Here is a 142,757-nt window from a genome sequence, read left to right as displayed (position 1 = left end):
GAGTCGCAAACAGTTGGACATGACTGACTCGCTCACTCACTCACTCATTCTTTGGAGAGCAGGTCAGTATTGGTATTTCCTTCATGTTCAGCCCCTTTCCTGGGCTTTCTCATGGTGGGGAGACAAGAGGCTCCTTGCAGGTTCTGACAATGCTAGTCATGGATAGAAGGTACCTTTCAAAGATGGAGAGTAGATACCTCCAGTGCCTCTATCTAGGGTGGGCTCTAATAGCCAGAGGGACCCCTCCAGGCCCTTGAGAATCCTCCCATTTGACCCACTCCCTGGTCAACCTGGGACTGTTTTTGTCATCTCTGGATTGAATTTTGTCCAAACTGTGCCCCTAACTAACTGTTGAGGGACTTTGGGCAACCCTCTGAGCCTTTGTTTCTCTATTTATAAGATGGAGAAAGTGTACTCATGGTAAAGGTATCTTCCAAGTCAAAATGCCACAGAATTTAGCACTGGCTGTTGATGGAATCTGAGTCATAAAGGCATTAAGCACAGAAAGAATGCTGAACACTGAACCCATGACTTCTCAGCCCAGAGTCACGCAGAAGGAGCTGCCCTGTCTCCTTCCTGCTCGATGGCCTCTTCGCCTGCCCAGGTTCAGCTTTTGGCTCACTTCCTGCCTCCTGTCTGGCCTTTTGTCCCTATGTCGTCCCTGTCTCTTCACCCTATGCCTGCCTCAGTCAGCAGCTACTCAGACCACACTGGTCCCCTTCTTACCACATGCCCAGACCATCTCGCTCCTCTTACTAGTTTTGCCCTTTCCCACCTTCCTGCCTGGATCACCTCTACCCTGGCCTATGCCCCTGCTCCTCCTACCACCCACCTTCCCCTCTCCCTCTCCCTTCCATTCGCTGCCCCTTCCAACTTGTTCCCCTCCTCTCTGACACACCTCCCTTGAACTGTGCCCCTTGCCCCTCCTCCACACCCTGCCTCTTCCCCAACCTGCGTGGACCTTGGGCCCACATAAGCCTCCCTTGCCTCTGCTAGGACATCTGCCCCAACCAGCCCTCACCAGGCCTGATGATCCCCACTCTCCATCATGGCCATCCTGTCCCTTCCAGTGGGGCACCTGGCCCCTCCCAGAAGTCCTGAGAATGTGGCCTGCTGCATCCTGGTGACCTGGGGGACATAGGGGACACTGGATGGTGGCGAGCAGACACACAGCCTGGTGGGGCAGCTCCTTCAGGTAAGAGTCTCTTTCCCAAGATGGGCAACTTTCATGTCGACTTTCATGCAGACAGCTGCTTTCACGTCTTGGTTATCTTGCTGCCTGAGTTTAGCGTGTCTCTATTCCCACTCCTTAAATCAAACATAAATGGAGATCGTATTATGTTTATTTTTTGTTTAATATTAATTTTTACTTATTATTTATTCGGTTGTGCCAGGTCTTAGTTGTGAATATATTTTTTCAGTTCAGTTCAGTTCATTTGCTCAGTTGTGTTTGACTTTTTGCGACCCCAAGAATGACAGCATGCCAGGCCTCCCTGTCCATCACCAACTCCTGGGGCTTACTCACACTCATGCCCATTGAGTCGGTGATGCCATCCAACCATCTCATCCTCTGTTGATCCCTTCCCCTCTTGCCTTCAATCTTTCCCAGCATCAGGGTCTTTTCAAATGACTCAGTTCTTCATATCAGGTGGCCAAAGTATTGGAGTTGCAGCTTCAGCATCAGTCCTTCCAATGAATATTCAGGACTGATTTCCTTTAGGACGGACTGGTTGGATCTCCTTGCAGTCCAAGGGACTCTCAAGAGTCTTCTCCAACACCACAGCTCCAAAGCATCAATTCTTTGGTGCTCAGCTTTCTTTAGACTCCAACTTTCACATCCATACATGACTACTGGAAAAACCAAGTGAAGTGAAGTCTCTCAGTCGTGTCCCACTCTTTGCAACCCCATGGACTGTAACCTATCAGGCTCCTCCGTCCATGGGATTTTCCAGGGAGGAGTGCTGGAGTGGATTGCCATTTCCTTCTCCAGGGGATCTTCCCGACCCACGAATCGAACCCAGGTCTCCCACATTGCAGACAGACGCTTTACCATCTGAGCCACCAAAGCTTTGACTAAACGGACGTTTGTTGGCAAAGTAATGTTTCTGCTTTTTAATATGCTGTCTAGGTTGGTCATAGCTTTTCTTTCAAGGAGCAAGTGTCTTTTAATTTCATGGCTGCAGTCACTATCTGCAGTGATTTTGGAGCCCTCCTGGCTCTATATATATCTATATATATAGATATATATTAAGTCTGTCATTGTTTCCATTGCTTCCCCATCTATTTGCCATGAAGTAATGGGACCAGATGCCATGATCTTAGTTTTCTGAATGTTGAGCTTTAAGCCAACTTTTTCACTCTCCTCTTTCACTTTCATCAAAAGGTGCTTTAGTTCTTCTTTGCTTTCTGCCATAAGGGTGGTATCATCTGCATATCTGAGGTAATTGATATTTGTCCCGGCAATCTTGATTCCAGCTTGTGCTTCTTCCAGGCCAGCATGTCGCATGATGTACTCTGAATAGAAGTTAAATAAGCAGAGTGACAATATACAGCCTTGATGTACTCCTTTCCCGATTTGGAACCAGTCTGTTGTTCCATGTTTGATTCTAACTGTTGCTTCCTGACCTGAATACAGATTTCTCTGGAGGCAGGAAAGGTCTGGTATTCCCATCTCTTTCAGAATTTTCCACAGTCTGTTGTGATCCACACAGTCAAAGGTTTTGGCATAGTCAGTAAAGCAGAAGTATATGTTTTTCTGGAACTCTCTTGCTTTTTCGATAATCCAACAGATGTTTGCAATTTGATCTCTGGTTCCTCTGCCTTTTCTAAATTCAGCTTGAACATTTGGAAGTTCACAGTTCATGTACTATTGAAGCCTGGCTTGGAGAATTTTGAGCATTACTTTGTTAGGGTGTGAGATGAGTGCAATTGTGCAGTAGTTTGAGCATTCTTTGGCACTACCTTTGGGGTTGGAATGAAAACTGACCTTTTCCAGTCCTGTGGCCACTGCTAAGTTTTGCAAATTTGCTGGCATCTTGAGTGCAGCACTTTCACAGCATCATCTTTTAGGATTTGAAATAGCTCAGCTGGAATTCCATCACCTCCACTAGCTTTGTACACAGTGATGCTTCCTAAGGCCCACTTGACTTTGCACTCCAAGATGTCTGGCTCTAGGTGAGTGATCACACCACTGTGATTATCTGGGTCATGAAGATCTCTTTTGTACAGTTCTTCTGTGTATTCTTGCCACCTCTTCTTAATATCTTCTGCTTCTGTTAGGTCCATACCATTTCTGTCCTTTATTGTGCCCATCTTTGCATGAAATGTTCCTTTGGTATCTAATTTTCTAATTAGTATCTAATTAGATGAAATCTCTAGTCTTTCTCATTCTATTGTTTTCCTCTATTTCTTTGCATTGATCACTGAGGAAGGCTTTCTTATCTCTCCTTGCTATTCTTTGGAACTCTGTATTCAGATGGGTATATCTTTCCTTTTCTCCTTTGCCTTTCGCTTCTCTTCTTTTCACAGCTATTTGTAAGGCCTCCTCAGACAATCATTTTGCCTTTTTGCATTTTTCTTTCTTGGGGATGGTCTTGATCACCACCTTGTGTACACTGTCATGAACCTCCGTCCATAGTTCATCAGGCATTCTGTCTATCAGATCTAATCCTTTGAATCTATTTGTCACTTCCACTTATAATCATAAGGGATTTGATTTAGGTCATACCTGAACAGTCTAGTGGTTTTCCCTACTTTCTTCAATTTAAGTCTGAATTTGGCAATAAGGAGTTCATGATCTGAGCCACAGTTAGCGCCCAGTCTTGTTTTTACTGAATACATTTTTTAATTTGTTTAAATAAATTTATAAATTTTATTATTATTTTTGGCCACACTGAGAAGCTTGTGGGATCTTAGTTCTCTGGCCAGTGGTTGAACCTCGGCCCTCAGCACTGAAAACACCAAGTCCCTTTAAAATATAACTAAGATCTGATACAGATAAATAAATAAAATGTTAAAAAAAATTCCAGTCACTCCAGATCCTCAGGCAATGCTGACTGACATTCTTCCCTGTAGATGAGTCTTGTGTGGCCTAGAATTTCATATAACAATACTTACTCTTTGTGTTTGGTGTCTTTCTTTTAGGGTCCTATTACCATCCTTCTGTGCTATTGCATATGCCGCTGATTCATTCTGTTTGGTGCTGAGTGGTATCCCGTTACATTGATTTGCCACCAATTGCTTCTCCATGGCACATGTTGCGAGATATTATTGTTGTCAATTTGTTGCCTCTCATTCAAATCTACCCTTCATTACCTGCTCTCCGATAGCTGGATAGCCCCCTTTACGGATTTCTCCTTCACAGTGAGAACAGCATTAAGCTGTGTCAGTAGATGGCAATGGAGGGACACCGCAGGAAGAAGCTTTTCCTGCGTCTCACGTGCTCCGTTTCTCTTGCAATTGCCCTGCTCCCAGAGGCAGATGCCTGGCAGCATCCATTAACATTCTGCTCCAGCTGTGTGTCCAGAACATGCCTGTGAACTCACAGCTTGTGCCTACCTCACTAGAGCCTCCCACAGTGGACTCTGTGGTCCTCAGGGATCATCCCAGTGATGAGCAGGCTTCTGATTTCCTGTGCAGCCACCTGCCAGCCTCCACCCAGCAGCTCCCTGGAAGGCTGTTTCCTCCAGATATGGGCACAAGTGTCCTAAGCCTACACCACTCCGCCTGCAAGTAGGCTCCTGACCTGGACTCTCCAGGGTCTCCCTGGCAGCCTCTGCCATCAGTACCCTAGAGGGATGTTTCCTACCAGCCTGGAGGCTATGGATCAGGCCTGGCCTGGGTTCCTAGCACACCTCATATCACGACACATGTTTTCCAACAAATTTTGAGTGCCAGCTTCAAGGAGAGGTTGTCTTTTCAATTTGTTCCTTCCTTGGACACTCCCTCAGCTTCAGAATATTCTGTATATTTCTCCTATCACCTTCTCTAACACTTGAAGAGTTAATACTTTTTAACATTAACATTCCCTTGTTCAAGTAACTACGTGGTCTCTATTTTTTGATCGACTCCTGACAGCTACATTAGGCGCTTGTGTTGTTTCCAACGTGGGGCTATTATGAATAAAGTTGCCATGAGTGTTTTTGTCTTTGGGTAGACATAGCCTTTTATTTTTCCTGATAAACAGCTAGAATTGGAATTGCTGGGTCTTGAGGTAAGTGTATAAGAAAGTTTAAAGGAATTGCCAAACTGTTTTCCAAAGTGATTATACCATTTTATGTTTCCATCAAATTGGCAATTTGTATAACTTCTTTTGTGACCCATCTGTTTGTCTTTTGCCCATTTTTTTTTACTTTGTCTTATTAAGTCATCATCTTATTGTGAGTCATAATGGTATATTTCAAAGAGGAGAAATTTTAATATTGATGAAATCTGATTTATCTTTTGATTTCTACTTTAGGGTTACTGCTTTTTATGTTCTAAGAAATTGTTGTCTACCATAAAGTTGTGAGGATACTTTTTCCTGTATTTTCTTGTAGAAGTTTTATGATTTTAGCTTTTATATTTAGGTCTATGAACCATTTTGAGTTAATTTTTGTGTCTATCATGAAGGGTTCATATTTTGCACTCCAATACCCAGTTATTGCATCACCGCTTGTATAGATTATTGGATGACTTGGCACCTTTGTCAAAAACTATTTCCATAGTGTTCTGTCCCATCTGATAGTGTTCTGTCCCATTGCCCTATCTTTATGCCAACACCATTGTTACTCTATAATCAGTCTTGCAATCAGATAATAAAATCTTCCAACTCAGCTCTTCCTTTTCGAAAGTCCTTTAGCTATTCAAGGTCTTTTGCATTTCCAAATAAATTTTAGTATCAGCATGCCAATTTCTTCAGAGAAAACCTGTTGGGATTTTTACTGAAAGTGCACTGATTCTAGAGGTAAATTTGGGAGGAATTGACATCTTCACAGTATAGTGTCTTCCAGTCCATAAACACAGTATGATTAACTATCCATGTCTTCAGGTTTTAATTTTTGTCACACTACGTCTCTGTCTGTCCTTCTGCAATCACATCTCCTTTTGACCACAGCTGGGAAGTTTTCCACTTTTAAGACCCAGATCATTAGACTGGGCCCATCCACATAATGCAGGCTAATCTCCCTGTCTCAAAGTCCTTAATTTAGTCATATCTACAAAGTCCCTTCTGTCATGTAAATTAACATAGTCACAGGTTTTGGGCATTAGGATGTGGGCATCTTCAGGGGGTTCACTTTCTGCCAGCCGCACTTTACCACAAATAATGTTATGATGAATATTCCTTGTACATGTGCCTTTAATGGAGATATATACAAATGTATAGGTCATAGGATCTGCATATAATTAGACCAGGTAATGTCAACTTGCTCTTCAAAATGGCTACACCGATTATACCTCCATGTCCTTGATGTCCTTTGGCATTATCATTTCTAATTTTTACCAATTATTATTAGTATAAAGTGAAATCTCATTATTTCTTTAATTTGCATATCTCTTATTATAATGATTCTGAGGCTATTTTCATATGCTTATCAACTTTTGGAGTTTGCCTGTTTATTTCCTTTGCCATTTTCCCATGGAAGTTGTTACCGTTTTATTGTTGATTTGCAGGACTTCCTTGTATATTCTATAGCTGACATTAGCTAGGGGCTCTATGGCAGCTGACTACATGAAGAGATGTCTTTCTCTTTCATTATACTGCTGATATTTTCTTAACCTCAGAGTCTCTTTCCAGTTAAAAAGTAGCAGCCCCATGCTTGTGACTCATCTGATTGCACGGGGATGGCTGGTGAATACAGACAAAGTGCAAAGACCTGAATTACCCACAAAATACAAGTATACCCCTGACCCACCACCCCTAAACGAGTACTGATACAGACTTCAGGGATATTAACTCAGGGATAGGGACAGGCTTGTGAATCAGACATGGCCAGTTACTCAGAAAGGTTTGGTTAAGGCCTTTGGCAATGGCAAAATAAGAGGCCCCTTGGACTTCTGGTCCCAGCTAGGGAAGGGGACAGAACCACCATTGAGACAGGAATCCTGCTCTCAACCTATGGGCCAGGAGGCTAACTCAAGTCCTACAAACTATAACTGGACATCCCAGGAGTGATTGTGAATGCCATGTGAACCCAGAGGCAACTAGTCAACACCATCTGAGTTCAACTGTTTACTACTGAAGGACTGTTGCCAACTGTTGGTCAGGATAGTAGCTCATTTTTTTGCTATCATAGGATCAGCCCCCAGGGAAACATTATAAAATGGCCCTGGGATTGGCAGGTTAGCTCCTGGTGGTTTGGGTCTGTCACCCGATGAGGAGTAGAATTAGAAAGGGACTTAGAGATTTCACCTATCTTCTTCCCAGCCCCACCCAAGATGACTAAGGTAATTAATCTGGAACCCTACTAGGGAAAGATGCTCCCCCCTCCCCATTCTACTAACTCTGTGCCATTGTTATACCACCTCTCCGGACTGGGCACCAGCTATGGGGACAGAGGTGGACCGCTGTTGCTGCTAAGTTGCTTCAGTCATGTCCGACTCTGTGCAACCCCATAGACGGCAGCCCACCAGGCTCCTCTGTCCCTGGGATTCTCCAAGCAAGAACATTGATTCGTGGGTTGCCATTTCCTTCTCCAATGCATGCATGCATACTAAGTCACTTCAGTTGTGTCCGACTCTGTGCGACCCCAGGGACAGCAGCCCACCAGGCTCCTCTGTCCACGGGATTCTCCAGGCATGAATACTGGAGTGAGTTGCCATTTCCTTCTCCAAGAGGTGGACAGATGATATGGTATTTCAGGCCAGGAGAAACACCTCAGGCAGGAATGGTATTATCTCAGAATGCAGTTTCTGTCTTTATTTTGTATAATGGTCATGATCTCCCCTGTACTGTGCCTGTTAAACATCTCACATTTCCTCCCTAGCCTGAGTGGAGGGAATCTGTTCACGGACTGCGTGATAATGGTGGCTTCACTGTGAAATGAGTTAGACTGCTACGTCTGCAGCGATTTTCCATGGAAGAGTGACCCAGCTAATGTGACCATGTAGGGACGACTGACAACTCTCACCTTCCTCCTGTCCTGCATGCCAAGTGCCTGGCTCTAAAATTGCCCACCTCTTGGCAATCCCTGTTTTTAGTGTACCAGGTATCTTACTCTTGATACCCTCTAGTTGCTGATGTCTGTATGGCCTTTGTGGTATTTGGTTGCAGAGCACCGCTACATACCTGATCCCAGGGATATCATGGAAGAGAGTTGGACCAAGATTGTCAGGGTCCAGCAAGGTATATAGGTGTAGTATATGGTCAGACCACCCAAGATGGCTGTTCTCTTGCTCTCTGTACACCCAACCCTGCTCCACCAGGGCCTGCCTCACTCACGTGACTATCCAATCCTCTTAATTATAGGGCTTAATCAGGAACTGCTTGCCTCCTGCCCCAGCCATGGTCTCCCTGGTAACTGATCATGTCATGCCCCCATAAATGGTAGCCTCCCTCTCCTCTCAGGTAGCGAAGATTGCTGCCATGTCCTGCTAGTCACGTACAGTGGGGTGCCGCGCCAGGATCTTTTGCTTTGGATGTGTGATATCCCCTGTCCAATAAACTGCTGATGATTCTGGCACTGTCTCCAGACTCCTCTTCCCTCTGCAGGCTAGGCAGCTACAAGGCTTGCAAGTCTGTGGAGTGCAACCCAACAGCAGGGATTTCTTTCTTTTTTTGTCCAGATAGTGAAAGTGTCTCTAATACATATTTTAAACAATCCACTTTTCCTCATTGTTTTAAGGTACCCCTCTCATTATATATTAATTTCCTAGTTATATTACATACCAATCCATGAATTTTCTCTTCTTTAAACAGAAGTTGATCTAACCATTAATAGACTTATATTATTGCACATAAGTTGTAGAGGAAGTTTACTTAACATACCAACTGAAATTTTTAGCTTGTGTTGAGTTTACAGATCAACTTGGAAAGTTAATATCTTTATATTAAACTGCCTTATCCAAGAACAGGGAATGTCTGTTCATTTATTCAGATCATCAACTCTTAAGAATTTGAAAATTCTCTCTATAGAGGTCTTATGTATTCTTAATTATTATTTAATAATTTGAATGGCTATTGTGGATAATGTCTCATGTTTACTGGGTATAGCTGTTACAGAAAAAAAAAAAATGCAACTGATTTTGGTAGAGTGATCTTGTATCCAGCAACCTTGTTGCTGAATACTCTCATGAGGTGTAATAATTGTTCTTCTTAATAAGGTAGTAATCAAATTATCTATAAATGATAGCTTTATCTCTTTTTCAATCCTTCCTCTATTTTTTTGTTTTTATGGCTTTGTACAGGATTCCCATACAACTGTGGTGTTGGAGAAGACTCTTGAGAGTCCCTTGGACTGAGAGGAGATCCAACCAGTCCATCCTGGGGGGAGTCGGTCCTGGGTGTTCATTGGAAGGACTGATGTTAAAGCTGAAGCTCCAGTATTTTGGCCACCTGATTCGAAGAGCTAACTCATTTGAAAAGACCTGATGTTGGGAAAGATTGAAGGCAGGAGCAGAAGGGGACGACAGAGGATGAGATGGTTAGATGGTCTCATGCACATAGGTGTCATAGATTTTCAAATTCCGCTGGTGACCAGTTTTTTAATCTCCCCTCTTGATTTGGGGCTTCCCTAATAGGCTGTGTGTTGCAGCTGTTTCAATTGTAAGCCATTAGAGCCCTGTTTGTAGGGGATAAGTTGTGGGGCAGAGGAAGCCTTCTATAATATGATTGCACCTCATTCTTTTAATGGGTCCATTTCCCTGTGTCATGACTTTCACAAGTGTTTTTTGAGCTTTTCATCCCCTCTTAGGTGAGACAGGAAATCTAGGGGGCCCCTGAGTGGGGAAAATGCCCTCCCCCAGGGTTGGGTCAGTTCAGTTCAGTTCAGTCGCTCAGTCGTGTCTGACTCTTCACAACCCTATGGACTGCAGCACACCAGGCCTCCCCATCCATCACCAACTCCCAGAGCTTGCTCAAATTCATATCCATGGAGTCGGTGATGCCATCCAACCATCTCATCCTCTGTCGTTCCCTTCTTTCTCCTGCCTTCAATCTATCTCAGCATCAAGGTCTTTTCCAATGAGTCAGTTCAGTGTTTTCCCTGGACAGTAGGCCTTTGTCATGGAGGAGACTCTGGATGTTTTTCAGAATTTTTACCCTCTCCCTGAAAAAGACCACTAGATTTTTCTCAGATCTCTACTGTAGGTGCCTAGAAAAAAAGCCCATAAAAGTATGCACCCTTCCCAGCCTCTAATTGTTGATCATACCCAAAGAAGTTCACACTCAGCCTCCAGAAATTTGTTAGTATTAACATTTAAGTGCTCCCATCAGGTTTTGGCTCCAGCGGGTTCTCCTGGTAATCTCAGACTAGCTCTAATTCTCTGTGTGTGCTCTCCAGATTTCAAGGTAGCAGTTTGCCTTCCAACATCAGTTCTCTGCCAGGTCCAAGAAACATCATTGATTCTTCTTCTGTTGATCTTAGAGAGAAGACATTAAATGTTTTCATTAACATAACATTTACTACAGGCTTTTTGGTGTATGTGTTGTTCAGTCGCCCAGTCATGTCTGACTCTTTGCGGCCCCAAGGACGGCAACACACCAGGCCTTCCTTTCCCTCACTGTCTCCCAGAGTTTGCCCCAGTTCATGTCCATTGCATCAGTGATGCCATCCAGCCATGTCATGCTCTGATGCCCTCTTCTCCTTCTGCCCTCAATCTTTCCCAGCATCAGGGACTTTTCCAATGAGTCGACTGTTCGCATCAGGTCACCAAAATACTGGAGCTTCAGTTTCAGCATCAGTCCTTCCAACGAGTATTCAGGGTTAATTTCCTTTAAGATTGACTGGTTTGATCTCCTTGCTTGAGAGTTTGAGAGCCTCCAATGGACCGTCGGAGTCTTCTCCAATACCACAGTTCGAAGGCATCAATTCTTTGGCACTCTGCCTTCTTTAGGGTCCAGCTCTTACAACTGTACATGACCACTGGGAAGACCATAGCCCTGACTATATGGACCTTTGTCGCCAGAGTACTGTCTCTGCTTTTCAACACATCGTCTAGGTATGTCATCACTTTCTTGCCAAGAAGCAAACATCTTTTGCTTTTATGGCTGCAGTCCCGATCTGTAGTGATTTTAGAGCCCAAGAAGAGGAAATCTGTCACTACTTCCACTTTTTCCCCTTCTATTTGCCATGAAGTAATGGGGCCATATGCCATGATCTTAGTTTTTTAAATATTTAGTTTAAGCTAGCCTTTTCACTCTCCTCCTTCACTCTCATTAAGAGGTTCTTTAGTTCCTCTTTGGTTTCTGCCATTAGAGTGGTCTCTTATCAAATCAAGAAAGTTGACAATAGTTTTATTACAAATAGAATTAAACCTTACAAAATGCTTTTTCTGCATCAGGATAATTATTTTCCTCTGTTAGTCTATTGATGTGGTGAATTACAGAGAACTTTTCTATTGAATCACCCTTATATTCTGGGAGAAACACCAGTTGATTGCACGTGTGTGTGTTCAGTTGTGTCCAACTCTTTGCAGCCCCGTGGACTGTAGCTCACCAGGCTCCTCTGCCCATGGACTTTTCCAGGCAAGAATACCAGAATGGGATGCTCTTTTCTACTGCAGGGGGTACTCCCAACCCAGGGATTGAACCCACGTCTCCTGCATTGGCAGGCAGATTCTTTACCACTAGCACCACCTGGGAAGTGCAGGTGATCATGATTATACCATTTTTAATACACTACTAAGCTTCATAGTTTCTATGTAGGATTTTTGAATCTACTTGATTCCATTTGTATTTTCTTAGTATTTACTCTAGATTTTAGAATGGATGCTTAAGATTGAAGTTATTCAGTATCTTTCACCTCCAAGAACATTCCAAGGGCCAATGTATGTGCTATCGTTCTCTAGTATTTTAGTTCATGACTATATTTAATTTTAAAAAGTAAGGATTGTTAGTTTTATAATCTGTATGTTAATAGTTACTAATCTTATTTCTTTGCTCACATTTCTTTCTTACGTTTCAGCCATTCCATCATTTCTTTACAATGGCAAACACAGTAAATGCTATGTGCCAGGCACTGTTCTGAGCACTTTAAACATATTACCTCACTTGAATTCCCCCAATAACCCTATGAAGTGTGTACCGTTTTCCTTCTGTTTGAAGAACATCTTTTCAGAATGTCTCTATGGATCTCAGTTTTGTTGTCTGTTCCTCTTTTCTTAATTTTACTCTCTTTAAAAAAAATTTTTTTTTTTTTTACTGGTTAGAAGCATGGAAGTTCTTAAAACCCATGAGAGTATATGAGATGTCTCAGAGAGCAGAAGTGGGAAAGAAAGAAAAGACAGAATGCTGGTGGGGGGTGGGGGCGGCGGGCAGGGTACCAGAGCTTAGATACAGGTCTCATGAGCCTTCCAACAAGAGATGGTGTCCAGTGGAACTGCAAGGTTAAGGGCCAGAGCCAAAGCAGTGGAGTTTACTCTGAAAGGCTCTTGGCAGGCAGGTGCCAGCCTTTCTCCTGGCAAGCATGTGCTGTGACATTGCTATACTTTATCCATCTTCCATACCCCCAGATCCAGTCCTAAGAGGACAGTGGCACTGCCCAGAAGTGACTATATCCTTCCTTGAGGCAAGGAGAGAAAGGGGTATTCCAGGGGTCACAGCACTGGAGGTCAACAGCTACGCTTACTGCTTGTATCAGGTGTGGCTGAGCAAGGAGACTGCCCAGCCATGCCTGAGCAGAGCTTCTGGACCCAAGTGCTCAGAAAGCAGCAGTGGGTCAAGGGCAGCGGCCTCGGCTCCATTTAACCTTTTCCTCTATTTGGTTCTGGGCGCCCCTTGTGGAATATGTGGGAATAGAAGGCTTTGAGAGCCTGTAAGCAGGGATCCTGGGAACAGAACCAGAAAGCTGCCTGAAGCAGTCAGACTCCACGGCCCAGTGACACATTGTGACAAGATTTCCCAGATGCCCAGGTCAGATCTTTTTTTTTTTCCAGGTCAGATCTTTGAGGGCTTTTTCTGAGATGTACTTCTCTCTGCTTCTCAGCCGAGGCATCTTCCTCTTCCTTGTTTCAGTCCTCTGGAACTGTTTGCTCTCTCCTAGAATTAAGAACCATCTTCAGAAAGCAACACGTGAAACCATTTTCAAACTGACTTTAATAATTTTTTTTTTTGGTGCTGCCCAAATACTGTACATGCAGAAGCCATGTGAAGGATTTTCTCCTCAAGGGAATTGGCAAGAATGTTGTAAGAAACAGCCGGTAGTCCTTCCCAGCCATCCACCTGCCACCTGGGAGCCACAACGAGTTTGGGAAGATGCTGCATATAGAAAATGTAAAAGGCTAACTGCTTCTTATCTAAACAGTGTGCTTGTCAGTCCCTATCCGCTCTCTCTCTGCAGGATGCATTTGGAAACTCTAAAAAAGGGGTTCTTGCCTGCTGTGAATTTACATTCTCAAGGAGTGAATGAAACAATCAGGCCAGCTTTTCCTAAGGAAGCAGCAGCCACTCTGCCTGTTGAGATGGTGTCTGCAAAAGGCATTCTGGAAAAAGAGTGATATATATATATATTTTTTATTCAAGAAGCAAAATACTTTGAAGGGAAATAAGTTCCCTCTCTCCTCCCATCAGAGAGCCTCTTCTTTTAAGATTCTCCCACAGATCCCGTTCTAGAAGCAGAGATGAGGACCGACCCAGCATCGTCTGCTGGTGGGGATACTGACCTACGCAGGATGCAGCTGAGGCTGTAACCTCACATCAGCACCTTGGAAATTGTCCATTGCAGACAACCCTTAATTATCTCATCACATAAGAGGAAGAGAACAATAAACCACGAGGAGGTGGAAGGAGCAGAGTCCGCTAGGATTCCCAGAGTTCTTGTCAGAAGCAGCATCTGGGCGTGGATGGGTGAGGACCTGTCCCCAGGGCTGGAAGGAACCAGCCTGTGAGACCAGGTGCCAGGTATATCAGGCTCACAATCCTCATCAGCTCCAGATCAGACTTTAAAAACCTGGAGGGAACCATGAAATAACTAGCAAATGCTCTGGTTTTGCAGATGAGGAAGCTGAGACCCAGAAAAAGGAGGAGACTTGCATAAGGTCACAGTTTCTCTGTATGTAACAGCCTTGGATTCTCTGTAGCCAGCTGTCCAGGCCATTGACCTTTGGGGCAGATGCTCTATTGCCTTTGGGATTCCCAGGGCCCATTTCTGTTTGCCAAGCTCTCTGGAACCCAGGCCCAAGGACCTTCCTGGCATCAATGTGAACTGCCTGGGAGGCTGAAGGCTCCTACCCTTGCTGGCCAAGTTTCCAACCAGAATGTAGGGAGGTTCTCCTGGAGCAGTAACACGCATGCTTTGTGGCGAGCATCCTCCCCAAGCCAGTCTGTGCCCTGGAAGAATGCAAGTTTCCCTCACAAGCACAGCCTTACTGGGCCCACAGAGGCCTGAGCTCAGGGTTGGGGGGAGAGGAAGTTGCTTTGCTACATGGAAAGATTAAGCCCTTTGTCAGAGAACAAGGTCCCGCCATGGGGCATGCCGACACCTGAGCCGCACGTGTGCGGCTCAGCTGGCAGAGCTGCTGCCCGAGGAGACCAAGTTGCTCTCTTTGGCATCACTGACATCACTCTGAGATGCTCAGGCACTCTTTCAAAATAACCCTTGCCCAGCAAGCCCAGGCCGATCCAGTCCCCATCAGGCCTCACTGGATCAGGCGAGGCACGCTTGCCCCTCAGTCTCGACTGTTTTTGTTTTGCCCCAATCTCTTCTGACCTGAGTGAAAAGCAGACTCAAGGGAGAAGGTAGGGGACGAGTCTACGTTCCTATCTCCTCCCTGATCATGCAGGTGGACAGTAGTCCAGTACAGGAAGCAGCATTTTAAGGAACCTCTTTCTGGGTCAGGATATTGGAGAAGAAAACTCTGGGGAGAGGAAGAAAGGGAGAGAGAAAGGAGCCGGCGGGCAGCAGGCCTCTCCCCCTCCCTCTCCTGGCAGCCACTGCAGATACCCTGCCGGATGGCCGGCCTCCTGGTCCTGAAGGACACGCCCCCCCCTCCCCCGACGAGCAAAGGCAGCAATTTGTCCACAGGGTTACACAGTGCAGGAAGCAACCAAAGAAGCAGAAGAGCAGCCTTTCTGAAGCCCTGCTGCTTTCTGGGCTGAAGAAGATGGGGACTCAGAGGTTATCAGGAGCTCTGGAGTCCCGGCTGGGGGGTGGGGGTGGGGGGCGGGAAGCCCAGCTTCTCCTGGGCTGCAGGGTGTGGAACAAGGACCCTGGTTGTGTGCCAGGGCTCCTGGTAACACAGTCTGAGATTGTGCTACATTTCATTTCCAAAGAAGTGCCCTTGCAGGGCTCTAGAGTCTTTAAAGGGGGCAGGAGGCTTCTGCTTTCCTCAAGGCTGGCAGTAAAGAACTCAGGCATGCTGGCCCTGGTGGGGGTCAGGCCCCAGGAAGAACCAGTGATCCCATGAGTGGTGAGCGAGAGGGGCAACCCTCTTTCTCGGCCCCCTGAAATGCTGGAAGTGCCTGGGCTCGCTGCATACTGGGAGCCTCCTTTCCTAAGAGTGCTGGGTTGGGCGAGAGACTGGGTGGGGAGTAGTTCCGGAGATGGTTTGACAAAAGAGATGCGATCCTTCAGGGAAGAACCAAGACTTGGCCCCATTCGCTGGAGTCTGATTCATACCAAAGGCCCATCACAGCTATCCCTTTAGGAAAGGAGTCTGTGAAGGAAGTGGGACAGATTGAACACAGCAGAAACATGAAGACAGATGCTCTGAATCATCTGTCATGGTTCCTGCCCACAGCCCGGCAGCGCTGCAGGGCTGGCTGTCTGTGCCACGTCTTCCACGAAACCTGCCTGAGCAGAGGGAGATGGAGTGACAAAAAGCCCAGCCTGGCATCAGCCCCAGGGTCCCCTGGGGTAAGGAGCGGGCATGTGGAGCTGTGACACTGCCTCTAACAGTGCCTGGGAGGAATCATGTTCCTTCCCTTCCCACCATGCCCTCCTCAAGGGATGGACGCTCCCCCTTCCAGGGAAGGCCAGCAGTCACAGTGCTCCCTCCTCCACTGGGACAGGCTTCCTCCAGAGCAGCCTCTCAGACAGGCCCCAGCATCCAGGAGGCCCAGACAGACCTGTAAGTCCAGCCACTCACCACCACACACATATGGAGCCTCACTAGACTTCATTCTCATGGGAGAAAATCCAGGTGGAGTAACTGGATTAACTTGATTTGGTACAAAGGGTTAACAATAATCCCCCAAGGTCGACTTGGGTGGGGAATGACTGCCCATTAGTGAGGCGGAACCAATGGAGTGGCCCACCTCTAGGACAGGTCAGGCCACCCCTCTGGCTAGTATGTGCCCCCTGCTAGCCAACCTTCCCCGGAGGCAAGGGGCCAGCAGCCACTCCCCAGCAGCAGCCTCAGCTGGTAGCTCCCCATCTTTTGTCTTCCTGGGTTCCTCGGGGAGGAAGGGGGACACCCTCTCTGAGAGCCTCATTCCCTGGGGGTGACCACACAGTCTGGGTGTCACTGCTCCATGCCACATCAGGAAAGATCCACACTGGACCTTGTGAGATGCCGGCTGGGAATCTATGGGTCACTAATAATCCCCCAACTCCAAAGCTGTTGAGTATCTGCACACCATTCTGAGGGTGACGGCTCTGCATCACCCATAGGACGTACAAATACTCTTCTGCAAGCGCGTTTCCTCCCTCTCCCCACCCTAGGATCCAAGACCAGAGAGCCCTTTGCCACAGACACATGAGAAATGCATTACCCAGTCCCAATGTCAGAAGAGAATTTCTGAGAAAGAGAAAACTCAACCCAGCTGTCTCCTCTCTCTCTCTCTCCACAAACACAACAGTTCCCGTCCGGCTCTGGCAGGAGTCAGCCCAGGCTCTCGTTTTGTTAGTTCTTATTGCCCTCACCCACATTTTGTCCGTGGGCAGTTTTCTTGGGAGGGAGGTGGTCAGGCCCTGGCTTCAGCCCCATGCGGATCCTGCCAGAAAAGGAAACCCCTTGGTGGAGAAGGGTCTGTCTCAGAGCCTCTGCCTCCATGTCCCCGCCTCAGCATCCATCCCCATGTCCACCTGGCTTTGTGATGAATGGAGTCCAAGCACCTCCCCATGGCTCCCCCCACGTATGTGGGTGAAAGTCATGCCGTGCTCGGGGGTGAGGTATGCGGAAGGGGCAGGGGGGCCCCAGACCTTGACCCCGCCATGTCCATCTCCTGGGCAACCTCTCGCCTTTCACACTAGACCCGAGGAGGCAGAGGGACAGATTTGGGCTCCCGAGCCAGACTTCAGGATTCCCAGCCGGCATCTCACAAGGTCCAGTCCAGGCCCTGGTGCCCACCCCCAGGGGCCCAGCTGTCCAATCAGGTCAGGGTTTGAGTGGCTTTGGAAAGCTCCAACCAGACAAAGGTGGAAAGACAGCAGAGACAGGTGTGGCGTCAAGAGCAGGCCCGGCTACTCTCCGGAGGGCAGCGGCAGAGGCGCAGGAGGCAGGGAGGCCGAGGGGGTGAGTATTGCTTGTACAGAGCTGGTGACTGTCATGGTCTATAGAGTGTAGAACCAGGCTGTGCGGGAGCCCAGAGGTTGGAGCTTCAGAAAGTCTGAGCTCTCAAACACAGACCCTGGTCTGGAAATGAGCAAAAAAAAAAAAAAAAAATAGAGCCCCTAATAGTCAGCTTCATGCAGCTAATCCCTGAAGGTTGGACAGGATTCTTAGAGCAAGTCAGTCCCAGCCCTCCTCCTTCCTGCCAGCAGCCCCGCCCTCCATGGCCCCTCAACAAGCCAGGCCCCTTCAGGATGAGCCCCGAGGGGCACAGGACCACCCTCAGAGCCTGGGAAGGACATGGGTGTTGTCAGGGGCTGCCCACTCTGGCGGACAACACCCCCTCTGAGGCCAACCTCTTGCAGGTTAAGACCATCCAGTCCGCACCTCCTGGGGTCCACTGGGATAGCTCCTTTGGCATGTCGGAAGCAAGGAGGCTTAAAGGGAGACGGGAGGTGAACAATGCAAAAGGAGGCACCCGCACTTCCTGCCAAGGTAGCTGGCCTGCAGCCCTGGGAACCAACACCCCCTCGGATCTCACTTTTAGGAAGGGGGAGGTGCCAGCTGGAGGGAGAAAGCGATCTCCAAGCCCTCAGCTCCCCAGCATCTTCTGCTCCCCGGGGCCCTGGCCAGGGCCCTAGGTGAGCTGCTACATGCTGTGGGTGCATTCGGTGGAAGAGAGGCTGGAGAGCTCGGTGGAAAGGAGGGTGTCAGGCTTCCCAGAGGGGCCTCAGTGTGGCCGGCTGCAGTGGACGCTACATTCCTCAAAAAAGAGCAGCAGTGCTGGGAGAGGCAGCAGTGGAACCAAGGACAAGACGGAAAACTCAGCAGAGACCACCAAGAACAGGCACGGGTGGGAACACGCAGGCTCTGCCCTGAGCCCGGGGCCAGGCGGGAGGAGCCAATGGCCGTGTCCCCCACTTCCACCCCTGGATTCAGCGGGGGGAGTCCTGGCCACACAATTCTCCTTTGGGTTTCTTTACAACGAGACACGGAGAGACATGGGTTTCAGCCCATATAGTCACCAAGACAGACTACACCCAGACAAATGAATAGATCTAACATGGTCACACACAGACACACACACACACAAACACACGCACACGCGCTAGAGTCTCCAAAGACAGCTGGGACAGGCCCAGGAGCCAACAGGCATGCAGCAGGGCAAGGGAGCCAGAAAGACGTGGAGACTATGTACAGGGGGAGGTGGGAGGCGGCCATGCCCCTTCTCACATCGCACCCGGCCTCTCCCTGAGGTCCTTAGGAGCACGAGGGGCTGGTGGCGCTCTCCAGGGAGGACTGGGACAGGCGCCTGGTGAGGGAGCCGAGCGTAGAGTCTGCCACGGAGGACGTGGGGAAGAGTTTGTACCAGCCGGTGACTGCGGCGCTCAGGTCCAGCTCGTCCAGCATGATCTGGGCCATGCCCATGAAGCACTTGTGATCCATGCGGCCGTAGTCTCCCCAGACGATCACCTGCCAGTGAGGGGAAGAGAGAGCAGCTGAGCCAGCTCTCCAACTCCAGGGCTGGGCGGTGGCCGAGGAACCGTGTAGAGACTGCCAGGGCACACGGGACTGCGAGACGCAGAACTCAGACTGACTTCAGGCAACAACTTATTAAGCACTTGTGGTGTGCCACGCTTATTAAGCGTTTATGGTATGCATTATGGTGTACAGACTTTACATATATTCTCCCCATTGTTACAACCATCTAGGTAGAGGTGCTATACGGATCATTTCCACAAAAAGGAAATGTAGCTCAGAGCGAACAACTAACCCAAAGATACACAGCAGTTGGTGGCACAGCTGGGATTAGAAGCTGGCCCTGACTTCCAGAGCCTCCTAGCATCCAGGATGACAGGCTTCCAGAGCTGCAAGCAGGCTGAGAGTCCAGGACCCGGGCCACAGCTATCGCTCTGCTGCTGGATCATGATGATAAACATTACCACCTGGTGGAAGAAGGTGGTCAAACTCTGCTTCTAGGGGACTTCCCTGGTGGTCCGGTGGTTAAGAATCTGCTTTCTACTGAAGGAAGTGCAGGTTAGATCCCTGATTGGGGAGTTAAGATACCACATGTCTCTTGGCCAAAAAAAACCAAAACATAAGACAGAAGCAATATTGTAACAAATTCAATAAAGACTTTAAAAATGGTCCACATCAAAACAAAAAAATCTTAAAAAAATAAAACCTGCTTCTACCTACCAGCTGTGCAACCTGGGGGCAATCAAGTTATCCCCCCAAACCTTGGTTTCCTTATCAATCAACAGGTGGCAATAACACCTCATTAGGTTGTAACAAAAAATGGGTAAAGGGTATTAAAGTGCTGGCACAGGATAAACCGTAAGTAAATTTTAAATGACAGTCTGTAGTCTTTGAGAGTTGCCCCGCTCCCTGGCCTCGTGATGCTCACCTGCAGCACCTTGCCCTGCGGTCCCTCGTCAAAGAGCAGAGCCTGCTGGTACAGGGGGTCACAGGTCTTCTTGGCCACCTTTGTCTTCTTCTTGGCCAAGCAGGCCCCGTTCTCAAGTAGGTAAACTTTGATATAGGTGGCTGAGGGACGGAAGAGAGCATGATGGGGAGGGGTCCCGGGGAAACTGCTGTGGCCTGCCCCTTCCCCTAACTTCCACATGATCCTGGAGGGGAGCAGGGTAAGCAGGAGGAGCTGACCAGTGGACAGCAGGTGGACAAGATGGACTCGAATACCAACTCCTCCGTCCTCACCTCCCATTCCTGCCCCCCACTGGCCTTCCAGGCAATCCATGACTCCACTGTTGAAAATACTGATTAGGTCAGTGGGGAGCCAGGACTTGCTAGACCCAGAGTTCAGCTGTGAATCCCTCCCTGGCAGGACCCCATTTCCAAGATCCCTCATCTCAGCTGCTCTGCCTCACCTGGGAGGGATTTGGAGCCAGGTTTGGGGGTCAGACCCCGAGCCTCAATCACTTCCACCTCCAGCTGGCCACTCCGGTCCATGATGGCAATGTGCACATCCCCTGCAAGGGAGAAGGAGGACCGTCAAGGCAGAGTCAGACCAAGGGGCAGGCTGGCCCACAGCATGCAGTCTGCAGAGGACGCTCCAGCACGGAAAGGGCACAAGAAGGACAAAAACTGCATGCGCTGGAGCTGCTCTCCAGAGGCCAATTTAAAGCAGTTGAGAAATGTTTTGATAGGGCCCTTGGGGTGGGGTGGGGGCGTGACCCTCCACGGCCCTGCTTAGGGAATCACAAAGGTAAGCTGGGATGGGAGAAGGGAGGGGGCTCTGTTTCACTGAGAGGAATAGCAAGTTTGGGGACAGATTTCTGTATCAGGAAGACAGGGGAGGCTGTGTGCTCAATAGATGTCTTCACCATCTACACAGTGGCCATCAGCTACTCCCCTAAATAAACGTCAAGCAGATACTTAAAGAATATCAGTTTGGAGAGCTGACAAGATACAAGACTGCCCAGGCCATGAGGCACGCTCCGGAAACAAGGGCCTGTTCCCACCCTTGACAAAGGATGGGAGGAAAGCAGGAGATGTCCCAGGAGTACAGAGTTGTTGTTGTTTAGTCGCTCAGTCATGTCCAACTCTTTGCAACCCCATGGACTATAGCACACCAGGCTTCCCTGAGCTTCCCCATCTCCTGGAGCTTGCTCAAACTCATGTTCATTGAGTCAGTGATACCATCCAACCATCTCATTCTCTGTCATCCCCTTTTCCTGCCTTCAATCTTTCCCAGCATTAGGGTCTTTTCTAATGAGTTGGCTCTTGGCATCAGGTGGCCAAAGTACTAGAGCTTCAGCTTCAGCATCAGTCCTTCCAATGAATATTGAGGATTGATTTCCTTTAGGATTGACTGATTTGATCTCCTTGCAGTCCAAGGGACTCTCAAGAGTCTTTTCCAACACCACAGCTCAAAAGCATCAGTTCTTCAGTGTTCAGCCTTCTTTATGGTCCAACTCTCACATCCATACATGACTACCGGAAAAACCATGGCTTTGACTAGATGGACTTTTGTTTGCAAAGTAATGTCTCTGCTTTTTAATACACAGTCTAGATTTGTCATAGCTTTTCTTCCAAGGAGCAAGAGTCTTTTAATTTTATGGCTGTGGTTACCATCTGCAGTGATTTTGGAGCCCAAGAAAATAAAGTCTGTCACTGTTTCCATTGTTTCCCCGGGTCATTAAGATCTTTTTTGTATAGTTCTGTATATTCTTGCCACCTCTTCTTAATATCTTCTGCTTCTGTTAGGTCCATACCATTTCTGTCCTTTATTGTGCCCATCTTTGCTAGTCACTTGGGACGTCCTTCAGAGGAGTACAGAGGGAATTCTCCGGCAGTCCAGTGGTTAAGACTCTGCTTCCACTGCAGAGGCATGGGTTTGACTCCTGGTCAGGGAATTAAAATCCTGCATGCTGCGTGGCCAAAAAAGGGGGTTCAGAATCATAAGCCTGATGCAGAAAAATTCAAATGGGCCACACTTTGGGCTCAGCCACCCATTTCAGAGTCTCTGAGCCATTACACCACTGCGCATTTGCACACTTTGGAAGATGGGGACTTAGGACTTTGAGGATACATCCTGCAATTCATCCCTCTCCCTCTAGCTATTCCTGACCTCCCCGTGCGGAATGGGGAGGGGGAGGTCTCAGGAATTAATTAATCTTAACTCTCACTGTTCGGAGAAGGCAATGGCACCCCACTGCAGTACTCTTGCCTGGAAAATCCCATGGACGGAGGAGCCTGGTAGGCTGCGGTCCATGGGGTCGGTCGCTAAGAGTCGGACACGACTGAGCGACTTCACTTTCACTTTTCACTTTCATGCATTGGAGAAGGAAATGGCAACCCACTCCAGTGTTCTTGCCTGGAGAATCCCAGGGACGGGGAAGCCTGGTGGGCTGCCATCTATGGGGTCGCACAGAGTCGGACACGACTCAAGCGACTTAGCAGCAGCAGCAACTCTCAACGTAACATCCCCAACAAGGAGAGCCAATGCAAACCTGTCCTTCCCAACTTAGGACACCAGGGGGCGCCATACACGAGTGTTCCAGGCTGAGATGGCGCATAAGCCTTGTGCAAGTGGCTGGTTTTTCTCACCGCCACCCAGCCCTTGGCTGGGCCTAGAGCTGGAAAAATCAGACTCTCCAGGCCCTTAAAAGCCTGAAAGCAAGGATTGGGAATTAGCCAAATCCCACCCAAGTGCCAGATGGGAACTGCCACTTACCCTCTGAGAGTCCCTATGGACCCCTCTTCCAGTAGACAAAGGCTCCTGTGTGAGCCGTTTCCAGGAAGACAGGGCAGTGCAGTGGGAGGAGTCCTGGCCTGGAATGGAATGTCAGCTCCACTGCATGGTCACAGCAGGGCACTGTCTGCACTCAACTTTCTCATTTGCTGTGAGGTCGAAGGTTAGAAACTGTCTATGCGAGGGCTGAGTGCAGACGTCTGGGTCAGACACTGCTCAGGTCAGACTGATGGGGAGGGAGGGGTGGAGGCGAGCGGGCATCTCTAGGGAAGCTAGCCTGGGAGCTGCTGCTTGAAGCCAACACAGCCAGAATCTGAGGGAGAGAGAGGGGGAAGGAGCCAGAACTACAGCTAAGAGGACCAAGAATAGACCATAGGGAGTACTTGCTAGCTACTGCGAGGAGGGATGAGAAAATTACCAAAAGGCTTCTAGGTGCCAGGCACTGTTAGAAGTAGCAAGTCAAATAAGACACAGTTCCTAAGGTGTAAATGAACTATTTCATGCAAGGCATCAAACAGGGACTCAAAAAATAGTCTTCAGATTGCAGAACTAAGGCAGGCATTATTATTCCCATCTTACAGATGAGCAAACTGAGGCTCACAGAAGGGATGTGACTTGCCCAAGGTCCCACAAAGAATCAGTGACAGAGCAGACTCCGTGGACGTCAATGCCATGATAATCTTTGTTCACCATCTTATGCCTGGCACTAGCACTGCTGGGCGCATGGTAGGTGGTGAGATAGTGGGTGAGAGTGGTGATGTGAGGGCGGGAATGTGCCAGAAAAGCTGCTGCAGTGTGGCCAGCAGAGAAAGGCTGGAACCCCTCTCCTCTCTGCTGTGGGAGGGACTGAGGCTCGCTATGCTGACGCCTCCTCACTGGCATAAGAGCTGGAGTGAGGGCTCCTTTCTGCGGCTTGTACTGCATCATGTGGGGCCCCTGCTGAGCTCACCTGGTCTGCTGCTTGGCTGCCACTGCCCTACTCACCCTGCCTTTAAGAAGACTCACCCAGGACTTCCCTGATGGTTCAATGGTTAAGAATCTGCCTGCCAATGCAGGGGACATGGGTTCAATCCCTCCTGCAGGAAGACTCCACTTGCCTCAGGGCAACTAAGCCGACGCGCCACAACAATGGAAGCCTGAGAGCCTTAGAGCCCGTGCTCCGTAACAAGGAAGCCACTGCAAGGAGAAGTCTGAGCACCCCATCTAGAGAGCTGCCCTCACTGGCTGCAACCAGAGAAAGCTCATGTGTAGCATTGAAGACCCAGCGCAGCCAAGATTACAATAAATAATAAATAAAAGAAGAAGACTCACCCATCGGCGGTGTTGCCAGTGTCTGTCGCCCCACAATCTGGGCTGGTCCCAGCCCATCCAGGAAATCGCTGAACTGGCTTTCGGCCCCAAGCCGGGTGGTGGGGAAGATGAACCTGAAGAAGGGGGCAGAGGGGTATGTGAGGGCATCTGGGTGGCGGGACGCAGTAGCGCTGCCCCTGGGGCACTGGGTACTCCCTCTGTGCCCCAATCTCCCCTGGACATACTGAAAGTATGCCACTGTGACTGGGGAAAACAGAACTGTTCATTTCTGCACGTTACAGAAAAAGGCTTTGATGTCACTTGAGCAAAGAGGCTAACCATCATGATATTAAATCTTCAAGTGCTAGATTTCTAAGGTGACCCTGAAAAGGCAGGACTTGCGAGATACTTTGTGTCCTCACCAGGGGTGTTAATGGCAAGAACCAGAGACAAAGGTCAGATATTTCAATGCCTGGAGCAAGTTCCAAAAACAGATTGAGTTGACTATGACTTTGAAATCCAAGTCAGGAATGTCAGGTGGCGCCCTAAACAGTAACTGAGACCGAAATAACACAATTACAGGGTTGAGATTAATGACAAGTGTTGGGGGGGGGGTGGTCCATGGCAGTGGGTGGAAATAGTTGTGAGAAAAACTGACAGTGATTGAAAGTTGGCCAGATGCCAACAGTGTACTACAAGCTCCAGATGGGTATCATTTCATCTGCACAACCACTGTGGGTGGCAGGAGCTATAATCCAGTTTTACAGATGAGAAAACGGACGTTCCAAGAGGTAAGAGACTTGTCTTGCCTACAAAACAGAGCTGACACTCAATGCATCCAGGGCGATGGTGAGGATTAGGGCAGAGGGAGCAGGAGAAGTTCCAGACAGACAGGAAACGATCGGCGGCAGTTATTGCCGCTGCTGGTGTGACCGTCATAGGAAATGTGCTACTTTTGCATGTCCTCAAGCCTAGATGTTCTGGGTGTGGCCAGCAGAGAAAGGACAGGTGTGGGAGGGCTGGCCCAGAACTGCCCAGGGGCTATAATGGATCACAGGATATTCCCAGATCTCCTAGGACAGCCCATGCTCCTGCCTCGAGAGAGAAAAGGCTGGCCCAGGAGCAACCCCACGTTGGACCCTTTGGCCTGAGTCCCCTTTGGCCAGAGACAGGCAGGAAGGGGAGACAGGCTGAATACACTTATCAGAAGGGCCTGTGTCTCTCCCTTGCCAGGCTCAGCCTCCGCTCTCTAGGAAGGGGCTTTTAGGCCCATCCATTTTTATTGGCCAGAGTTAGCAGTAGTCTAACATCATGTTTTTCGGATAGTGGGATCTGAAAAATTTAAATGAATAGCTGACAGTCTTGATTCACGCACTTGCCTCAAAAACTCCACAGATCTGTAAAACACAGGCTGGTTATAAAAGTCATCATCTCAATAGAACCAAAAGTTACTTCACAGGTTTGCTAAGTTATTTCAACTTCTTAGGTCTCAGACATATCAATGGCCCAGAGGGAGTTTACTGAACATGCCTTGTGAATACATATATATGATGAAATATTTCTCATCACAATAAGAACACTAGCGCACCTTTTAACTCAGTATTCCCAAGGCTAGACACCCATCCCACACAATATCAAAAGCAGGCATGATGGACCTCCCTGGTGGCGCAGTGGCTAGGAACCCGCCTGCCAATGCAGGGGATGCAGGTTTGATCCCTGGTCCCGGAAGATTCCATATGCTGCAGAGCAACTAAGCCCATGCACCACAAGTACTGAGCCCTGCACGCTCTGGGGTCCGAGAGTCACGACTAACGAGCCTCTGTGCTGCAATTACTGAACCCCATGTGCCTACAGCCTGTGTTCAGAGAAGCAACTGCAGTGAGAAGCCCTTGCACCGCAACCACAGAAAGCCCGCAGGCAGCAACAAAGCCCCAGTGCAGCCAAAAATAAATAATAAAGTGAATAAGTAAATATAGTGTGCACATGTAAAAAAAAGGAGGCATGATCCCGATGTTCATAAGCAGAACTATTCACAATAGCCAAGATGTGGAAACAATCAAAATGTCCATCAACAAATGAATGGATAAAGAAGGTGGGTGTACTATATATCCACAAATATCTATCTATCTATATATATAAAATGTATCCCCATACAATGGGACACTACTCAGCCATAAAAAAAGAGTGAAACAATGCCATTTGTAGCAACCTGGATGGACCTGGAGTCTGTCACACTAAGTGAATTAGGTGAGACAGAGAAAGACAGATACCATATATCGTGAGATCTAAAAAATAGCACAAATGAACTTATTTACAAAACAGAAACAGACATAGAAAACAAACATAATGGCTACCAGAGGGGAGGGATGGAGGGATAAATTATGCATATGGGATTAACAGATATACCCTACCATATTAAACTATAAACAGGGCACTACACTCAATATCTTGTAATAAACTATCATGGAAAAGAATCATAAAAATAATATAGACATATACATATACATCATCAAATCACTTTTCTATATACCTGAAACATAATATTGTAAATCAACTATACTTCAGTTTTTTTAAAAAAGAGAAAGGATAACAACAAAAGGAAATATAACTCTTGAGGTCACAGAATTTCAGGAGCTTAGTATCGACAGTGCTGAGATTGTGAACAAAGATTTTAGGGTCGAATGTCCTTAATTCAAAACCTGACTCCACTACCATGTTATAGCTGTGACCTTGGGAAGGTGCCATACCCTCTTCCCGTGCCTCAGTTTCTCCACTTGTAAAATGGAGATACTGGTAGCACCAACATCCCTGAGGGTTGCTGTATTGACTGAGACACTGTTTTTGACTGGTAGATCGAAGAATAAGAGGCCCTGATCTGAAGAGCCAGCAATGCCCTGCATATGGTAAGATAAATCCAAGCAGCTACTCGCATTCACAGAAGCAGGCATAGTAGTGAGACATGATCATAGAATCTCAAATAATGGGGCCATAGAATTCTGAAATTATTGAGCCTTAATGAAGCTGATTCAGAACATCTTAATCATATATCCATCATTTCATAGATTTGAAGAGATCAAGGGAATATCTAACCCAGAGACTTTCAAATTTTTGACTGCAACCCATATGCATATGTAAGAAACATATTTAACATATATATTTATGTTATATATATATGTATATGAGATTATATATATCTCACAGTAAGTCCACCTGTGAGAATGCCATTCATCTGAGCTGTACCAGCTGTTTTGCATTTAAAAGATTTTAGAAGCCCATATCCTTTCTAGCTCTCTCCCCTGGAGTGGAAGGGCACGTAAGCCCTGGGAGGTGGGAGGCATGAAACATACCAGAGGGATGGGCTGCTCTTGGGCCACTGGAGTATTCTGATGGGGAAAAGCGGCCAGGAGCAATAGGGAGACTGGGGCCCAGGCAGCCGGTGTCCAGGGGACGGGGACAGAGGGAGGCAGGAGTACAGAGGAACTCAGATATCTGGCCTGCAAACCCAACCATATTTTCCAACCCTGCGCTGGTGACCAGAAGACCCAGGTGGAGGGTGGGGACACGGTGGGGGTGGGCTGAACGCACGTGCCATCGGAGCTATTGCTGTTGGTGCTCCCGTCTGTGGACTCCCGGCTGCCCTGGCGAGGGACCCGACTCCGCATCTCCACGGCAACGCCCGTCTCCGTGCTCCGCCGGATGTTGCTGCGCAGTTTCTTGGTGGCCCCTTCTGTGACCCCCCGAAGCACAGAGAGGGAAGAAGGTCAGATCGCTGATGAGGTTTCGCTGAGATCACTGCTGAAGTCAACCTCTTGGGAGGGTACAGAATAGGCAGGGCTCTGACTGGAGGCAGTGGCAATCTGAGATGACCTCTACAGCCAGCCCGCAGCCTGACCCCTGATCCTGCTCAGCGCAGTGACGCAAAGTAGATGAGAAGGATGGCTGAAGGCACAATGGAGATGTTGGGGCTATGGGTGGGGAGTCAGCAGAATTCAGCCCTTGTCCCTCAGCCTCATCCTCACCAGGATCCCCTGACCCACACCTTCCCACTCAATCTCAGCCCTTGACCCAAAGGGTTAAGTTTCTTCTTCTGGGAAGTTTGCTTTCTCCAGAATCCTCAGATTTGTTTTTCATTTTCCAAGTACTGTCATGAGCCCTATCACTCCCGGAGATCACAAACCACCTCTGTGAAACCTTCACAGGTCCTATATAAAAAAAAAATCCACACAAACTCTGGCCACTCACAAACTAACACCCATTGTCAATGTGGCTCTGAATGTGAAGGGGGTTGTGTGTGGAGAGGCCACTAGAGAAAGAAGTCAGAGAGAGACTGCTAGGTTGACCTGAACTGATTTTGGCTTTGAGGAAGAGGTCTACAGAAGAACCTCAGAAGCTGTGTGTTGAGAGCTTACCCTCAGTGTCTCCGTACCTCCCGTGGGGGGCGGGGGTGGGCTTGACATCTCTAACCCCCCTCTTTTGTCCTGCAAGGAACATGGGACACTTTGCTTCTCTGAGCAGTGTACCATCCTGCCTGGTTTCCATGGCAACCTCCTCAGCATTGCAGTGTGGTCCCTCTAGACACTCTCTCCTCCTGGGGGCAGGGCTGGGGCAGTGTGGGGGCAGAAGACAGTGTATGGGTTTGCAGGGACTTCCCCTCCTGGAGCTTGTATGCCTGAGGAGCTTGATGGGGAAGGAAGTGGTGCTTACAGTGATGGGGAGAGGCCAGGGTGAGGCAGGGAAGGTGGAGCTGGTCACCCTGGCGATTCGTGGGTTGGGAGAGGGTGTTCAAGACCTCAGCCTGGGAGAAACAGGGACTTTACCCTCCTGCTTGGCCCTACTTATTTTTCAGGAAGTCCCACTGGGAGAGGAAAGGCTGAGAGGGGCAGCAGCACTGGCAAGTGGGGTGGGGGACTGGCAGTGGGGTGCTGGTAAGCAGGCATGTCTTCTCTGAAACCTTGCTAGCTTCTGGGATATTGGAATAGCCTCTATCCAGGAATCAGTAAGACCATCAGTGTCTGTGTCTCTTACACACACACACATTCACACAGAGTCATATTAGCTCATGCATTTCTTTTACTCAGGCACACACACTGCCAACAATCACATATATTGATACAGTGATCTCACATCCAAGGTCATGTGTTATGTTCATACATCAGTCACATAGTCACAAATGGTCCTACCAAGTCTTTGTCATATGTACACATGACATGGTTTGCCACACGCATGTGACCTTCACACCACAGCACTAGCAGTTGGACCCATCTGCTCGATCATATATATGGATGCAAATCCACAAATGGTGTGTGTCCCATTACACACGGGACTGGGAAATAATTATAGGTGGGGAGACTTGCCCTGTCCCTTGCTCCTAACTGCCACAGCCCCTCTAATCCAGTTAGAAGACAGAAGGGTCTGTGGGGGCCGCACTTTATCCTCCTTCACCTCAAATCCCCCCAACATATACCCTGAGCTGATGTCAGAACCTTACTACTCATGACCCCAAACCCCCCACTTCCAGAGCTTAGGAAAGCTTTGACCCATTTGAAGGTTTATTTTCTTTGAGCTGCCCGACCTACTGTGAGCCCCTGCTTAGGGGAGTCACAGAATCCTGAAATGCCCCTGTCATTTCACAGATGAGGACCCTAAAGTCCAGACCCTACGTCTCTGGGTGGGAAGGAAGGTCTTGCAACCTCAGTGAAAATTCCTCTGCTGGTCTCACACCAGTCCAGTATCTGAACCCTGTTGATCTAGGAAGTAATTTTACGTAGCCTCTCTCCCTAGAGAATTGGACCAAGTTGCTCGCAACAATTTTGTGGTCCTTGGGGACCAACAGACTCCAGGAGCTATCCCATCTATCCCACCACAGACAAGGAAGAGGAAGTCAGCCTCCAGCAGCACTCCCCAGGGGATCTCCTGGAACGATCCTGAGCCCTTGCCCCACCCTGGTCCAGACTCCAGAGCCCAGAGCGAGGCAGCAGCTGTCCTTGGTACTGAAAAGAGAAGCTCCATTTGATCAAAGGCAAGAACAGCCAAAGATGGCCCTGTGTGGACCCAGCTGAAGGCCAGGCCAGAACCCACCTGTGTCCTGGGAACCCAAAACTCTGACCCCACTTTCCTCTCTGCTCCCACAACCTAAAGAATGTTAGATCTAGAAGGAAGCTGGGAGACAGACTTTTAACCACCATTTTACAGAAGAAACAGAGGCCCAGAGGGAAAGTGAATTTCTCAAGGTCCCTCAAGTGAGAGCCAGGACTAGTCCTCTAAAGTTTCAGGGTGAGTTTTTGGAGGCCTTTCTAGGACAACATGAGGAAAATATAATGGAAGGAACAGGCAAAAAGCAAGGGAACTAGAGGGGAGGCTGGTGCAATCATCCAGGCTTTGAAATGAAGAGGAGGGAATGGGCAAGGCTCAAGTCAATGAGAGGTATGGAAGATCCTGTGATGGGCAGACCCAGAACCCAGAAGACTGGGTCCCAGAGAGGGGTCTGTCCCCACTTTACACAGCCCTGCCCTTCAGGGAACTGGGCCATCCCAGAAGGGGCAGCAGGGTCATGCTGCTAGGATCTTACCCCGGAACAGAGCTTCCAGGGCCAGTGCCCACAGTGATCAGCCCCATACCTCCCTCTGAGGCCAGACTGTCCATCCAGGAGGATGGGCTCTAAACTGGGACACTGGCAACCCCAAGGCCTGGGAGAAAAAAAACAGGGACAAGGAATTGTAGATGGGAGGGGACTGTGCTACAAGCAAGGGGTGGCTAAAGAAGTCACTTCTTTTTTGGCCCTACTGTGTGACCATCAGTAATAATAACCAACAATTTACCAAGTATCTACTATGTATCAGGCAAGAGGTGGGGGTACCTCTACACATCCTATCTCATTCAGTCCCCTGGACAACTCAGCAAGGCATGTATTATTGTCCTCAAGCTATAAATGAGGAAGCGGGCTCACAGAAGTGAAGCAGCTTGCCTAAGCTGCCCAGGTAGTAAATGACAGGGTTCTCTCTGAAGGTCAATTTAAAGTTCTTATCTTTTCCAGGCTCAGATGCCTCATCAATGAAATGAGTACACCGGACCAGAGGGTCTCCAGGGCCCCTTTCTGCTCTGACATTTGGCAACTGGATGATTCACAGAGACCTTCAGTTAAAAGGGCAGTGGGTAATTCCCCTGCCCCCCTCCCCAGGCCTCCATCCATGCCCTTGCACGCTGCAGAGACAAGTGATCCAGAAACCCCACTGTTGATTGTTCCTCTACAAGGCTGGAGGTCATCCTGGTGTCTGCTATCCCTGCCTGCTGACTGTGGAGTCTGGGTAGGTGGACAGTCCCAGGCACATCACTGACATGTCTTTCAGTGACTCAGGCACTTGCCCTGGCCTTGGAACGCTGTCTCTCCAAAGCATCTGGGCATGAAGTGACCTTTGGGTCTAAAGCTGAATCAGCCAATTCAGCCAGGGATCAGCAGGGCTTGGTTTCCTAAAGCCAGCCTCCTGGGGCCCAATATCTCCTCCACTGTCCTAATCTAGTCTCCCAACCTTAATCTCACCCCCTTGGTCCTGTTCTAGCCCAACTCCTAGATTCTTAGATCCCCATCTCCCCGACTCCCTTTTATCAGGCACATTCACAGGGGCCATGCCCACCCAGGGATGCTGATAATAATCTCAAGCCCCCTCCATGTCTGGCATTTCTTTGAGCCAGAAACCACATCGCAGCTTGATTGCTGGAAAAGACCATCCCACATGCTCCTGTGGAGGGCTTTGTAAAAATCTATTTTAAGGCCTGGAAAAATCCCCCCCCCACCCCCAGCCCCAACTGGGAGTCTCGAGGAGCATTCATTCTCCCCAGATCCTCTGGTGCCCCCACCTCCTCACCACCCCCATCCAGCTGCCTATTTGATGGTTTCTTAGGGAAGTTGTTACTCTGAGCAAAATAAGCAGGAAGAGATTTTAAAACAAAACCAGCTGGTGTCTGGGTTGTTGCCACCAAGGGAGGAGGTCCTGGTGGGGAGGGAGGGCTGGCTCCTCTGTGACGTGAGCTCCAGGGCTGACAGTGTGTGACGAGGTGGGTCACCCACCAGTCTGGGGCATAAGTGGGATTCTATAACCAGCTGTTTGGGAAAGTATAATGTATTTATCAGGAGGTAGCTATTAAGGTAGTGTGTGAATGTAGCTCCGTGAGGTATGTGTGCACACACGTGTGATGCGTTTCTGTGACCACGGGCCACTGAGGGTGCATGTATGTTACTGTGCTTCCACGATCGGGGTCTCTGCATCTGTATACAGAGGCCTGTATATGATTTGCATAACTGGTTTTACTGTGACCGTGCTTAGTGTCAACGAATGTCTTGTGTTCTCCTGGCAGTGGGGGTAGCTTTTATGAGCAACCGAGCGTGCTAGTCATGTGACTATGCAGGGCACGTGTCTTTGTATGTGTGTGTCTCTCTTGTGGATTGCAACATACGTGTGCGGCTACTCGTACTTAAGAAACTCAGACATTCCAGGTGAGACTGCACCTCCTGGATGTGTCCGTGAAGTGGCAGTGTCAGAGTACGGTGTTAGGAACACGATGGCTATATAATGCCTAATTGCTGATTAGCGGGTGAGTCTGGGTAGAGAGGCGGCAGAGTATAAAGGTTGGGAGCGTGAGCTCAGAAGCCTGATGCTGGGGTTTGAATGCAGGCTCCACCACCTCCTAGCTGTGCAGATGAGGGCATCTTGCTTCCCTTCTCTGTGCTTCAGTACCTGTCTCGCAGAGTTACGTGAGGAGTCATGAGTCAGGATGCAGACTGGACCCAGAACACCACCTGGTGTACGGTAGTGCGACCTTAGGTGTTTGTGGGGGTGGGAGTGTACAGCCATGAGGACAGTCCCCGGGCGCCCTGTGACTGCAAAGCGAGGTGCCCCTCCCCCAGCGTGGGGTGCCCACGGCCTCACCAGCCTGGGGGAGCTGGAGCGTGCCCTTGCTCCACTGGGTCAGGCCCACGATGGCCACCATCTTGGCCCCGAGGCTGCTGCGTCGCTTCTTGGCAGTGCTGGTCCCGGTGCCGTCCCCAGCCTGCTGGGACCCACAGATCTCCCCACTGATGCTGGAGCTCCGCACCACATTCCTGGAGGCCGCAGCCGAGGCCGGACCTGACTCCCCGTTAAACATGGTCCACGGGGCGGCACGACCTCAGGCAACCCTGTCGGGGAGGGAGAGGGAGAAAGGGTCATGCATCAGACCCCGGGCCACTCGACCTCGGCCCCAGCCCTTCCTAGCTGTGTGACCTTGGGCAAGGCACTCAGCCTCTCTGAGGTCACGAGGGTTAAATGAACAAGTCCGTGTAAAGGGTGTGCACAGAATCTGGCTCCATCAGTGGGATTGTTCCTATCAGCGTGTGGCTGCCCTGACAAGCGACCTGGTTTGGCAGGGAAGGTGGAGGCTGTGCAGTCACGTGACCCACTCTTGAATTCCAAGGGCCTCTACATACTAGCTGTGTGACCTCGTGACCACACATCTCGGGGTTTCAGTGAACACCTCAGCAAAATGAGAAACGGAAGCACTTACCTCATAGGATTGTTGGAAGGATTAAATTAGCGCAGATGAAAGTGCCTGGAACCGTGTCAGGCAAAGCATAAATATTCAGCAGGTGTGACTGTTGTTTTCACAGCCAGTAATGAGAGCAGAGAGAACAAATGTGGCTCTAGCCGGGCAGACTGCCGAAGGGGTCCTCCTGCTTGAAGGGAGTGGGACAGAAAAGCGTAAAGAAGCAGGAAAAATCACCCTTAACTGCATGACTGGGAGGCAGCCGCGATAGGCGTTTTAACCTATTTCCTCCCAGTCTCTTTTCTACACATTTAAAAAAATAACAACTCATCCAAGTCCAACTTTCTCATCTCTCTCCCTTTCCCTTTCTCTCCTGTCTTTTAAACAGCACTGCAATAAGGATCTTTGTACACTGATTTTTATCTGCTTATTTCCTTAGGATCAACTCCGGGAAACGAAGTGACTGGGCTATTGAGTGTGAATGCCGCTGGTAGCATCTCCCTTCCTGCTTCCTGGCAGCGTACTAGTTTTATCCACCCCATCCTTTGTTTCAGAGGCAGATCTTGATCTGTTTAAAACAATCAGTGAGCGGCATTCACCTTGGTTACCCTTACTGGCCCAAGGGTGGGCATATGACTAAGTTGGTTGAATCTGACTTAAGGGGAAGATTTGGATTCCAGGCTTACACGAGGGGTAGGTGCTTCTTCTGTGTGTCTCTCTTTTCCCTTCCTCAAGGCCTCTCCCTGAGAGACAGCCCAGCCTAGGATGAAGCCAGTGATGCTGAGGGTGGCATGGCACAGAGACACCACCCTGGAACCTGGCTTCTCTGGCTTTCCAGTTATGTGAGACAGTGTGCTTTCCATTGCTTAAGCCAGCTTGAATCGGGTTCTCTGTTACATCAAGAAGCATCCTACCTAACACTGACAGCATAAACATATTTCTGATTCTCGGAATACATTGCCAAATTCCTTTCCAAAGTTGACAAATTTACTCTCTAATGCTGCATTCAACACATATTCAAAGGGAATGTAGCCAACAATTCATAGTAACTGGGTTTCCCTGATGGCTCAGTGGTAAAGAATCCACCTGCCAAGCAGGGGAGGCAGGTTCGATCCCTGTGTTGGGAAAAAACCCCTGGAGAGGGAAATGGCAACCCACTCCAGTATTCTTATCTAGAGAATTCCATGGGCAGATGAGCCTGGTGGGCTACAGTCCATGGGGTCACGAAACAGTCAGACACAACTTAGCAACTAAACAACAACCACCATGACATCTTGATGTTTTTCTTTGGGCTTCCCTGGTGGCTCAGATGGTAAAGCATCTGCCTGCTATGCAAGAGACCTGGGTTAGATCCCTGGGTTGGGAAGATATCCTGGAGAAGGAAATGGCAACCCACTCCAGTACTCTTGCCTTGAAAATACCATGGACAGAGGAGCCTGGTAGGCTACGGTCCATGGGGTCGCAAAGGGTCGGACACGACTGAGCAACTTCACTCATAGTAACTATATATTGGAGTGGGTTGCCATTCCCTTCTCCAGGGGATCTTCCCACCCCAGGGATTGAACCTGGGTCTCCTGCATTTCACACAGATTCTTTGCAGTCTTAACTACCAGGGAAGCCCAAATGGAGTATTACTTTTCAAAATTGTCAATTATTATATTGTATACCTATAACATATAATACTGTACATCGACTATACTTAAATTTTAAAAACTATCCCCCCCCCTCAAAATAGTCAGCTATCCCTAAACTGACCTATAGTTTCAGTGCGATCCCAATCAATATTCTAACAGGGCTTCTTGTAGAAATTGGCAAGATAATGTCCTAAAATAACCAAAGTAATTTAAAATTTTTATCTATTCATTTTTTCACATGGAACCATAAAGGGCTACAGCACTATCTTAGATCCTGGGACAGAACATAGTGATTTGATGGTTCTATACATTACAAAATGGTCATCACAAGTGACCCCAAGTTTGATCTATTACTCATATTCATGCTAAGGGTCATCATTTTATTTAATAATATACTTTAGAAAAATATCTTTTCTCGGAGAATAAAATTAAGAAAAAAGTAAGCCCCTAAAACTCCTGGGCCTACGCTGAGGTCCAACGATGCAGTGATGAGCCAGGCCAAATGCATCCTGCCCTGCCAGAGCCTCCAGCTCGGGGGAGAAGACAGACAGTGAGCAACTAGCTATGCAGCTCTGTGTTTAGCGGCAGTTCTGATGAGAGCTAGGAGAGAGCACGGGGCAAAGGAACTACGCTGGAAGCAGGACTGCAGGCACCCAGGGTTCTGTTTAGCGCGGATGTGGGATCTCCTGCTGTCGACCTCGAAGTCCGAGGCCTGGGCAGAGTTCAGAAGGGACAGCTGCAGGTGGGCTCTGCACCTGGCCCTTCCCAGTTCGGTTCTGGCCCCCAGCACTTTCCCCCGGGCGGCATCCCGCTTCCAGGGTCCCGTCATCCCAAGGGAATCTGATTTTTCAAAAGGACACAGAAAGGGAAGGCATCACTCCAGGCGGATAGCAAGATAGGCCCAGACAGCTGAGCGTGGCTGCCTGCGCTCCTGGTCAGCACGGCTCCTGCCGGCCTGGCGAATGAGGGCTGACAGCAGGGATGAGTCAAAGCCACGTCTTGCCTTCTTTGTGGCTGTCTGGCCTGTACTCGCTGGCCCTGTGAAGTCTGCAGAGTCTCGGATTGTATTTCTTCATCCATCCCCCATCAACCTTGCAGCTAATGGAAAGTCCCCCTGGACTTGGGTCTATGATGACCTCTTTAGTTTCCAATCCTAGTGCCCAGTCTGTATGTTTGTTTGGTATCTGTGTGGTCTTCTGGTGGACGGTGGGAAAGGGCTTATCTGATACTTTGAATTGGCTACAGCATAAACCTAATTTACTCCTTAGGGTATTTCTGTTACATGCACAGTTATCTCCATGTCACAGATAAGAAAAATGAGTCTCAGAGAACTGAAGGCCTCGCCCATCCAACTCAGCTAAGCAGCAGCCAGGCCTGGACTCCTGTTCTGGGTCTCTTGTTCTTACAAAGAGACAGATACGCTCAGCAGCCCCTGCCCTTTCCTCGCCAGAGCTCACCCAAAGAGGAGAGCCCAGCCCTCCTACACAGGTTTGTCCTGGATCTCCAGGCTGAGAAAACCGCAGGCAAAGTATCTGTGATCCGAAAACCTGCTCTGGCCCAGGTTCCCAGGTTGGCAATGAGCATCTGAGGGGCAGCAGAGCCACTCAGAACATGGCTGGAGAAGCAAGTGCTTCCTGGGTGCCACAGGGGAAGAGAAGGAAAGAGGGTAAGGGACAAAATTCTTGACCCTGCCAACCCAGGGGCTCGTGTTTCCTCATGAATAATGAATGGAACTGACAAGCAGATGGTTTGACATCCAGGACTCTGCACCATCCACAGCTGCATTCTCATCTTTAACTGCCCGGGAGAGCTGTTGAATGTTTAGGAGGGCCCAGGGTCTCAGGGCCTGACCTCTGGTCCCAAGTGCAGAGCAGGGCAGCTGGGGAGAGTTCAGAATCAGGAGGCTAGATGATAATGTATATACAGATTCTTTGTGTGACTTTCTCTGGGCCTGGGTTCCTCATCTGTGTGTAAACCGAAAGGGTCAGATAAAGTCTGACTTTTGAGTCCTTTCCACACGCAAGGCAGCAGCAGGCTCAGAATCAGAGCTCCGGTTGCTTCTTGGGCAGCCAGTCTAGCTCAAGATGGACAAGATGGAGAACCAGTCACAGCCAACCACCTGGCCTCTATGAGGGAGGCAGTGCTGCTCACAGCAGCCCCCAAGTCATCAGAGCACAGGGGTAGGAACAGGGCAGCAGGTGGAGATGGGAGCAGAGTGGAGAGGGGCCGACACACAGCATTTCACATATTGGTGGTCCTAAGAGACGGCTAAAGGAATGTCTGCAAAAGTCACTGCAACAATGCCCTGCCTCCAAGCAGGACTGTCCCTTTTCCAACCCAGGTCATGGCTCCTGATGGAAGGAAACCGTCCCATGATCTTGCCAGGTCATGGAAGAATCACTCTTAAGTTCCCCCTGCTGAAGCCTCTGTGGTGACAGCTTGGACATCCCCTTCAGGGGTCCCTTCCCACTGTCCCCTGTACCTGCCAAGCTCCATGCCAGCAGATACCTTCCAAGCTCCCCAAGGAAGGAGTGTTTTCTTTCCAGCCTTCAATGTTTGACCTCTGCCCTGGGGTCTCAGTACCCTAAAGGCTCCCCACACCCTCCCCTGAATCCTGACAAAAGCAGAACTCAAGTTTCTGCCTGGCCACCCTGGGCCCCTTGCTCCTTTGGACCCCGTGTCTAACCAAGTAATAAACCTTCTCTGAGCATCAGTGAAAGTGAAAGAAGAAAGTGTTAGTCTCTCAGTCATGTCCGACTCTTTGCAACCCCATGGACTGTAGCCCACCAGGCTCCCCTGTCCATGGTATTCTCTAGGCAAGAATACTGGAGTGGGTAGACATTTCCTTTTCCAGGGAATCTTCCTGACCCAGGGATCAAACCCGCATCTCCCACATTGCAGGCAGATTCTTTACCATTTGAGCCACCAGGGAAGCCCGTGAGTGTCAGTAAGGCTACCCAAAAGCCCAAGATGAAACTACCTACTCACTCTTTCAACAGAAAATACCAAGGAATCTGTCACAGAGTGGTGGACTGTTAGTCTGGAAGGAATGGCAAGTGACTAAGGCTCTTACCACCCTCCCTAGACATCACTAATCCATCTCTCCTTCTCACTAGGGCCATAGTTAACTTCAGAATTCTTCTTAACACAGTGCTGCATCACCAATTGATGAGAACCAGCTCATGAGGTCAAACTGATTTGCCTCCCTATTCCAACCCAAGCCTTTCATTTTGCAGAAGAGGAAATAAAGGCTCAGAAGGGGAAGGAGACACACACCCAGGATCACAGAGAAAGCTGTCAACAAAACCAGAGCTCTAACCCAAGACTCCTAACTCCCAGGTCCTGTACCACCTGTCAGGTGTTTCCTCCTCCCCTCTCACCTTAGAGAAAACCCTGACTCACCGAACTGATGACTCTTGAGTGTGGTGTTTCCATCACAGGGGGCGTGCCCCTCCCAACAGCACACCCCTAGGGCATTAACGCAAGTCTTCTGTTAACTTCTGAGACACCAGTTTTCAAGAAAGGAGGTGAAGACAGTCAAAAGTAGCTTCCAGGAGGAGGTGATGTGATGAGAGTCTGGAAGAAAAAAGGAGAGCTTTGAGGAAGGGCTGGAGAGGACACCTGTCCTCCAGGGCTTCCAGTAGCCTGTGGGGTAAAAAAGATAGGCTTTGGAGATAGTTGTGTGCACTTGAGCCAATCATTCAAACTCTTTGATGCTATTTCCTCCTTTAAAACTGTCCAAACTCCTGGGTCCCCGAACCTGCCTTTTAGGGACCTCAGTGCTAAACTGCTGGTGCTAATGCCAAGGGACTCCTCCAGGTCCAAGTGCTAACGAGTTCTAGATCCTATTCTCCCTGTCTTTCCCCTGACTGATGGGGTCTGTGTCCCTCCCCAGATGCTCTGTGACACAACCAGCATTCAGGAGTGTGTACTGGGGAGAGGGTGTTGGAGGGCAGGGGCCCGACTCCCAGCTCCAGCCCGCAGTGTATGACCCTGAGCGGGTCATTCAGCTTCTCTGAACCTCCATCTCCTCTTCTATAAAATGAAGTTTACTGGCCACCTGGACCCAGCCCAGCTCTCTGGGCTGGACTGGAGACCAGATGAGTTAATGAGCAAGAAAGTACAGTGATTTTCTTTTTTAAAGCAAAGCTCTTATATACATATACTTATCTATTTTTTGGCTATGCTGGGTCTCAGTTGCTGCACAGGCTTTTCTCTAGTTGGAGCAAGCAGGGGCTACTCTCTCATGGCGGTGGCTTCTCTTGCAGAGCACAGGCTCTAGGGTGCTCGGGCTTCAGCAGTTGTGGTTCCCAGGCTCTTGAGCACAGGCTCAATAGTTGTGGTGCAGGGGCTCAGTGGGTCGGCAGCATGTGAGATCTTCCCAGACCAGGGATGGAACCCATGTCTCCCGTGTTGGCAGGTGGGTACCACTGAGCTACCAGGGAAGTCTCAACACAGCGATTAAATGCGCAGGCTTTGCCTGGTGGTCCAGTGGTTAAGACTCTGTGCTTCCACTGTCAGGGGAAGTGGATTCAATCCCTGGTCAGAGAGCTAAGATTCCCACATGCTGCAATGCTGTGCAGCCAAAAAAAAAAAAAAAAAGAGCACAGGCTTTGGAGGCAGACTTAGTTCAAAACCTAGATCTGTCACTTACAAGCTGTATGACGCAGGGCAATTTCCCTGAGCCTACAGTTCCTCATCTCTGAAGTGCAGATAATAATGCCTGCTTTAGGATTCTTAGATGAAATATAAGTATTGCTAAAATAAGGACTGGTACATGCTACATGCTCAGTTGGGCCCTCATATGATTACTTTGCATAACGTGCCTTTGTAAACAGTAAAGGACTCCATAGGTGTTGGTGCTTATTAGTCTGGATTGCACACCAGGTACAACCACTTCATGGGAAGGCTCCGAGACCAACAGGATCACCTCCCATTGCAACCCGGGGTGCTTCCACCCAGAGTCCAGCATAAATGTGAGACCTGGGTCCCTGCACTTCTCAGCTGATGTGGGAGCTAGCATGTGATGCTGTGATCTTCCCTGCCAGCATCTCAGCTCCTGGCCCCTCAATGGATGCTGGATGCTGGGTTTAAGGCCCCTGCCTCAACCTTGATCCAGCACTAGGGCTTGCCCACCACACCACACAGGCCAATCTGTGCCCATGTCAGAAGCCAGACTTAACCTCAGAATCCCTCTTAACACAGTACAGCCTTACCAACTAATGAGAACCAGTTCATGATGTAAAACAGATTTTTTTTTAAACTTGTATCTGCAGAAGTGGGGGGTCCCTCATTTCTAGCCTTCACTTTCCCCCATCAAGGTGAGAAAGGTGGGTGACAGAGCTGGTGCATGGTTGGGGAGGGTGAGCTGGGCCCAGGAGGACACCAGCCTGAGTCGGGAGCACTCTGCCAGCTCCTCTCCTGATTACATGACTTTTATCTGCTCCAAACCAGGTTTGCACACACACTAAGCATAACAGGGAGAGACACAGGGCACAGAATTTCAAATGTGTGACTACACATCATACAGACCCATATAAATCATATTCATTTAAAGACACAATCACCTGTGTACACAGACATGCACACACACACACACACACCCCTAAGATACTCATCCACACCAAAGCAGCCACACTGACAGCCACCGGCACACACACACACACACACACACCCTTCCCCTGGCTCCTGCCCAGCTCAGAGAGGCAGGATGAACCTCATCCCTTCAGTGGGCAGGGAAGTAGGAAGTGTCCTACCTGGATCTATGGGTTCCCTTGGCCAGGCATGCACACTAGCTCTGAGCAGGCGCTTGTGTGAGCCTGCACACACACACATACATACACATTCATACACACTCTGGACCCCAATCTCACCCTCCTGGCCCCCATCCCCACAGGCCGGACAAAGGATCTCATCATGAGGTTTGTGGCAAGGAGATGAGAAGGCTGGCAGGGAGCAGCTGCTGTCACCATGGCTACAGAGCTGACCCACTTCTCCTCCACCCAGCTTGGCCCACCTAGCCCAGACAAGGAGGACAAGCAGCTTTGGGCCGGGGGCCCTCTCCCATCACACGCAGTAAAGGTGTGGCCTTTGAGGGTGTGGTAAAGGAGGACCTGAGTCTGCGTCCTGATACAAAGGCCACAGCAAGACATCATCTGGGGAGAGCAGGGCGCTAAGCACCCGGCCCCTGCAAGACTCAGGTATCCTCCAGCCTCAGGGCTTCTGGCCTCAGGGGCCCATATGGTTCACACACTTGCCCTGGACCCATTCTCAGACATAGTCCTCACAGCAGGGCAAGGGGTTGGGTGTCTGGACTCAACGTGTGTCCTCCAGACTCCAAAGACTCCAAGGTGAAACAGACCGAGAGCTGAGTGAGCCTGGTCTGTTCAGGACAAGGTTCCTGAAGGAAAGGCTGGGCTTCCCTGCTTGGGCTAAGCTGCTGGAGGCACAGCCAGGCCTCCCTTCCTCAGACGGGGCTGCCTTGTATCTTCTCTCAGCCAGGGGGCTCCTGAGGACATGGCCACACATCTGCCCTCAGAACTGGGTTCACAGAGGAACAACTCGGCTCCAGACAGCTTAGTCTTGTGAGGAGACAGCTCACAAGGTAGGATGAATCACTCCTGCATGACAGCCTCCCGCGGCTCCATTTCCTTCAGGAGAAAGTGAAAACCCCTCACAAGGCTGACAGGAGAAGTGACCCAGGTCCTCTTGGACTCTTGCCCTTCCTCAGTATTCCAGCCACACTGGCATTCTTTTTATTCCTCAAAAGTACCACTTTGCCTCCTGTCAGCCTAGAATGCTCTTCTCCAGCCTGTCCCCACCCTTGTGTTCCGGCTACCTGGGATCAGTCTGTCACACCACCTCTGCTGGCTCAGCCCCACTCAGTGCTCAGCCCCTGACTGGATGTCACATCCTGGGAGAGTCTTTCCAGACAAGGTTAGACTCCCTGGCATGCTACCCCAGACCCTATACTGTCTTTGCCTGTTATGGATTGAATTCTGTTTCCCCCCACCCTCTAAAAAAAAGCTAAGTTTAAAGCCCTAACCCCTGGTACCTCAGACCTTGTTGGAAATAGAGTTGCTGCAGATGGCAGATGTGGTTAGCCAAACTGAGGTCATCCTGAAGGAGGGTGGGTCCCTAATTCAGAAGGACTTATAAGACTACGGCTACGGGAAGACACAGATAGACCACAGAAAGAATCCCTGTAATGATGAAGGCAGAGACTAGGGAGACAGAGCAACAAGCCAAGGAATACCAAGCATTGCCAGCTGTCACCAGAAGCCAGGAGGGAGCCATGGGACAGCCTCCCTTGGAAGGAACCAACCCTGCTGACACCTTGGTTTTAGATTTCCAGCCTCCAGAACTGTGACACAATAAATTTCTGTTGTTTTAGGCCACCTGCTCTGTGGTACTTTGTTACAGCTGGTCCTAGGAAATGAATACACTGCTTGTCTTATCTTGATCAGTGCCTGCCTCCCACACCATGCCTGCCACCCCCACCCCCCGCCCCAGCTGTGTGTTGCTTAGAAAGAGAAACCATGCCATCTTTTGCATCCAGAATCCCCCAGTGCCTGGCACACAGTAGGACTCTGTAAATATTTGTTGAATGAATGCATGGTGACCTAAAATTAGCATTAACATAAAAAATAGTATTTATAGCTGGATAGTAGAATTGTGAGTCATTTTTATTTTCTTCATATGACATATTGTGTTTTCTAGAGTTACTACTTTAGAAACCGTATTAATGCTCTCATAAAGAAAAAGTGAAAATACATATTTTTCGTTTTAAAACATACATTAAAATAACAGACATTTCCACCAGTGTGTGTGTTGTGAACAGGGAAAAGTTCTGCTCTCTTGATAACTGTCTTTTTATTGATTAATTGATTTCTTCTCATGTCACAGGAGTGCCTTCTGGAGTCAGATTTACAGCTTGAGCTCTGGGGCCTTGCAGGGCATAGATTTCAGGGGAAAACATCCAGGCAGAGTGCACATGCTTCCTGGCCATCTCCATCACCCAATCCTTCTCACAGCTCGTGGCCAGATGTGGCTGCTATTGCCTGACAGGGGCTGCGAGACTTGGTCCTTAAGCATCCCACTAGAAAACACCCTGGAGCTGAAGGCCACTCCCAAACAGAAGCAAGATGCTGCCCTCAGTGGACACACTGGTCCAGAGCTTCGCAAGCTTTAATGTGCACAGAAATAACCTGGGAATCAGGTTGAAACACAGATTCTCATTCCAGGGGTCACAGGAAGGTGGAGCTTGAGTTTTTGCATTTCAAACAAGCTCTCAGGTGATACCACAAAGTTAGTTGGAGGACCAGCCAAAGCACCAAGAGGTAAAGATAAAAATACCCTGGCTGCTCTGCAGAAAGAGTGAACTCTTTAGGATGGGAAGACCAGAGCAGGCATCATGGATCAATTCACTGCAGAACACCTCAAGAGATAGGTGCAATTTGGAGAAGAAAGAGGTGGAAACTAACTGGGAAGGACTAGAGGAGGAATGGTATGTTCAGAGGCTGGTGAACAGAGCAGTGCAGTTGAAGCAGGAGGTGGGCGCAGCTGCGGAAGAGAGGGCTGGGAACGTAGGCTGGGACAGCCCAGAAAGGGCTCTGAATGCAGGGCTGAGAAGTTTGGCTTTAATCCTGCAGGGAGTGAAATCTGACATGGCTTAGATGTAACATTTTACAGAGATCAATCGGACACAGGACAGAATCAGAAGAAAGCCTGATGGCTGGAAGAGCAGTCAGGAGGCACATAAGAAGGGCTGCACTGCTTCAGACAGTGCTGGTGGAAAGAGAAAAGGGGTGCAGGAGTCGTGGAAGGGCTCAGGGGACTGCCTGGAGTTGGTGATGGGACAAAGTTGGGGGAAGGGAAAAAAACAGAATCCAACATGATTTACAGGAAGGGTGGGGGCTGACAGGTGCCACCAGCAGAGCATGTGGTCCTGGAGGGGAAAGCTGGCTTAAAGGAAACATGAATGCCCATTTTGGATATGATGAGTCTGAGATAATTTTGCAATTCCCCCATGGAGGTGTTGGGCAGGTAAGCAGATACCCTGGAGTTCAGGAGATCAGAGTGGGTGGGAAGGATTTGGGTGTGTACCCCAGAGGGAAAAGTGGGGTGTGGAAAGGAAGGAGAATGCTCAGAGGAGGGTGAGGAAAGAGTGAGAGGTAATGCCCACAGTTAGGGGGAGGAGGAAAACAAAATCCACCAAAGGAGGGAAAGTCAGCAAGTCAGGGTAGGAGAACTCAGAGAAAATGTCACGAGTACAAGGATGACCAATCTGAAGACCTGACCACACCCTGACATGGAGACCAAGGAGAGGCCTGCATAGCTCAGGATGCAGGAGGGCAAAGGAAGCCCAGAGCAAGAGCACAGCTTGAATGGAAAGCAGAATTTGGACTAGTGGAGAAGGGAGCTGGATTCCCTGGGGAAGGTCTGGGTTGCAGCAGGTTGCCAAGGGGCCTGGGGCTCCCAAGCCCTTATTCTGGCTCAGCCCATGCAAAAGAAAGACAGTATTCCCAACCCACAGCACCTGCACACCCACCAACTACCGAATGCCCAGGGCCAGAGCAGACAACTGGGGGAAGAGGTCTTTGGAGCAAAGTCTATTGCTGGGCAGCACAATTTATCATCCAATCAGGACTCTCTCTAAGAGTGAGCAGAGACGCTACTAACAATCACACCACAGCAACTTAAGACTGTCCCAGGCAAACCTTAGCCCTGGGGGATACTGGATCCCCCCAAATATTCATTTGGTCCCTGCCCTCCCTTCCTAGAAGGGGTGGTGGAACTGACAGGTGATAGGGACAGACTAGCTCAGCCTCAGAAGCAGAAGCCCCACTAAGGATGTGGTTGAATAGAGAAATCTCTCCCTCTCCCATCCCCGCTTTAGCCTGAGAGCTGACGCCCCCGCCAGGGACGCGGCAGCACCACGGACAGCACCGCCACTCCCCCCACCCCCACCCACCACCCCCACCCACCACCCCCACCGCGCGCTCCCTGCTCGCCTGGCCCTATTTGGTCAGGGCCACGGCTAGGTCGGATCAATATTTCATGGAGTAAGGGGCTCCGGTTACCAGACCCGCTCTGAGCCGGAAGGCGCCGCCTGCGCCCGCCTCCTGCCCTAGGGACCCTCTCAGGGAAACCAGCAATCCTCGCGGCCCCAGCCCAGACAGACACCGCCCTCAAAGCCCTCCGCCTCCCTGCCCCGCAACCCCGGCCCCGCACCCTGTCTGAGGCACAAAGCCCCAAGTGCATGCCACATGCTTGCACGCAGCCACTCAGACACACCACACAGCCAGACACATACTCTACAAAGATTAGGACATACACAAAACAGACACACACCACACCCAGCACGCAAGCAACCTAGACACACAGCACACACACACACACACACCAGATGCCTCACAGACACACAGTACACACAGACACATTCACCACAGACCCACAAGCACATCACACAGAAGACACCCTGCCATTCACACGCACTCACACAACGCACAGAGCCTCCCCACACAGACCCTCAGACTACCACTCAGAGGTCCATTCACCATGCACACATATATTACAAACTCTCTCTCTCAAACACACTCACACAATATATGCCTTCACAGAGACCCTTCGACATTTGCTGTGGATGCACAAGCACAGCCCCATACTACCCAGGCCCCCCACCCTCCTGGAGCCCAGGCCTGCCTTCCCACTGAGAGCACAGGAATGGGGAGGGGCAGGCAGGCCTTCCCTCCTGCCCACCTGGCCCTGGTCTTGAGCCCTAAGGATACATCCTCTGTGTCCTCTGAGGGGCCCTTCAAGGTCACTGTCCAATCCCCAGGGACAGGAGTTCAGCGGCACAAAGAGGTGGGAAAGGGGACAGCAAGCAGAACAGGGCCTTTGAGACCCCAAAGCCTCCTGGCTTTGCTGTGGCTGGGCCCTAAGCTTTGGGGACAGCCTCACCCTCATCCGTGGACTCAGCGCTGTCTGGGACTCCAGCCCTCTGGGAGGACTTGAGGCCTGTCTTGTGCATGGAGATCGGGCGGACTGTGGAGTCTGCAGCTCCTGCTCCCCCCAGCAGTTTCTCAAGTCCTGCTCAGAGGTGAGGGACACCCATCCAGACACCCCAACTCCAAGAGTCCCCCTCTCAAGCAAGGTGGAGGACAGTGGCCCACGTTCTTCTATCTACATGACAATCATGGCAGGATTCTCTGAAAGCACTCCATGCCAGGGCACGGTGTGAGAAGGGAGTAGGCTGGCACAGTACAAGACACTCCCAAATTCTCCAGGCAGATGGAAGGGAGCTTAAAGATTATCCAGGTCCACATACTTGATGTCTCTGGACAACTTCCCAGTCTTGCACTGTCTACATAACACTGTGTGTCCCTCAGTGATTTATGCCAAATCTCCATACCCCCGTATGGCTCATTATTTATTTTCTTGAAATTGACACTATTAACTTAAATGCATTTATTTTAAATAGAAATTTTGCATGACTACTCTATATGGAAAGCCAATATCAATTTTAATAAATAGAAAATCACAGTAAAATAAGTACAGTGAAAACAAAGATATATTATTAAAATTTAGCTACACAGAGCTGCCAGTCAAGATCTCTGCAGGGTTTTTTTGTTTGTTTTTTTTACTATGCCACATAGTTTGTGGGATCTTGGTTCCCCAGCCAGGGATCGAATCCAGATCCCTTCAGGGAAAGGGCCGAGTCCTAACCTTTGGACTGCCAGGAAATCCCCAATATCTCTGTTTAAAGGGGAGGGCAGCAGGTGTTGGAAAGTCGTTAAAGACACATCACCAAGGCACTTTCTCTATGGGACAACCGTGGACTTCATAGGGTTGAAAGGGGAACCAATTTTCTCAGTATGCGAGCCAAGGGCGGGCAGTAACACGTCCGTGAGCCACTGAAAGTCATCTCAGTTCTCTCTGATGGTAGCAGGCCCATGTTGGGAAGGAAGCTCTAGGCCTGCCTGCCGCCTGCAGGAGCTTGGATGGCACAGAGGCCAGCTGGCGCCCTGTTGCCACATTCCATTCTGGTAATAACAATCCTTAAAAATTGCTAGGTTCTCTCCTATTTACGAATTGTTCTTACACCTACTATCTAATACAAGCCTCACGGCAGGGATGACCATGCCCATTTCTGAATGAGAAAATGAGGTTCTGAAAGGTTAAAAGACTCCCAGAGCCACACAGCTATATGGAGTAGGTCCACACGGAGGAGCCCCTCAGCTCCTAGGCAGATGCTTTTTCTACCCTGCCTGCATCCTTCCACCCCTCTGGGCTGGCCCCACGCTGGGCAGTAGGGAGCAGGCACGGCAACCTGGTGTCTGCCTGTGAGGCCCAAACGATCCTGAAAGGCAAAGGGGCAAGTGAGTAAGGAGCTAAGGTTAAGAACTGTTCCTTGGGAGTCACACACTGCTGTCTGTCCCTAGCCTATAAATGTCACTTCTCTGAACCTCAGTTTCCTTGTCTTTAAAATGGGGATAACAGAGACTTTCCTGGTGGTCCATGGCTAAGACTCTGTGCTCCCAGTTTCAGGGGGTCTGGGTTTGATTCTGGTCAGGGAACTAGATTCCACAGGCCGCAACCAAAGATCCCAAATGATGCAATAAAGACAGAAGATCCTGCATGCCACAACAAAGACCCAAATCAGCTACATAGATAAATACTTAAAAAAAAATAAAATGTGAATAATAATAGTACCTATCTTATAGGGTGTGAGGATTAAATGAAATAATACATGTGGGGCTTCCTTGGTGGCTCAGTGGTAAAGAATCTCAAGGCAGGAGACACTAGGGAGTTTGATTCCACATGCCGAAGAGCGACTATGTCCATGTGCCACTATACGTCTGTGCTCTAGAGCCCAGGAACCTCAGCTACTGAGCCACACGCCCCAGCTACTGAAGCCCCTGCACCCTACAGCCCATGACCCACAATAAGACAAGCCACGGCAATGAGAAGCCCAAGCACTGCAACCAGAGAGTAGTTCCAATTCGTTGCAACTAGAGAAAAGCCCGAACAGCAACCAAGACCCAGCACAGCCAAAATAATTTTTTTACAAATTTAAATAATAATAATGCATGTGTATAGAGTCTGGTACAGAGTAAGTGCTCAAAAACTGCTTATTACTAGGAAAGTATAAGACTAGAAATAATACAGGTAAAGAGTGCCTGATGGGGAGAAATAAAGGCATGCATGGTGCTTCACTGAGGGGAGGAAATGAGTTGAGTTCTAGGAGATGAATACGATTCTGGCAGAGAGAACTGTCCTGACTGCTCACGCCCTTCTCAAGCCTCTCTCTCTACTCTAAAGAGAGGTGAGAAAATCAGGGTCTCACCTCTCTAACTGTCTGTTCAGGCCTCTGAATGACATTTGACAGGTTCTTCAGTTCCTGCCCTGGGTACTGCCGCTGCCCCAGGAAAAGACTCCCCTTACAGTCAAAATGCTAGGTCCGTTTTCTCCAGGTACTACCAGATAGAAGGCTGAGGCCAGGCCCACATGGCACTGTAAGGGTTATAGCAGATGTCTCTTGAAGTACTTGCCCAGATAACTGACAAACAAGAGCTGTGTCTGCATGTCTGACTTTGTGATCCTTCCCAGCAGGCTGCAGTTGATTGGACCAAGGTGGGCACCTGACCTCCCCAGAGCCAATCAGATCCTCTCCTGGGAGTCTGGACTTGGATCTGCCAAGCCCTGGGTTCTATCTCTGAATGTAGCTGGAACTGAGGGATGAAATACAGGAACTATAGGTGGCCCCCATGTCTGGAAAAGCAGAGCAAACCCAGTAGGTGGACAGAGAAGGCTGAAGGCAGTCAACAAGGTACAGAAATCAGTTGCTTCAATTTCTCTTGGCCAACAGGTCTCACCTTCTAGAAGCTAATGATTTTCCTACTCCTCAGTTCCCAGGAACCCCTTGCGTCCTCATAAGAAACCCTTCTTTATTACTGAGGCTGGTTTGAGTGGGTTTCTGTATATAAGCAAAGACCTAATTAAGGACAGGGGAGAAGCTGGAATCCAGAGGCACAAAGATGAACAATCACTATGCCTGCACCGGAAGAGCTCAGTTTCACAGGAGACAAGGAAGAAAAGATGTGGACTCTGTGCAGATATGACTGAGGTGGGGGTGGGGGTGGGGGACTTGGCTCAGGAAGGGCCGGGAGGGTTCCTGGGAGGCTTCACAGCAAAAGAGGCAGCTAAGCTTGATTTTGAAGAATGAAGGATGTTCTCCAGGGAGACAAAGCAGAGGTGGGGAGGCGTTCTGGGCAGAGGGAACTACAAGGGCAGAGGCACAGAGGCACAGAACAGCCGGATGTGTTAGAGGACCAGGAGTTCAAAGTGTGGGGAGGGGGGAAGAGGGGAGACGAGGCTGGAGGGGGTACAGATCATAAAGGGCTTTGAATCCCATGCTAAAAAGCCAAGGCACTTCCTGCCCTCAATGGGGAGCTATTGAAGTATTTTAAGTAGCAGTGGGTGACAGGGTCAGTTCTGTGTTTTGGGAAGATCGCTCTCGGGTTGGACAGAGAAAGGCCTGGAGAAATCAAGCCTGGAGGCAGAGAGGCCAGTTAGGATGCTGCAGCAATGATTCATCTAATCCTTTCATTCATAGAACAGCTCACTGTTTACCTACTATGCGCAAGGACCAGGCAAAACTAGATTCCTGATCCCACAGAGTCCATAGTCTAGCGAGAAAGAGGGACGAAGAAAAGCAGGTCAGGTGTGATGTTGTGAAGAAGTACAGGGTCCTATGGAGGGGGCTGATGTTTAGTTTCTGGTTTAGGCTTCTCAGCAGAAATTATGTTCAAGCTGGTATCTGACGGAGATAGATAAGGAGGGGGAGGGTATTCCAGAATGTGGGGACAACAGCCGAGGGAGAGGGCGAACGGTACAGACGATGCAAAAAGGTAGGCGAGGACCAGATCCCACAGGGCCTTGCAGACTACGTCAGTCCGGCTTTTATTCCAAGAAATCTTGGAAGGGTCTTAAGCAGGGAAATGACACAATCAAACATTTATCTTTCGAAGATCACTCTGACTATAGTGTGAAACATGAAATGAAGCCGGGCAAGAACAGAAACATCAGGAGACCGGTTTAGGAGGCCGTCACTGTGGTCCAGGTTGAGAGCTGAGGCGAGGCTGGCCTGGAGCCGGGCAGTGGACAGAGAGAAAGATGACGGAATGGGGAGGGAGTCAGGAGAACCAACAGCACTTGCTAAGGACTGGCTGTGGAATGTGGGGGTGAAGGAGAGGGAGGTGTCCAGGAGGACTTCCAGCTCTCCAGCTTGAGCAAGTGGGTGGCTGGTGGTGGCAGAGACGAGCTGGGGACACGAGGCAGAGCAGGTGCCAGCAGGCGGAGTTGGGGCCTGAGTTTCCACCTGAGACTGATGGTGAGACATCTAAATGTGGTCCATGAAGTAGTCATACAGGTCTTGAGCCCAGAAGAGATTAAAGTCAAGTCAAGGAGATTACGCGGGAGTCGGGGGAGAGTGGGCGGTACAGGACAGTTATGAGGAATCGTGGTCACAGCAGGGCCCGGGAGCAGAGGGACCAGAAGCTCTGAGCTTGGAAAATCAGAACTGTGAAATCCAAAGGCCACCTCTCAACCCTGGGAGGCATCTGGCTTCAGTTCCATCTCTCCTAGCCAAGTATCACTTCTAGGCACAGGCACTTCCCGGCTGAGACAGCCCTCCCTTCCCCACACACCTCCTTCCTTCTCGGCAAACTCCAAGTTACCCTGCAGACCCGGCTCATCTTGGGGAAGACCTCCCTGGTCCAGGCATGTGCTCTCCCATCTGACAACCCGGGGTTGGAACCCCAGATCTGTCACTTGATGGCTGTGTGACTTTGGCCAAGAAACTGACTCTAACTCTCACCATCTATACAAGGGCAATAATCTTCCTACCTATTCCATAGGGATGTTTGAAGATGAAGATGTCAAGTGCTTAGCAGAGAACCTAGCACACAGTAAGCACTAAATAAATGTTACTATTATTAACATCCCACCCACCTTGGGACAGTTAGTCATGCCCTCCACCTCACACCTCCTCCATTTGGGGACTCTTTGCAGTCTGCATTGCTCCCTGCCTCTTCCTATTCCAACCTAGTTTGTGGGGCCATATAATACGCAGGGCCCAGTGCTAAATGAAAAAGCAAGCCCCCTTGTTCAAAATTATTAAGAATTGCAAGATGGTGACAGCCAAACATTAAATGAAGTGCAGGGTTCTTCCAAGCACGGGTTGCTCTGTGCAACCACAGACTGGTGAATCCAGCCCTGCCCCCACCCTCTGCCAGCCCAGGGCCTGGCCTGGATTCGGGGTCAGCCTCAACGCAAGAGAGTTAAAATGCCAACTGACATAGCAATAGGGTTTTGTGATTTCCATCTGGAATTTCATTTTATCCTTCCTATGAATACATAACATCAACATAGCCGAGGATACTGCAGATCAGAGACAGGTGTGCCTTGCCAGAGGTTTCCCACCCCCACGAACTGCAGAGCTGGGATGTGAATATATGCCTGCCTGGTGCCAAAGCCCTGCCTCTTATGCTCTGGTTCCCCAGGGAGGTTGGGAGAACATGGGCCCAAGAGATAAACTTCGTCAACAAGGCCCAGAGAGAGGGAGCTGAAGGGACTGGGACTGGCCTCCTTCCCCCCGGAATGAGTCACATAAACAACCTGCCCCCTGGGCACCCAGGCTGCTGCGCAGGGAAGGGGTATGAGAGGGCAGAAGGTCACCCCCGAGAAGGCGCTGCCTGAGGGCCACAGACCCCAGCCCGCATGCTCTGGAAATCAGCCCTTGCCCTTTCTGCTTCAGAATCTTTGGAGGCTGCCATTGGCTTCAGGATAATTCCCAAGTCTTTAGTGTCCTGCTAGACAGACCAGGAGGTCTGGCCTGACTGTGCTGACTCCTGCCCCCTTGCTCCCCCTCCTTCCCTCTGCTGCCCTCCCCACCATGCCAGGCCTGTTTCTGCAACATCAAAGCCTTAGCACACCCAGTTCCCTCCTCCTCTGCCTCCTCGACTCCTTGTCATGCTAGCCTCCCTGCATCTCTTTTTTTCCAACACATGTCACATGTGTTATTACCTGCTCTGGGCCGTCTCCCGGCTAGAATGCCCACCCCATGGAGGCAGGAGCTGCCTGACACACAGAGCTGAGAGCATCAGGTGTCCTGCGACAGATGCAGAAGAGCCCTGTGCTCTTTCTCCCCTTCCCCCCACGCCTCCCCAACCCTCTTTTTCTTGTCCAGGCTTCCTGAACTCAAGGTGTGAGGAGCCCAAATTTACAAAGGCAAGAGAATCATCACATAGCCTGCACCTTCCGTCCCTCAGTCCTGGGCTACGGGCTGTTCATCCAGTTGTACTGAATCCACCAAGCATCTTCTAGATGGGGTGGGGCAGTATAGGTGTAAATGATTCCTATTTTCCAGAGACGTCTGAATCCTGAAGTGTAACAGAAGCTGAAGTGGAGGATGTGGGTCCTGAACCCAGGTCTCTCTGGTGCCCAAGAACCTGGAGTCCTCTCTGCCTCTGTGACTCACTGTTCCCAGGCAGCTCACCTCCAACCAGAGAGCAACTGTTTCTAACTCGTGGCCTCAGTTCACACACAGCCCGGGCAGCATAGCTCCTTTGTCAGGTCAGCAAAACACCAGGGCAGGAGACAGCTCCACTGTCAGTGAGAAGCCGGTGCAGAAGGCATCCCTCCCCTGAGTTAACAAGATGCCAGTGGGGGAGAATCACGCCCCAGGTCAGCCAAACAGTAGAAGGGGAGACACCCCTAACTGTCAGCAAGGAAGCATTCTTGCACCCCAAGTCAGCAAAAAGGCCAGTGTGGGAGACACTTCCCTACCTCCCCCTACATGTCTTGGGTGTATGCAAAGTCCTCCAAGGTGGTGCTCCTGGGGTGGGGGAGTCAGTGGGGCTGGGTTTCGGCTGCTGCCCAGGGCAGACAAGGCTGTAGCCTGGGAGTGGGATAGACCTGGGTGAGAGTTCTCACATGGCACTAATGAAATCAACCACCAGCCCGGCCCCTCCTCCCCAGGGACCCTCCAGCCTCCAGCTGATGCAATGCCCAGGCCAGATAATTGTTTTCTTCCCTCCTTAAAGGGCCAGCTGCTGTTGCAGCTGCAGGCATCACCCAGACCCCTGACAGACCCCACAGAGCTTAGCACCTGGTTAGGGACAGGGCACGCCCAGAAAGGAGCAGCTCAGCCCTGGGCTCCGCACAGTAAAATCCAATTATGTACAGAGAACCAGAAGTGTCTGTGGGCAAGGAGGGAGGGAAAGAGGAGAGTTCAGGCAGAGACAGTGCCTGGTCCACTGAGACCTCACGCCCCAAGGGATGGGATCTTGGTCCCTGCTGAGTCCTCAGCCCTGGGCTCCTATCTGCCTGTCCCGTCAGGTCCTTGGCCCTGGGCTTGCTCAGGAGTTCAGCAGTTACCTACTGAGCTCCCCTGAGTGCCAGCCTCTGTGCTAAGCAGCTCAAATCCACCATTTCATTTTCTCCTCCCAGCAGATCTAGAAGGTGGGTATGTTTTATTGAAGGAGGCTCAGAGAGGAGAAGTGATTTCCTCAGTAGCGCATAGCCAGAAAGTGGCAGAGCCTGGGTTGGAAGCCAAGTTTGCCTGACTCTGGGCTTCATTCCCTGCAGAGGGTCGAGTAGGTATGGAACCCCAGGGCTGGAGGTCTCTAAGCCAGGCAGCGGGACAGAGGGCAGGGAAGGGGTCTGTGAGCCCTAAACAGGCTCCAAAGGGCGCAGAGCTTGGGCTACGCACAGGTTTCACAGACCCCTTCCCCCTGCCTCACCTCCACAAGAGAATGCCCCATTAGGCTGCCCACATGTCCCCAGGGATAGTTGGCAGCTGCCTGATGACAGACTAATTGGTGGCTGGCAGCAACGGTGGGGCTGGTTAGTTAACCCCTTGGTGACCAGGCCTGGTCCAGAAAGGCCCTTGCCCCACCACTTCAGGCCCCAAATTCAAGGACCCCAGACTTAAGTTACCATGAGCAGAAGACTGGACCAAAGGGGTGGCAGCCTTCCTCTCTCCATCCAGACCACACCCCTGGGACTGGAATTGGACAGTGATCTTCATCCAGGCTCCCCAGCCGCACAGGGCCACATCCAGAGAGCCCCCAGGTAGAAGGGCAGCCAGCACCCCTGTTCTCTGGCCTTGGTAAGGCATTGCTCTCCCCAACCAGGACCATGGGGGCTATGGGCCTTCCCTGGGTTTCCAGGCCCAGGGTACTGGGAAGAAACCTCCTTCTCAGGATGGGTTGTCCAGAGAAGGTGATATGGGCATGAGTCCAGGCATCCTGGGGCCAGGAGGTGAAAACACCCTCCTCTTGAATGAGAGGATGCCCAGTTTGTGCACCAAGGGTCTTGCCAAGCCTCCTTGAACCCTGGATTCCCCACCATGGATTAACCAACTGCCTTTCCTGGCTTCCCAGGAGTCCCCTCTCCCCACCCTAGGGCTGGAGTGGGCATTACCCCTTTTCTTTATATGGGGTGGGGGTGGGGGGTCCTCTGGGCACCACCATGATGTCTCATTGGAGGAAAGAGTGGCCAGCTTCTCAACCAGGCACAGGCAGCAAAAAGAAAGGCAGGCTGCCTGCCAGCTCCCTTTCCAGGATAGATTTTAAGCACTTTCCAAAAATGCCATGGGAGGCAATGCTGTTGAGGAGCAGGGGCCCAGGTGCTCCGAGCATCAGCAAAGAACTCAAGACTCTGGGGCCCTCTACTCCATTTTCCGGGCTTCTCCAACACCTAATGTTCCCTTCTCAAACCTTAGCCCCTACCCGAGTCATCACACCCACTGTCATCCTCCCTGAAACCTCCGCCCTAGACCCTGAACACTTAAGTCCCTACGTGGCGCCTCACCATCAGAGACCCTTCCCCCGCCCCGTGGTCCCCTGGACCTCCGTCATCCCCTCCCCACATCCATTCCTAGGCAAGCAAGGCCTATCGACTTACCCGGAGGTGGGGCCGGGGTCCAGACAGGGAGGGGTCTCGGCTGGCCCAGGCGACTCCGCAAGGCGGGGCAGGTGCTGCCCCGGGACCCCGCCCCGCGGACCCGGCGGTAGGCGCGGCCCGGTCCCAGGCGCGCGGCGGACTCCGAGGGGTAGGGGCGCGGGGCGGGGAGGGGCGGCGAGAGAGGCTCACGGGGGCATCGCCCGCCACCGGGCCGGACACCTCCGCTCCGCCCGCCTGCGCTGCCGGCTCCGCAGCCGCCACGGTTCTCAGCCGCCGCCGGGTGCAAAGCCCAAGCCCCGGCTGGCGGGAGGCAAAGAGGGAGGCGGGGCCTGATGGGGGCGGGGCCTCGGGCGGGCGGGTGGGCCATTGGAAGGGGCGGGGCCGGCGGGGCAGGGCCTATGTTGGTGGGCGGGGCCTAAGGGAATCGGGAGAGTCTCGGTTTGCCTGGTTGGGGGCGACTACGCTAATAAGGCCTCGAAGGGGCGGGGTCAGAGGACACTCCAAGCCTCTACTTTCTCCGGAACGCTCCTGCTAATGCTTGTCTCCCCGCGCCCCCACCTCTACGTCTTTCTGTTCTTTCTCATCTTCCTTCTCTCTGGGGATCTCACAGGACCTTACTGGCACCACGATACCCCTGTCACACCGTGGACCAGATCCACGAATGTCAGATGATGAGAGAAGGGGGAAATGATCTACAAACTTCAAATCCAGTTTACAGATGCAAAACCTGAAGCCCAGAGAGGAGAGAAGGCTTGCCCAAGTGCCTGCTATGAAGAAAAAGACTTTACGATGTCCCTTTCAGACAGAGGGTAAGAGAGTAGTGTCCTGCCCTGAGACCCTCCGCTCCCCTCTTCTTCTAGAGCAGTGGTTTACAACTTAGGGTAATTCTGCTCCCCCAGTTCCAGACTGTCTGGAGACATCTTTGGTTTTCACATCTGAGATTGCTACTGGCATCTAGTGAGAAGAAATGAAGATTGCTGCAAGACATCTACCAAGGCACGGGACACCTTAAATGTCACTAATGCCAAAGCTGAAAAATCCTGCCCTACGACTTTGCCCTCTGCCTAACTGGAACTTCCAAGTGGGCTCCCTGAGCACTAGGACTCAAGGACACTGTATATAGTCTCTCCTAGAGTCGTGCCTGTCCCATCTTCCTGTGCCTAACATTGCTCAGCTGGTCAATTCCACTTTTGGGCTCCAGTGTTCTAAATTCACTGACTTACAGAGGCGCCAGTATTATTACTATTTGCCTTCCTAACTGTTCCCTGAAGGCAGGCAAAGCAAGTAGTCTCCCTGCTGAGGGCATGGATTACAATGTGACTGGGGAATGGAAAGGGGAGGGGGAGGGGGGGGAAGGAAAATGAGTGGGATTATTTAATAAAAACAACCCTCCTGAGGATGGTGGAGGTGAAGGACAGGGAGAGCAGAATCTGTGAAGATGTAGAAGAGATGGGAGGAATCCAGACTGCTCTGTGCTCCTCCCATGTGCCCCATCACAAAGCCGTGTAAACCAGTGGCTCCCTTGGGAATTGAGGTCCCTTTGCACATCTGATGAAAACTTGGACACTCCCTCTGGAGAAATGTGCAGATGTACACTTCTTACATAATTTCAGGGACCCCAAAGCTCCATAATGGCTTCCAGAAGGATTGGGCAGGGGGTAGAGGGAGGGATAGAGGTTCATCCTTAAGTGCACATAGGAGAATAAACATGCAGGGACAAAAAAATAAAGCTGGAAAAAAGGAATGAAAAGGGATTTGCCTTACCTGGTTTCCCCTCCCCCCACCCACCCTCCGAATAGCGCAGCTTGTGGGATCTTACTTCCTGGACTGGAGATTGAAGCCATGCTTAGCAGTGAAAGTGCCCAGTCCTAACCCCTGGACCTCCAGGGAATTTCTGCACGTTACCTGATACTAAAACATATTCAGAGGGCTCCCCTGGTGGCTCAGTGGTAAAGAATCCACCTTCCTATGCAGGAGACACGGGTTCAATCCCTGGTCCGGGAAGACCCCACATGCTGTGGATCAACTAGGCCCATGCACAACAACTATTAAGCCTGTGCTCTGGAGCCTGGGAGCCACAACTGCTGAGCCCATGTGCCGCAGCTTCTAAAGCTCACTCACCCTGGAGCCCGTGCTCTGAAAGCAGAGAAGCCACCACAATGAGAGGCTTTTGCACCGCAACTAGAGAGTAGCTGCTGCTCACCACAACTAGAGAAAAGCACGAGCAGCCACAAAGACCCAGCAGAACCAAAAATAAATAAAACAAAAACCATATTCTAAAGCCAGTGTATTCAAAGCAGTGTGGTATTGAAGCAGACCTAGAGGAATCAGTGAAACAAAATGGAGAGCAGAAATGGACAACCACACAGGGGAAATCCGTGTAGGATGAAGGTAGCACTTCAGGAAAATGAGGGGAAATTCAGTACAGGCCTTTTAACAAATAGATGGACTATCAAGCAAGTTATTTGGGAAAATAAGAGAGAGCTGTGTTCTTACCCTACACGGGTATAAATTCCAGGTGAAGCCCATATTTAAATAATAATGCCATAATGTACCAGAAGAAAAATAAGTGAATGTTTTCACAACCTGGGGGGATGGAATGGAAAAGACTTTTCTAAGCATGATGAAACCTGTACGCCAAAGGGAAAACATCGATAAATTTGACTATAAAAATTATAAAACTATAAAATCTTCTATAGAGAAGTGTGATCATATTCAAGTTTGAAAGACTTGAAATACAAACTGGAAGGGCTGCATTCCAGTTGCCCTCTTCTCTTGCCCCTCTGGCCTGCCAGCCCCTCCCCCGAGCCGCGAAGGGCATGAGCAGAAGGGACGGATGTGGCAGTGACACTCAAGGCAGAGTATATCGAGAAGGCTCCTCCCACGGCACCCTGGCCAGGGTCCACCTGTTCAGGGGCCGGGAAGCCCCGGAAATCCCAGCCTGACCATCTGGGTCCACAGCAGGTGCCTTAGCACAGCGGAGCCAGTCTGTGCCGAGGCTGCTCACCACTTCCCTCGTGTGGCCATAGCAGGAACTGCAACCTTGGATTCCGCTTATGCCGTTTCCCAGAGTTAAGGCAGGAAGACTTTTTCTTAATGTAAATAAGAGTTAAATTTTTGAGGAAGCTAATAATGTTCCAGACCTTGTGCTAAACACTTAACATAGACTATTTCCTTTGACCCTTAAAACAACTCTTCTAGGGGGGTCCACTGTATTATCATCTCCATTTGACAGATGAGGAAATAGAATTTGGACGAAGTGACTTGTCCAATCTCTTAAGTGGTGCCATCAGGATTCAAGGTCTGACTCCTGGCCCTACTTTTAATGCAAGAAAGCCAAATCCTTGGAGAAACCAATAAAACAACGTGTTTTTTTTTTTAAACCTTGATCCCAGCCTTATCCCAGGTGCTGGCAATTTAGAATTGAGAAAACCAGCCATTAGGAGAGACAGGCAGAGAAACATTTCTGACTCAATGAATCCTGGAAACAGCAGAGAACATGTTAATCCCAGGAAGGGGTGGAGGGGGTGGGGAGGGATCCCAGAGATGTCCTTGAAGCTGAATCTTGTCGAGTTTCAAGGAAGGGTGAAGAAGTGGAACAGAACCTACAGGCCTCCTGTGAGAAGGAACACTGGGGCTTTGGGGAGGAGCTGTTGGGATAGCTGGAGATGAGGTCGGACAAATATACTTGACCAAGCTAGAGTTTGGGCACAGAGGAGTCAGGGCACAAAGATTTTGAGAGCTTTTCCACGTTTTCTGTTGATTTGGTCTAGGGACCATCTGCTCTGCCAATCCAGCCCGCCTTGTTCCTCCCAGATGTTCCCCATCTGGGGTCAAGGTGCAGGTTGCCTAATCTGAAACCGAGGGAGTCAATCTTGACTCACCCTTGTCCTCACCTCCATCCAATTAATTTCAGGGCCTGTCCTGCCTACCTCCTAATGCTCCCCAGGTTCCCTGTCTGCTCTCCACCCTCATGGCCACTCCCTTCCTCCAAAGGGCCATCCTCACTCCTGAACCCAGCTGCTGAACCCAGTGACTGGGTCTCACCACCTGCAGACTTTCACGTAAGTGAAATCCTTCTGCAGCAAATCTAACCACATTCCCCCTCCTATGGAACACCCCTTTCACTATTACATATGGAAATGGGTAAGTAACAAGGTCCTACTATATAGCTTAAGGAACTATATTCAATATCCTCTAATACATAATGGAAAAGAATATGAAAAAGAATATATATATGTACAACTGAATCACTCGGCTGTATATCAGAAATTAACACAACATCATAAGTCAACAAAACTTCAATAAAATTTGAAAAAAAGAAAACCCTTTTTATCAATTCATTCAACAAATATGGAGCAAGAATTTGTTACATGTCGAATACTGAGGCCACAACAATGGGAAGGATGTAGAATTTCAAGCCGACCGGGGTGGCAGACATCAGTCCAATGATTACAAGCTGGGATATGAGTCAGAGGAAGGCCTGACCTAGAAAGGGAGGTCCTAGAATGTTCCCCATGGTATCCATCCAAAGTTTGAATAGCAGTCAACCAGATCAAAGAGTCAAGGGTTGATGCAAAAACCTTGAAGGTGCTTCTCTGAGCCTCAGTTTTCTCATCTGTGTAAGACGATTAACTGAGTCACTGTGTGTAAAGTCCTCAGAACAGGTCCTAGGATATAATAAATTTTCCATATGTGTTAACTATAATAACAATAAGGGTTATTATTATTATTATTTAAGTGGAGAGCCATTGGAAGTATATCAGCAAAGAATTACATGAAACTAGCACTTTTTAAAGATCTTTCTGGCTGTAGGAAGCATGGGTTGGAACAAGGGAATAACAGATTTGGAGGGTTTAATTAGGAGACTTTAACAGGGATCCATTGAGAGCTATGGGGCATTTAAACTAAAGCAGCAGAAGGGACTTGGAGAGAGTCTATGATTTAGGTGGTAGAAACTACTAACCTTGATCTTTGATTGGTGATGGGATGCTATAAGGGGTGGCAAGGGATCTCCCCAGATTGTGACCCTAGCAGCAGGGGATGGTGGTCATGTTCTTTACTAGGAAGGGGAGGCTAGAGGGGGACCAGGTTGGGGAGATGCTGAGTCCAGTTCTGGACGTGTTCAGATTCAGGTACGTTGGAGTATCCTGAATGAGGAGCTGCAGAAGCATCTGGTTAGGTCTGGAGTTCAGATGAGAAATTGTGGCGATTGAAATTGTTGAAATTGTTGACAAATACATGAATATTGTACCACAATCAACCCATCTGGAAAAGGTGGGAGGAAGGAGATAAATAAATGATTTTTAAGGTTTCTCCTGGTTCCAACACATGTTGGATTCCTAATGCTGAGGTTGGCAGTACTCCAGAGACAAAGAGAAAATGGCCTGAACTTGGCAGAGGCCCCTGGGAGGCTGTTTGTTATTCTTTCATCTGACTGTCTGTTACTGAGCAGCTACTATGAGCCACATGCTCTGCTGGAGATGGAAGGGTCAGAAGACCCAACCCCTGTCCTCAGGGAATGCACAGCCTAGTGTGGAAACAGAAAGGCCAAGAGCAATTCCGAAATAGGAACCCAAGTGCCCTAAGGCAAGCCTGGGGGACCCAGGGATGCTTCCTGGAGGAAGTGATATCCAAGACCAGAGTGGAAGGTGAGCATAAGAAAGGTGTGTGGGGAATCTGGGCAGAGAGGGTTGTTCGCGTGGTTATTTTAACGGTTCTCATTCCTCTTGGGTTTTCCACTTTGGACTCTACCGATGTGCCCTGAGAGTCCATTTCAGATGCTGAAAACCAGACACTACCACTTGCGTCTCTTAGGTTGTGTTGAATTCACCTTCTTTTTCTGGATCCTTCTCTTCAAAACTCTTCCTGCCCAAACTCCACCCTCCCTGTCAGGTCTTGGATGAGGGTGGGGCAAGAGAAGTGCTCAGGGTGCAAATTTAGGGAGGCACTCGCTCTTAGGGGCATGCAACCTGCTTCCAGCCCTGCACCCTGATCACACAGGTGCTGTTCACACTGTGGATCCTTCTGTTTACAGTGACTCTCCCCCCACCCCCTGAATATTCATTGGAAAGACTGGTGCTGAAGTTGAAGCTCCAATACTTTGGCCACCTGATGCCAAGAGCTGACTCATTGGAAAAGACTCTGATGCTGAGAAAGACTGAAGGCAGGAGGAGAAGGGGACAACAGAGGACGAGATGGTTAGATAGCATCATTGACTCTATGGATGTGAATTTGAGCAAGATCCAGGAGACAGTGAAGGACAGGGAAGCCTGGCATGCAGTCCATGGGGTTGCAAAGAGTCAGACGTGACTTGGTGACTGAACAACAACCTCCCCGCCCCATCCTACTCCAAGGCTCAGTTCAGATATCAACTCCTCCTGGACGTCTCCTGCTCTCCACAGTCCTCCCCCTGCCTCCTCCCTAGTCCAAGGTGGTCCTCTGTGCTCAAACAGCATGGTGAAGACCGCACAACACAGTGGTTGCCAGAGCAGGCTTCGGCATCAGAGTCCTGCTGTGCTGTTTATTATCTGCGAACTACTCTCTGAGCCTGTTTTCATGCGTGTCAAATGTGGTACCAACTTCACAGGAGAGCTGTAAAGATTAAATGAGAAAAATGTTTGTAAAGTGATCACGAGTGATTGGTACAGGGAACTCAGTAAGTGTTCGTTATTATGATTTTGTTTATATTTCCTTCTAAAGCACTCCTATACTTAGAGATGTTTTCTAATTATTTTCCTGTCTTTGTCTTCATTGTCTTTGTCTTCATTATATCATAAGTTCCTTGGGGCAGGGAAGAGGAGTAGGAGGGAGAGATGAAGGAGGAAGAAGAACTTCCTGGATGACATTTAGCAGGAATGAAGGCTTATCTGTGACATAACTCAAGGAAAGAAATGACAAATCCTCTGGGAAAAGTTCTGGGCAGGAAATCTGGAGCCTTGGGCTTGAGTCACATGGTTCCAGGGATGGCACGGTGCCTGCCAGACTCATGTCCACTTTGAAGAAAGGCTGCCCAGACCACAGACCCGGGTGGGGCTCTGCTTTAGACCATATGGTCCCTCTGGCCTCTAGAGGTAGCAGATGGGGGCCAGCCCTGAGCCAAGGGTTACCATCTCATGTATTAGATGGTGACCTTTAAATAATAGCCCAGCACAGCCATCTGAGACAGGCCAGTTAGAGGCTCTCTTGAACCAAGAAACAGAAAGAAATTGTCAGGTGACAGAGGGAGGTGAGGTAGGGAGGTCAGGCTCCAGCGAAGCCCTGAGCGGAGATGAAGAGCAGGGACCAACAGTAAGCAGCAGCCTGGCTGGAGGGAGGGAGGAGCAGGGCTGTGCAGAGACCGGGAGGCTGTGAGCAGTAAGTCCTAGAGCTGCCTCTGGTGTTTGGATGCCAGTCCTTGGGAGAAGCTCCTTTACATGTGAGCCAGAGGGGTCAGTTTACTGTTCCTGGCCACTTGATGAGTCTGACTCTACTTATCTTGGCAAGTCTCTGCTCCTCACTGGGCCTCCGTTGGCCTAGACCATCCTTAAGGTCCTCCCCAGATGGATGTTCCCTTTGAACATAACATGGAATGGTTTTTAGGTTGTGGGCCACTGAGTTCAGCATTAGTTAAGCATGCCCATGATACCCTAGGTCCCTAGAGAGCTTCAGTTCAGTTCAGTCGCTCAGTCGTGTCTGACTCTTTGCGACCCCATGAACTGCAGCACGCCAGGCCTCCCTGTCCATCACCAACTCCCGGAGTCCACCCAAACCCATGTCCATTGTGTTGGTGATGCCATCCAACCATCTCATCCTCTGTCGTCCCCTTCTCCTCCTGCCCTCAATCTTTCCCAGCATCTTAGTGGCTGGTTAAGGAGCCTGGAGGAGGAACCCAGCACACACCTGGCTTTGAATCTGAAACTCTCCCTTCCGTTGCATCCTTTGTTGGATCACAGAAGAAGTGAAGAATCAGGCTGGGTGTTTCTCCAGTGTCTTTTGGCTGCTGAATGCCCTACCTGTCCCGGAACACTTTCCTGGAGCTGTGTCAGCATTCAGAGGATTTCAGTGCCAGGTCTGCACCAAAGAAAGTACCACTCCAGGAAGAATTTGAACAAAGAAATTTTCCTTTTTTGGTGTTAAGATTTCCTGCCTTCCAGCTGTTTGGCTTTCAGCCTGTGCCCTGCCTTCATCCCTCTCCTCTAACGACTATGTTGATAATAACACTTTCTTGCCTTTTTATGGGACTTTGTACTTTTCAGGGCCTTTTCATGCTTGTTATCTTATTTGATACAGAAACCCAGGGAGGATGGGCAAGAAGGAGGGATAGAAGGTAACACCTATCATTTCTCCCATGCCATCTATCCCCTTAAAACAATGTATTTTAAAAGAATTTAGAAAAATTATCCCTTCGTTCTTTTTAATTTTGTTTCTGCCACGCCACCCAGCTTGTGGGACCAGGGAGCAAACCCACGCCCCCTGCAGTGGAAGCTCGGAGTCCTAACCAGTGGACTGCCCTTTCTGCTCTTTAACAAACAGATGGAAACGTTGAGATTGAACTTGATTTGACCAAGATCACAGAGCAAATTAGTGGCTCACTGGGTTTAGGAGGTTTCCAATCATGGATCATACTTGAGTAGGACTTGCCCAACACCATCTTGCAAGATGCTACTGGCCATGGCAAGGTACCTCTGAGAAAAGTGGTGTTTTGGGCACGGCTGCTCCTTTGAGGCTTCCAGGAGTCATCCACAATCTTACTTCTCCAGGCCCTGGAGAGACTTGACTACCCCCCGGTGGCCTGGATAGCAACAGGAACCCACAGAAGTAAAGGTAAGACATAAGGATTCAGTAACAGTTCCTCTGGTATCAGTCAGGATAAATGCCATTGGAAGAGTCTGTTTTCTTGTTTTGATTGCAGAGCACTTGCGGAAGGGTAAGACAGGAAACGTTGAGAACTGCGGGTTTATCCCTCCATCATCTCCTCTGGAAAAGAGGATGCAGAGGGGATAGTTCCTACCCCTCCTCCCTTCCAAAACCCTCGTTGGTGGCCAGGGCAGACCCTTCCCCGACCTGTCCGTATTGGGCCCCCTACCAACCGTGCTCGTTTTCGATTCCCACCTCATCATTCCAGAGCCCATCCCTTCCAGCCACAGCATGGAGTCCAGTTATCTTAGGAGGCAGGCAGTAAGTTCTCCATCACACGGTTCTGATAGGGAAAGATGAGGAAGCAGAAGGAGCGTGAGACTTTCTCTGTGCTCTCTCAAGGGTCCCCTGTGCTCCTGCCCCAGTGCCCCAGCAGGGAGCTTAATGTGCTTGCCTGTGGCATCACCCAGCTCAACACTGGCAAACAGCACACCTGGGCAGTTAATCATGGCAGTCAGCTTAGTGGCAGGGCAATACCATGCCAGTCTGGGTGAGGACAAGAAAACAGAAAAGGTGCTTGGAATTCAAACAGAGGTAGTTTATTTCGGAGAACTGGTTGGCTTGAGGGAGCAAAAGGGTAAGGTGGAGAAGACTAGAGATTAGTGGCTGCAGGAAGCCTCTTCCACCCCCAGATCTGGAGGAGCAGCTGGAAGGCTGCTACCAGAGCCAGAAGTGCCACTGATGCTACCGGGTTGTTGCTTTTGAAGTGATGCTGCCGGCAGAACTGCCAGGGGTCACTGGAGCCTAGAGCCACCTCTCCAGTACCACTGATACTTTTGGAAATACTGAAGGCCTCTCAACCCAAAATCAACAGCTGCTGCCAGAGTCTCCAGTGGATACAAAGAGAAAATGTTCACATCTCCTCCAGCCATCCCATCTCCAGCCATACAGTTGCCCACCTGTACTTCCCACTGACTGAATCTGACTGGAAGTCAGCTAGCAAGAGGAGACTGGGAAATGTAGTTTTCAGGGCCCTCCAGGGCCTGGCACTCTTCAGTACAAAGAAGAACATGAAAGAGTCTAGACCGGAGCTCAGAGCAAACAGGCAAATGACTGGCACAAATGCGATTGAAACTTACAACTAATTTCGGCACCTAAAGGGATACATGTACGGGACGTCGGTTGACTATCTCATTTCTCCATTTCCACCTTTCCAACAGCCCCTGATTTCCTTTTCAGGATCCAAGTATTTCCAGGAAGCTGACTCTATCAGGGAAAAGGAGGGCTGAGCTGGTCAATCCTACTGGCCAGAATGACTGGTTCAGGGTGGTTGTATGAACTCAGCCTGTCCAATCACAGTGAATCTCAGGATTTTCTTCTCAGGAGGAAAGAGTATCCCTCAAGGCTAGGAGACTAATGTTTAGGTACATGTGGAACCCACATGCTTAGGGAGCTCTGGCATACTTGGTCAAGCTCATGCACCTCAGGGTGCCAATTGCTGGTCACAAAAAAGACCAGTTTACAAGCATCATGGAAAACTCTGGAAGGCAAATGAAGTTCTAGGAATCAGCTATTCTTCTCCTGGTCTCATCCTGGAACAGTGGCTTTACAATATGTTTTACTGTACCCTCAATAAGAAATAAATTTTATAGTACACATGTATTACTAACTGGATATATAAATGAAACAGAAGTTTCACAATAGTTTCCACAGCATTTACCCTTGCTATGTGTAATTAATTCAAATTTTCAATTCTATGCTATTCTTTTTTTTTTTTTTAATAAAGCTGGTTGCAAACTTCTAAGTGGGTTTATGATCTACTAATAAACTAGGACCTGCAATTTGAAAAACATTGTCCTAGACTATGCCATCATCAATTGCTGCAAAATTTGACTGTTAATTTTAAGCATCCTGCTACTGCTAAGTCACTTCAGTCGTGTCCGACTCCGTGCGACCCCATAGACAGTAGCCCACCAGGCTCCGCCGTCCCTGGGATTCTCCAGGCAAGAACACTGGAGTGGGTTGCCATTTCCTTCTCCAATGCATGAAAGTGAAAGGTGAAAGTGAAGTCGCTCAGTCATGTCCGACTCTTCGCGACCCCATGGACTGCAGCCTACCAGGCTCCTCCATCCATGGGATTTTCCAGGCAAGAGTACTGGAGTGGGGTGCCATAACCTTTACTAACTTTCCTGCCTCTGTACCCTTATTCTCTTTCTTTGCTCTGAAGAAAAGTACACAGTGCCCTAGCTCAGAGGCCAACCTCTCACCCATCTGTGCTGAGGACCCCAAAATCTTACCGCTGCAGATCTTTTCTCTCTCTTTCATTGTCAATTTCTGCCTGTCTACTAAAAAATGCATAGTTTACAAAATTGCTCTGGAGTTTGCCTTCTTAAAACTAAAACAAAGTGAAAGTGAAGTCGCTCAGTTGTGTCTGACTTGTTGCGACCCCATGGACTGCAGCTTACCAGGCTCCTCCGTCCATGGGATTTTTCCAGGCAAGAGTACTAGAGTGCGTTGCCACTTCCTTCTCCAGGAGATCTTCCCGACCCAGGGACTGAACCCGGATCTCCCTCATTGTAGGCAGACCCTTTACTGTCTAAGCCACCAGGGAAGATAAAACAAACCAACAAATAAAAACTCCCCTTGACCCCATTTCAACTTCTACTTCCTTGAGTAAAAGCAGAGTAGATGTGGTTGAATAGGACATGAAACAAAAGGGTGGCCTAGAGGTGAACTCAGTAGAAGGGGTAAGGACCGCACCAGGATGGCAAGCGGCGGGTGTTCCAGGGAGAAAGGCATCATAAATTCTGTAAGCGTACAGAAATCAGAAGTGAATTCCGACCCCAGTACTGCCTTCCTTAATTTCTTCTTTGGACACTTCTGCTTCCTGCTTCCCAAATCTTTGCTGTTGGAGCTTGGACTCTGGAATCAGGGAAGCTCAGGTTCAACCCCAGCTGTGCTGTTTTGAACTGGGTAACCAGGAATAAGGCACATCTCCTCTTTAAGTTTCCTCATCTGTGAAATTAGTCTAAGATCTATCTTATTGAGTGGGATAAAGATTAAATGAAATCAATATAGGTTAGCTCCTATTAACTTCCCTGGTGGCTCAGATGGTAAAGTGTCTGCCTACAATGCAGGATACCTGGGTTCGATCCCTGGGTCGGGAAGATCGCCTGGAGAAGGAAATGACAACCCACTCCAGTACTCTTGCCTGAAAAATCCCATGGACAGAGGAGCCTGGTAGGCTACAGTCCACGGGGTCGCAAAGAGTCGGACACAACTGAGAGACTTCACTCACGTATCTCCTCTTATCATCAAGGCTTTCCCTGATCATTATGCAAAACCTCACTCCCCCACTAATAATCATTACCCTTGTGACCACTTGTTGAGCAATCCCTCTGTGCCAGGTGATACACTAGGGACCATACAAACAGGGTTTCCCTGCCATGAAGGATTCCCTGGCACCTTCTCATTGTAGAGATTTCTCTTTTTGATCATTTAATTAACATTTTTAGAGTGAATACCATGCACCAAGGAGTGGACTGGCTTACTTGCATTCATTCATTCTAGCAAATGTTAATTAAACACCTATTATTGTGTCTGGAACTTACTAGGTGTTGGCAATACTAAGATGAACTTGGCTCTGAACCCTGAAGGGTTCACAGTCTAGTTGCACAGTAAGTGCTATGTCATGAGGATATTTTATGAGATGTTCTTTCCTTCTAGTTTCTTGGTCTATGCAACCCTCTTTGGCTCCAGACCCTTGGCTGACTGTTTCTGATTGTGTTTTTCTGGCTTGATCTTGGAGCCCTACCTTCAGGACACACCTTTGGGTTCTCAGCTCCCCTCGTGGCCATCAGGATTAAGATTAAATTTTTTTGTTCCCTGTCTTTCCCTTCCTGGGATCCCTTTCCAGAGGAAAGATACTTAACAGATGTCCAGAAGACAGGAAAATTGCTGGTCTGGCTCTAACCCCATCACACTTTGAATACTTCTGTCTTAATTCACTCCATCTTCTAATTGCTAAACCCAGCTGACTTTTTGTCCCTTTGCTATTTTTTGCCCCTTTCTCTCTTTTTGGTACCATATATTATTCACTATCCTTTGCATCTTTCACTTCTACAGCTCAGAGGGGTTAAGGAATCTGTTCAAATTTTAAGAAGTAGAGTTGAGACTTGAACCTAGATCTGACTGACTCCAAAGCACATGCAATAGCCAATACTCCATGCTTTCTTCCCAAACAGACCAGCAGTGTGATCTGACCTGTCCAATATGTAGTCATTAACTACATAGTTTTTCAAATTTAAATTAAAATAAAATGAAGCAAAAAATTCAGTTGCTCGGTTGTATTCATTGTCTTCAAGGGCTGAACTGCCACATGCAGCTGATGGTTACACAGATATAAAACACCTCCATCCCTGCAGAAAGTTCCCCTGGATAGTGTTGGTTTAGATAAACAGCAGGACAGCATTGGATTAGATGGTGTTCTGTCCTCGGCCCCTTCTCTTTACCCCTTCCCCTCTTATTTATTCTCAAGGAGTGGGCAGCCCTTGTTTGGTCTGCCCAACTCTCTACTCCCGCTTTTCCTCCCTACTTGCTATCACACCATATTTGCAGCCTTACAGTGGCTACAACCATATTTACACGTGACCCTGTGCCCCACAATGATGTTGATTGGTTCAGGGGTAAACATCTGGCTAAAACTAGTCCAAGCAACAGCTCTTTCTCCCAGGAAGTTGAAACTGAGCCTAAAATCTAATCACCTGACTGATCTCTTAAATGGAGGTGCCCTGGGATCCAGGGGTGACATTTTCTTTGATTTGGATTGGTAAAACCGGTCTTCAAGGAGATAAATAACAAAACAATTATACATATTGGGGAGGGTTGGATCTTGGAGCTCAAAGGACATCAGGCTTCTATGTCCTTCTCTTTCTCTGAGATCTGCCTTCCTCTGTGACGCCTTTGTGCTCAGGCAGGCTCTTCCTGTAAAGCAGAAGCGGTAGCCACCCACAGATCTTTATGACTCAAGACCTACAGGAGAAAAGTCTTGCCTTTCTATATTCTACATCTTTAGGAAGGCTTTGCTTAGCTTGGTTTGAGTCAAGTGCTCAGCTGTTCAGAAACTGCGATCTGTCTTAACAAGGGCTCCTAGAAAACAAAACCCGAAGAAGGGATTAAGTGCTAAAGCTTTATAAGGGATGCACAATGCTAGGGCAGTGAGGATGAGGGGGTAGGGAAGCAGGAAAAGATGGTAAGCAATGCAAGGAAATGTTTCTTGCTACTTCTTCACAATGAACTGTAAAGAGACACATCTAGTCTCTGGACAGGTCTACCCACTTGGACGTGCAGAAAGCCTTCAGACTGTTTGTATACAGAAACTATACCTTCAAACAGTCCATCAGAGGAAGGGAGGGAGAGTAAATTGTTCCTCCATTCATCATAGTTGGCCCTGAAATGAAAGTCGCTTAGCAGTGTCCGACTCTTTACAACCGCATGAACTATACAGTCCATGGAATTCTCCAGGCCAGAATACTGGAGTGGGTAGTTGTTCCCTTCTGCAGGGGATCTTCCCAACCCAGGGATCAAACCCAGCTCGCTCGTATTGCAGGTGGATTCTTTACCAGCTGAGCCACCAGGGAAGCCTATATATAGTTGGCCCCATGGGCAGTTAAATCTCTGGTACAGGTTATATCTCCTGTACATCACCGACCCCTTCAGCAGCTGCTTAGGAAGCCAGATCTCTTGCTCTGTGAGGTGGTGGGTCCTCAGGGTCTGGAAAGTGCGAGAGAAGCCAGACTATCCATGCTTGCAACTAGTTGGCTTCAGCCAGTGGAACTGTGAGCCTCACTCAGAGCTGGTCAGCCATGTCTGTGGTTGAGGTGGACCAAGCATCTAATGGTCTGGGAGGCAAATGATGCAGAGAGACTCTGAGGAGGCCCTGGGCCAAGGTGTGGGGCTCATGATGATTGGTCAGGATGGGTCACACACTTACCCCTACAGCTGATGGGATACAGAGGAGATGCTGTGAGCTCCTCCTCCCTCCCCTCCTGTCAGTTCAGATCCTCAGAACACAGACCTCGAGACAGGGTTAAATGCAAGAAATTCAATACGGAAAACACCTGTGAGAGACAATGGTGGGGGGCGGCTAGACCTGAGAGAGACTGGGAGAGGACCACCCAACAGTGAGCCAGGTCTGACCCTAAGTGAAGAAAAGAGAAGGCAGGAGTTCTAGGTGGAAGCACCTTAGACTGCAGTGCAGCTTCAGGGAAAGTTTGTGAGGTCACTGAGCAGTCCTTGAGCCAAAGTCATCCATCAGAAGAGCGTCACTTATCCTAGGCAGATGCCTGTCCAAAAATCCCTGCTGTGCTCAGTCAGTGGCCAGCTTGTGGGAAGTGAGGCCTGGGGGTGAAGGGCAATGGATCTCAGAGTGTAGCATGGATTTCAGAGCTCAGCAGCTGGGCTGCAAGTACAGTGTCATTACCATTGGAAAGGGCAAGGCTACTGAGCAGGCAAGACAAGTGTCCATCCCAGAGCTCACAATGATCCACTTGCCACGCTCTGAAGTCCAGAAATCTTCATCTGGAGACTGCCCTACTCCCAGGGGTGAAGCCGGGGGTCATACCACACACCTTCACTCCTCTTGCTCCTCACCTCTGCAACAGCAGACCAACAATCAAGCGCTTCAGTCCTCCGTCGGCAGCGTGACCTCTGCATTTCTATCTTCCTCCCTCCATTCTCACTGCTACTGATGTGCTCAGGCTCCTGTTAGATCTCGTCCTATGTGGAAGTCTCCAACTGGTCATTCTGCAACCCCACTCCATCTTGTTATCTCTGCCAGATAGCCATTTTGTGTGTTTGTTTTGGTAGCACTGAGTTTTCATTGCTGAGCGCAGGCTTTCTCTAGTTGCGGTGAGCCAGGGTGACTCTTGGTTGCAGCGCATGGGCTTCTCATTGCGACGGCTTCTCTCTTTGCAGAGCACAGGCTCTAGGTGCCAGGAATTCGGAAGTTGCAGCACATGAGTTTAGTTGCTCCACAGCATGTGGAATCCCTGCAGCAGGGATCAAACCCGCATCCCCAGCATTGGCAGGCAGATTTCTATCCACAGGCATAACTAAGGAACCCCCATGTAGTGGTTAAACAGTTTTGACCATGTCATTCCCATTTGCAAAAACTTCAATCACTGGGAATGTAAAATGGTACAGCTGCTGTGGAAAACAGTATCGTGGTCTCTCAAAAAATTAAACATAGAATTATCATCTGATCCAGCAACTTCACTTCTGGGTATGTACCCCAAAGAGTTGAAAGCTGGAACTCAAACAGATATTTGTACACCAATGTTCACAGCAGCATTATTCGCCATACTCAAAAGACAGAAACAGCCCAAATTCCATTGCCGGATGAATTTGTAAGCAAAATATGCTATATACACACAATGGAGTACTATATTCAGCCATAACTAGAGATGAAAGTTTGCCTGAAAGGCTGTTCGACAAGAGGGCCCAGTCCTCCTGAGGTCTCTCAGGGGTTCAGGTCCACATCTTTAAGCGGTGTGGGCAGGAACAGCATTCAGGGGCAGAATGGCAGGGCCTGAGACCAGGGGCGCTCTTGGCCTGATGGCTGCTGGTTCTGAAGGTGTCCTTGCCCTGATGCCTTCACGTTGGGCTGCTGAGGGGAGCAAAGGAAACTGAGAGGTGAGTCATAGCGCAAGGCCCTAGTGGAAAGGCCCTTGTCCCCTGTGTGCCTTTGCACCTTCCTCAAGCATGTGTGTTTTCTCTACCCTCTTCTTCCTCCCTCCAAAAAAGAAAGGAATGAAAGTTTGGGATGTGCTATATGACATGGACGAAACTTGAACACATTATGCTAAGTGAAACATGCCAGACACAAAAGGGTAAATTTTGTATCGGGTTGGCCAAAAAGTTCGTTTCGTTTTCTCTGTAACATCTTGTGGAAAAGCCTGAACGAATTTGTTGGCCAGCCCAATATAATTCCACTTATATGATATACTTGGAATAATCAAATTCAAAAGGAGAAAAGAGAACAGGGGTTCCTAGGAGCCGAGGGTGGGGAGGATGGGGAGTTACTGTTTAATGGGCACAGAGTTTCAGCATGGGATGACGAAAAAATTCTGGAGACAAACAGTGGTGACGGTTGCACAATGATGTGAATGTACTTATTGCCAATAAACTGTACTCTTGAAAGTGATTAAAATGGTAAAAGTAATAAAAACAATAAGACTTCCACCACTAAGTCTCCTTAGCAGAAAATAAAACCCAAGAGCCTTAATCTGACCAAAATGTATTTTTCCAGATGCTTTTTCCCTTTTCATCATCTTCTATATTTCCTCCATCAACCCCCTGCTTCCTATACGTGATCTAGTGGCCACCTATACATGGCATGCTCTTTCCATAATTCTACACATTTTTAAAATGTCACATCCTCACAAATCTTTCCTGAATTCTTCCCATTGTTTCATACTAAGTGGAAGTAATATCTTCCTTTTTGAACTCCCACAACATGTGAATTATATCTTTCTTTAGCACTTACTGGTCTTCTTTGATATCAAAGATGCCATACAATGAGATAGAGGCGTGTAGCTTAAGGTATTCTAGAGAGGTCCCTCTATAGTTTTAACACTTTAGGGAATCTACCATCATCTCAGAACTGGGCCTGTCTTACCATCTCAGAAGCCAGGTTTTAATAGCAAGCACAGAATGGAACCATCTCCCAGGAGGGCTCTTATATTCTCTCAGTTCACAAAAATGGATAGTTACATACACCAGGATCTAGTAGATTAATTTACAATGAAAAATGCAATTATCAAGAGAACTGGGATCCTCTAGGTGGCAGATCACTAAATTCTGTCCCAGAGGCAGGACACTTGCTGGGTGAGCACAGAATCACACCAGGAAGGCATATTGATCTTAAGAAGCATTTCTTAGCTGAGGCACCCAGAGATAATTCACCCACTGTAGGGATGACATGGACAAGAAAATCTTCATGCCCAGGTCAGTCTAACTGAGACAGGGCTTAGAGGGACAACATTAATGCTCGTTTCTGCCTTGTTTTCAGTTGTCATGTCTGATTAAGCCCTTTAGTTCACAGAATATCTCTCCAAATAGGATACAGACTATTGTTTGACAGAATAGTCTCCAAATACGGTACAGAATGGTTGGCTGACAAGATTGATTAGGTTTCTATTAAATTACGATCATATCTGCCTTGAGATTCCTCTCATATGAACTGGATCAGCGTTTATTTTTGATCTTGTTTGTAGATAAGCTCTTGGCTTACCCGAGTGTGTGCATGTGATACGTGCGTGTGCTCAGTCATGTCCCACTGTTTGTGCCCCGTGTACTGTAGCCCGCCAGGTTCCTCTACCATTTCCCAGGCAAGAATACTGGAGCGGTTGCCATTTACTCCTCCAGGGGATCTTTCAGACTCCAGGATCGAGCCTAAGTCTCTTGAATCTCCTGCAATGGCAGGTGGATTCTTACCGCTGAGTCACCTGGGTTTCAGAGCTGTCTGCCAGTTTAGGCTAGCTACATTATGCTGCAATAACGAACAACTAAAACAATCTCAGTAGCTTATTAACAAAGATTTATTTCTTTACTCACATTACATGTCGTGTGTGTCAACTGTGGCTCTGCACATCTTCATTCTGGGACCAAACCTGGAAAAGTAGCCCTATTTGGAACGTGATCCTCTCATGACTGAGAAAAAAATATGGTGGAATCATGAGATGGCTAATACATTTCTGCTCAGAAGTGGATCAAGCTATTTCTACTCACATTTCATTGACCAAAACAAAGTCAAGCTTGAGGACATTAGGGTGAGAAGTACAACCTTCTAGAGACAGGCCAGATAGGGAGGGTTTTGTTTATTTGTTTACTGGCTGTGCTGGGTCTTCGTGGCTGCACAAGGGCTTTCTTTAGTTGTGGCAAGCAGGGGCTACTCTCTAGTTGCGGTTTACCAGCTTCTCATTGTGGTGGCTTCTCTTCTTGTGAAGCGTGGGCTCTAGAGCACGGGCTCATGAGTTGCGGCTTAGTTGCTTTGGGGCATGTGGGATCTTCCCGGATCAGGGATGGAATCCATGTCCCCTGCATTAACAGGCAGATTCTCAACTGCTGGAGCACCAGTGAAGTCCCTGAGGGAGAATTTTAGCAAAGGAGGGGCAGAGAATATTGATAATCACAGTCTACAGCAAGGACTAATACTCAGGCTATATGTATTAGTGTGACTGTTACCAGTTATAAATATTAACTGTTAAAATACTGAAATACTTTCGTGCTAGTTGGTAAACAGCTGCAGTTCCAAGTCTCCTGACAACTCCTCCACTGGGACCTACTACCCACAAACTAGCAACTGAAAGCTTAACATCAAGCATAGACGGTATCTCCAGAACCCTTCCTGGACTTCACACCTGGTAGATCAGCGCTTGAACACTTGCTGTTGTTTAATGTTTACTATCGTCCTTGGATAATTTCTTCTACTATGTAAATTTTTATTAGTTTAATTCTGAGGGCAACCTGATTTCCATGCTCCCAGAGGGAAATTGACTACAGCCCCTATATACCGTCAGTGTTTGCTTAGTCACTAAGTTGTGTGCAACTCTTTGTGACCCCATGGACTGTGGTCCACCAGGCTCCTCTGTCCATGGGATTTCCCAGGCAACAATACTAGAGTGGGTGGCCATGCCCTCTCCCAGGGGATCTTCCCCACCCAGGGATCAAACCCATGACTCCTGCACAGGCAGGCAGATTCTTTACTGCTGAGCCACTAGGGAAGCCCATCTACTGTCAATACTTAAATATAATAATGATAACTAGTAATACTAATTTGTGTTGTCCCCTGCAAATTTTTACTTCTCTTTCATAAGCACAGTATATGTAAAAATTGCTCAATAAATATTTGTAAAAAGACTTACCTAGCTTTTCCCCATTAGCCAAGCTTATTTATCTCAACATACTATTTCTTGAGTCTGTTTTTAATTTTTATGCCATTTCTCATGTCTGAAAATATCATTATCACTACTTTGAAATACTTTTGCAAAGCACTCTCCCTTAAACTGTTTCATTCAATATCCCTGACACTCCGAGGTAGGAATTAAGATCACTTTACAGATGAAGAAATCAACAAGACTTAGTGAACTCAAGTATCTTGTAACTAGTTAGGTTTTATTTATTCATCAAATATTTATTGAGTGCATTAAATGAGATTTATTAAGGCTGGATTTGAAAACAATTTCCCTGAATTCAAGTCAAGGGTTTAATTCCACTATTCTCAACAACGTTATCACTAGGGTCATAAACTCAAAGGAAGGAAATAGTAATAGTGTATTGATTTTATTGTTGAGGAGCCCCGCAAAACAAGTCTCAGAAAAGTCATTTGTAAACTTCAAGGTAACCACCAGCAAAAGCAGTCTTATTTGTGCTTGCAACCTAGTGCACACTGTTTCATTGTGGATGATTCTACTCAATATATATTTGATGTATTTATATACAGACTTGGGGACTATTCAAACTGAGTTTCGCCGCTATCTGCGGAGCCTTCATTAAGTTACTTAACATTTTGGCGCTTCATCACCAGTAAAATAGAAATACTGCTAATGCCTTCGGACTAAGTAATTGTGGAGATTAAAGCGGTAAAGTATGAATACGAATGGTGGTTGCAGTTCAGTTTCCAATTGTTTTTAAAGAAGTTTTAATTCTGCCTTCAAGTGACAAAAACAATGTGCATATAGACGTAAAGTTACAAGGTGACCATTCTAGGAAAAGTGCTGTTCTTTATTTTGAAGTATATCTTTACAGTTTTAAATCCCCTTTTACGGTACTGGCAGCTGTCTTCTTTAACGGCGCACTTAATCTGGCATTCCCCATGCCGCCCTCCATCCTCCAGCTCTGTTACCTCCTAAATTTAAAAAAAAAAAAAAAAACCCCACGAAAACCTATCTATTCCCCTAAAACTCAAAAGCGTGCGTACCATAGCAGAGGTCCACAAAAGCTGAATACACTGTCTAGGACCCCGCTAGATACCTCTGGACTCTAAAGGGGGCGGGGTCAGATGGCTCAAGTCTCACCAAGTCGTCGCCCTTCTCAATTCTCGCGAGACTTCAAGCAACTAAGCTTCTGCGCATTAAAGACACTAGGAGCCAAGGCGCCAAAGGAGGGGGAGGGGAAGCGGGGGGAGACGGTGCAAACGGCGTGGCCGCCATCTTGTTTGTACCCCGGCTTAGGGCGCGCTCCGTTCTCCGTGACGCACGCTTCCCCCTCCCCTCCGTCGTGCCCAGGCCTCTGCATTGCCCGACTCCGCCGGAGCGTGGGGGCGGCTCCTGCTCTTCCCTGGCCTTCTGAGCCGAGGCGTGTGAGTGTGCGGGAGCTACCGCGGGTGGGAGGGGGAGAGGTGAGCGGCGGTCGCGAGGGGAGGGGCGGCGCTTCCCGCCCTCGGCGGAGACCTCACTTCCCTCGCGTGGCTGCTGCTGTAGTTCGGTCCGGCCTGCCCACCGCCATGTTGTGTTCTCCCTGGCCCGCCGCTGTCGCTGCCGTCGCGCTCGTGGGGTCCGTGCGCCTTGTCGGCCCGGCTCGCGGGCTTTTTCCCATTGGCGGAAGGCGACGGCGGGGGGGGGCTCGCTCGTGATTGGTTGGTGGCGGGGAGGCCGAGGACCTGGCACGTTATTGGTCGCGCTGGCTTCGGCCTAGGGGTTGTCAGGGAATCAGAGGCTGTGGGGATGCGCGCGTCTTCGTCTCGGTCTGTCGAGCGATGACCACTTACAGCGCAGGCGTGGGGTGGAGGTTGGGGGCGAGCCTAGAGGCCTTAAGCCGGGAGAGAGGGTGATGGTCTGGCAAGTACTTCAGGAGTATCCTATGCGTGGCTGGGAGTGGGAGGCACTCCAAATTCCAGAGGTGCCCTCCGGAATGGCCTGGGATAGGGGCGTGTAAGCCACAAGGGTGCCAGGCTTGGAAACGCTGAAACCTGAGTTACAGGTTGAGACGATCTTTGAGATCCAGGGGTGCTAGACTTGGAGTATAACACAGGGAATGACCCTGATATCCACAAATGCCAAATCTGAGAGCATAGTATAGAAAGAGAGGGCATCAGGGCCCTAGAGACATATCCGATGAACAATAGGATCAGATCAGGAATTTTGCTAGAGAGTGCCAGTGCTGAAACACAGGTTTTGGTGAAACCCTGGAGTCCGTAGTTACCAGATTAGGGCTGTGGTTATGGTGTGAGGAGGAAGTAAACAAATCCAGGCCGTTCAGTTCAGTCGCTCAGTCGTGTCCGACTCTTTGCGACCCCATGAACCGCAGCACGCCAGGCCTCCCTGTCCATCACCAACTCCTGGAGTTCACTCAGACTCATGTCCATCGAGTCAGTGATGCCATCCAGCCATCTCATCCTCTGTCGTCCCCTTCTCCTCTTGCCCCCAATCCCTCCCAGCACCAGAGTCTTTTCCAATGAGTCAACTCTTCGCATGAGGTGGCCAAAGTACTAGAGTTTCAGCTTTAGCATCATTCCTTCCAAAGAAATCCCCGGGCTGATCTCCTTCAGAATGGACTGGTTGGATCTCCTTGCAGTCCAATGGACTCTCAAGAGTCTTTTCCAACACCACAGTTCAAAAACATTAATTCTTCGGCGCTCAGCCTTCTTCACAGTCCAACTCTCACATCCATACATGACCACTGGAAAAACCATAGCCTTGACGGACCTTTGTTGGCAAAGTAATGTCTCTGCTTTTGAATATGCTATCTAGGTTGGTCATAACTTTCCTTCCAAGGAGTAAGCGTCTTTGAATTTCATGGCCGCAGTCACCATCTGCAGTGATTTTGGAGCCCCAAAAATAAAGTCTGACACTGTTTCCACATCTATTTCCCATGAAGTGATAGGACCAGATGCCATGATCTTAGTTTTCTGAATGTTGAGTTTTAAGCCAACTTTTTCACTCTCCTCTTTCACCTTCATCAAGAGGCTTTTTAGTTCCAGGCTGAGAGGGAGGCAATCTATTGGATAGGTGTGCTTGTTCTTAATAACAGAATGCCCAGTCTAGGGGGCACAGCATTTAATAGTGACAGATCTGTAGGAGTGAAAAAGTAGAAGCATTTAGGGAAACATTTTCAGATTTGGGAATCATATTAAGAGAGTAGTTATAGATGATGGGGTCTCAGGACCATGCTGCTAGTTTTAAGTGTTCTATAGGAAGTTTTGTGGCTTAGACAGTAAAGAATCTGCCTGCAGTACGGAGACCCAGGTTCAGTCCCTGGGTTGGGAAGATCCCCTGTAGAAGGGAATGGCAACCCACTCCAGTATTCTTGCCTGGAGAATTCCATGGATAGAGGAGCTTGGTGGGCTACAGTCCATGGGATCACAAAGAGTCCAGCGCAACTGAATAACTAACACACACGTGTAGTTTTACTCCTCTAGCAAAGTTACAGATCAGGGCTCAGTTTCCAGGTTTCCAAAGCTACTCTTTCTAGCAAATATCAGATACTTGGCAATTGTTTGTTTGGAAGGATGTTGTTAGGTTCCTCTTTAGTGGAGGAGCACTTGACAGATCCTAGATCTTGACACATTTATTTCTTTTTATATATGTCTGAAAAGCACACCCACCCTCATACACAGTAAAGGAAAATTTTTTTCATAAGCAGCTCAGAGCGAAAATAAGCTAGTGCATAGCATCTTGCATCTTGTCTTATGTAACAGGGTTTGTCAACTCTGTGGTTCATATTTTAAAAAGATTTTTTTAAAATTGAGAGTTGTTAAGAGTCAGCTTGTTGGGGGTACGTTCCTTTCTCTTTGAATTGTAGTAACTTGGATTGTATTACATTTGCTCCTCCTGAGGTTTGGAGATCATGGAAACACATTTGTTAAACCTCTGTTTTTCTAATTTGTTTTTCCTTGTCTATTTTAGGTGGTTCTTTCAACTTTAGATAGATATTACATTTATGTTTTCAAGAAACTCCTGTGATTTTCACATTTCTCAGTTTTATGCGAATGCAACTAAAATTTCAAGACAGAAGGGGAAAGTAGTAGAGGAAGGGGATTGACATTTTGGAGTACATTTAACACATTTTCTGTTAGGTAGACATCCTCATGTTGCAGATGAGAAAATTGAAGATCAGAGAGGTTAAGTAGCTTCTCCAGTGTTGCTCAGTGGTTGAGCTAGGATTAAAATTCAAGTAGCCTGATGTCAAAGCTTGTAGTTTTATCTGCTGTGTCTTGCTATCAGCATAAACCTGACTTGTCAAAACTCTCAGGTAGTTTTACATTTCACAGTGGATCATTTTTCCTTGACTTCTGGATGTTAGGGATGTATTGAGTGGGAGAATTTGAATAAGAAATTGTATTTATTTGACTAATTACAATAAGAATTTGTTGTACTGTTCAGACCACAGAATGATAACCGTATAGAATATTGTTTCTTCAACTAGGTGTTTAAATTGTATCCATTGGTTTCTCTTGTGAAGGGAGAGATTAACATAGTAAACTGCTGGAGTTTTTCTGAACCCAGGTAGGTGAAAATATGTGCAGAAAATATGTGCAGAAAGTTTAAGAATCTGCATTCTTTAAAACCAGGCTTCAAAATATTGTTGCCATAGACTTTCTATATATGGAAATGATTAATGCTGAGCAGTGAGGAACTACCAAGTACATAGTGTAAAGAGCTCACTGGGGAACTTTTTCCAACATCACCATTCTTTAGCACATTTGTCTCCAAACACTGCTGCTGCTGCTGCTGCGTCGCTTCAGTCGTGTCCGACTCTGTGTGACCCCATAGACGGCAGCCCACCAGGCCCTGCTGTCCCTGGGATTCTCCAGGCAAGAACACTGGAGTAGGTTGCCATTTCCTTCTCCAGTGCATGAAAGTGAAAAGTGAAAGTGAAGTCACTCAGTCGTGTCCAACTCTTAGTGACCCCATGGACTGCAGCCTACCAGGCTCCTCTGTCCATGGGATTTTCCAGGCAAGAGTACTGGAGTGGGGTGCCATCACCTTCTCCGCTCCAAACACTGGGACCTATCAAAAAACCTAGTGCCTTCTTCAGACTGGGGTGATTGTAGGATATGCTTATCCTCAATGACATGTAAATTGAAACTGGATACAACAGAATATTTGCAATTCCAATTTTTAAGGAAACATTTAAATTCAGGTTTCAAGTGAATTGGAAGTCTTATATAATTAGGTGAGGGTCCCCTCCCTCATGCTTGTAATGACACTGCAGTGTGGAAGATGAATGTCAAAAGTATGAGGGCAAATAGGACGCCATGCGTTTTGTACACTGGTCATCGCAGCTTCATTTGGCTTAGTCATTAGGTTAATCAAATATGAAGCCTGTTAAGACATCCATAAGCTAGTTTCTTTTTTAGCAAATCTGAACGAGGTTACAAAGACAGGCATATACGTATATCATTTTTATTCAGCAAGCATTTCTTAGTGGTGGCTCTTCAGCACCAGTATACCTTTCTGCATTAGCCTCCATACATTCTACATTGTGTGTGTGTGTGTGTGTGTGTGTGTGTGTGTGTGCGTGCGCGCGCATGCATGCGTGCACATGCTGTGTCACTTTAGTCGTGTTTGACTCTTTGAGACCCTATGGACTGTAGCCCTCCAGGCTCCTGTCTATGGGATTCTCCAGGCAAGAATACTGGAGTGGGTTGCCATGCCCTCCAGGGGATCTTCCTGACCCAGGGATCGAACCTGCCTCTCAAGTCTCCTGTATTGGGAGGCTGGTTCTTTACTACTAGCACCACCTGGGAAGCCCTACATTCTCCATTAACCCCTGGCCAATCGCTGGGCCTTGTTATCATTTGGAATTAACCACCCTAGAAATCTTGAACTCCCAGGAGGTCTGAGTTTATACTAAAACCTTGTGAACGTCAGCTTTGTTTCTAAGCAGAAATCATACTAATACTTGGTGTGTGTGTGTGTTAGTCGCTCAGTCGTATCCGACTCTTTGTGACCGCATGGACTGTAGCCCGCCTGGCCCCTGTGTCCTTGGAATTCTCTAGGCAAGAGTACTGGAGTGGGTTGCCATTTACTTCTCCAGGAATACTTTGTAGACTATTTCTGTGTCATTTTATTTAATCCTTATGACAAATAATCATTACCTTATTTGTTTACACATTTCCCATTTGGTCAAAACTGATTCATCGTACTAGAAAAGCATCAAGATTTCTTACCCCATTTACAGAGAAGTGGAGTCAAAGTGAAATGTGGGGCTGAGGTAGGAGGTGGGCTCCAGGAAATGCAAAGAGGAGGCTGAAAGTGAAAGTTAGTCACAGAGTCGTGTCCCACTCTTTGTGATCCCCTGGACTGTAGCCCACCAGGGTCCTCTGTCCTTGGAATTCTCCAGGCAAGAGTACTGGAGTGGGTTGCCATTTCCTTCTCCAGGGTAAGAGGAGGCTGGATGATTGTAAATGTCCAACCTGGAGCCCGTCTGTCTCTTGCTTCAGGGCCATGGTGTGTGCTGTGTGCTTAGTTGCTCAGTCATGTCCAACTCTTTGCAACCCCATGGACTTTAGCCCACCAGATTTCGTTGTCCATGGGATTCTCCAGGCAAGAATATGGAAGTGGGTTGCTATTCTCTTTTCCAGGGGATCTTCCCAACCCAGGGATCAAACTTGGGTCACCTGCATGGCAGGCAGATTCTTTACCATCTGAGCCACCAGATAAGCCATGGTCAGTGTCTTTTTGAGGCAGTTTTGAAATTTCCTAGTTCAGAGGTACTGAGCCACTAAAGCCATATGAATAAAATTCAAGAATGTCATGGCTACTGCCTTTTATTGAGTGCTTACATTGAACCAACAAGGGTATAAACAATATGTTTTATCCTCACATAGTATGAAATAGGTACTATTACTACCCTAATTTTTATATAAGGAAACTGAAGAGTTGAATAATTTGCTCAAGATCACACAGCAAGTAAGTGGCAGAGACCAGATTAAGTCTGTAACTTTTTTAAAATTGAAACTGTTTTTTCAAAATTGTTTATTTTTGTTGTTTTGAGAGGGTTTCTCTCTAGTGGCAGTGTGCGGGCTCTAGGTACCAGGCTCAGTAGTTGTGGCTTGTGGACTCCAGAGCACAGGCTCGGTGGTGTCAGTAGTCGTGGTGCAGGAGCGTAGGTGACCCGTGGCGTGTGGAGTCTTCTAGACCAGGGATCAAACCCATGTCCCCTGCATTGGCAGGCAGACTCTTTACCACTGGACCACCAGGGAAGTCCTAGTCTGTAACTGTTTAATTCTTACACAATTTGTGGCACCCTTACTCTTAGAAAGTGTTCTCTTGACTCCTTAGAATATTAGGGGAAAAAGAAAAACTCTTGCATTTTAGCTCAGGAAGTGGCCTTTGGTTCTTTCAGGCACACCCCTTTGTACTAAAGTCCTGAAAACTGTAATGACCTTGATAAGGTCACTTCTATGCCAGGGTAGAGCCAAGTCTCCCAGTCCCTGGATCCCCAGGCCAGTGCTTATTCTGCTAGACAGCATTCCCTCTCCTGTGGAAGACCTGATTTGATGGCAGAGATGACTCTTAAGGAACCTATCGTATTTTGACAAGTGTGCCTCAGTCACAGGAGGGAGAGTAGCAGAGATCATTATTAAGGTCACAGATGACCTTCTTGAGGTTCATTCCAGCCTCAGGCATACAACCTAAGAACATTCCTTAGCCAGCAAGTTGTTCTTTTCCATTCTATTTCTTTTGCCCAAAGCAAACTGTTTGTGAGTTATCTGATGTCTTACAGTCTCTCTTTTCATTTTGTTTATTTGGTTTTGCATGCGCGCACTGTGACTAGTTAGGAAGGCTACAAGGTCATTTTAGTGTTTTCCCACAGAGACTCAAAACACCTAACATAACATTAATAGATTAATTGTAGGAGGAAGTGGATTTAAAATGCTTTGGCCAAAGAGTGCCTTTGGGAGGGGCCACTGTAGCTGCTGACCTTGGAGTCAGACCTAGGAAAGAATTCTTCTCTGTAAGGTATTTACCCTCTGTGGAACTAGGGGTCAGATTCTTAACCTGTCTGAGCCTTAGTTTCTTCCTATGTAAAGTAGTGGTTAATAGTAATACCTCTCTTACAGAGTACTTAATGAAAAATGAATACAGTAGCATATGGTAGGTGCCTGTCACTGAATGGGCCTTAATAAGTAAGAAGAACACAACACTTTCTTTTGAGAATAGCGTAAAATCTGCCTGACAGCCAATTAGAGCTTCCTTGATGAGGAGGCTTTGTAATTATCTGCTCTGTTATGTACAGTAGGATTTCTACATGGGGGGGTTGGGTGGGGCAACCATTTGACAGGAAAGAAATATTCTAATTTAGTTGTGCCGTTGTGATTTAGGAGCTGATTTCTAGTGGACCGCTGTGAGGTCAGTATTACTTACGAATGCACAAAGTTGTAGGATCATTTATTTCAGTGTTAAAGTGAAATCACTCAGTCATGTCTGACTTTTTGCGACCCTGTGGGCTGTAGCCTACCAGGCTAACTCCGTCCACGGGATTCTCCAGGCAAGAGTACTAGAGTGGGTTGCCATTTCCTTTTTCAGGGGATCTTCCCGACCCAGGGATCCATCCGAGGTCTCCCGCCTTGCAGGCAGACGCTTTACTCTCTGAGCCACCAGGGAATCCTGTTTCAGTGTTAGGTTGTCTCCTAATCCCCTCTGTTAATCTCCAGGTGCTGAGTGATCATGGTTCTCATGAGAAGAAAATGTCTTCACATTTGCCAAAGAGTAATGGTTGTTAAAATCAGAACAACCAGTTTTATCATTATGTCCAGAAAGAGACTTGTATTATATTCATTTAAAATTTTTTCTGATTGTAGAAATAGTTGAAGAAGGACTGTCAGCTTGATTTGTAGTCACCTGGATAACATTTTCTTTAAAGTAAGCAGAAAGACAACATTGTAGAATGGTCCAGGAAAAAAATCTCCCTGCCTGCAGAAATTTTTGCCAGGTTGCAAAATTTGCTGCACCCTTTCCACAGTTTAGTCACTCAGTCGTGTCTGACACTGTGACCCTATGGTCTGCAGCACACCAGGCTTCACTGTCCATCACCAACTCCCAGAACTTGCTCAAACTCATGTCCATCAAGTCGGTGATACCATCCAACCATCTTATTCTTTGTTGTCCCCTTCTCCTGCCTTCAGTCTTTCCCAGCATCAGGGTCTTTTCCAGTGAGTCAGTTCTTCTCATCTGGTGGCCAAAGTAGTGGAGTTTCAGCTTCAGGATCAGTACTTCCAATGAATATTCAGGACTGATTTCCTTTAGGATGGACTGGTGGATCTCCTTGCAGTCCATGGGACTCTCAAGAGTCTTCTCCAACACCACAGTTCAAAAGCATCAGTTCTTCGGGCCTCAGCTTTCTTTACTTCCATGTTTACTTCTGCATTTACCCTTTGCACACTTCTCTGTGTTTTAGCTGTGAAGCACCTGATAGCAGTGAGGCTGCCTCTGTGCTCTTTTTCAGTGTGGGAGTTGTATTTTCCATTTTGGTTTAAGTTCTTACTTGTCTGCAGGTTTCATTTAAATCCATTGTACTTTCTTTTATACAGTGATCGCTTTCTCATGGATAAACTTAAGGTGCAATTTAGAGAGAGGGACTAGTCTAATCTTTCCATTTGAATGTTTCCAGTAGAAAAGGTTTAAATTAAGGTTCAAATCTCCGTGTTCAAGGCACATAAGATATCCTATTAAAATGAACACCCTCCATTTAAAATCGACAGTATATTGTTATAAATCAAATTCAAGAATTATTCTTAAACACATTCATGAATATAAGCTAAAATAGTGATCTTTTGAACAGTGCTTCAATAAGTGCTTCAGTGACTCACAGGAAATTATACTGGAGTGTAGAGTATTTTATATCTTATCATTGGCTTACATTTGTTAGAGTTACTGAGGGTTTTCAGAGTCCCTAATTACTGTTAACCCTGTCCTCAGGAGCTGCAAATTTTCCATTCCTGTGTCTGTATGAAGTGGGATTCTTTGCCCAGTATTAAGAAAACATATCCCCTCACCAGTGGCATGATCTGTCCATTTAAGAGAAAAAAGAAAGTACACGCTATCTGCACAGTTGAACATTTTTGTGTTTCTTAACTCTCTCAAAAATTATTATTGTACCCTGAAGGTAAGTAGCTTAGAATTTGCTCATTATCAAATGACAAAGTTGGGGCCTATTTAAGAAGCAAAGCATACTTGGTTGGCAATTATTTGAGAGGCAGAGGATTGCTATTTATGGTGATATTTAGTGTCATTGTCATGAAAAAGGGAAATGCCATAATGTGTGTAAAACTCCCAACCGTTTTGGAAGGTGGTCAGAATAGACTTGCCTGTAGTCTTCTTTTCATTCCACTAAAATGTGTAAGTTGGCCTGGAGCAGCATTTCCCAAGCTGTTCATTGAACATTAGTTCTTACACAATGCGAGTAAGTATCCTGGGGTGGGGGGGGGGGGGTGAGGAAGGATCCTTGACAAAATAATGGCCAAAGGCATTTCTTTTCTATATAATTAGTATTGAGAACGTTTGTGCTCATGTACAACCCTTCAAGAGAAAGAATACAGTATGCAGCGTTTCTCGAACTTACTGGGCCATGGAACCCTGTTTGTGAGAATGCTTGATCAGCATTTCATGTTATGACTTGGTGTGGAGTAGAGCCCAGTTGAGCAGTTCTGGTATAAAGAGTTTATGAATAAAAAATGAGTCCTTTGTATAGGCTAGCTGGGCCAGTAGTGGGAAAGGACTTCTCTGGGAACATATATGTTTCCAAACTAACATAGACTCTTAGGGATTATGTGATTTCAAAGATCATGTAGTCCCATTGCCAGTAGCAGTATTAACAGAAGCAGTCTCCATCTTTCGGAGCACTTGCTGTTCATCAGGCACTGCGTTGTTATTCTACATGCATCATTAACCACTGGTCTCTCTAGAATAGTTGACCATCCATTGGTTTTCATTTATGCTTTGGAGAATATAATTTATTTTTAAAAAACAAATAATTGAGAATTTATAATCCACTTATGCAGCCATTTACTGAGCGCCAGCACCATGTTCTTTATTCTGATGATATTACCATTGCTCAGAATGTTTCTGGGACTTCTTTGGAGATTATCTTCAGAACATCTATCAGATTTTTTGAAAAATGTGTTGACATACTTTTTTATTTTACTTGAAGGTGATTTTGATTTGGAAAATAGCTAATAGTGTTTCAGGACCAAGTCAGGTGAAAAATAAGGGTCAGAAGTTACAGTCTGGCAGCCCTCAATTTTCTTTGATCTGCTTATAATTTTTTTTAAAAAACTAACTTGAAAATGTGAAGATTTATCATTTAAAACAATCTGGTTTCCTTTTTCTTTTTTTCTAAACCAAACAAAATAATACTCCTTATGAAGCCATTCCAAGGGTTCTGGAAGAGATAATGAGGGTAGTGACACAGGGAATGGGCATAATGGATGTTCTCTGTGATGCTATTTACAATGTTTTAAAATTGAAGATTTTCCTGGTGGCCCAGTGGTTAAGAATAAAATTGAAGACATTGAGATTATTCATTAATATGGGACTCTTTAAAAATTGCATCCATTCAGTGGAATGTCATTCAATTATTATAAGGGATGTAGGTCTTTATTTGATAGGGGAAATTATTCACATTATTTAAGTGAAAAGATTACAAAACAGTTGGTATAGTATTTTTGTATGGTATTATCTAATTTGGGGGAACTAACTTAACCTCATTTCATTTATATAAGAAAAGCTTTTAAAAGTATATAACCCAAAATACTAATGCTGCTTGATTCTGGCTACTTGGATTAAAGGTATTCTTTCAAAACAAAACAAAACAAACTCAAACCCACAAACCTGTAACAGCATCAGTGCAAAACTGCTATATATATCCATTTCATCAGCCTAGTGTATAATAAGGCACACAACAAATTTAATAGTCAAATGAAAATGGCTTTGTTTGCCAATCTCAACATATGAAAAGTTCATTTTTCTCTAGATGTTCTCATCTCTTGATATTTCCTGGGAACCCCGGGTTTACTTACTAGTCCACAAGAGTCAATTAAGGACACCATCAATAAAATGTTCAGGCTGCTAAAGAGCCCAGTTTCTTTGCTGCTATTTTTGCTTCTGCTGGAATATGGTGTAACCTCCAAGATCAAGTGATCTGGGGTACTGAGCAAGACCCTGTCCTTAGCAGGATTGTCATGGTGGTTGAGACCAGCTTCAGCCCGTGACTCTGGTTCTTTAGTCATTCTTCAGGATGCTATGTCAGGAGTTGTGCTAGCTTCAACTTTTTGTGTGTCCAGGATCTGGCTTTTGCTTCTTATATTGAATCTGAAGCTGTCACTGCGATGGACCAGCATTCCTCCATGGCCCTCATCAGTTGGAGCTGAGTAGTAACTGCTCCCCTCCCTCCTTTTTTGGCTGTGTTGCATGGCTTGTGGGATCTTAGTTCCCCAACCAGAGATCGAACCCAGGGCCCCTGGTAGTGAAAGTGCCAAGTCCTAACCACTGAACCACTGGGCAGTCCCCCAGGAGCTGCCCCTTTGGATGAGGTGTGCACTCTCCAGTTCCCCTCAATCCCCATTACTCCTTATTATTTCATTGACACTGTGGCCAGGTTCAGTTCAGTTCAGTTGCTCAGTTGTGTCTCACTCCTTGCGACCCCATGAACCGCAGCACGCCAGGCCTCCCTGTCCATCACCAACTCTCGGAGTCTACCCAAACTCATGTCCATTGAGTCAGTGATGCCATCCAACCATCTCATCCTCAGTCGTCCCCTTCTCCTCCTGCCTTCAATCTTTCCCAACATCATGGTCTTTTCAAATGAGTCAGCTCTTTGCATCAGGTGGCCAAAATTTTGGACTTTCAGCTTCAACATCAGTCTTTCCAGTGAACTGCTACTGCTGCTACTGCTAAGTCGCTTCAGTCGTGTCCAACTCTGTGCGACCCCATAGACGGCAGTCCACCAGGCTCCCCTGTCCCTGGGATCCTCAAGGCAAGAACACTGGAATGGTTTGCCATTTCCTTCTTCAGTGAACACCCAGGACTAATTTCCTTTAGGATGGACTGGTTGGATCTCCTTGCAGCCCAAGGAACTCTCAAGAGTTTTCTCCAGCACCACAGTTCAAAAGCATCACTTCTTCAGCACTCAGCTTGCTTTATAGTCCAACTCTCACATCCATACATGACTATTGGAAAAACCATAGCCTTGACTAGACTGAGCTTTGTGGACAAAGTAATGTCTCTGCTTTTTAATGTGCTGTCTAGGTTGGTCATAGCTTTCCTTCCAAGGAGTAAGCGTCTTTTAATTTCATGGCTGTAATCACCATCTGCAGTGATTTTGGAGCCCCCCCAAATAAAGTCAGCCACTGTTTCTGTTGTTTTCCCATCTAATTGCCATGAAGTGATGGGACCGGATGCCATGATCTTAGTTTTCTAAATGTTGAGCTTTAAGCCAACTTTTTCCCTCTCCTCTTTCACTTTCATCAAGAGGCACTTAAGTTCTTCTTCACTTTCTGTCATAAGGGTGGTGTCATCTGTATATCTGAGGTTATTGATATTTCTCCCGGCAGCCTTGATTACAGCTTGTGCTTCCTCTAGCCCAGCATTTTTCATAATGTACTCTGCATATAAGTTAAATAAGCAGGGTGACAATATACAGCCTTGACGTACTCCTTTTCCTATTTGGAACCAGTCTTAGGCCAGGTTAGGGTTTGATTTATATCTCTGTTCTGAGCACTGAGGATATATGTAGATATAAATGAGACACAGTTGCTTTCTTCAAGAAGTCCTTGCCTGGTAATAGAGACGTGTTAAAAAGTAATTCAGTATGTGATAGGTTCTATAGTCAAGTGTATATTTAAATGTTAACTAAGCACCTACCACATGCCAGGTATTAATGTTGAGTGCTGTAACTTATCTCATTTAAGCAAGCATTTCTGTGAGTTGGTGTTACTTTTTTATTTCCATTTTACACATGAGGAAGTGAGCTCCGAGATGGTTAAGTAACTTGGTCAAGGTTATAAAGCTAGTAAGTAGGTAATTGTGATTTAAAATCAGTTTTCTGACTATGAGCATCAATTCCCACTCTCCCTTCTTTGGAATCATTAAAGCTTGACCAATGTAACAAATGCACTGGTTCTTATCTTAGGGTGTTTTTTAGGGCAAGATGATACATATGTCTGGTGAGAGACTCGTGAGACCAGGACTGGGGAAGAATATGAGTTAGAATCGCAGAGGCTCTTGGTCCACAGCAATGTTAAGCTAGAGAAAGCTAACCTGAGTGGGACTTCCAGATGGAAATTCTAGGGTAATTTCTCTTCCCACTTGTTGTTGTTAAGTAGTTTCTGACTCTTTTGCGACCCTATGGACTGTAGCCTGCCAAGCTCCTGTGTCCATGGGATTTCCCAGGCAAGAATACTGGAGTGTGTTGCCATTTCCTTCTCCAGGGGATCTTCCCGACCCAAGGATGGAACCCATGTCTCCTGCATTGCCAAGTGGATTCTTTACCATTGAGCCACCTGGTAAACCCCCACTGGTGGCTTGAATTCTACTAAGGTGACTGTTGATGAGAAACAGGGATTGAAGTGTTTTTCTTGCAAACTGCCAAGAACTAATAAAAACTATGCCAAAGACCATCACAAAGTATCAAGGGGCATGTTTGGTTTAATCTGGTGCATCAATAGTGGAGTCAGAGGTAGACTTTTGGAACAATAACTAGACCTCAGCTGGGATTGTTGGTGAAAGGCACGGATTTCCACCATAAAGCTGGGGAAGATTTTTAGTAGCAGCTGGTAGTCCTCCTACACTGCTCTTTAAGGCTCAGGAGTTGCTTTCTGCAGGGTTGCAGAGTATGCTGGAGATAAAAAAAAGAGACATTACTTCATAGTAGCTTTGGGGCCTTAAGGAGCTAGGCCTTTCTGAACTTTAACCCCTATGTAAAACAAGGAATTTGAATTGGGTGACCTTTAGTATCCCCCCCCCCCCTTTTTTAATGCTTTTTCAGACACAGTACAGTATACTTTACGTATGCTAGCTCATTTAATTCTTAGAGTGACTCTGATACAGATGGTGATATCCATGTATCACTGATAAGGAGACTGAGGCTCAGGGTTAGCCTCGTGTCATACAGTTAATAAGTAGAGGAATCTCAATTTGGAATTAGCTCCTTCTGATTCCCAGTGTTTAGTTGTTTTGATGTGAATAAGCATATTCCTCTGCTTCCCACCCCTCAAAGCAGCTTTTTTGCTTCCTTGCAGCTGACCTGACCCCCAGTCTTACGAGGTTAGGCAAGGCTCTAGCGTGAATAAGGCACACAACTGGCCTATTGGCCTTCTGCCTTCCCTTCCAAAGTTGGTAGCTATTCAGGATCTAAACCTTTCAGAAAATAACTGCAATATCTGTAACTCTATGTAGCTTCAGGAATCGTCCCACAATGCACTCTGTTAGCATATCTGAGCTCTTATTTAGATGCTGTAGTGAAATTGCCATGCAGTCCTTTAATATTTTAATGTATAATCTTTTTAATGATATAGTTGTTTCTAATCCTTATAAATTATACATGTGATTTGCTACTGGTTAAATGTTTCTAGTAGTTTAGCAATAAATTTTGTATCATATTATGGAGTGCTGTTTGTCAGATACTCAACTGGATCTCTAACCAACAGATGAAATTAAACATCATAGTTTTTTAATGAAGTTGGGTGTGATGACTAATGCTATCTATGCATACAGTCAGCCTCTGTCTGTGTATACTGAACTCACAAATACAGAGGGTCAACAGTATTGCACCACCTAATATAAGGGGCTTGATCATCCTCGGATTTTAGTAAATGTGGGGGATCCTGGAACCAGTCTCCCATGGATACCAATGAAGGACTGTAAATGTGACACCTGAGAATTTCCTTGGACTTGGGCCTGGGGTGCTCTATGTCTTGGTAAGCATTGTAGTGCCATGGCAAGGTTACCACCCTGGGTGGGACCTGAGTGTAAATCCTAGATGAATGGCTAGGGGCCAGTTGCTTAACATCTCTGCACCTCAGTCTTTCTCTAAGAGAAGTTAGTATGGCAGTCATTGGACAGTCCACCTTGCTTCTTTTTCAGGAAACTGCTGGATCTCTGCATATGTCTATGATGACCTCTTATGTAAAATTGAGGAATTTCTAGAAAGGATCTCATTTGTCTGCAAAACAGTTGTGTTGTTTAGTCCTGGGATATTTTGTTTTGATGAGAGGAAGCAGATCTAAGGAGATCATTAAAGGCCTCAGGTAATAATGAGATGTTTCTATTTGAATACTTTTTAAAAAAATTTTTAACTGATTTTCACTGTATTAGGAGGCTTCTCTTAAAACATAAACAGTTGGGCACGTAATCCATAAGTCTTTGACCACCACTGGTAAACTTTAGTACCCTAAATGTCTTCAGTAACCACGATACTTAAAATTCATCAGCCCTGCTGCTTATTCTTAAAAATGTGGTAGAAAAGTTAATCCTCTTGATATTAAAATTCTGTTATATTGAAAGCTAATCAGCAATATTTTGTAACCACCCTAAATAAATTAGTTAACCCATCAAACTATATTGTTTTAAATAGTATATTCACTAATGTTCACTCTTTGCCAGTTTTCCCCCCCTTTATCATTATATTTTCCTCTTGGGTTCCTGGTGGACTTTCTGAAAATACCACTGTACCTGTCACTAACTTCATACACTATCACAGAATTTTTCTACTTAGATTCGTTTATATTTCAAAATAATGAAATGTGTGTTTTTGAAATTACCAGGGACATAATGACAGATGCCTTTTTGGAAATCTTGCAGACTGTTGTATGACCATTGGTATCACTCTTTGTTACTTTAAAGAAGCTGTATTTTCTTTGGAGCCATTGGATTTAGCCCACCCAGTTTTTTTTTCTTCTTCTGTTAATGCTCAACAGAAAGCTGAAGATAGTTAAGCCACAACTTTCCAACCTTGTACACATTGCTTTTCTGGTTTACTGCCATAGGATCCTGTAGCAGTATCTTACAGACATCTTTGATGGCCAATCAGAAGCAGTTAAATTACCTTAAATTTTTTTAAAATGGAACTCTGACAGCCAATAAGAAATCCTTTGGGTGGGAACTGTAACAGCCCTTTCGGGTGATTTTAAGAACACTTCTAAAATTTCAGAATCTTCTGTTTTGGAAGCACATGTGGCCCTAGTGCATCTGCTGTGTGCATTTGCCAGGCATTTTGAAGCCTTAAGTTCCTTGTAGTTTGAAGTCTGGATCTGACCCCTGTTCTGCTTCTCAAGGTAACTTTAAAACAGGAAGTGTGCAAAGGAGGTAACTGATGACGTGAGCAGCCAATCATGGCTTTGTGTTCTTAGCTGATAAAGCAGCTCAACCAATGGGACTACTCTGGAGGCAAGGTTTGGTGTCAAATAGCATGCTAGATTGAATGCCTTTGACTGTTAAAGTGGAAGGAGGCTGCAGGGCTTCATTGGAGCCTCGGAGTTTTTCACTGAGGCAGGGGTCAGCTGAAAGACAAAGAAAAATGGCGAATAGTTTGCTGGGGGGTGGGGGGACAGCTGTTCGGGCTTTCACTGGAGTGGACATTCCAGACTCAGGTTTCTGCATCTCCTGCTGCCTTTTGTTTCCTCCGTCCTTTTGTGGGGGGGAGGGATAGGAGTGACTTAAATTCTCCCTGTCCGAGGAGATATAAATAACTACATGTAAAATTAATGCAGTTCCCGGTAAGTTTAATTCTTTGTTTTGTGTTAAAATGGTAGAAACTGTTAAGCTTCAGAGAGTGTAGACAAGTTGCACTGTTTCAGAAAATGGCCACTTTACATTCCATGCATACCTTTTGGTGCACCTAGAATACCTTGCTCTGTTTAGATTTTGCATGCCCTTCAGCTAGGATTTCTTTTCCTAGTTCAGTATTGACTAGAGCAGGTACATGAAGGAAGGCTAATCATTTTTCCGGGGCACACAGAAGCAAAGCACTTTCTCTTTGCTTTCGGTAAACTTAACTGTTTTCCAAATAATTTTCCTTTGTTCAAGTGCACTGAACCTTTCCTATAGAATGAGCTGAGTTGTTGTGAGACTTTTTCTGTTTCCATGCACTTTGTTGACATTTGTGTTTTCAGAGGTGGAAGTAGCACCATTGCTGTTCTAAATTTGTGTGAAAATATGATTTGCACTGGGATGCAGGTTCTAATGGTAAAGGCCCACATGCCAATGTGAAATTCTCCCATAACTTTCTTGATTTACCTGTCTGCTTCTGCATTCTAGTAAGTACCAGTTAATGAACAGCCTTTGTTTTAAAATGCACATTTTAGCTTAGAATGCCAGTTAGAAACATCTCCACTATATTGGCAGTGACAAGAACAAATCTTTTTCCACCAGTTTCACACGTTTTGTTAGGTGTTGATTTGGTTCCTTAAAATGATGTGAGCAAAATGCTTTACATTTTCTATATGAAGTCTTTAAAATCCTAATTTTACCTACAGTTTGTGAATAGGAAAGTAAAGTGTATAGGCACCCTGTCTTTTGCCCTTGGTTCCCCCCCACCCCCCCTTTAGGGATATGAAACTAATGTAGGTTGCTGGCTAATTGGTAACCAGCCTGTTCTTGTGACTAGTGAAATCTTCCATCTCATGTACTAAGATCCATAAGACACTTGATTCCAAAAAGCAATTCTTTGTTTTCTTTCTGTTTGCAAACATGGAATGAAGGTCATTGGAACATTTCTGCAGCAGACTTAGCATGGAGCAGTGGACCGGCAGCGCTCAGCCTCTGGGGAGGGAAAAGGAGCAGGCCCTGTCCGAGAAGTTTGGAGGCTGTTAGTTTGCCTTCCCCTTGAGTAAAGGATTTACCTGAGAGAATCGATGGGGGTTTAGATTTTGGGTTCTTGGAATTGGAGTGATATAGCAGTCAAAGTTGCTAAATACAGGCCTCTGTCGTTGCTCGGAAAAGTGACCTTGAAAAACTGCCGAGGAGTTGAAAGATTGAAGGACAAAGTTTGTTTATGCAGATTTTGGACTGAAAAGCTTCTATTTAAGATGAAAAGAAGCTGTACTTCTGATGTTCAAGTCCAGTGGTTAGTAGGGTTATGTTATAGATTCAGATTAGGAGTTTCCAAGCAATACAGCAGTGAGGCTGCGTTCATTTTTCTCTCGCGCTCTTCTTCATTCCCTCCCCCCAGCAAAAAAATTTTAAATCCTTCTGGTATGATGGTTGAGTGAACTGCCTAACATTCAGAATTCCTTGCATGCTACCTTGTCTTCTATGTAATCTAGAGGATTCTTAGTGAAGAATGGTATTTCAGGAGTTCAAAGTAGTTATGTTTGTGAAACTTCTTTTGGGAAATTGGAATGCTTATGGTAAGAAAACAGTCCTTCTTTACGGAAAAAAAAAAAAGGCAAATGGTCATTCTGAGAAGTTAAGTCCTAAGAGAAAGGAGTACGTGTTAAAGATTACTTTTTAATAGATTATTATTTTAGTTTAAATTTGTTTATTTACAAGTTATTGATTTATATGTTACCAGTTACTCCGTTTTTTAATACGGGATTTAAAAAACAGTTGTAGATACTGAATGACCCTGCTGGTCCTGGGAGAAGGCCCGGAGCTGGGGAGGCAGAAGGTAAGTGGCTCACAGTATGAGGCCTAGGTAAAACTCTTTTTTAACTTAAGAACTTTGTGGATTTAGCTTCTTGGAAAGCTGCTACCTCTAGCCTGGGTCCTTAACCTTTTTAGGGTCATGGTCCCTGAGAATCTGACCTACTGCCTGAGAAGGCGCACATAGACATGCCTGTGCAGAGCCCCTGGTGACTAAGATATTTTCCGGTATATATTGAATGGTGTTAATATGATCTCATTTAACACTTGAGCCAGATAAATGTTTCCCAGAGAAATGAAGAAAACTCTACTTCCATAAGACGCAGAGACCCAGAGCTAACTATAACTTAGGCTGGTGGGTGGGTGCACGTGTGGAGGAGAGGCTTACATGGGCTCTGAGGTTTGGATATTTATTAGCTCTGATGATGGTATCTGAGGCTGCATGGCGCAGTAGCACAGCAGGAGATGGTGTGTTCTGCTATCACCAGCTTTGTGAGCTTGGGCAAGTCAGCCATTTAGTGTCAGCTTCCTCACATGTAAAAATGGAACCTAAAAATAGCGCCTTCCTATTTAGTGGTGAGTCTCAAATAAGATCATGTATGTCAGAGTGCTTTGTAAACTGTGAAGTGCTGTGTAAACGTTGGTTGTTACTAATCCAAATTATGGGTTAAATGCTTATGGAGATAGATGTGGCATCAAAGAAAATGCTGTTATTTTAATATGTTTAAAAAGAGTTTGTTTAAACCTGACACATCTCTTTTTAAACTGGCTTCACATGCCTTCACCTGCATATTCCTGTTTATGCTTATAGAACCCCATGTGATGCAGACTTTGAGACCATCAAACATTCCTTTACCAAGATTCCTATGGAAGAATCTTAACCCTTTAGTCAAAAATCAAGGATCTCTTAGAGCAAGGTGAAATGAGAACAGTGATTTTTTAAAAACCCTTGTTAGATTTAGGGACCTCTCAGAATAAACACCGGGAACCTGTTCTGATTGTATACTAAGATTTGCAGTATAATGCAGGTAAGTTGTAATAGTTGCAGATGTTTAACAGGAAGGGGTTACATTTTTAGTTTGTGCACCAAATATTTATAAAGTAAACGGGAGCCACTTTTCATTTGCTTAGTGGTCATATGATCTCTTTTATGTCAGTTTTCAAACTTGTAAGCTAGTGAATGTTCGGATGAAGACTTAAAAAATACTTGGTCTTATCAAAATATAAATGCGGGAATAAATTTCTCACAGTTAATACCTATTGTAAGATATATTCCCAAGGTAAATTGTGGGAACTCATGGGGTTTTCTTTCTTACCCATTTTACATGCCTGGTGTCATCTATTTTTAGGGTCCCCCCCCGACCCGGGTGGTGGTGGTAGTGGATATTTTATAATCTATTTGATTTCCGGTCCTATTAAGTCATTTCCTCTCAGGCATGGTCAGTCAGCATTGATGTCTGCCTCCTTTCTGTGTGCTGAAAGAGTCATTTTTATGAAATAAGGTTTGGCAAAATTGGCATTGGCCTCTACAAATAAAATTCTAGTTTCAGGGATGTGTATGTTTGAAGACAGCAGTCATGGTCACTGGGAACATTTTGTTTCTAAAAGAAGACAGGGATCTCCTTTTAAAGAAGCAGTTTACTTTTGTGGAGGCTCCAGTAACCCAAAAGGCACTTTTAAAGCTAATCGTTTGTACATGGTCTTCTTCATGAAAGACGTTATTTTTGCCTGTCCCTAATCCCAATGAAGTATGCATACAGAGTGTGTATACTGTTAAGTTAGCCCAGTGAAAATTATTTAGGGATCTAGCCTGATTCCCTTCTTGTGAAATGGGGAAGTTGAGGCCCAGAGAGGTTAGTTGTCTTGGTCTTCCAGCCTTTTCGTAAGTGGTCAGAGATTGAACTCCAGCTCAGTTCGTTCAATGTTTCTTTTATTCCTCTAGGTTGTTTTTGCTTACTGTGTTTCCTATTTGTCTTCCTTTTTGGTACATCTGTACAGGTTTGCTATATGAATACAGAAGGGACAGAGAGCAAGTGGGCCGTGGAAGACGTTCAGAAGTCTTCATGTGGAGTCTGTCGGTTAAGAAAGTCTGCTGTGGCAGCAGACTTACTGTCGTTTTTGGGATCTGAAGATCTCTGGCCTCAGTTAGTTGCTTATTCAGAAAGCTGAGAATCAGCTAGGAAGCTAATGGTGCCCACCTGGTTGAACTGTCCCGGAGAGCAGGGTCTCTTTGATGCATCCCTTTCACTGCAAGGAGTAACGGCACACGAACAACGCCTGCACGCAGCCAGTTCTGTTGTTGCTGTTAACACAGCTCAGGAACATGCTAATTCCCAAACAAGTTTGGGCCTGGTTCTTCAAGTGGTTCCTTAAAGCCAACCAGTAGGTAATAAACAAAGATCCCAGGATCTTTTTAAGCATTTACCAAGACTGAATAGAAATCATTGTGTATATACTTTCAAAGGAACATTTTAACTATGCCAACTTTAATCATTACTGCCAGCGAAATTAGTATTGTATATCTGCATATGTGTGTTTGGGTAGTTGTAGGTTTGATTTTTGTTTTTATTTTATTTTGCATATTCTCTGGTAGACCATAATGTACTTGAAAATTTTTAATTTTTCCCTTTTGTGGCTGCATTTCTTTTAACTACCTTCATATATTTGAACAAAAGATATAGTTTATTGAAAGAAGAAGAGCTTGAATAATGTAACTCGTTCTATTTAAGTCTTGAGGTATACTGTGACTGAAAATTACAGTAGACACAGCTGGATGATATCTACTTCACGTCTGCTTAGTTTTCTTTGTAATTGGCTCTTTCTGCTACCTCTGTTGGGCTTGGCTCTTTAGAATTTAGATTCTATTTGCTTTATCACCCATATCTTCCTGTCTCTCTCCTTGGCATCGAAAAGCCAGACTCCACTGTTCAGTAGTTGGCCAAAGTTTTTCTGTAAGAGTATTTACTATAAACTAAGTTACAACTCTATCCTGCAATGAAAAGGTGCAACTGAAGGATAAGAAATGAAGATAAATTCTAGTGTAAAAGCAGAACTAAAGGGAAAAAAAATCTTGTAAATGTTTAACTTTAAAGTGGCATAACATAGCTTGTGACCTTGTGTTCCTTAGTTCAGAGGAAGAAAGGATATATAAAAATAACCACAGCAAATAGCAGTGCTGATTCGCTTGGTTATCCTTTTTTCTTGGAAGTTCTGTCATTTTGGTCAGTCTCCATAGTTTCAGTTATACAGAAAACTAAAGAGAAGACCTGCTTAACTGGAAATATCCAGACACAATTAGTTTTTCCTTTATCTACCTACGCTATATAGTTCTTGTGTGTATTTGTGTTAGTAGTTCAGTCATGTCCGGCTCTTTGTGACCCTATAGACCATAGCCCACCAGGCCCCTCTGTCCAGGGAATTCGTCAGGCAAGGATACTGATGTGGGTTGCCATTCCCTTCCCCAGGGGATCTTCCCAATCCAGGGATCGAACCTGCATCTCCTGTGTCTCCCACACTGCAGGCGGATTCTTTACCACTTGAGCCACTGGGGAAGCCCCTGTGAGAAAATACTAAAATTGAAAGTTTTATACTTCTTTCACTAATTCACCTGCATGCATGTCTCATTTATGTGGAGATTTCAAAAAAATGTATATAGATAAAATTGGTGTATACTGTAATTGTTGTAATGCTACAGGATCTAACAGTCTGGTAGGGGAGACAGATGATGTATATCAAATGTATTAAACTGATATGGAAAGTATAAGCAAAAGGCACAGAATTCAGAGAAGGGGAGACCCTCTGGCTTAGGAATGAGGGAAGGCATTTAACTGGGTGTTGGACTTGGAGGTAGGGGCATGAGCACTTCAGGCATGGGGAACAGGAGGAGCAGCATCATGATTCAAAAGGTGTAGTGTGGGCTGAGAGCAGTGAATGGTCTAGTCTGCATAGTGCCTAAGGATGTGAGTTAGGGATAGGTCCGTCCGTCCCAAGTCGCTTCCGTCGTGTCCGACTCTTTGCGACCCTATGGACTGTAGCCTGCCAAGCTCCTGGAGTGGGTTGCTGTGCCCTACTCCAGGGGATCTTCCCGACCCAGGGCTTGAACTCTTGTCTCTTATGTCTCCTCCATTGGCAGGCAAATTTTTTACCACTCACGCCACCTGGGAAGTCCTGAGGGAGTAGCAAAAGAAAGAAATCTCAGAAGTGAGTTGGGGTCAGATATTGGAGGGCCTTGACTGCCAAGCTAAGAAATTTGAACTGTCTCTCCTTAATAATGGTAAACCATTGGAAATGTTGGGTGATAGGTTCATATAACATTATCAGAGCTGTGCTTTTATAATATTCATTGAATATAACTGTAGAAATGACCAGAGGATCCTAGAAATAGTAAACATTATGCAGTGACTTCACATACTAGGTTCACAACCCATAGGATTATTGTGAGGGTAAAAGAGCAGTGTAAAAGGCTTAGAAGCATACTTGGCACACAGTCCTACATGAGTAGCATTAGCTGTTATCCATCATTTTTGTTATTACATGAAAGAGATGAGAACCTGAGCAGACATAGTGGCAATATGAAGAAAGGTCAGGAGATGGACACTGTTATTACAGAGTTTACCAGTTGATTAGAATTGAACAGAAACTAGGATGACTCAGATTTCAAGCCTGGGAGACTGGAGGATGGAAATAGAAAAGTTAGAAGGAGCAGGTTTGGGGAAAGAAGAAGATAGATGTAACTTTAGACAAAAGGAGTTAGAGTTCTGGGTGGCTTTCCAGTTGGAGATGTTTAGCAAGCAGGACTGGAGCTTTGGAGAAATACCAGAATTGGTAAAATATGTTTGGAATTTAAGCTCATCAAGATCATAACTGAACCTGGGGAATGGATGGGAAATCAAGGGAGAAGATGGACAGAGGACCAGAAGAATAAAGCTTCGTGTCCATGACGGAAACACAGAAAAGGCTGGACCCTGAAGTTGAGACATCTAGAAATGAGCATGGTGGAGTGCCATGCATGATACACGATCTTGTCACAGGTTAAAGTGAGCAAGGGCATCAGTATTATCCCATCAGTTCAGTTCAGTGGCTCAGTCGTGTCCGACTCTTTGCGACCCCATGAGTCACAGCACTCCAGGCCTCCCTGTCCATCACCAACTCCCGGAGTTCACTCAAACTCATGTCCATCGAGTAGGTGATGCCATCCAGCCATCTCATCCTCTCTCGTCCCCTTCTCCTCCTGCCCCCAATCCCTCCCAGCATCAGGGTCTTTCCCAATGAGTCAGCTCTTCACATAGGTTAAATATTAAGAAAGGTAATACTAACATTTTCAGTGTGTGCCTTGATATGAAGATTAGAAATACTGCCCTATGATGTGGCCTTCACTTTTTCTGAAAAAGTACAAGTGTTTCCTTGAAAAGTTATGCAGTAGCTCTTTGAAATTAGTTATGTATATGTTTATGTATATGTGTGTGGATGCATAACCTCAGGCTTTCTTGTTTAAGCTCTTAAATATACACACACATCTCCATCCAGTGCAAAGACTTTTCCCTAAGTTGCGTCCACCTAATCTTATCACTGTTAGCTTTGTAAAGCCTCCAATGGCAGCGTTCTGCATGAAGCCAACCATAAATACACAAGTAGGAATTTGGCAACATTTACTTAGCAAGTAATTTATATCCACATGGTCATGATAACACTGAAGAGCAGCACACATAATAAATTACCAGGAATAGGATAGCCTCACCTGTAGGATTAAGCAGATTTCTAGGCTAGGTAGGTTGTAACTATCCTCAGTCTAACAGAGGCAATAAGAACTTTTTCATTAGAGGAATAGTGATAAGTTTCCAGCCATCTTCGTTGTTTATATCCTGAACTCCATGATTATTTCTCTTCTGGTAATTAACAGGCAAGATGTTCATAACGCTACCCTTGAAGGTAGTTAAGTAACGTAATATGTTTGCATGAAACATAGTCCTTTACAGTTAATGGAGTGATTTTTAAAGTTTTTGTCAAACAAGATAGATGAACACAACTCTTTCTTTTCGGAATGAAACGTAGTGCAAATAGGTAGCATACTAGTATGAACACTACCATTATGTTGGGGAATTATCTAAATGTACTAAGATCAGAGAAATAGATGAAGGATTTCCAAATGGATACAAGGTTAGAATTGTGTTAGTTGTTCTCTAGTGTTCCTTAGATGTGCAAACGTACACTTGTGGTATGTATTGGGCACCTCATTTGAGTTCTTACCTTGAACCACAGAGATGAGTGTTTTTAGATGAGTCATTGTGTTCTTAAATAATCAGCTGCTTGTATTTCCTAGCTGCGATTCATAATCTTCGTTTTATCCCTGTTAAGGTAGTTAGAACAGGGATTTTGGTTCTAAGCGGAAAGGCCACATAATTAAAATAACATTGCCACTGTGTTCACAGTGTGGCTGTGGCAGGTGATTCCTCCTCAGAATGTGCAGCAGTGGAAGTGGCTTCAGTAAGTGGGGGCTAGGCTAAGGCTGTCCCTCTCAACCACAGTGAAAAGGTAGTGACTTCTCATCATCAGGCCCCCAGAGAGTGAACTTGATCTACTGGACCTTTTTATGTCTACTCTTGGTTGGTGACCAGATAGTCCCAAGTCCTCGTCCTTATGGGCAACTGCAGCTTTAACAAGCTTGAAAACCTTAAACTTTCTACTCTGAAATATATAAGAATGTGACATTTTAGCTTTTGGGGGTATGTTCTCCAGGAGGATGATCAGGAAAACAAAGATAAAGGGCTTGATGGATTTATGTTCCAGGCTGAGAAGATCCCTAGGTTCTCAAGTGTTCGGTCCTTTGCTGAGTTACCAGTGCTAAAGCGGGAGGAGAGCATGCTGTGAAAGAGCACAGAACTGAGAATAAGGGCATATGGGTCGTGGTTCTGGCTTTGCCATATACTTGCCCTGTAACCTAAGACATGCCCCTCAGTCTTCTGGATTAAGTATCTTTATCTGTCAGATGGGAACATTAGTATTTGTGTTTGTAGTGAAGAATAAATGAGATAACGTAAAGGAGGAAAGCTACTTTACAAAGTGTAAAGCATGTACAAATGCAAAGGATTAGCATAACCATCTCCGTTGCTTTGCATTCTTTGAAGTGGTCTTTACATTCTCTGTTCCTGACAGCTGTATACACAGAGGTGGGAGATTTAGCGTTTGGTTGACTTGGAGGATTTGTTTATTCTCGTGCCCTTGCTTGCTTGCTTCTAACTTTCAAATCAGTGCTAAAAGACACTAAGCAGAGGGCAGAATTTAGTGTCTGTGAATCAGCAGAATCATGTAGCTAAATCAATAAAGCCAAGCTCTTACTGACACTCTTCTAATGCCCTCCGAGTTTTTTATCGAGAATTCTCCAGTTTTTAGATAGATTAATTCACCAGCACAATCTTCCATTTTTCAGTGGAGTCTATGATTAGATAATTATGAACATTTTGTGTTAACATTTTCTAAAGTAGAACAGGTTTCTTCCCATCCCCACTTTTTTTTTTTTTACTTTTCCATTGTATTACTACACAACAGTTATTGCACAGCTGAGCTTAGGTACTTGAGAAGGGATTTCCCCATATGCACATTTCAAAGAAAAGAACCCAGAGTGAAGGTATCTGGGGTCTTAAAATAGTTCTTGAGGAGCTTGTGTTTGTTCATTAGTAGATGTGTGTTGAGTCCCCACTATGTCCAAGCCATGTTTTCCTTGAGGATGTGCCAGAAACAAAGATAATTAAATAAGAACAGGGGAGAAAATAGGAGCACGAAAATTTTAGGCTTAAAAAATAATGTACCTAATAATAGTAATGTGCCTGAAGAAAGTGAATACGCTAATTATAGAAATAGATTTTATTGGGTGTCAGGAATGGTTTCTTGGGGAGAAAAAAATTTAGTGATCACTGATCGGTGACTGTGTATGTTTAATTTCTTACAGTTGTACGTAGTGTGAAAGCAAGCTCCTTAGCAGTGCTAGTCCCCCCAAAACTTTAGAAAGTTGGTTCCAATCCATTAGATAGTCTCATAAAGTACTTCATTCACAACATGTTCCCTTTACTCCAAGATCTTAGATGGAGGTAGAAGCAGCCAGGGCTCTTTTCAGAGCTCAAAACAGAATCTTTCTCTTGGTTGGTGGGGCCAGATAGGATGGGATGCTGCCTAGATTCCAGGTCTCCTCCACTTTCTAACATAAAAAACAAGATTCCTTTTGCAAGACAGAACAGCCACATACTCCCCGCTTATGAAGTCTGAGGTGTCCAAGGAGACATGTTCTAAGAATTTTAGTTTTTTTGGATTTGTCTAGAGAGAGAGCCTGCATAGCTACTGATCATTGACATTCCCAAGGATTTAAGTTAAGAGCGTACCTAATCATATCTATCTTGAATTCTTTGTTTGGAACTAGTACATTCATTCTGAATTTAAAACTTTAAAGGGCTTCAAGTTATTTTATATTTATAAAAGAAGTGGAAGAAGATTTCTCAGTGCATTTGTTTCTATGCATCTGACTCTGCACTCCGGAAACTCTAAGTAGTCTAAATTAGAGAAAGAAGCAAATTGGGTTACTTGTTACTGTATGTAAGGGAGATTGGTCTTTTGGTGTGGTACTGTGTTTGAAACTGGTCAGACCAGGATAGATGACTTGTCTAGCTCTGAGCAGTGATTTTGATATGCCATATGACATTTACATGATACTTGGTATTTTTCAAGGCCTTCTTACATGTGTTTCCCACTTGTATGCTGCAGCTGCCCTGTGAGGTGACCAGAGGCCTCAAGAAGTTAAGTGACCAGTTAGTAGCCAGAGAACAAGAACCTCCAGGTCCAATAGATTTTCTTTATGTACTTACCCTGTACTTTACTGCCCCCCACTGTTTGCAGCTGAGTATTCATAGGTGCTACTGACTGTCCTAGAGACAAGCAAGAGGGAATGATAGAAAAGAGAGTGAGGGAGCAAGAGACACAGAGAAATAAGAGAAGGGGATAGCAGTGAGCTATCTTCTCTTCCATGAGCATCTTCTCTTCCATGTTTTCCACAGAGATTTTAGGAGCAAGTGGATTAAAATGATCTTTTAGGTAAAGGATTTGAGTCAGTGATCAAAGCTGAGATTGCTCATATCTCTGAATAGTTTGCATACACACGCACACCTTAAAGCAACATAAAGTGAGAATGAACAAGCTGTGCTTTAAACCGAGAACAGAATTTTAGAGCTTTTGTATTTCCAGCTTCTCCATTTACTACATGTGACCTTGAGCACAAAGATACCAACCCTTGGCTTTCTTATCTGTAAAATTGGAATGATACTGATATCTTTGGCACTGAGCTGAGTGAAGATCAACTGAAGATAATGTATGAAACAAGTATTATGTAAAACTCTAAAGCTCTTAAGTTGGTATCTTTGAAACATTCTTCAGAATCACTCTTTTCACTTCTCGGCATACATCACCTCAGGAGCCTGCTAGAGACTGGGTGAAAGGTTGTTCTTAGAGTTTCTGAGTTTCAGAAGGAATCCAGGAAGCAAAATGACTCTCTGTTTTAGAATATGATTTAGCTTAGACAACAGGCACTATGGACTTCCCTGGTGGCTCAGAAGGTAAAGAACCCACCTGCAATGCTGGAGACCTGGGTTTGATCCCTGGGTTGGGAAGATCCCCTGGGAGAGGACATGGCAACCCACTACAGTATTCTTGCCTGGAGAATCCTTATGGACAGAGGAGCCTGGCGGCTACAGTCCATGGGGTCGCAAAGAGTCGGACACAACTGAGCACACGTAGCACTCTTCTTTCTCCAGCTCGTGTTAGAATTTTCTTTGAGGCTCAGAGTCTGAAAAAGCCAGTTACTCGTCATTCTTCCTTCAGAAATGTATTTACTTTCATTAGGTTGGAGTGTCAGGAGAGATTAACAGATATTTTGTGGCGCAGAGCAGGTTGGAGATTGAATGGGTGAGGAAGCCATCTAATAGTTGTGTGATCTACTGCAAGCTTTCCAATCTCTGGCCCTCAGTTTCCCCATTGTTAGGCTAGCAAATCCTCTTTTTTGGTAAAGAGCTAGATAATATTTTTAGCTTGTTGGTCATACACTTTCTTTTGTAACACTTTGAACTCGACTGTTACCGCATGAAAACAACCATAGACAACATATATGAATGGGGCTGCAGTCTTCCAGTAAAAGTGAATTTACAGAAAGAGGCTGCAGGCCAAATTTGGCTTGGGGGCTGTGGTTTGTGGGCCCTTGCCTTTAAAATACCTGTTGGTCTTTTTTCTCCATCGTACAAAATACTGATAGTGTTTTGTTGCTGTCATATATACCTGTGTATATAATGTATATCATGTAAGTTGGACATCAGTGAAGGAATGAGGAAACAAATGTGTGAAGTAATATGTTTACATACCATTTCTATTCCACAGAAACAGGTTTTTTTCTAATGTTCTGGTCATGCCTTCCTGTTAAGTTTCATACCATAAGTTGCTCTACCTTCCTTTTTTCCCCAGACACACTGTATTATGATCTTTCCCTTGTTTGAAAGAGTATGTTGTTGGAGAAGGCAATGGCACCCCACTGCAGTACTCTTGCCTGGAAAGTCCCATGGATGGAGGAGCCTGGTAGGCTACGGGTCCATGGGGTCGCTAAGAGTCGGACACAACTGAGCGACTTCACTTTCACTTTTTCCTTTCATACATTGGAGAAGGAAATGGCAACCCACTCCAGTGTTCTTGCCTGGAGAATCTCAGGGACGGGGAGCCTGGTGGGCTGCCTTCTATGGGGTCGCACAGAGTCGGACATGACTGAAGCGACTTAGCAGCAGCAGCATCAGACGGCAAACAGAAACGTGTTTTTGTTTTTGAAGGAAGTGTCTCTGCTGCCAGTTTGAAAATGTATCTTTGTGACCAGATCTTTAGGAAGAGTACTGTGCAGCCAGTTCCAACCTATAGTCTTTTGGAAAGCACAGTTTCTGCTGTATGCAGTTAGAAAAGGGGCTTCAGACTTACTTAGCCATTTGGAGTTCAAGACAGACACACCCTCAAACACTGAACTTGGCGTTCAGGATTAGGGAAAGGGGTCTCCAGTAAGACAGCATTATTCATTATTACAGTAGTGGGGTACTGTATAATAACCTGTCAGTAAGTATGACCATCTGGTATCCAGTTATGTTTAGAACTTGAGTAGTAAGGTTTCTGGCACCAGGCTTAGTGCTTTCTTGCCTCGGTAGAAACCTTAGATGAGCTTAAATAAAGACAGTTGAACCCTCTTTTCTCTCCAGTCCCCCTGCCTTGTATTCATTCATTTATTGCATCCTCAAGCAGTGAAGTGTAGGCCTTCCATGCCGGACCGCCCCTTTGCCCTTTGGTGTATGTGTTCAGTATACGTTGCAGCTGCAGTGGCTTAGTGCAGTGACTGGCCCAAGGCCACTGGCTAGTCGGCAGCAGGCCAGTTCACAAAGGTCTTTTGATTTCCAGAACAGTGTTATTTTTCTTCTGAAATTGTCAATTTAGGATTGGTTTTATTGTGGAAAGCATATGCCTCCTTAATGCTTGAAATCCTTTTTAGCCCTTGTGATTGATAATGGTTTTAGGTCCATCTGTGTAAACATGAGAGCCAACTTGATGTTGGTGGAATTGTTTTGTTGCAGAAATTTCAGTTCTCAAATTTAGTTTTCACTTTTCTTTGTAGTTTGGGAGAATATCTAAAATAGCAAGCACAAGTTAGCTTTCCTCTTATTCATTCATATTAATATTCTTTATTTATCTCTCGTCGTCTCTTCATTCCCCATTTGAAATATAGTATCCCAACAGTTTTAGCCAGTTCAAGTAAAGAAGCTTGGAACTAACTTCAATAAATACCTGAGTAGTACTGGAACATAAAATGTGTGTGATAGAGCTACTAATTGGGCAAAAGAAAAATCATGTCATCTAATGACAAACATGATCAAAATGCAAGTCAAGAAAAGAAGTGAAGAAGTTAATGTGCTTTGAACATAGGGAGATGCTTGATACATGTTAAGTTGGAGACATATAGGAACTGTTAGGGCATTCTCAGCCTGAAATGCCTAGAGGCTGCAAGTTGGATGGTGAGGGGCATTAAGGTGAAAGATGGTACCAGTGTTTAGATTTGTTCTTCAGTCACAACTGGGCTAAGGCGTATTTGCTCACATTTAATAGTGAGAACATTATTTTTAAGTAAAAATTGACTGCCTGAAACGGGGCAGCTCTAGTATTTTAATAGGGAGCAGCATTGATCAAAGATTGGTCTTCATTTTAGGGGAGTTTCCTCTGGTCTTTTTTCCTTTAATAGTTGTTGTGATGATAGGGATTTAGGTATTGTCTCCCAACAACATTTGTTTTGTTTTAGTTACTTTAGAGAGCTATATGTGGGTTTAGACATATTACAAAGGATTTTTGTAGAGAGAATGAGGTATATGCTAAGAAATAGGCTTTAGCTCTAAAGATGCAGAGTTTTAGAGACTAGGGGATATTGTAGTAAAATCTTATGTTTCTTTGTATATGAGCTTGATTATTTTGATACATCCTGTTCCACGTCCAGCATATCACTCAGGGAGGATTTGGTAAGAATGGTACCTGGTCAAAACCAAGAGCTTGAAAGACTTCCAAGAGAATCTCAAAGGAGGAGCACTCTGCTTTTGAGATGTTTTGAAAACTGCTTAGGTCTTCTTTCTTTAAAACTGATAAAGTAACTGGGTATTTGAATGACAGTTAGATTGTGTGCCCTTGAGTGATCTGATTGAATCATCTCATTTTCTGCATGATGTTCTCCTTATCTTCCTTGCAGTGGATGGCCAAACAGAGGTATTCCCCACCCCTTTTCTCCTCCTGTCCTGGTCACCTTTCTGAGAAGTTTCTGACTTTCAAGAGTTTTATGCTGTGGATAGTACACACCGATGTTTCCAGCCTTCTGGTCTGCCTTGTAACTTCCAGGACACGTGTGTGTGCGTGCATGTGTGTGTGTGTGTGTGTGCGTGCGTGGGTGTGCGTGCGTGTGCGTGTGTGTATCCTCTTCCTTCATTTTATCTTAAATTCACTTAAGCAAGTCACGTGGATTTCTGATTGTAGTCCTACTAACACTTTAAAGGCCCAGCGAGAACCTCATATATTCTGAACTTCCTAAAATAGTTTGCCGTCCCAATAAATCTTATTTCAGAGCCAGGCTTTCTAAGAGGCCTCTTTTTTCTCAGAAAGTACATATGCAAAAACTCTCTTTCATTCAGAAATAATTATTTATCAGACTTTGTGCTCGGTGCTGTGAGGGAATCCAGAGATGAATCATATTCACGTCCTACCCACAAGAAGCTTATAAACCAGAAGGGGATATGTGGTAAGAAATACATAAATATTGATCATACAAGGTAATGCGGTGAGGGCAGGAAGAAGTACAGATTAAGAGCTCTGAAGGTTCACGGAAGGAGTGATCACTTGTGGTGATTTAGAGACTTGTGGAGAGATGGCAGTTGATTTGAGCACTGGAGAAACGGCCTTTTCCTGGTGGACTTTGATTCTTCCCATTTTAGTTTTGGAAAGGAAACTGTGTTTAAAACCAGATAAATGAAAAGATAATGGGAGTTGAGATTTCTTATAGCATACTTTATCTGATTCTTAAGTCTTTATTAAATAATTAAGCAGGCAGTCTTATTAGGTATTTATAAACTAATTAATGAACTTGAATGATAAATCTAATATTAATTATTAATTAAATCTGGGAAATTCTGTTGTGCATTTTTCAAAAGAGGCATCTAAGCTAATGCGGCTTGGTCTTACTGTATGTAAGTAGCTTTATCTCATGATAGGAATAGCAATTTAACATGGAGTAAAAAGGATCCTGGAATATAAATCTCTTCTTACTTTTAAATCCATTCCTTTCTCATCATTCTAGAAGATGAACCTGGCATATTTTCCATGGGTTGTAGATGTTACAAATAGGCTACTTTGTAGCAAAATCAATTTAGTTGCAATTAATGTAATATTAAAATAAGTGAAAAGTTACTTTATGTTTTTTAACTTAGGTGTTTAGTGAGCAGAATTTTTTTATGATTAGGTTTTATTATTTTAATTTTAAGTTGTGCCACAGTCAGAAAATATTGAGAATTCTAGCTTATTTTCATGAAATCTGTTGCTTAAGATTTGATCTAATTTGTAAAGCCCCATGTGAAGACTGGATCTGCTTTAAGGAAAGCCTTTTGAATAAAAATATTCACCTTTTCTAGGAATTTATAGTAACAATTTATGGTCTTCCAAGAGATACTGAGAATTATCTACAAATTATTTCTGTGCAAAGATGCTAGAAAATATGCTCCAAACCATTTTTTCTTTTTCCTCATGAAAAGGTCTTCTGTCCCTGATGAGGAGAGTCCAGTACCTTTGTTTTTTGAAGTCAGGAATTTATGAAGAGGTTTCTGGATGGAAAAATCATAAAAGTTGTAACTACATCTAAAGCCGAAATGATCCTTTGTTTGTAAATTCAACTTAATGTAAAGAAGAGCAGTGAGAGCTGTCCAAAGATGGAAAAGAATGCCTAGCCAGTGCACCAGTTTCCTAGAACTGTAGAGGGAGGAGCTCATGTTTCAATGACCTCGTAGGGTGCATTGAGGGAGCTGGGCAGAGGTTGAAGTAGAGCTGTGAGCATCTTTTAGAGGAGCTGGACCTGGGTGGTTCTTAAAGCACCCCCACCCCATTTTAAAGTTCTATGAGGCAGTAAAATGTAAAGAACATTATTATTGATTTGGATTTTTTTTGCCATTATCCATTTATGGTTTTCTAATTCAAAATGGGTCTCTCGAGTTAAAAACTTAATAACCTTTAATACGTTTGTCAGTTCCAGAAAGATTTTTTCAACGTTTGTTTTGTGCGCACCCCCACTCCAACAGTGTGTGGCTCTGAGCCAGCCAAAGATTCATTCATAATCTATTGACTGCACAGATGTTTGGGAACTGATTGCGCCAGCACATGCTTAGTTGGGGCCATTCAAGATTTAAAAGCAGACTATGCACAGATGGTTTTAAAAATGCTTCTTGAATTATGTACCTTGATAACATTTGTGGGAGGAGATCAGAGGACAGTCAAAACTGGTTACCAGCTTTGTAAATCTTAAAGACCTTTGCACTCAGAGGAATCCTGCTTCTCATTAGCAAGTTGTACAGAGTATCACACTGGCAACTGTGCCTCTTCCTTCTTTGACCATAGCAGCTTACATGGCAGATTCTGTAAGATCAGGCCTTTCCTTGGATCCGTACAGTAAAAGGTTAGATTCATTTTTAAAGTTTTTTGATAATTGATTTTATTTCTGGAAAGGTTTTATTTGCCCCTTTTAAAAAGGTTAGATTCTCGCTTTCATCATTGTCATGAGTACCTCATAAGAATCTATTAACAAAAATAAATAACTACACTTCTCTAGATTACCTTGACTTCTTTGTTCTCAGAACATCTGAGATAATAGTGTATAGGTCACGTGCATGTGGTGATAAGTGAAGATATCATGGGAGCTGAGCTCCCATGTTTTTTAGTTTTTTAGGACTCAGGATTTTAATCTAGTCATTTCCAACTGTGATTCAACACTCTTCACTTTATTTCCCTCCAGAAACTCCAAGATCATATTGCTTCCTAGGACTTAGAGTTCCTGCTGATGTATAGAGCTGCTTGTGGGCCTCCAGCACCAGAAATTGGCTCCAAACCTTTTCCCATTACATCATCACCCACTAATGTCATTATACCAGAGTGAAATCTGCTTTGAAGATTGTACTCTTGTTTTCCTTCTGTTCTTTCCTCTCATCATTTCCTTTAGAAGAAAAAGGGGGGAAAAAATCAGAGATTTCTAGGACAATCCCAGGCAAACATTTAGGAGTGAATCAGACATCCTCACAGTCTAAACTTCGATTTATCAGCCTTCATCCACTCTGCTGATAGAGAGTAATCAGCCCAGCATGCATCCACATGGACCCTGGAAAGTAGCAGTTTGGTCATGTGACACCTGGCCTTGCTGCTTTTCTTTCAGCCCGTCAGAATTAGTTCTTAATGACTTACATAGCTCTCCACCAGCATCCTATCACTGGCATATTAAATCTTTTTGAATAATTTCCCAGAATAGAAATTCTTGGGATATCACTAAAGTTTCTTGTTCTTTGTGTTTAATTAAAGTGTTTCTTAGATTCAAGTATTTGCCAGGTAAACATTTAAGCCATCTGGAGTTTTTTACTTTCCCCCTGTAAATCTTTTCAAACATTACAGTATTATCTATATTTATGGTATAGATATAGGTGGTGCAGGGGTCCTTATTCATCTTCCCTCCTTCACAACAAAACAGTTGACCAAACTTTGGTCCTCTTCTCTCTGTACTGAATTTAATTCCCTATTGTTTTTCAACCATCTTACAGCTTCCACTTGATGGTGTGCTTTGTTTGACTTTGTGCCTAACAACAGGGTTCAGGTAAGCAAAGAACTGGAAGTGATTTCAAGGACTTTGTGCCACCCACTCAGTTACTGGCCTAGGCTGTACGGATTTTGTGTCCTTTGAGGAAGATTAGTTTGAGATTAGAAAGAATAATAATCGTCAGCCCCAAAGAAATGGGACCACAGTGACTAAAACAGCAGAATAAACTTGGCTCTTAGTTTTTAAGACTCTGGGTTTACATTTATGTATAGTATTACTCACTGGGGACTCTTAATATATGTTCTGCAGGCTGTGGCATGGAGTGTGAGAAGCCACATAGAACTTGAAAAACACTGGAGAGGATGGCGTTGAAAATTACAGATAACACTAGGGCAGCCAAGTACATTTTTATTTTTTCCTTCTCTCCGAAATGAGACGTTAAAAGTCCTTGATTCACATTAGGATTTGAATTTGGGTTTCTAGCAGTTTTATGTATATATATATATTTTTTTTTTTTTTCTTCTAGGAATTTTAGATTTTCTGATTTCAGCTTCTTGTTAAAGGGAAAACGTTCCTTATTTTTTGCCAAGACTTAAGTTGGTGTGAAAAACCTCTTCAGCACAATTGTATTATCTTCTCAGACTGAAAAACTGAAAGAATTAGTGAAAACATCCACAAGGAAAGATATAAATAGATACAAAGCCTGACTTTCTTCTGTGTAACACGTGTCGCGTATGTGTGTGTTTTTAGCTGTCGGAATGTCCACAGAAGGAGGGTTTGGTGGTGCCGGCAGCAGCGACGCCCAGCAGAGCCTGCAGTCCTTCTGGCCTCGCGTCATGGAAGAAATCCGGAATTTAACAGTGGTAAGGAAGACTGAGAGACTTAACTAGCTTTGAGATGAATAATCAAAACTTAGGCTAAAGCATGTTTAATCTCAAGCACATTTACAAAGGTATAGTTCATTTCTGACCTGTGGGTAAGAAGATGAAGATACAATTTACTTTAGGTGAGGTAACTACATGGATTTTTTTTTTTTTTTTAATTTTAGTGGCTTTCTTTAGGCCTGTGGATGCTTTGACTTGGAGATTGTTTAATGTGAGGCAGATCTTTTAGAGAATGCAGAAAAGCAGGTCTTCCTTTCCTCCAGAAGCTGTAGCTCATTTCTGTGGCCTGATTTAGTGGCCCCGCCAGGTTTCTAGGACCTGGTGAAAACTGTTGGGCAGTTTATTCAACAACAAATCTATTGTAAGCCAGCACAATTTCCAGGTATTAAAAGATACACTTAGATTGGGGTTTTTTAAGAGCAGTATTATTGACACTTCGGGCCAGATAATTCCTTGTTGTGAGGGGCTCTTCTGTGCATTGTATGGTATTTAGCAGCATCTCTGGCCTTTAATCACTGTAGCCAGTGGCACTGCACTTCTGGTTCTGACAGCCAAAACTGTGGCTAGACACTGGCAAATGTTCCCTGGGGGCTGAAATCATCCTTGTTGAGGCCCACTGACAGAAGAATCAAAACCCTGGCCCTTGAGGAGCTTACAATGTAATAATTACACCCAGGTCATTTGTTCAACAAGTATTTATTAAATAGTTACTGAGTCAGGCACAGTGATGAATCTGAAGCATTAAAAGGGAGAGTATGATGTTATATCCATAATGAATAATGTTGTGTTTGGTCCCATTTCAGCGAATGGCTGAAGGAGCACTCTGTGAGATATGTCATTCCTGACCCAGAGGTTTTAGCATCCTGGCAGAGCAAATACTGGATTCTTTCCTGATGTAGAACTCATGTTGCAAGGTCCTTAACCTCTGACATACATGATCAGTTTTCATTTACTCGATGAATACTTACACACCTACTGTGGCTAGGCTAGTTATTGTGAACCACACAGACAAAACTGGTGCACTCACAGAACATGTATTCTGGTGGGAGAGACAGAAACAGGTAATGAATGAGTAAAATAAACAATAACTTCTCATTGTGATAAATGTCCACTGACTTCAGGGGTCAAAAAAACCCCCTATATTCTGGGTATCCTTGTGGGTCATGTTTGTTTATAGGGGGGATTTTCAGCATTTGACCTTGGTTTGGGCTTTCTCTGAGTGGCCTGTGTTCACTGGTGGATTTCCACTGAAAAATCATTCTGCAGTCTAAAGGTGGTAGTTACCAGTAGTATCTTAGATATAAAGCGGAAGGGAGGGAAAAAATGGAATTATAAAGTCAGAAGTGGGGTATTTTGTATGTTTTGAGGGGATAATGTCATGGTTAAGCTTTCAGGTTTAAGTGCTGGGATCAGCCTGGTACAAAACGAGTGCCTTCCTGAGTTCTAGTGGGACTAGGCAGTGCAGCAAGCATGTTCCAGCTTGAATGCAGAAACAAATTCAGGATCAGACAAGTGATCAGATGAACTTTAGAAGTTGAAATTCAGCACCTAGCTTTTCTGTATTTTGTTGGACTTTGAATTTTTTTTTTAAATTGTGGTAAAACAACACAACAAAATTTACCATCTTGACCATTTAAAATGTACAGTTCAGTGGTATATTTACATTGTTGTAAAACAGATCTCCAGGACTTTTTTATCCTGTGGAATTGGAGCTTTACACTCGTAAAACAACTACCCACTTTCCCCACTCTCCAGCCGTTGGTAATCACTGTTCTGCTTTGTTTCTATGAATTTGGCTGCTCTAAGTACCTCATATAAGTAAGTAGACTCAGACAGCATGTGTCTTTTTGTGTCTGGCTCATTTCACTTACTTAGCATAAGTAAGTGATTTGAGAGATAAGAGATTTCAAGGTTCATCCATGTTGTAGCATATGACAAGATTTCTTTGTTTAGGCTGAATAATATTTCCTTGTATATGTGTGTATACCACATTTTGTTTATCTAGTCATCTGTCAGTGGGCATTTGGGTTGCTTTTGTTTCTTGCCTATAGTGAATAATGCTGCAGTGAAGAGGAATATGGGCTTTGATGTTATCCTGCTTGATTTACTTTTCAGGTTTGATTGACATCAGAGAAGATAGTGGTGTTGACCAAATTTTTGTAGCTAGACAGCTAGTCCTGCAGAGGTTAAAAGTGGATTACTTTGAGGGATTTACTTTTAGTTCAAGTTTTATGAGTAAGGAGAAAGACCAAGGACAAAAGTCATTTTTAATCATTCTCCTGTTGATGGCTAAAATTTTCCTTCCACATACTCTCAAGAAAAGAATCTTAGAATGCTACCATAAGTGAAAGTGAAGTCGTTCAGTCATGTCCGACTCTTTGTGACCCCATGGACACCAGGCTCCTCCGTCCATGGGATTTTGTAGGCAAGAGTACTGGAGTGGGTTGCCATTTCCTTCTCCAGGGAACTTCCCAACCCAGGGATCAAACCCGGGTCTCCCACATTGTAGACAGATGCTTTACTGTCTGAGCCACCAGGGAAGTCAGAATACTACCATGGTATCTCTTAAATCAGATGCTTAGAATGATGTTTGGCTTGTAATAGTGAGTGAATGAATGAAAATTGCTCAGTCGTGTCCAACTCTTTGCAACCCCGTAGACTATACAGTCCATGGAATTCTCCAGGCCAGAATACTGGAGTGGGTAGCATTTCCCTTCTCTAGGGGATCTTCCCAACCCAGGGGTCAAACCCAGGTCTCTTGCATTACAGGCGGATTCTTTACCAGCTGAGCCACAAGGGAAGCCCTGGCATGTAATAGGTGCGCAGTAAATGTTTAAATGAATCATAGACTCCTCCACTTCAGACTTAGTGTGAAGCAGCATAGTGCCAGGTTTGAGTGAGAATGCAATCCGGTAAAGTCCCTTTGCAAAACTTTTATTTTCCTCTGCCAATGGCAAATGAAGGCATCTGCTTCTCTGACTGAACCTCTGCCTGTGTGACGCGGCTGATATTTCAGTGCTTAGTGTGTGCCTTTGTAGAGCTCGAGCAGCACCTCAACCAGACTTGCTCAGATATGGCAGAGCCTCTTAGGCTGGTATCTCAAAATGTCTACCGGATTTTTAAAAAAATCTGTATGTTCAAACCATCCAAATGTAAATAAAGTTTATGAGAACACTCATAAGGTGTTGTGGTCTCTCTAAGCCTGTGACAGAGGTGTTCCAAAAATAAGTAATTCGGGTTTGCTAGTCCGTGGGGTTGCAAAGAGTTGGACACAACTGAGCGACTAAGCACAGGTGATACAGTTCATTATATATTGGCGACTTTGGCCCCAGTTATCTCGGTCTCTGTTCGGCAAAAGCAATTTGTCTTTCATCTCAGCTTGGCCATCTTGCTCTCCTCATTCTTGAAAGCTCTGCATTGTCCATAACCTCAGGTGGTGCTCACCTGAAACTGAGTTGATTAAAAATCATACCAAAATGATTATATACCAGGATGATTGTGTTAAATGCTGTATTCCTGCTTAGCAGACCTCTGGGAGCAATAATTAATAGACTTCTTGGCATTAAATTTTACTCTCTAGACCTCTTTGAAAGTGGGGAAAAAAGAGCTAACTTTTGTCCTTTGTGGGGCAGGTGGGGAGGTAGTAATGCCGAATCTTAAAGAAAAATCTAATCCTCCTTCAAACTCCTTCCCTACACCCCATTTAGCCTTCAGGTTAGCCCTAATTTAATGCTTTGGTCACTTTCTTTTAATTGCCTGTTACATCTTTTCATTCTTCAGTGTCTCCAGATTGGAAGATGACATTTCCACCATTACAATCAAATCAGATAACCATTTAAACGAGAACTTGGAGGTGAAGTTTGGTGGACTGCTAAAAAAATAGTTCCTGTGCTGTTTGAGCCCTTCCTGTAGAACAGTGCTTCACAGACTTTATTGTCTATATGTAAACCACATGAGGGTCATGTTGAAATACAGATTTTGATTTAGCAGGTTTGGAGAGGAACCTTAGATTCTGCACTTCATTCATGTTCCCAGATGATGCCATTGTGGGTCTAGGGACCTCACTTTGAGCGGCAAGGCTTTAAAGCAGTGGTCCTTAACCCTCACTGTGGATTATAGTCACCAGGGTAGTTTTCAAAAAATGTGATGCCAGGACTCCACTCCCTAGAGTTCCTGATTCAGTTAGTCTGAGGTAGAGCCCAGACATCTTGTGTTTCAGAAGCTCCCCAAGGTGATCCTAACATGCTGTCCATGTTGAGAATCACTGCTTTTGAGAAGGTAGAATCTTGATTTTGCAGAGTGAGTGCCTGACTAGGTAGGCCTGCAAAAGATTCCTCATCATTATTTGAAACTCCAGGTGTTGTTTAGTTCAGCCTGAGACCTATTGACTGTAATTTGGCTTTAAACTCTCATTGAGTGAATTCAGACTTCTTGAAGTTCAGCAGTTTCAGATGGCAGCATTTTTAAACATACTTCTTTGGTTGTGGTCAGGAGCACAAAGATGTTCTGAGAGAGAATCCGCTCTCCAACCTTTTTGATGTCACTCCTAAGAGTAAAGTGTGTCAGTTGTTATTCCACTTGGATTCGCATCAGGATAAGAAGTTAAATGTTACTCATGTCAGTTGCATGGTTGCCAATGACAAGGGAGCATTGAATTGAAAGCCAGTTTACCGATTGTGAAGGGGCGCCTCTCTCCAATAAGCTGGTCATAAAGCCTTACATGTGACTGGAAAGCTGGGCTGAGATTATAGAAAGCTGGGCTATTGTCAGTGATAATGAGCCCCACATGCACATCTGAAGATCTTTTAAGATCTCAAGGTTTAAAGATCATGAGAAAATTTCTCACAAAAGAAAAGATGTATGGGACTTAGAACAGAGTTTTTTGTAAGTTTCTTCCTCTCTTCAAGGTGGAACTATATCTTGACTTTTCCTTGTTGTTGTTTTTTTTTAATTGTAGTCTCATAAAAATTCTGAAAGTAATATTTTATTCTTTCAAGTTGGGGAAGGAGATCTTTTTATCAGCTCTGGGCTTTAGTTAAGTAATCTTAGAACAGTGTTGTGGGAATTATATTAAATGACGAAGCCAAATGAGAACACACTTGTAAGAGACCTAAATCTTGTGGTCATAATCTTGTGCTGTGTGTATCATCCTGGGAGGCCTTCCAAAGAAACTTATCATCCCTAGCGTTTTCTTTGGCATTTCTGTTTAGCATCATTTTGTGTGATACACCACACAAGAAGGAGGACCAGTGATTGATTTCTGTAGTTAAATGTTTTTTTGTTTTTAAATCCCTTTAGGGTCTGGCCCCAATCCAGTATTCCCTTTCCTGCTGCTCCCCTCTGTACTGAGGTCATACATCTAAAACTTAAATAGGCCAGTTTTTTTTGTCTCTGTGCTTCTGTGTGTGCTGTGTCCTTTGAATAACATTCACTTACTTTTCCAGCAAGCAGATTTGAAGGATCCCAAGACACAATTCAGATGTCAGCCCCTCTGCGGAACATTTGCCAACTCCTCTTGCTCACTCCAACACCTCCCCGCTACCCACCACTTGCAGTTGGTCATTTCTTTCTTTTCCCTGTGGGATTTTACACCCCCATTCTAGTATAGCTTAGGGGATTATAATATTTCATAAGTGATAGTCTCTAAACTATTTGGCTGTTCAAAGAAAGTGAAGTCGCTCAGTTGTGTCTGACTCTTTGCGACCCCATGGACTGTAGCCTACCAGGATCCTCCGTCCATGGGATTTTCCAGGCAAGAATACTGGAATGGGTTGCCATTTCCTTCTCCAGGGGATCTTCCCAACCCAGGGATTGAACCCAGGTCTCCTGCATTGCGTGCAGACACTTTACCATCTGAGCCACCAGGGAAGCCCAGCTGTTCAAAGAAAAGTGTATTTGCGTCTTGCACATAGTAGTAGGCATCATACATTTGCTATCAGTTGAGTTGCATGAAGGAATAAATGAAAGAGGAGGAGAAAAAATTAGAATGTGTCGTGCTATCTCCTTTTGGTGAAATTTTAGTAAACTGGACTTCTAAGCCTCTACCACTCCAGAGTTAGATTTTTAGAGGCTTCGTGGAAAATGCTGATACTTAATTTGGAAAAGACAAAAAATTGATGTTGGGGTTTTATAGAGGTCAGTGATAGGCAAGCAGCTTGTTGAATTTGGGTGGAGAAATTAGATGTCTTGGGATTTCCCTGGAGGTCCAGTGGTTAGAACACCGTGCTTCCGCTGCAGGGGGTAGTGGGTTCCATCCTTGGTTGGGGAACTAAGATTCTGCATGCCACAAGGTGTGGCCAAAAAAAATTAGATGTCTTGGTGTATATTTTATCTTAATAGTTCCTGTTCTTCTGTATTCATAAAATAGATTCTGGGAAGGCTGATGATGTTTTTCCAAAATGCTTCACTGCCTTCTTTGACGTATAGTTGATTTTTTTATTGGTCTTGGAAAAGAAAGTTCACTAATGCATGTTAATTACACCAAATCTCAAATAAGAGCTGCTTCCTCCATAATGTGATGATGTAACTTCCCAGGTGAGGGTATTGGATTTGGTGAATCACATTTCAGACCACTTATAGTATCAATCATTTGACACCTAGTGCCAGTAGGGATTTTGCTGATTTTAGCTAATCTCTGCCTTTTCAGTTTTCTCTTCTTTGCAGCTTTGAAACCCAAAATTGATTTTTATTTCTAGAATTGCATCCATCATTGGCTGTGTATTTAAATACCAGTAGTATCAAAATTAAATGAAAAAGCACTTAAATCAAAAGTAATTGAGTAATGCTGATCAAAAATTCCTTTCCTAAATCCTTTCCACAGTAAAGTTAAGTGGTTTCTTCCCAACTTAGTCTTGTTTGTTAAAAAAATTGACAGGACTACTCCTAAACAGCAGCTGATAAATTCACGCTTACCCTTTTTCCAAACTCTTCTACTCCTACCCCCACCCCCAGCAGATTTTGAAGATAGGGCCTTTGATGCTGTGATGGGTAAGGAGCTCCTCCTCGGCTTCTGGTGTCATGTTAGTGCAAAGGTCAGAAATAGCCAGTGTCACATTGGCTGAAGAGAGCAGTCACTGTGGTCAGGTATTGCTGGCGCTTGCTCTTGTAGTCCTTGATTAGAAGGAAATACTGGCAACTTGGAGAAAAACCCCTAAGGCCAGAAATCTCATTTTAATCTGCATATTGCAGACTGGTAAACTTTCTTAGGGGGAAAAAATGCATTCATAATGCATCTCTCTATTGTTCTGGCAAAGAACCTGGTATTGTTTGGGGTTACTTTTCATGAGGGCCCTGTTAGAAGGCATCGTAAGTTTATCCTGAAACCCTTTGTTGGAAGCTCTGCATTGGTTAAGAAGTATTTTGCTCTAGAGCTTGTGTTTTCTTAATTTCATTTGTAATTTCTCTCCTGCCATATTTTCTAAAAGGCGGGACTAAATCAACCAGGGGGTTTCATGCTGCCTGTCACATCCTATTAATTATTCCTACCATTTATGCACCTCTTGTTACTCATTTCAGAAAGATTTCCGAGTACAGGAACTCCCACTGGCTCGTATTAAGAAGATTATGAAACTGGATGAAGATGTGAAGGTGAATTCACATTCATTTTTATTATTCATATTGAAAGTAAAACAATGGGAAGATTATTGCTTATTTCTCTAGAGCTCAAAGTTTAATTAAACAAAAATAAAAGTATTATTGTTTGTTGGTTTTGTATTTGGTTCCGAGCTGAAATTGAACAGTTTTAATTATTGTATGGTACTTTTCTAAAAATTGGGAATATCCTGTTTGCTAGCTGTTGAAATCCAAGCTACTGAGTATTTGTTTTTTGAATTGCCTGATTCTTTCCACTGTGTAGCGTAAACATGTATCATCATGTCAGCAGAACAGTGACGTCTTCCTGGCATCTTATTGCAGTCTCTAGTTAGTTGATCTGAGTTCTAAGAAATGTTTGATAATGATATTGCACTTGTTCTAACTTTTCAGTCTGTGAGTTGTTTTACAGTTTATGCTTGTGAGAGGATTTACTTTGGTTGACCATTTTTGTATTCCTAGGAGTCCGCCTCCTATTAACAGTTCTCTCAAGAAGAGAGCAACTCTCTCCACTCTGAATTAATAGTTTCCTGTATTTGTATAGAAAGCTAACAGTTTATAGCAGTTTTCCTTTTTATTAGCTTACTTCCTCATAGTAACCATGTGAGAGTTCACAGGATAAGAGTTACTAGTTTCTCCATCCTGTAGATATGCGAATAGACACAAAGAGGTTAAAAGTGACTCACCTAGAGTTGGAGAACCAAGATCCCAATTCTCACCTCCTGCTTCCTTAACTCTGACCACACAGACAGATCACCACAGACCACCTCACAAAGGTTGCACAGGGTCCAGAGCTTTGTTTGACCAAATTTGAATTTGGTTTGAATTCAGATTCGGCAAGGCAGCTTCCAGTACTTGAGGACTTACTATGTGCCAGGCACTTTTACATACATTATCTCATTTGATTCCCACAGCAACCCTGGAAAGTTGTTACCTCTTTTTCACTATGTAAAAAGTGAAGCCGAGAAGGGTGAGAAGCTGGAGGTTTTCCCTAAATCCACTGGCACTCATTATCTTTCCCCCACGTTGTCTCCCTTTGGATTAGAGCCTACATCCTTCCACTTACTGGCTCTGTGTCTATAGGCAAGTCACTTCACTTCTCCTAAATCCTAGTTTCTCTGAAAGGCTTTTATGAGAGCAAGAAAGTCCATGGAAGGTGCTAGATAAATAACCTTTCTCCCTCTTCCCTTCTTCTGTGTGCTACCTGCTTTGTCCCTGCTTTGTCATGGGTTTATTTTACCTTGGAATCTCTTGAGGCGACCCCCTTCTTGTTCTCTAGTCCTTGACCCATAGCCCATTGGCAGGACATGAGATAAGGGACAAACTGACTGGTTTGAATGACTTGCTGGTGATTGACAGGGAGGGCCTACGTCTGTTGCAGATGATCAGTGCAGAAGCCCCTGTGTTGTTTGCCAAGGCAGCCCAGATTTTTATCACAGAGTTGACTCTTCGAGCCTGGATCCACACAGAGGATAACAAGCGCCGGACTCTTCAGGTAATATTGTAGAGAATTAGGCAAGCAGCTGCCTTTGCCTTCTTCTCTTGCATGGCTTTGGACCAAAGATTGTTCTTTCCCACACCTCTGTCAAACTGATGTGTTTAACTGGCATCTTCCTTTTCTGGTGGGAGGCAGGCAGACCTTCTGGCCAAGACAGTATGCATTTCCCTACCAGGAATGTTAATTTCCAACTTCCCTGTTTGTCACGGCTCAGTGACTGAACTTTGTACTTGGTGAGTTCTCACTGTAAACAGAGGCTAAAGTGATTATTTATCTATTTCTAGATCTAAACAGCTTCCAGTTGGAAGGCTTGAGAGTCTTCAGGAAAGAACGGTCCCAGGAAGAATAGTCTCACTAACCTCTTTGGCATTTTTGTTCCTTCTCTCTTTTCCTGGGAATCCTTTCCTTCTTTCTTGTTTCTTTTTTTGTTTTAATTCAGCAAATCACTTTCTTATTGTATGAAGACCCCTTAGTCATTGGGTGTACAGCCCCTCCACTCATCACCCAGGCCCTTTCTTAGAGGAAAGATTTCCCAGACATAGTAGGAGAAGTATGGCAGATACAGGAGTGCCAGTATTTTAACAGCAAAGCCAAGGAAGTGCATTATGTTTTCTTTGTTTCCCTTTATCTCCAAAACTGAAAATGCATGCTTTTGTTCATTTATTCCGCAGATATTAAATGAATACCCACAGTGTGCCAAGCACTGTTCTAAGCCCTGGGAATTAATACACAAAACAGACAGAGATTCGTACCCTTAGAAATTCTATAGTCTCGTGCAGCTAGATATTGAAAACTTACTTATGTTGTCTTGGAGGAAGTCTATGGATCTAGAGAGAACTAATTAAAGCTACCTTCAGAGTCAATTCAGATTAAAAAGTAAAATGGGCAAAGCACTTGAACAGGCCCTTCAAAAAGGAAGACACCTAAATGTCCAACAGCGAAAAGGTATGCAACGTCATTTGTCATCTGGGAAATACAAATTAAAACCGCAATGAGATACTGGTTTGTACCCACTAGAAAGACTGACAGTACCGAATGTTGACAAGAAAGTGAAATGACTGAAACTCATTTATTGCTGGTTAGAATGTGAAGTGGTGTGATCACCTTGGAAAACTATTTAGCACTTTCTAATAAAATGCTATTCCTTAATCTCAGATCCAGCCATTCCACTCTTACATGTACTCCCAAAAGTGTGGACATTCTTGTATAAGACTGTCTGTAACAACCTAGTTTATAATAGCCAAAACCTGGAAATAGCTCAAATATCCATCAAGATGTAAATCTATTAACAAATAGATTTATTCTTAAAATGGATGACTACTCAACAGTCAGAGAAGCAAACTATTTATTCATGCAACAATGTGGGTGAACCTCAGTCATATTTAAGCAAAAGAAACAGATTACACAGTACATGCTATCATATACTATCATCATTTATGGAGACAGGAGTCAGAGCTGTGGTTGCCTCAGATTGGTAAGGGAAGGAAGTTGACTGGAAAGGAATAGAAGGAAACTTTGTATGTTCTTATATGGGTGATAGCTACCCGGGTGCATATATTTATTCAGATTCATCAAGCTGGGTACTTAAAATTTCTCTGGCTTTTTTGTTTTGTTTTTTCACTAAATATGATAATTGGTAAAATATTAGCATTACAAAAGGCAAAATAAAAGTGTTTAAAAGACTCATTTAAGTATATCTGTTTCCAAAATTCTGTGGAATGCTTTAGTATATGTCTAAAGGTGATCATTTATTTTTTTTCTTCCCCTCATTCTATCCATAGATGAGCCATCTGGGTAGCTTGAGTAGGTGACATCATCATGAATGTGATACTATATTGTACTAATCTTAAATGAGACCTGGCACCCTTAATATGTGCTCTGCCTCTGTTGGGAGGGTTTATTATCAGGCTGGTGGTTGGCAAGAAGGTCGGGCTGGAGTTTTGCGTTTCAGGGGCTCGGGGCCATCACAAAGACAAGGAAAGGGGAAAAAAAGAAAACAACAGAAAATTTCCATCCCCTCCTATTTTATCTGATGAGTCATCTTTTAACTGTGATATGTAGAGCTTGCTGAGGATTTCTGTTAACATGTTGACTTTCCCTCCAACATTTTATTATGAAAAAATTAAACATAAGCAAAGTTTACAGTGAACACCTGTGTAACTTACCACCTAGATCTACCATTAACACTTTACTCATTTTAGTCCCATATTTGTCTTTCCCTCTGTCCACCAAATCATCTGGTTTTAAATGCATTTAAAACTTTATATTCCCCTGAGCACTTCAATATGTGTGTCACTTACTAGTGTTCTCTATTTTTTTTTTTCTTTTGCTTTATAATTGTCCTACAATGAAGTACACAAACCTTAAGTATACATAGTGTGTTGGTTCTTAATTTAAAAATCTTTTAAAGAAAGGGAATGTCACTCTTAGAAAGAACCTCATCAGAGCAGGCCTTGGTTTCAGTAGCATTAGTCAGCTGACTCATGTTCTCTTCCCCCCAGCCCCTACCCTAGTGGCTTCAGATTTCCAGTATTCCTGTCACGTTAAACAATATTTAAACTGTGAATTTGACATTGTCATTTTGAATTTCAAAATAAAAATTGTAATTTTGTAGAAACTAACATTAATAGATCCAATGACTACAAAAATATTGTAAAAAGTTACTGAAATAGGATTTCAGCTAAGAGATTCAAAATAGATTATAAACTACATGTGAGCCAAAGAGTCAAAATATTATTTAGGGGCTTAAAGGGTTATCAGGTTGAGTAATAGCCTAACTTTGCTAACCACAGAATGACCAGAAACCTGTCAGTTGATATGGCTAGATTTGTACAAATGTATCTGGAGGGTGATAATCTAAACAGTTGTGGGGAAGACCTTGGCGCAGGATCTAGCAGAGGTGTTAATAGTTGCAGGCTCAAGTATCTAGTCTGTAGAGCATGAGCTATATGTATCTCTTCTTTGGTCAGTGTTTGTCCATCAGGTCTGATCATTTGAAGTTTGTAAGAGTTTGGGTGTGCTTTTTTTTTGGCTATAGGCTTGGCCGTGGGTCTTTAGTTTGACTTAGAAGTCATCGTCTTAACCTTACTTGTAACTTGGAGAGTAGAAAGCCAGGTAAACTAGTTTCTCCCCAAGTTAATTTTTCACCCTGCTTTTCTTTGTTACAGAGAAATGATATCGCCATGGCAATTACAAAATTTGATCAGTTTGACTTTCTCATCGATATCGTTCCAAGAGATGAGCTGAAACCACCGAAGCGTCAGGTGAGCTGGGAAGGCATTGCTGACGAGAGGGTGCCTTGCATCCTGGTATCAGACGATCTCCGTTTCCTCTGTCAGCACAAGTCATTTGTTCTTCTTTTGCTTCTCTTTCTCTAGACCAGATCCATCCTTAACATCTTCTGTTACTCATTTAGGGATACTTTTAACTCAGTGCCTCTGAGGTGGTGTCTCAGTGAAAACAGACAAAATGAAAAGTAAAGATGAGTTACAACAGTAAAGTGTAGCTCATTTAGAAATATCCTGGGAAGTCTATCAGAGTTCTTAAGTCTGGGATGGGAGAGCAGGTTAAAGATTTTAGATTTCAGGAAGCAGCTTCTGTGTGTGCATAGCTGTGCTTGAAGGGAGTGGACTTGGTCTTCTCTTGCTCTGGATTGTGGTTCTCTACGCAGTATGCTGGCTGCACATTAGAATCACCTGTTAGAGTTTTTAGAAATACCAGTGCCCAGGCTCTGTCCCCCACACCGGCTGAAACAGAATCTGTGAGGGGGAGGCTCAGGCATCAGTCCTTTTTAAAGCTCTCCAGATGCTTTTAATGTGCAACCAGATTTGAGAACCTTCACTTAAACTTTTTCCAAGCAGTGACGAGAAGGAATGTGTCTGCCTTTCCTGCTCTTCTGTCTGCTCCTCTCCAGAGGTCACACCATTGTTTTTCAGCACTTTGTGTACATAAAGCTCTTAATTGCAATTTTGATAGATCCCTCTCCTGTGTTGCTCATCATTTTAGGCATGCAGATTGCATGACTCACTGGATATAGTAGAGATACTTGGAATAGTGGCAGAGTCTGGCAGGAGCAAAGCTGAGCCTTGATCTACTTGCTTTGTTTTTGTTAATAAAAGTTTCAGTGTTTTTAATGAATTATTTCATAGTATATTATCCTTAGAAATAGGAGTCATTCAGTAATGACTATTCTCCTGTGCTGTCTCATGTTAATAACCAGTAAGAGAGTGTAGGAGAAGTGGGCATCTTTAACGGCCTTTGTAATTGCGACCCTGCCTGGGGACCTTTGGGTTAGCAAGCCCTCAGTACCTCCTTCCTAGCACGGGGTGCCTCACTGCGTCTCCATTCTTCTGGGCAGTCTTTGCTACTGTAAACATCCTTGACTGGAAGCTGTAAGGCGTTGCAAGGAGCTTTCAGTCGGATGTTTACAGCGGCAGGCTGCCACGGTCATCCCGCTGCACATGGCCTTTGAAACATTGCAGGTTTGTGTCCACGGCTCAGTTCCTCCTCTGGGTGCTTCCCTCCTCTTTGAGAAGTCACTGCAAGAAGAACTCAGACCACTTCTCTTTCTTCAAAACAGTTGATACCACTCACCCACTCTCCCTGTTGGAATTTGTTTCAGAAGCCCCCTTTAAAAACAAGGTGGTGAGCTCTGTGACAATCAGGCCTTGCTCAGGCTCCTTGCAGCAACTCCTGCTTGTTCCCTGTGGGCTGCCTACCAAGCCAACTGGCCAGAAAGAATGGTCGTGTCCTCTCCATTCCTCCCGTGTCCTCAGTGGTTGACTCTCCTAGGGTGGCAGAGAGCTCCTTGTTACATCCTAGCCTGACTCTGAATGCTATGATCCATCTCCTTTAAAGTGTGTCTAGCTGAGACAGCTCCTTGCTGCCTGGGTTCAGTTCTTTGCAGGCATTCAGGCCATTGATTGGCATCCTGTTCGGGACAGCTGCTGCCTGGCCTTTTTTGAAAGGTTGAGATTGCCGAAAGCTGGCCTAAAGTTCTAAGATAGCGCTTTTAATCCTCTGTAGACATGAAGTTTTCCCAAGCTCCAAATTGGCTGGCAGCTTCCTTAAGTCTTTTAAAAGCGCCTACTCTCCAAAACTCACCCTTTCTGAAGGAAGCAGCAGTTCATTCTTGCTACTGAAGCAAATGTGCTTTTGGGGGCTGGCTGCACAACACTGTGGTGATGGCCCTAGGAGGTGATGCTGCCCATTCTCTGGTGTTGTTTATCAGACTCCACTGCTGGAGAGATTCCAAGAGCAGGCACTCTGGTTGGGGAGGCCACTGCTAAGCTGGGCAAGTGCCCCATCCTGAATTGATCCAGTCATTCAGAGATTGTTCTAGCACAGGGGGTGGCTTCCCGCTGCTGGGGAAAGAAACGAGTCAGAAATACTGAGTTGTTGTTCTAAGGTCCTTGACTTCTCAAAGATGCTTGGAGATGTCTCTTGTTCTTTGGTGAAGCAAGTAAAGACTACTCAAGCAGGAGAGAGTTGAGACCTGACTTTTACCCCATAAAGCTATGAGTTGAAAGTTCCTGCTCATTGAAACGTCATTTCCTCTTCACGCATTTCTTTAAACCAAGCATAATCACTCCCTTTCTAGCTTGACCTCCATTGGCAGAATGAGTCTTCTAATGCAGAAGCAGCTTAGATATGCTTCCTTCCATTCCAGTGATTTGAGAGCTGACATGCCTGTCCTCATAAGGCAAACCTTGGTGCCTCTATTTGATACTCACAGAGTGTCCCAGACATTGCCTAGTTCATAAGCAGCTTAAGAGGGTACTGTAGGCAGCATAGGAGAAGCTCTTTACATGTTCTCACAGCTTTTGGAAAAGGATATTTTAGCTTCTGAAAGTGGCACAGTGTTTGCTATTTTTCTGGCAGAAAGACAGTATTCACTTGCAGATTTGCTGTAGTCAAGGATAACTGGAGACAGAACAGTCACAGGCCAAGGGCTGGTGAAGGCCAGGGGCTCCCTACTCCCCAAGACTTCCTACTGGTTAGTTTTGGAGTTCTTAGTCCTCTATACTCGTTCATCACCCAAGAGCTTTTTCAAGTTAGGTTTGGACTTTAATGGTTAATGTTTTTTATAAAATGGGAAGGGAGTTCTGAGTGGGAAGATAAATTCATTGGACCTATTTCAGGAGCCTTGAAAAGAGTAGCTGGCCTTTGTTTCTTGGCTGGGGAGGGTATCAGTATTACCCCTGTCATAGCCAAGATCTAGTTGACTGGTGGACCTTTATTTATAATGGTGAGAAGTTAGAGTTGAAATGGAGATAATGTTGTCACAGTTAAGTTGTTCTGGAAACTGAGACCTAGATGCAAATAAAAGGGAGCTTCCTTTTTCTTCTGCCTCAGCATGATCATGTCCAGGGTTCATACTGTTTGGGCCTGAAGCACAGAATACATTAACTTAGAAAGTTGGTTCCTGTTGAAGGGCTAGCTTAGAAACCCAGAGTGTCCAAAGTATCTGCCTAGACTGGGTGAATGGCCGTCAGGGAACCTTGCATGCTGAGATCCAAGTTTCTCAGAAGCTAGATCTCCGCAGTCCTAGTTTTAGTATCCTGGGCCCCCAGTTCCCCGGAAGCAAAAGAGTACCCAACCCCATCCTACAGTGGACAAAAGTGTATCCCCACACGGGGGCTGCAGAATCCTAGAGGGAGCAAGAGTTAGGGGTTCTTGTCTGTTGCTGACAGTTGGTGGGTTTAAGAGTGTTTGTCATACTCCCAACTTGGGTTAGGGCTTCCCTGGTGGCTCAGCCAGTAAAGAATCCACCTGCAGTGCAGGAGACCTGGGTTCAATCCCTTGGTCAGGAAGATCCTGTGGAGAAGAGAAGGGCAACCCACTCCACTATTCTTGCTTGGAAAATCCCATGGACAGAGGAACCTGGTGGACTGCAGATCATGAGGTCACAAAGAGTCAGACGTGACCGAACGACTTAAGCATGCATGCAGCTTGGGTTTAAAAAAAAATACTTTCCTACCTCCCATTGTCTGCCCGGCCCTATGAATTCATTTATCATTTAGCACCTGCTTTTATTGAGTGCTTGAAAGGAGAATGGTAATAGGGACAGTAGGGGGCAAGAGAGATCGAGGCTTTGCCTTCATAGGCCTGTCATTCTAGCAGGGAGGGTAGTGAATTTGACCAGCAAGTACAAAAAGGTTTCATGAGAAAAGGGCCGTGGAAGCACAGATTGGAGATAGGGTCAGTACCAACCGTGTATGTCCCTTTGGAGAGCTCTGAGGCAATCCACAGGGTCTCTGCCTTGGAGAAGCCTTTTCCTCTTTCCTTGAGCCTGAAAGACTTAGTCCAGAGCACAGAAGTGAGTAAATTTAGCTGATATTTTTGCTCAGCCAGCCGAGTGGTTGTATGTTTGTATTGTTTCTGTTGTCCCAGGCGGGGTTCCGTGTGTCGCAGGGCCCTCCGGAGCAGACGCCGACCTCTGTGTCAGTGGTCAGGGGCCGACCAACCCCGGACCCTCAGACTGTAACCATGCCGTAGTGTGTGTAAACATCCTACACTCTCAGCTGTGAGCTCGAGGTGGCTGGGAGAGGGTTGTTTACTCCTTCTGCCATGGAAAACGTCTGCTGAAGAAGGAACAGTCTCTTCACTCAGCAGGTCGGCCAGAATGCGACCTCCCTAGTCAGCCAAGGCAGCACCCCAGTGGAGAGCTGTCCCTCAGGCCCCCTGGGTTGCACTTCTTTGGCTAAGTACCAGCAAACCACATGTGATGCTGGACAGACTCGGCCTTAGTGACCACTGAGCTCTCGACATGCTGTGAAAACCTGGGCTCTTGCCTACCAGCGTTCTTGGTCCTGACATTTGCTTCTGAAATTCCAACCCAGAAAAAGCCCTGTGTCCCTTTCCCCGACTCTTTTCCTCCGGAGGTGGTGGGGGAATGAAATAAGGAGAGTGCTGCTTATTTGGGAGGTTGGGAGCCAGCCTGAGTGTTTGGGGTACTTGCAATTAGCACTGTTCTCAGATCACAGGCCTTGACAGCATTTACTGACAAGCACTGCTAGTGCGTGGTTTTAGTTACGGTAATTATTTGCCCATTTGCAACTCATCACGCAGTGGGTGATTACTCTGTGCTTCAGAAAATTGGCTGTATGTTTGTTTTGTGAAGCCTATGGAATCTGTTATTTTTAGTTCGATTTAGCACAACTGGTCTCTTCAAATTCCACTTTCCCTTGGCTTCAAATGTAGAGAACTCAGCATTCAGCAGGCAACTGTGCAGAGCCCGTTTGGGGGAAGAATGGAAATTCACTGCGGCGGCTGCTGAGTCGGTTCTTTTCCTCTTACCTGCCTCTCCTTCTGCCCCACAGGAGGAGGTGCGCCAGTCTGTGACTCCTGCCGAGCCCGTCCAGTACTACTTCACGCTGGCTCAGCAGCCTACTGCCGTTCAAGTCCAGGGGCAGCAGCAAGGCCAGCAGACCACCAGCTCCACGACCACCATCCAGCCTGGGCAGATCATCATTGCACAGCCTCAGCAGGGCCAGGTCTGTGAGCAGCAGAGGGTGCCGTCCCAGCAAGACAGCACCCCTTAGATTTGGGATGGGCAGAGTGGGGCTGGGGCAGATGGGCAGTCAGACCATTGTAGGGCACTGGGTTTGGATTCTGGAGACCTGGACTTGCCCCCAGACCCGGCCGCTGAGGTGATGTGTCACCTAGTCTCTCTGGATCCTGGCATGCTCATGGGTCAGATGAGGAAAGTGCAGTGAACAGGACATTCTCTGGGGTCCCTAAAACATTTTAGGAGGAAAAAAGTCTCTATGATGCCCCCTTGAAGAGAGTGACATCTTCATATGAGGTCTTTTAAGTGGATTCCATGCCTGCTGTCTGCGTCTCCCCACCAGAATTGGAATTTGTATCTTTAAGGTGGCAATCAGGCGTCATTGCCAGCTTGCATACATTTCTTCTTCTTTTCCTCATCATTTCTGTCTCCCACTGGATGTGTCCAGTGACCTTCTCTTTTTAGAACAGTAATCAGAAGATTCCTTCTCTCCCGATAGTATTGTTGTGAAAGCAGTTAATATCCACATTTGTGGGGACCATGAAAGGCTGAAGAGAACTATGTTTCCTGAGCCCTGACTCCAAATTCCCTAACAGTCATTGTTTATCCATCAGACGTTGAGTGTCCTCTTAGCTAAAGTCCAATGCTGTGTTGAGGATACAAGCATGAATAAACCAGCCCCTATTTTTAAGAATTTAAGAATCTAGTTGGGGCTACAAATACTTAGAGATTACAGCACTTGCCATGTGGGAAGTGTAAGATATTCTTAGGACTGTGTAGAGGGTGTTATGGGAGTGCTTCACAAGGGGTACCCGACAAAAGATGTGAGGGAGGTGGTAGCAGAGAATGTCAGAGGAAAGTTCTCTGAAAGGATTAATGTGAGTCTTAGAGGGAATAATGGAAATGAATCAAATAAAGCGGGGAAGGAGGGCTTTCCTGGGAGAGGGCACAGCATGAGCAAGGTGGGGAGAAACAGCACTGGAAGTGGTAGGCGGGGAGGGTAGAGTCAGCACAGGGGAGCATCTAGGCAGGTTGAAAAGACAGGCAGAGGACCCATCCTAAACAGCCGTGTGTATTCTAGTAAGGAGCTGCTGCTGCTGCTAAGTCGCTCAGTCGTGTCCGACTCTGCGATCCCATAGACAGCAGCCCACCAGGCTCCCCCGTCCCTGGGATTCTCTAGGCAAGAACACTGGAGTGGGTTGCCATTTCCTTCTCCAATGCATGAAAGTGAAAAGTGAAAGTGGCGTCGCTCAGTCGTGTCTGACTCTTAGCCACCCCATGGACTGCAGCCCACCAGGCTCCTCCGTCCATGGGATTTTCCAGGCAAGAGTACTGGAGTGGGGTGCCATTGAAGCTAGGTCTGCCTAAAGAAAAAACAATGGGACAGAGCTAGATTTAAATTACTATGGTTTTGGAATTTATTCCCTGCTCACTTTTTTATCCATAATTTGGAAGTTTATGGAGTGCTTGCTCTTTGCTAGACACAGTGCTAGGCAGGAGGGGTTTACAGATGACCACATCCCAGTCCCTGCCTCGAGGCATTCACTGCAGCATGATGCCTCAGGGACCTTCTTTGGCCGGTGCTTGTGCCTCCGCAGTGGTGAGCGCTTTGCCTGCCTAAGGCTTTATCCCAGCACCGGGAAACTTCAAGGGAGTCTGCCAAGAGCTGTCCCTGATTGGCTAATCATTCTGAAAAGCTCATGACTATTGCGCCCCAACTGCAGGGCACGCCATATGTGATTTGACATCTGCCAGGCTAACATGAGCCCTCATTTTCCTGAAATGATTTAGAAATACCTTGGAAGTCCTCTTGGGAAAATTGAGTTGGTAGTACAGTGATGAGTTGGCAGTATGCTTTTTTTTTTTTTTTTAAGTCAGCGAGAATTTTATCTACCTCTTCTCTGCCACACTGAACTTGGTCAGCTTGGAGCTGATAAGGCTTGTGAGGATGGTGAACTTGGTCCCTCCCAGCATCTCCCAACTCTTGTTCCCCTGTCTGACTAGCTCAGGAAGGCCTTGTGGCTATGCTTTGTCACACCTCCCTAGGCCTACAGGAGTGGCTCTTTCAAGTTGAGCTCAGATACCCTTATAGGACCGATACATATTAAAATTGGGAGGAAGTATATTTTGGTCAAGTGAATCCTGTGTTTCCTGTCCTAAAATTGGAAACATTTTATGGAGGTTTGGGGAGCAGGCTAAGTTGGAGATCATGGTGTCAGAATGGGAGATGTTTCCTGTTGACCTGGCCCCCTGCATGCATGCATTACCCTCTGTCATCTTTCTCCCTACCCTCCTACAGTTTGTAGTCATTTCTCATCTGCAGTTCCCAGAACACCTTCCCCTTCCCAGGTAATGTTACTGCAGAGTAGACCTGTGCGGTCAGAATGTAAGAGCAATCGGGATAACAACATCTATTGAAGACCAGCATTCATTAAGACTCTGAGTCATCTTAGGAGGTGATTCTTGGTTTCAAGTGGGGAGAAATCATACCCGAAGTGAGGGCTTGGGGTTCAGGTGTAATTAAAGGCTCTACTAGCACCACCACCAGTTTGAGCAACTTATTCTGGGATCTGTAAAGGTCACATCTTTACAGAGGTAAAGATGTGAGATTTAAAGAAGTAACTGACCCTCTTGACAGTTTGAATCCACTGTCTCTCGAAGGAATAAGTTTCGTTGGGTTGGATAATCCTCTAAGTGTGTGAGACACAGAATCTTTGTATACATTAGACAGAAATTCCTTAAATCTGAGATTCCTATTTCTAGAAAGTTAAAATTCTTGCTAAATGCTGTTAAAGTGTTAAATTCTATTACTTACATAGCCTCGATTAGGATCCAGGTCTTAACAGTGTCCAGGTCTTAAGGGTGTTTGCCTCTCCCGTGGGAAGCCATGCTGTGATCTGGAGCAGCCAGCTGGCCAGCGTGGGCTTGAGTCACTCTGACTAAGTGGGGGTGACAGCCGGTGTGCCCTTTATGTTTTTTCCAGGGCCTTGCATGCCGGGGAAGGAGCCCAGGGTCCTAAACTGACCCCACTTCCCATTTGGTTTGCCCTCCAAACTCACCTGCTCCAGGCTTGACTTCAGCCAAGTCGTGGGAGAATTATCATAGTTGCTTTTAATTCTTTTTTACCATACCTGCCTTTCTGTCACTGAAAGGGCTGTGAAAAGTTGCAACATTTGAAGCATAGAGAGAGGTATTGGGGTTGAAGCAAATACTTTGCACTCTGAGCCAAAAAATCCATTCGGCTTTCCTGTCTTTTATTTTGGAAAATGATTTTATCAGTGCTCTGAGTGTGCATAGTCCTGGGGGACTCTGTAGGTTGAGTATTGTTGGTGTTGAGATGAGGTCAGGCATTCAGGAGGGTTTGCTCCTGGTTAACTGCTCAGCATTAACCCCTTGGGAGGCCTGATGGCTCTGGGCTAGAACTCAGTCAGCTTTTTCATGACTCTTCCTTCCAGACCACACCTGTAACCATGCAAGTTGGAGAAGGTCAGCAGGTGCAGATTGTCCAGGCCCAGCCACAAGGTCAAGCCCAGCAGGCCCAGAGTGGCACTGGACAGACCATGCAGGTGATGCAGCAGATCATCACGAACACAGGAGAGATCCAGCAGATCCCGGTAAGCCCTGTCCTGCCTTCGGGTCTGTGTGGCGCTGTGCTCAACAGTATAATCAGAAACAGTTAAAAATTTTAATATACACACACACACTTTGTTGTAAACCTGTATTTCTATTACCCTAGACCACAACTGGCTTCACTGTGTACTCCCTGCTTTCCTTTAATCCAGGTTCAGACTCACCACTATGGGGCAGCGCCTCTAGAGTTCCCCTCCCACCGCCTGTGCAAAGAGGTCATTGTAGCCACTATTCCATGCCAAGGCCCAAAGGCCCTGTCAGGCAGTCCTGTCTTGATTTGCAGATAATAAGAGGGAGGTGTATAGAGAAGGCCATAAATACACTTGTTGCATATTCATGAGTCAGTTCCCAGTGGAGCCTGCAACAAAGTGTATTTTTGGCTTTCATTTAACTTATCCATTGCTTCACTGTGGACTGCTACTTCCTGTGTGCCTTGAGGGATTTCATTTCCTACATTTGTTGGCTTTTTCACTTATACTTGTTTTTTTGTTTAAAAAAAAAAAAAGAAGAAAGTCCTTGTCGTAACATGTGCCACCTATTCATTGGTCAACTTGCCACAAAAAATGTGGAAAACACATGACATAGAGCAGGTCTGTTCCTGCCTCTCACCTTTCCTATTGTTAATGAAATGTTGGCAGATATAGAACCTCACTTGGACTTGGCTAACCACTTCCTCTTTGAAGGAAGCTTGAAAAGTATCCTTAGCTCTATTTTGGGGAGCTCTTCTTAATTAGCAGAGTAATAGGCCAAGAGAAAGCTGAGGAAAGGGGGCCCTGTGCATCACTCTCTTTCTTTGTCACCTCTCTCTCTCTTCTTTCTCCCCACCCCCACCTTCCCCCACCCTTCCTTCTTAAATTGGGTGGGGTTGGGGTGGGGTAACCACAAACACACACAAGCACGCGTCGATTTCAGATTCCTTGCAGCCACCAACCCATGACTTCTCTCATAAATGGTTCTCGATTTTGCATGTGAGAGCACCAAAATAAGATCATCTAAGCCAGAGTAGAGTTCCCACTTCTTAGTGACTTTAACTTGAGTCTTTTAAAGACTTGGGGGCACAGAAGACGTGTTGCAGAATTTAGGACTTAGTCTCCACTGTATACTTCTGCAGGAGTCTGCATTTCTAGACTTAGGAGAGTGCGAGTTCCCGGGAAGAGAACTGTGCTCCTCTTTGGAAAGCCCAGGGAGTGGGCTTTGCTCTGTTGCTGTTCAGTTGCTAAGTTATGTCCAACTCTTTGCGATCTCATGAACTGTAGCACACCAGGCTTCTCTGTCCTTCACTATCTCCCAGAGTTTGCTCAAATTCACGTCCATTGAGTCAGTGATGCCATCCAACCATCTCATCTTCTCTTGCCCCCTTCTCCTGCCCTCAGTCTTTCCCAGCGTCAGGGTCTTTTCCAGTGAGTCAGCTCTTCTCATCAGGTGGCCAGAGTGTGGGAGCTTCAGCTTCAGCATCAGGCCTTCCAGTGAATATTCAGGGTTGATTTCCATCCAGGGGGGTGGGCTTTTTGCTCTGTAGTTAATGTTAAAAGGGTATGAGGGTCCCCAGGATTATCCCTGTGGTAGAGGACTAAAGAGCAGAGCATCCCCAGATATCTAAGCCCAAGCCTAAAAGAAGAGCTTGCTTCTAAGAACTGCTTAGAACTGTTTGGCTCATGAGTTTTCAGTCACATTTGAGTTTCTGCAAAGTGCTCTTTCCAGCTGGGAAATGTAAAATCCCTGTGGCCGGCAGTATACCTTCCCCCACTCCTGGGACCAGGCTTCTTGTAGTCTTTCATCCCATGTCCTTGGCTGGAGTTCTGGAGACTCCTGGGACCAATCACCATCAATCTCAGCACATGAGGTTTCCCAAGCCTCCATGCAGCTGTCTTCCTCCTCGTAAGCAATTTAACATTGGCCTGGAAGCAATGTGGAATGTAGTGGGGGGTTAGGCTTGGCATCACAACTTCCCAGCAACTCTTCTTGGCAAGTTCTCAGAAGAGAAATGACAGTAGGTCACAATATCTTGCCCTGTCTCCTTTAAAGCAGACTCGTAGTGGGTTTAGATTTTGTGTCCCTCCACCTTGCCTTAGACAATTCTGGAATGTTCTACCAGGAACTTCAACATACCTCTTTTCTTGGTTCAGTGTTCATCTTTTCTTGATGGTTCAAATCCTTTTTGAAGCTGAAGTTTCAGAGAAGCAGTTTGATTTAACACTTGTATGCAGGAGTTTCATCCCGTCAGCATTTTACTCATGGTAGCAAAAGCCCATATAATGAAGTTAGCTCTTGAAGGCAAGAGGAAAATTTTCTGCAGGACAAAGAGGCATGACTTGCATATTACCCTCAAGAAGCTCACCCTTAAAAGAAAAGCAGGCCAGACAGCTTTTCTTCTGGAGGGTGGTGTCTGGACACCTAGATGGAGGGCGACCATATCTGCCGGGCTTCCTGGAGCCTCTCTCATCCCCCATATCCCGAGCATGACTGTCCGTAGTCTTCCTTTGCCGACTGTTTTCTTTGCTGAGCCACAGTTCCCCTAGCGTTGTAGCTGCCTTGGTCCTCTCCTCATCCTCACGCTCAAAGCACTAATACTTTCATGGTATGCTGGAGCATTAAGAGCCCGAGTTAAGGCTTTTAGCATGCAATTAAATGCAGCCTGCGGTATTATTGTATTATCTGAGACTTAATTGTAAGCCTGAGGGACTCTAAAGGCATTTTTGTAGCTTTAGTTTCCCATGATGGGGTATCCTGTGAAAGGTTTATTGATTCAGCATCCCCTTGGAGGTGTTTGGCCAGAGGCTAGTGCTGAATACCAAGGATCCTAAAAGTCCCACAGACCCGCATTGGTCCTGGCTCTTGGGGACAGAGATAGTTAAGCGGGCCAGCTTTCTCTTCCAAGATGTGCAGCATGGTAGTTCTCGGTAGTTCTCGGGCTGTGGTCCCGAGTGATGGCCATCTGCTCTGGGCTCCTGGTGGATGCTGGGGCTCTTCTCAGTGTTAGATTAGCCAGGAACTGGGGTAGTGAAGGGTGGAGATGGAGGAGAGAAAGGCCCACACTTAAGGTTCAAACATGCCAATAATGTCACAGTTGGGCATAAACTCCTAGCATAAACTGTGAGCAGACAGCTAAGAGCCAGTGAATACTGAGGGTCCAGCCGTGCGGTTCTCACGTGTATGACAAAGTCCTCTGGGAATTTCCCCCAAGTCCATTCAAGGAGCATGCTCTTTTGTGTGACTGATGGGGTTGGGATGTTACGGTTTTGCTTATTTTGGTCTCTGTTTAAAAGGAGCTTTTCCGAGTTGGCTTCTTTGGGTGGTGGGTAGGGGATAATCACCATTTATCGTCATGAAAAGTTTGCCTGTTTGAGGTTGCATTCAGTCTCCTGTGGTCTGCTTGTCTCTGCCCTTGCCATAGGTGCAGCTGAATGCCGGCCAACTGCAGTATATCCGCTTAGCCCAGCCTGTATCAGGCACCCAAGTCGTACAGGGACAGATCCAGACGCTTGCCACCAATGCTCAACAGGTATGTCCCCCAGAGATGCAGGGCTTGAGTTGGGGACCAGCGGGATCTGGCTTCTGACTGGAAAGGGGGGCTTGGCACATAACTCTCTGGCCACCTCATCTTCAGCAAGAGCCACCTCCACATTCTGCACATGTTCTGCACCCCAGAGGACAGATGGGCTTTATCTGAGATTGGATTCAAAGTGTGTCTCTTCACTGTCTTGTTCTCGAGGGACAAGGAAACACAAGGCAGAGGGAGTCTCAGGATACCTGAGGAGAGCCTGATGTGTATAAATGCAGTCTGACTGAAGGAAGTGTTTTCACAGGCTGCCTCATCGTCAGGCTCAGTTTCCATGTTTAAACCTGAATGACTGTTGTGTCCTGGCATCTTCTGTGTCCTTTGGAAAGCTACTTAGATCCCCCCCCCCCTTCTTGTGCACCCCTAACCAGAGACTGCCCCCTCCTCTCACCTCACACCCCAAGATATTGAATGCTGTGAGCCACAGGTGCTGAGGGGGCCACCTCCCTGGGCGTGGGGATTGGGGGTGTGGGCATTATTTGCAGGGGACATGGATGCTGGCAGGGAGGTATTGTTTATCGATTCTTTGCCTCAGACCCAAAAAAGCAGTGATCGTTTAAGAGCTGGACTCGTCTGGCGCAGTGCCTTTCTGGCGATGTGTCTATTGACGGTTGTGACAGAGCTGAGTTTGTGGAGCAGGTCTCCACAGATCTCGTTTGGGGAAATATGAGGAATGAGCCAAGAGCAGGGCTTCTGAGTTCCGTGTGGTCTCTGGGATGGTTAAAGGGCCCTCTCCAAATCCATGCTTCATTGGCTTGCTCACTGACAGGGAATCAGATCTCAAGACTACCCCACCCTTTAGTGTACCCGCTCCCTTTAAACTTGTAAGATTCTAGCCTAGGATCCAGAAGCTTTCTGTAGCACAGGATGGGAAGAAATGAGAAGGAAGAATTCCCCAGAGGTAAATTTTGGGACCAGGAGCTAAAGCCAGAAAGTGGGGAGAGTTGGGTCTTAAAGAGAGGAGGAAAGAAGCAGGAAGAGGCACCTGAGGACAGTCAAGAGTCTTCCTAACAACCGATTGACGGATTGTGATTGTAATTTTAACAGTTTGGCACTTAGTAGGTGCTCAGTAAATGTTTGCTGAATGACTGTTGAATAAATTATATGTAAATGGAATTTAAAGGTAAATGAAACTCTGTTCAACTGGTGTGAAGGGCAGTCCTGCTGGCCACAGAGCACAGTGAAAACCTCATCTATGAGGTATATTTTCCATTTGTTTCAGGATCACTCCTTTATCCTACAGGCATTTCTTCAGTACTTACTTTGCACTGGGGGATGGAAAGACAAAACTTAACTCCTGCCCTCGTGGGAGGAGAAAGATCCGAAACAAAGAACAGTAGTTATGAAACCCCTTTCACACCTGTCCCCTTGTTCTTCTCTTAGCCCCATGGGTAGGCCCTGATGGCTTGTTCTTGGCCATTGTGAGGACACTTGAGAAGACAGCCCTTACCTTGCAGGGTGGCTGTGATGATTCCAGGAGAAGGTACACAGCAAACGTGAGCTAGTCAAATGTTCCACAGATAACACATACACAAACATTCTTCAGTCTTTTTTCAAGTCTTCCAAGCTATCTCTTGCAGCTGGCATTAGATGATGCAGTTCTCCATGTCAGTAAATTTCTTTTAAAATGTATTTAAAATGCCCACATAAGATTTTAAGTACATGTGACAAATGGTTTCCTTACTGCCCCCCGCCCCCGCCCTTGGCCCAGAGGGCTGTGTGTGGCCTGTCTCGGAAAAAGTACTTCCTAGGTTTGCCACAAGGGCTTCTAGGGCCAAGGCCTCCTGCTCGCCAGGGTGTTTCATATTCCACTGAGATAATCTAAGTGATAGGGTTTGGTTTGGAGCCCACCGACCACTCACCACTTTGCCAAGTGTATTGCAGTCTGCCATCACAGGTTGAAAGACAGACTCTTGGGGTTTCTGCCTAAACTGTAAGTGTTGTGCCCTGTCCTGTCAGCATCTAGGAGCTAGGTGTTTTTGTTTTGACTTGAGCCTCAGGCCTCAGAAAGACCTTGTAGTGAGGGGGTGGTTTTGGGTGGGGGTGGGGTTTGGGCGGACATTAAGAGAGATGGTTGTGGAAATTGTATATTGGCATCTCCATGGGCCTGTCTGTGGTGCCAACTCTGAGTAGCCATCAGTGCTCGGGGGTGGGGAGGGACCCTTGCTTTCCTGCTACTCGTCAAGCCCCTGTGCTGTGCCAGGCCTCGTTCTGGGTACCTCGTATGCACTGTCCACTTGATCTTCATGACCCTCTCCTGGCTGGTGGGCTGGTGGACTGATGGGCCAGACCCTGCAGCTCATCTGCCTACTTTGCCTTCTTGATTCCTACAGATCACACAGACAGAGGTCCAGCAAGGACAGCAGCAGTTCAGCCAGTTCACGGATGGACAGGTAAGATACCAGCCAAGCCAGGCACAGAGGATGAGGAGTTGTTGGAGGGCAGCAGGTGCTGTCTGTGGGTTTGGTGCTTAGGGGAGCTGTCCCATCATCTTCTAACAATAAGTGGACAGAAGTTGTTAAAAACAAGTCTTGCCTGTCCTCTAGGTTTAAAGACTTGTGGGAGTTTAAAATAACCCTAGACTTTATATAGCCCGCGTGCCCATTTTACAGATGAGTAAACTGAGCCCTAGAGGTGGGAAGTGCCTTGTCTGTGCTTGCCTGGCTGTTCATTGCAGAACCAGGACTAGAGTGCAGGTCTCCAGTCTCCTTTAAGAATAGCTTTTCTCTAAGCTGTGCTCTTTTTAATCTCATGGATTAGTTGAAATGCAGAGAACGCGTGACCTCTCCGCTCTCTCGGTGCCTGGAATTCAGTAATTCTAAACCCATGTAAGGAAGGAACCTTCCCTTTTCCCTCTGCCTTTCCCTCCATGCTCTGGCCCTGGAGACCCCTGAGGATATGGTAGGATGGCATGCGTAAGCCTATGCTCTCTGCTGCCCAGAGAGGGGAGGAGCTGGCATCAGGACCCAGCTCTGGCTTCTGCCAGCACCAGATGCTAGGCTCACACGCCAGGTCTCCTGTGTCAGGGGGTCTTAGCTTTGGGGTTTCTGTGAAAACACCTGAGGATTTGTGTCCAGTTGACCCTGACCTTTCTTGGTGGCTCCATGAGCATCTTCTCCGCCCCTCACGGGTCTTGGCTATAGGAAGCGACTAATCCCAGGTGACCTGCCTGCCCATCAGGGCCCGTGCAGGGGCCTCAGCCTGAACCAGACACTCTAAGGAAAAAGAGAGGGGATAATCCCTACTGCCCCTGCCAGTGAAGATTACCAAGAGTTGGGGAAATGCTGACTTCCAGGCTGCTGGTACAGTGGTTCAAATTGCCTGTGTTTGTCACAGAGGAACAGCGTGCAGCAAGCTCGAGGCTCTGAGCTAACGGGAGAGGCAGAGCAGAGAGAAGTGAAAGCCACAGGAAATGCAACCCCCCGCACCTCCTCCCTGCCCACCACACACCCCTGCTCCCACCGGGCTGGTGCCTCCTGGGTCTGCTGCCCCCAGCCCCAGCAGACTGCCACTTCCCCTCCCCCCTCAGACGCCGTGCAGTGGGTGGTGGTTGAGGTATCCGGGGCCCCCAGCCAACTCGAGGCCCATAGGGAGCTGCATGCACCTCTCCCCGGGGTGACCTCACTCTCTCCTCTCCACTCCTCGCAGCAGCTCTACCAGATCCAGCAAGTCACCATGCCTGCTGGCCAGGACCTCGCCCAGCCCATGTTCATCCAGTCAGCCAACCAGCCCTCCGACGGGCAGGCCCCCCAGGTGACCGGCGACTGAGGGCCTGAGCTGGCAAGGCCAAGGACACCCAACACAATTTTTGCCATGCAGCCCCAGGCGATGGGCACCACCTCCCTCCTCAGAGGACCCCGCCGACCTCCACGCCTCCTGCAGGCTAGGACACTGGTGCACAACGCCCCGAGCCTGGGGGCCGAGATTCTCCAACAGAAAGATGCAATATTTTTTATTTCCTTCTTTCTCATTTTTTTTTTCTCTAAGGAATCAATATTTCAATATGTTGAGCTGTGTGTCCAATGCTATGAAATGAAAATATTAAATAACATATTTATGGCATTTTCTCAAAGAGTGTGGTTAAGAAATATTTCTTTTGTTCTACTTTTTTGGGTTCTTACCGCCACTTCTTTTAGGAGCAGATCTCCCCAGGGGTGTGTGTAGTCTCCCGGCTCTCAGAACAGCCGCTGCCCCGGGATTCGCCACCTTGTTCTGCCCTCAGGTGAAATTAGGTGACGTGTGTAGCTTCCTTTCCACTAGTGCTCTTCTCCCTGGGCCCTGCTCCTGCCCCAGAGCTCTGTGGATTTTCCTCCAGAGGCTGTGGGAACATTCCCTGCATTTACAAGACTCATTTGCCATGGAGAGTAGATGGTTTCATTCCCAAACCCTTCTCTTCCAGGGGCCCAAGGAGATTAGACCTTTGTGCATACCCCCCCTACCCCCTGTTTTCAACTTTATTTTTAAAAGCATTAAAAATTGTGCTAGTCTCCTTTGCTGCATGGACTTCAAACTGCATGAAATGCAATAAATTTCATTTTAGATAATTTGGAGTCTGGGTTTCTGTGTCTGAGGACATTCATGGGACCCTTTGCTTGGGGTTGCCTGCCTGCCTTAGGTCCTGGGCTATGTGTGGTGCATGAGCCGGATTCAGCCTGTGTCCTTCTTGACTGAGGGTCAAGAGAGAGAGAGGAAGCTCTCTCTCTCTCCTTCAAGCAAGGCCCTGAGTAAGTTCCTCCACTCTGGCCTTGGCACATGCTGGCACTCTGAGCTACCTACTATGGCCATGCCCATTACCAAAGGCCTGACATCTGCCATGGAGGGCGGCCCAGGCCCCTTGTCAGCCAACAGGTCAGAAGCCGTCTACAGCCAGGGCTTGCTTCCTGTTAATTGAAGTAGGGAGGATAGAAAGAGCATGCCACTTCATTGGCCACAGAGGCCAGTGGTGAGCCGTCTTCCTTCCTTTTCACCATGCCATTTACAGCTAGAATGAGGCCTGATATCACGGGAAGAGCAGAGAACTGGGTGCCAGGAAAGGAACTCTTTGTTTTCTCAGATAGTAATATGTCATAAAATCTTGGGCAACTTCTTTCTGGGACTCTCTTAAGGGGTGGAGGCCAGGCTGGGGAAGAGGCTTTAATAGATGACTTCAAGTCTGATCCTAAGGCCCACATAATTAATTCCCTCACCAAATATCCCCCATTGTCAACTGTGTTAAGCTCTTGGACATCTATTTCATTTTCTGTTATTTACTTAAATGGACCTTACCTGACTCCACAAGAAAAGACAATATGTCTTGCATTGAAAACATACACGGTGAAATAATAAAACATGGCAGAATTATGAAGACTGTCACTGAGTAGGAAATCTGAATCACTGAAAATGAGAACAAATGTTCTGCTTGCAATGACGGAGACAGAGTTCTTAAAATGAGGTTTCACATTTGATCCTGAGCTTCCTGACCACCAAAGCAAAAAAAGAGATGCGACCAGGTGAGAGATTCACGCTATAAAAGAAAGAAAACATTCTTTGGCAAAAGCAGATGTTCCTCGCTGTAAGGTTTTGGATACGTGGTCCCCCTCCGGTGTCATCAAGGCAGACGAAGCAGGTGATGCTGTCACCATCGGTCTGGTCTTCCCCGAAGATTCTAGCCCTGAATTTGTCTGAAGGGGATTATCTGACTTTCCCACCATCCTGTACCCAGACATGTCTCAGTGAGTCGTGCAGGTAATTTACTGATAGCCTGTGCCCAGCCCCACATGGAGAGGCTGCAGGAGAGGGCTCGTGAGAACGAGGAGCACCCGGAAGGGATTCTGGGCTCATAGAGAGGGCAGAAGCTCAGCTCATTTCCTGGCTAACTCTTCTTTATTGAGGCCATTGCACTGTCACACCTTGCTGCTCTTCCATTCAGTCCCCAAAACCCAAGCATAACTGCAATCTCAGACAAGTGAGTGAGGCCCCATTTTCCCACAAACTTCATTCTTAATTTGGAGGTATTTTGACCAGTTCCCTTACTGAGCACGTTCCCTTTAAATT

The 142,757-nt window shown here is 46.2% G+C and overlaps 2 protein-coding genes and 1 long non-coding RNA gene across 14 annotated transcripts in view; 2 read left to right on the top strand and 1 right to left on the bottom strand.

Annotated features, from left to right (window-relative positions):
* The window catches only part of LOC133244766 (uncharacterized), a 16,694-nt gene extending 2,765 nt beyond the window's left edge, over positions 1-13,929 (top strand). The window contains exons 1-3 of one of the 2 annotated variants that reach the window (XR_009735514.1): positions 1-604; positions 997-1,195; positions 13,072-13,929. The exon at positions 1-604 is cut by the window's left edge and continues 2,765 nt beyond it. This is a non-coding gene — a long non-coding RNA (uncharacterized LOC133244766). The remainder of the gene's footprint in view (positions 605-996; positions 1,196-13,071) is intronic. The other variant, XR_009735513.1, reaches the window with a different exon arrangement.
* Positions 13,214-55,364, bottom strand: RIMS3 (regulating synaptic membrane exocytosis 3). Of its 2 annotated transcripts, none has more exons than XM_061412363.1 (9): positions 55,252-55,364; positions 38,683-38,856; positions 33,668-33,836; positions 33,055-33,302; positions 27,716-27,857; positions 24,152-24,264; positions 20,514-20,615; positions 20,033-20,172; positions 13,214-19,098 (listed from the first exon to the last, which is right to left on the bottom strand). In XM_061412363.1, exons 4-9 carry the CDS (start codon positions 33,269-33,271, stop codon positions 18,886-18,888), a joined length of 927 nt encoding a protein of 308 aa, XP_061268347.1. In that variant the 5' UTR covers positions 33,272-33,302; positions 33,668-33,836; positions 38,683-38,856; positions 55,252-55,364; the 3' UTR covers positions 13,214-18,885. The 2 variants fall into 2 exon arrangements, with proteins under 2 accessions (XP_061268347.1, XP_061268346.1); XM_061412362.1 differs by having other exon boundaries at positions 33,668-33,833.
* A 20,643-nt stretch (positions 55,365-76,007) lies between these two features.
* Positions 76,008-141,268, top strand: NFYC (nuclear transcription factor Y subunit gamma). Of its 10 annotated transcripts, XM_061412348.1 has the most exons (12): positions 76,008-76,450; positions 91,179-91,342; positions 94,641-94,701; positions 111,805-111,917; positions 119,454-119,525; positions 120,910-121,023; positions 124,194-124,289; positions 129,348-129,521; positions 132,991-133,149; positions 136,560-136,667; positions 139,058-139,117; positions 140,373-141,268. In XM_061412348.1, exons 4-12 carry the CDS (start codon positions 111,813-111,815, stop codon positions 140,490-140,492), a joined length of 1,008 nt encoding a protein of 335 aa, XP_061268332.1. In that variant the 5' UTR covers positions 76,008-76,450; positions 91,179-91,342; positions 94,641-94,701; positions 111,805-111,812; the 3' UTR covers positions 140,493-141,268. The 10 variants fall into 10 exon arrangements, with proteins under 10 accessions (XP_061268332.1, XP_061268333.1, XP_061268336.1 ...); XM_061412349.1 differs by lacking the exon at positions 91,179-91,342; XM_061412352.1 differs by lacking the exon at positions 94,641-94,701.
* Positions 141,269-142,757: the final 1,489 nt, after the last annotated feature.

Source organism: Bos javanicus, chromosome 3 (assembly GCF_032452875.1).
Source record: "Bos javanicus breed banteng chromosome 3, ARS-OSU_banteng_1.0, whole genome shotgun sequence".
Classification (NCBI taxonomy): domain Eukaryota; kingdom Metazoa; phylum Chordata; class Mammalia; order Artiodactyla; family Bovidae; genus Bos; species Bos javanicus.
Note: the sequence above shows the minus strand (reverse complement) of the source record. Positions and strands in the feature narration are given on the sequence as shown.

Excerpts from the sequence above, each read along its gene's own strand:
- RIMS3 (XM_061412363.1), bottom strand. The coding sequence starts at position 33,271 with ATGTTTAACGGGGAGTCAGGTCCGGCCTCGGCTGCGGCCTCCAGGAAT. Across the intron at positions 20,616-24,151 it reads ACTGGCAACACCGCCGATGG|GGGATGTGCACATTGCCATC; the intron begins GTGAGTCTTCTT and ends TCTCCCTTGCAG. Across the intron at positions 20,173-20,513 it reads TGGCTCCAAATCCCTCCCAG|CCACCTATATCAAAGTTTAC; the intron begins GTGAGGCAGAGC and ends TCCGTCCCTCAG.
- NFYC (XM_061412349.1), top strand. The coding sequence starts at position 111,813 with ATGTCCACAGAAGGAGGGTTTGGTGGTGCCGGCAGCAGCGACGCCCAG. Across the intron at positions 111,918-119,453 it reads AAATCCGGAATTTAACAGTG|AAAGATTTCCGAGTACAGGA; the intron begins GTAAGGAAGACT and ends TACTCATTTCAG. Across the intron at positions 136,668-139,057 it reads TTGCCACCAATGCTCAACAG|ATCACACAGACAGAGGTCCA; the intron begins GTATGTCCCCCA and ends TGATTCCTACAG.